This window comes from Pongo abelii, chromosome 4 (genome assembly GCF_028885655.2).
Source record: "Pongo abelii isolate AG06213 chromosome 4, NHGRI_mPonAbe1-v2.0_pri, whole genome shotgun sequence".
Lineage (NCBI taxonomy): Eukaryota > Metazoa > Chordata > Mammalia > Primates > Hominidae > Pongo > Pongo abelii.
The window spans coordinates 94,642,904-94,787,082 of record NC_071989.2 but is presented as its reverse complement, the minus strand read 5'-3'; the positions used below and the strand labels follow the sequence as shown (position 1 = coordinate 94,787,082).

General features: G+C 37.6%; 1 long non-coding RNA gene across 1 annotated transcript; it reads left to right on the top strand.

Annotated features, from left to right (window-relative positions):
- The first annotated feature begins 64,433 nt into the window (after nucleotides 1–64,433).
- Nucleotides 64,434–134,902, top strand: LOC129059456 (uncharacterized). Its single transcript, XR_008525360.2, has 6 exons — nucleotides 64,434–64,589; nucleotides 65,404–65,544; nucleotides 73,734–73,849; nucleotides 81,996–82,136; nucleotides 82,926–82,986; nucleotides 134,710–134,902. It is a non-coding gene; the product is annotated as an uncharacterized LOC129059456 (long non-coding RNA).
- The last annotated feature ends 9,277 nt before the right edge of the window (nucleotides 134,903–144,179 follow it).

The following is a 144,179-nucleotide window of genomic DNA, read 5'->3' as shown; positions in this document are numbered from 1 at the left end:
ATTTTTAGTAGAGACAGGGTTTCACCATGTTGGCCAGGCTGATCTTGAACTCCTGACCTCAAGCAATCTGCCTGCCTCAGCCTCCCAAAGTGCTGGGATTACAGGCATGAGCCACCATGCCCAGCTGACTGAGTTATTTTTTGATGACAGCTAATTATTCTGTTGACTGATAGGGGATTGATATGAATATGCTCTTTCCATTGATGGCAAAATTATGCCAGTGCTAGGGTGCAGGCAGCTGAACCCAGCAGGGACAAAACCAAATAAGGTACAGAGCTGGTCACAGTTTCTACTACATAGATTTGCACGTGATGTATATCCATGAATGTTCTTAACTTACTGGGGGGTTTGGAGTGTGTGTGTGTGTGTGAGAGAGAGAGAGAGAGAAAGAGAGAGAGAGAGGCTATTTGGTTCTATAATTGATATAAAGAAAGGTGGGCTGGGGTGGAGTATAAATCTTGGAACTCACTCTGGTATAAGAAATTCTTAACTACCTCTCTGCTCACTATTACATGGACAGTGTTGCCCTTCACGTTCTTGTGAGAAGTGAGTAATAGGTATAACATGTGAATGTTTGTTTCACGCTCTCCTCTTTTAGTAAATGAGTATTTTAGTTCAAGAGAAAAAGGGATGCATAGAGGAACAGGTGTAATAAATAAAATCCTTAAGAAAACATCCTTAGTTTTTCTCAAAGGTTTAATTTTTTTTTTCTCAAAATTAGTCAGCATGGCAGACTGGTCATGGGCATTAGTAGGCAGCTTTAAGTATTCCTGTTCATTTCACTGTCCCACAGTCATAAAGTGACAAGAGGGCCCTCAGTTACAGAGTAGAGGTGGACAGGATGGTCAATATGTGTAACAGGCTGCAAATAAAGACCTAGAAAAGCATTTGAGGTCTTGTTCCCATCCTTGACAGTCTCGGTGTTACTTCTGACAGGACGACCAGAGTGTAGAGTCTGGGGCATTCTCTAACTCAATTAAAAGTAGAAAACTTAGTATAAGATGTGTATGCGGGCAGAATTAATAGTAAGAATTGGCAGGGCTGGGCGCGGTGGCTCACGCCTGTAATCCCAGCACTTTGGGAGGCCGAGGCCAGCGGATCATGAGGTCAGGAGATCGAGACCATCCTGGCTAACATGGTGAAACCCCGTCTCTACTAAAAATACAAAAAATTAGCCGGGTGTGGTGGCGGGCGCCTGTAGTCCCAGCTACTCGGGAGGCTGAGGCAGGAGAATGGCGTGAACCCGGGAGGCGGAGCTTGCAGTGAGCTGAGATCGCGCCACTGCACTCCAGCCTGGGCGACAGAGCGAGACTCGGTCTCAAAAAAAAAAAAAAAAAAGAACTGGCAGGACCTGGTCCGCCCTTCCCTTCCTTGCGTTGTAATCTGATCTGTAGTATCTTTTTTATTGTTTTCCAGTACAAATCTAAATTCTTTGTATTTTATAGTATCTTAATATTCTGGACTTTGGGTGCCTTTATAAGAGGTTAACTTAATTTTCTCATAACTCAGTTGAGTAAATATCCCAATTAGTGTAAATATCTTTAGCTTTGTGTTGAAATTTTATTTTTAATTCCATGCCCAATATTATCTTGTAGCAGGTGCAGATTCTGTGCTTTCTGAATTCTTTGTGAACATAAATCCCAGTGGAGATATTTTTCATGCCCTGCATACCATTGTTCTGATAATGATGCTTATAAAACACAGAGAGATATTTTCTAGCTTCCATGGCTAAGTATACATTTCAAGAAAGCCCAGTGTTCATCAAGAAAATGTGGAACTGCCTACAGGTTTTTGCGGATATATGTGTATGGTTTTGGGTAAGTTTGCTGGAGGTAAAAGCTGCCTTATTTATTGTAATCCACTGGCATCAGTACAGTTCATAGAAAGGGTATCACACCGTGAAATTGTTATATGCCCCTTTCTGTGCTCCTGGGATCATTTAGTTGTTAAAACATAATTTAAAATGATAATTGCTGGAAATGGGCATGATCGGGGAAGTATTCCAGAGCAGCTTTGCAAATAAATACATAATATTTATAAGCACACTTTGAAAAACCTATTTTCTAGACCCCATTTAAGAAATATCCAGGTGAGGGAAGACGGATAAAATGAAATCAGTATTTTCTACTATTCATTTAGTCTGTGTCAAAATTTTCCAGAAGCAAGCAATTGTTTGCCAGTTAACAGAATGGTGCCTTAATGCTTCTCTTTCTCTCTCACTTCATTCCTCCCTTCCATTCGCCTGCTCTCTCTCCCTCCCTTCCTCCCTCCCTCCCTTCCTTTCTTCCTTCCTTCTGTCCTCCCCTCCTCCCTCCCTCTCTCCCTCCCTCGCTTTCTCTCTCCTTCTTTCCCTCTCTCCCTATCTCCTTTCCTTCCTCTTTTTATTAGTGCAAATTGTGATGTGATTGTGGAATCTCTGAGGACAATGAATGTTATGTTAATAAGTTCATCTTTAATATACGATGCAAACTGCTGCACAGTGAGAAATTCTGTCTATATAACTCGCTCTGGAAGGTTTAGAAAGTTGCATACCCATCCTAAAATAAATCTAGGCATAGTAAGCTCCTGCCAATTATTCATGAGAAGCACATTGGGATTGTTAGACTTATCTCTGAAGAATAGATGGGTGCTTCTCATCCCTATCTTGACTGATCTTGCTCCAGAGCCAGCATCTCACATTTCCAATTGCTGCTAGACAGTTTCTTGTGAATGACCTTTTGTTGCCTAAAATTCTGCATGGGTAAAGCTAAATGTTAAACATGGTTTCCTTGCTTACCTTAATCTACTCATGTATCTATTTTTTGTTTTCTTCACTCAGTCAGTTGCCAAAATCCATCAATGTTTTCCTTTCCCCATTTCCTTCGGTCCTGCTCATCTCCACTTCCTTCTTTCCTACCACCCTTTTATCCATTTGTGCCTTTATTTGCTCATTGTATATTAAGTGTGTTCTCTATGTAGATCTTTGGGTATACAGATATCCATAAGGCAGCCACACAGTTCTCTCTTTATCTTGCTTTTTTACTGATAGAACAGTTTAAGAGTCTTCTAACTAAATCTTTGTTTTTAGTATCCTTTATCTTTTTCTTATTCTCTTCCTACCAACCTTCCATTCTACACAATTGTTGCCAAATTAGTTGATGGAAGGTTTTTCCATCAAATTTCCTTTGAATAGGTCACTCTTCAGTTTTTTAAAAAAATGTTTACTTGGTCTTTATTTTCCACAGGAAAATAGAAGTGGTGTAGGGGCATGGGAAGTATTTCTTTCCTCCCCATCCTCAAGCCAAGCATTCAAGACTGTCCTCAAGATGAGCCCCACCTATCTTTTCAGTATGCATCATTCATCTTAAGTTTCTTCATAAGCTTTTCACCCCAGTGGCACTGATGTGTTCACTACTTCTGAGTAAGCCAGGTGTATTTCCAGTGCTATGCTGGTGCATTCCTTTCCCCCAAAATCACCCCTCACTTATGACTTTGCCAGTACAAAGTTCTTTCCTTCAAAATACAGGTCAATCATAAAGCTTCTCTCAATCCTCTAGAACAGGAATTGACTTTTTTTTTTCCTGTGAAGGGCCAGACAGCAAATATTCTAGGCTTTCTGAGCCATACAGTAATTGTGGTAATCATTCAACTCTGTTGTAGCATGAAAGCAGACATAGATAATATGTAAAGGAATGGGTGTAGCTGTGTTCCAATAAAACTTCATTTGTACCAACCTGGTCAGCATAGGAAGATCCTGTCCATACAACAAAATAAAAAATATAGCTGGGCATGTGCTTGTAGTCCCAGCTACTCGAGAGGCTGAGGTGGGAGGATTACTTGAGCCCAGGAGTTACGGGCTGCAGTAAAGTAGGCCCACACCACTGTATTCTAGCCTGTGTGACAGAAAGAGACCACGTCCCTTAAAACAGACAAACAAATAAACAACAACAACAAACCCTTTACTTGCTGACATTGAACATTCAGTTTTAAATATTTTTCATGTGTCATGATATACTATTCTCCTGTTTAGTTTTGTTCAATCAGTTTTGTTTAACCATTTAAAAATGTTAAAAACTAGTCTCAGCTCATGGGCCATCTAAAAACAGGTGACAGGTAGATTTGGCCTGTGGGCTGTAGTTTGCAGCCTCCTGATTGAGGCAGAAGTTTCCCTCATCATTCCTGATGGGAAGTCACTTGAACTATGCACTTGGTGTGTAGGACACTTTTTATATACTGACCTGCACTGCATTTTAATTGTGTGTTTATTAACTTTACTCAGATCAGATTTAAAGAAAGCTGGAGTTCATCTCATAGTTCTTCCTATTTCCTCAGCACTTACCACAGTATCTTTTGGATAACTAGGGCTCAATGAAAATAAAATGATATGAGTGATTCAAGCAAGCTCTGTTAGAATAGTCATCTATGAATCTCTCTGCCCTTATGTTTAGGTCAAAAGTAAATTAGAAATAACATTTTCTACAGATAATTCATTGTGGAATTATTATCTCTTTCTTTCCACATGCTCATGTGTGAATTTAAAATATACTTCATTGTAAATTAAAGGGATAAAATATGACACAAGTTTATTTTTCTTTATAATCAGCTTTTCATTAATATGGAAGTGTTTGCTTTCTTTGCAAATAAAATACATTTGGAAATCACAACAAAATTAGGATAGCAGCAATGGGAGCTTCTAAAATGTGTTTCTAGAAACAGAACAGTAAAGTATCTTCCTTTAAGATCTCTTTGGCTGCCTGGAAACAAGCATTACTCAGTGTTCTCATGGACCTAGATACGCTGCAGTTATGGCCAGTGCTGACACAGTCCAGTGTCTAAAATCTGCCTTGGCTTGTTTCAACTGTTGGCAATAGTTTCAACCTTAAGTTTAAGTAACAGTTGAAGAAAAAGTTGTACATTTGATTAACTAGAACAGTAGATATTTCCAGGTATAAAAACATTCCACAAAGGAAGAAAATCCAGGCATTTCCCCCTACCACTAGCTTTATAACCCTCAATCTCAAAAAAGTGCTACAGACAACCTTTTGAGCAGATGAGGGATAGGATGAGCTCTGGAATTCTTTTGATTTTTATGTTTGTCGTTAGTTTTTCAGGCCAGCTGGCTAAGCAGGGACTATTTCTAGCCTAAAGGAAGCTCTAAGGAAGACCTTGTGATTTAGTTGCTAAGTAAGTATTTCTGCAGATGCTGTTATCTTTAGGTAATGATGCCCTACTTTGCAAATAAAATGATGCATTTATTTTGGAGTATTGGTTGGGTTTCTGAAATGTTGAGCTTTCTAATATGGGATTCTGCTATTAACTACTGGTGTGCCTAAAGACACTGACCCCTATTTGTAGTGAAGTATCGGTTTGGAAGATGTGCAAACTTCTCTCTGGCTTTGACTCCATTTGTGTCTGAATGCCTACTAGGATTAAAAAATATCCTGGTTTCTCAGCCAGAATGGAGAGTAGATTTTCTGGCCTAGTTTGTGTAAAATGGAATTCCCAACTGCCGTGAGGTGCAGACACAGTAGCCTTTTCATACGTGACAGAAAGCTGCACACTGTTATGTGGGTAACTTGGTTCCTTGTCATATGTACTACCCGACTCCTGAGACGTCTCTGCTTGTGAAAGAACTTAATAAACTCCCTGGTTTGTCACCAGTGGTTGTAATACTTTAAATATCTCAGATTACTTTGGGTTAAGCAGGATTGAAAAATATTATTATATTTTTTGCCTGTGGGAGCAAATCATGAAAGATTTATTTTTAATCGCTCACTTGCCTTCTGCCAAAACTCAGTTTCGTGTCCTTGTTCTTCTCCTTCTTCTTTTCTTTTGAAATCCTATTTTCCACCTTGTATTAAAGTTAAGTAGTTTGTAGATTGAGTTATTTAATCCAGATAAGTAGGACTTCCTTGGCTCTCTTGATTGCTCTGACCTCATTTGTGCAGCAGAACAGACCACCCTGGCCTTCTGGAACATGCTGTGGGGAAATGAGCATGATTTGAAAGTCAGACTTCTTTTCTTTTCTTTTTTTCTTCTTTTTTTTTTTTTTTATTGAGATGGAGTCCAGACTTATTATCAAATACCACTTCTGCTGTTGGCTCACTCTAGTAATCTGGGAAAATCATTTAACCTTCTCAAATCTTAGTTTCCTAATCTACTTTAAGAAAAAATTTAATAATGTATGCAAATAATCTAACACACTAATTCATAGTAGGAATACAATAAATATTACTTTCTATCCTCAGTTCCTCACTTAGGTCTTTTTGTTATTATTTGTTGTTATTACGGCTTGGCAACTGGGTAACTTGATTTTCATGACTGTAATAATATATTAATAGCAAGATATACTCTTAAGAATTTCAGAATTCTTACTGGATGCTACACCCACCTGCCCACACGCATGCTAACAAAATGTGAAACAAATAGCTACTTTTATGCACTGTTTTTTACAAAGGGAGAGCTGGAACTAAGAAGTTGTCACATTTGGGGCTACAGAGAGGAAATGAAGGAGGTGGGAGGAGGACCTGAAATTCTTGCTTTTCATAGTGCTATGATAAGCATTATTAGATCCTGTTCTTTGCTCTGAATGTCTTATTGCTTTTTGTAATACATATTTTATCAAAAGTGTCCAGAGAGATGGTTTAACATTTCATTTTTTTAAGAAAAATAAAATCCAGAAAATTATAGGCTCTTAGATTTTGGAGCACAGTATGTTGTGTTCCAACATAGAAATTAAAACAACCACCACCAAAAAACCCCAGTTAAATAAACAGGTTCCCAAATTGATTAAAACATAAAACCTGACATTAGATCTTTTCGGTCTGAAATTCTACAGAGAAGTTTCATTTAATATGCTGGTTTTGCACCATACAGAACACATTCCCTGACTACTGGTAATTTTCAGTCCTTTACAAATTTTAATTTTGTTCATGAAAGTCTCAGTTTTTTAAAGTCTGGGTGTGAGCCCATCTAAACAATAACAAAAGCTTCTTTAATTGGCTTTTCATTTAAATTTCTTTTCTTTTTAGTTTTTAGAGACAGAGTCTTGCTTTGTCGTCCTGGCTGGAGTGCAGTGACTACATCATAGTTCGCTGTAACTTTCAACTTCTGCACTCAAGTGCCTCTTCCACCTCACCCTCCCAAATAGCTGAGATTGCTAGCGTGCACCTCCATGCCTGGCTAATTTTTACGCTTCTTTTTGTAGAGATAGCGAGTCTCTTGCTGTTGCCAGGCTGGTCTGGAACTCCTGGGATCAAGTGATCTTCCTGCCTTGGCTTTCCAAAGTGCTGGGATTACAGGTATGAACCACAGCACCCAGCCCAGATGCTCATTTCTGAATCAAATAATCCAATTTCACTTACAAGCAAATGTAAAATAAAGTATACAGTGAACTTGACAAGTTTTTTTGATAAACATTGTTGAATTGTAATGAAATATCTTCACGATTTGTTTTATGCCATTCCTAGGTCTTCCTTGTGAATAAATATACCACATTAGTCAGTATTGAGAAGGCATTCATTCATTAGCTGAGAATAGTAATTGAATGTGGGTGCTTTAATTTTAGAAAATCATTTTGCTAAAATTTTCTTAACTTTTATAACCTCCTTCATATTACATTTATTCTTAATTTTTTTATTATACTTTAAGTTTTAGGGTACATGTACACAACGTGCAGGTTAGTTACATATGTATACATGTGCCATGTTGGTGTGCTGCACCCATTAACTTGTCATTTAACATTAGGTATATCTCCTAATGGTATCCCTCCTCCCTCCCCTCTGCCCCCGCAAACTTTAATGGTGTAGAAATGAAAATACCTTTAGAGACCATTAACCCACCCATATCTCTTATGGACTGAATTGTGCGCCCCCTCCCCTCATCCAAATTCATATGTTGAAATACCCCAATAGCTCAGAATGTGACCATTTTAGAGACAGGGTCTCTAGAAACTAATTAAGGTAGAACCCATTAGGGTGGGTGCTAACCCAACATGACTGGTCTCTTTATAGGAGAGTAGGACACAGATAGGCACAGAGGGAACACCATGTGAGGACATAGGGAGAAGACAGACATCTACAAAACAAGGGGAGTGGCCTCAGAGGAAATGAAGCCTGCTGATACCTTGATCTCAGACTTCTAGCTTACAGAATTTTGAGAAAATAAATTTTAATTGTTTAAACCACCCAGTCTATGGTGCTTTATTATGGCAGCCCTAGCAATCTAATACAATATCTTAAATGTGGTCATAGTGTTGTCTGATAGACTAAAGGTTTCCCATGTGGGTCCTTCCTTTTGCCAAAATTTCCTTTATTCATTTTTAAATGCTACGAAAGTGTGACTGGCAAACTTTCTGTGCATAAAGACAGTCATGAACTGCATAATCATAATGAGATTTCTTTAACTTTTATTTTAGGTTCAGGAGTACATGTGCAAGTTTGTTATATAGGTAAAATCATGTTGCAGGGGTTTGTGGTACAGATTATTTCATTACCCAGGTGCTAACCCTAATACCTAATAGTTATTTTTTCCGATTCTCTCCCTCTTCCCACCCTCCACCCTCAAGTAGGCCCCAGTGTCTGTTGTTCCCCTCTACATGTCCATGTGTTCTCATCATTTATCTCCCACTTATAAGTGAGAACATGCAGTACTTGGTTTTCTGTTCCTGTATTAGTTCATTAAGGATGATGGCCTCCAGCTCCAACCATGTTCTTGCAAAGGACATGATCTTTTTCTTTTTTATGGCTGTATAGTATTCTAAGGTGAATATGTACCATATTTTCTTTATCTAGTCTACTGTTGATAGGCATTTAGGTTGACTCCATGTCTTTGCTATTGTGAATAGTGCTGCAATGAACATACATATGCATGTGTCTTTATGGTAGAATGATTTACATTCTTTTGGGTATATATCCAGTAATAGGATTGCTGGGTCTAATGTTATTTCTGTTTTTAGCTCTTTGAGGAATTGCCACACTGCTTTTCACGATGGTTGAACTAAAAGAGTTGCCTTTTCTCCAAAACCTCGCCAACATCTGTTATCTTTTGACTTTTTAATAACAGCCATTGTAACTGGTGTGAGATGGTGTCTCATTGTGGTTTTGATTTGCATTTCTCTAATGATCAGTGATATCAAGGTTTTTGTCATATGCTTGCTGGCCACATGTATTTCTTCTTTTGAGAAGTGCCTGTTCATGTCCTTTGCCCACTAATTAATGGGATTGTTTGTTTTTTTTTCTTGTAAATTTGTTTAAATTCCTTACAGATTCTGGATATTAGACCTTTTTCAGATGCATAGTTTGCAAATATTTTCTCCTATTCTGTAGGTTGTCTGTTTACTCTGTTGATAGTTTCTTTTGCTGTGCAGAAGCTCTTAAGTTTAATTAGGTCCCATTTGTCAATTTTTGCTTTTTTGCAATTACTTTTGGCATCTTTGTCATGAAATCTTTGCCAGTTCCTACGTCTACAACGGTATCACCTAGGCTATTTCCCGGGTTTTTATAAGTTTTAGGTTTTAAATGTAAGTCTTTTATTCATCTTGACTTGAGTTTTGTTTATAGTATAAGGAAGGGGTCTAATTTCAACCTTCTGCATATGGCTAGCCAGTTCTCCCAGTGCCATTTATTGAATAGGGAGTCCTTTCCCCATTGCTTGTTGTTGTCAGCTTTGTGCATAATGACATTTCTGTCGACTGCATATGTGACAGTGGTCACATAAGATGATAATGGAGCCCAACAATTCCTGTTGCCTAGTGATGTCTTGATGATTCTGACCCTATATAGGCCTCGGCTAATGTGTTTGTCACTTCATTTTTAACAAAAACGTTTAAAAAGTAATAAAAAAGAATTTTTTTAATAGATAAAAACCTGTAGAATAATGGCTCACACCTGTAATCTCAGCACTTTGAAAGGCCGAGACAGGAGGATTGTTTGAGCCCAGAACTTCACGACCAGTGTGGTCAACATGACAAGACCCTGTCTCTACAAAAACAAAACAAAACAAAACCAAAGAAAGAAAGAAAATGTTTTTGTACAGCTGTACAATGTGTTTGTGTTTTAAGCTAGCTGTTATTATAAAAGTGCCAAAAAGTTACAAAATTAAAAAGTTTATAAAGTAAAATGTTACAGTCAACTAAGATTAATTTATTATTGAGGAACAAATTTTAAAAGATAAATGTAGTGTAACCTAGGTACACAGAGTTAATAGTCTATAATAGTGTACAATAATGTCCTAGGCCATTCACTCACCACTCACTCACAGACTCACCCAGAGCAACTTCCAGTACTGCAAGTTTCATTCATGGTAAGTGCCCTATATAGGCGTATCTTTTTTTTTGTTTGTTTTATCTTTTATACTGTGTTTTTACTCCACATTTTTTTTTGTTTAGATATGTTTAGATACATAAATACCATTGTGTTACAATTGCCTACAGTATTTAGTACAGTAACATGCTGTACAGGTTTATAGCCTAGGAACAATAGGCTATACCACAGAGCCTAGGTGTGTAGTAGGCTATACTATCTAGGTTTGTGTAAATGTACTCTCTGATGTTCACACATGATGAAATTGCCTAATGACTCATTTCTCAGGACGTATTCCTATTGTTGAGTGATGCTTAACTATATATTAAAGTATCTTTTAATGACAAATATTCTATAATTTAGACTTGGGACAAATCAAATAGACTTTTCCTCCCAATTGTAATAAATAAATGAGAGCTTACTGAATAACCCACCACTGAGATAATTTTTACAAAATCAGTTCTAGGAGTACATTCTCCATATTCAATCATTTCCTAAGTCTCATTGTTTTACTACCTTTCTTAAAATATGGTATTTTACTACCTTATTTTCCCTTCTAGCTTTCACTACCCTAATTTATACACTAATGTTTCTCCTGAGCTCATGTAATAACTTCCCAAGTGTTTTTATGCATAGACTGTTTCTACCTCAAACTATTTATTACATAGATGTCAGAGTTATAATTATGACACAAAAATCTTTTCCTGGCGAATGTATTCAATAGTTTCCCATTATCTACAAAATACAATCTAAACTGCTTTCTAACACATCAGTATACAATGCATGATGTAGCCCCCTCAGACCTGTTCTACATTATGTCTCTCCCCAGTGTTCTAAGCACAACCCTGTTTTACTCACTCACATGGAATTAACTCTGTCTCCCAGAATGTATTGGACTTATGTCTTTGCATGTGTTGTTCTCACTATCTGTAATGCTTTCTCCAATATTCTCTGACAAAGCTTTCATTTTAAAAGTTGTAGCTCAAATAATATCTTATCTCTTGGTGAGTTAATTAAATGTGCCTTCTGTGCTCCCATGACATACTCTTCACAGCCCCAGGTATGTCTCCTCACCAAATCAATGCCTTTCCATATTTGACTACTCATTGCCTAGTGTCATGCCTTCATGGCAGAGGGACTCAATAGCTTTTAAGTGAATACAGAGAATGAAGTGGGTTATGTTCTCATAGAACTACTGAAAAGTGTACAAAAAGGCTCTATATCCACCACATAGTCTTTATGGAAATGACTAGAAAAGAGGATCATGCCATTAGGGTCAGTTTTCTCCACAGAAATAATGCTCTAATTTGGGGGCCTTTGTATAGAAAAAGGTAAATCATAGCTTCGACTACATGGGAAAAGCAAAGATATAACAATTATATAACAATCATAAGTTTATAACAATTATAAACTTTAATTACTAAACTACAACTTTATGTTTTAAGTTCTATAAGATAGGATATACATGTTCTAGATATATTTATCATTTAATATTGCATAAAATTGGACATTAATTAATTTTGCTTAATCTTCTAAAATGGATTTAAGGCTGCTTGGAAAACACATAGCAGCAGGACCTTTACGATAAAAATTTGACAATTCTGTACTTAAAATTGAAGTAATATTAGGCATTAACAAAACATTTAATATGTCATTTTTGTTTCCTTAGGATAATTTATTTTGGAATTGGTGTGAAGTAGACTTAGACTTTTTTGAAAAGTGTCTGAATTTGTATGCACAGTTGGGGGGATATGGATTAGAAAACATACTTGAAAACAATTTAGCTTCATGTTTTAAGATTCTTCAAATTGTTCATAATGTATGACCTAGTATTTACAATTCTGGGAGCTGCTCTTAAAAAAATAAATCAGACATATTAAAAAAGCTTCATTAACAAACATATTTATCACAACACTGAAATTCAAAAGATAAAAAATCATCAATAAAATGTTAGTTAAGAAAACACGGTTTACCTGTTCAATGTAATATTTTCCTGCCATTAAAAATTTACAATAACAAGGCAGAACATTGGTCTTATAATAGTAGAAAAAGACGGGATGCAAAACTATGCTTACAATGAAATCTCAGTTATGGTATCAAAATATGGTGAGGAAAACTAGAAGAAAATTTTTCAAAATATGAATGTTTATTTTATTTTATTATTATTATACTTTAAGTTTTAGGGTACATGTGCACAATGTGCAGGTTAGTTATATATGTATACATGTGCCATGCTGGTGTGCTGCACCCATTAACTTGTCATTTAGCATTAGGTATATCTCCTAAAGCTATCCCTCCCCCCTCCCCCCACCCCACAACATGAATGGTGACTGTTGCTGAAATGTAAATTTTTTAAACATTTGTTCACTGTTTTCTAGTTTATATATATTACTATTTTTAAAAATAATTTCAACTTTTATTTTCAATTCAGGGGGTACATGTGCAGCTTTGTTACCTGGGTGTGATGCTTAGGTTTAGGGTATGATGATCCCATCACACAACTACTGAGCATAGTACCCAATAGTTAATTTTACAATCCTTACTTCCCTTCCTCCTTCCCGAATCTAGTATCCCCAGTGTTTATTATTTTCCTCTTTATGTACATGAGTACTCAATGTTTAGCTTCCACTTATAAGTGAGAACATGCGATAGTTGTTTTTTGGTTCCTGTGTTAATTTGCTTAGGATGATGGCCTCCAGCTGCATCCATTTTGCTTCAAAGGATGTGATTTCATTCTTTTTTATGGCTATGTAGTATCCCATGATATATATGTGCCACATTTTCTTTATCCAATCCACTGTTGATGGGAATCTAGGTTGATTCCATGTCTTTGTTATTGTGAATAGTGCTGCGATGAACCTATGAGTGAACGTGTCTTTTTGGTAGACGATTTTTCTTTTGGATATACACCCAGTGGTGATATTGCTGGGTCAAATGGTAGCTATGTTTTAAGTTCTTTGAGAAATCTTGAAACTGCTTTCCATAGTGGCTGAACTAATTTACATTCCCACCAACAGTGCATAAGCATTCCCTTTTTTCTGCAGCTTTGCCAGCATCTGTTTATATTATTTTTATAATTGGAAATTTATTAACTTTGAAAATTATGCCATTGATTTTAGCATTTTCTCAGAGTTCTAGAGGCATGAGTCATTATTCTTGCTGACAGAAATTTCTCCTATTGAAAAATGATTTTTAGAAACAAGGTCTCACTATTTCCCATTTTCTCTGTTTATTCCAAGTTATAACAGCGTTTGCTTGTGTTGATAGCTATTGATTTTGTGGAGGGTCCTTCACTTCATAACAACACTAGCCATTATCCTAAATAATACTAAGCCATTAAGAAGGCTTGAGCCACCGCAGGCGTGGTGGCTCACACCTGTAATCCCAGCACTTTGGGAGGCCGAGGCGGGTAGATCACGAGGCCAAGAGATCGAGACCATCCTGGCCAGCCCACATGGTGAAACCCCGTCTCTACTAAAAATACAAAAAAAATCAGCTAGGCATAGCGGCGTACGCGTGTAGTCCCAGCTACTTGGGAGGCGGAGGCAGGAGAATTGCTTGAACCTGAGAGGCAGAGGTTGCAGTGAGCCGAGATCGCACCACTGCACTCCAGCCCTGGCGACAGAGCAAGACTCTGTCACAAACAAACAAACGAACGAACAAAAAAGGACTTTTAAAGTAAAAACATCTTAGCGACTTGCTAAAATGGTACTGGGAGAAAGGAAAGTTGGATATGGCCTACGGTGTGTATTTCCTGCACGAGGCTCTCTTCTGATTCTGTTAATAAAAATTTAAAGGTCGTATGTCTACCCTATATAGCAATAATAGAGAGTCTTCCCTTAGTAGGTTAGTGACCATATATGCCTGCTCTCAGTTCTGACTTATTTCTTACATTTACTCTACTGTTCAATCCTGGCTTCTCTTTGGATAGTTTTTATTTGTGAGGCACAAACATGTTCTTATTTTACTCCTTGCTCTTGTTTTCATATTTAGTCTCAAATGGCATAGCCTTTATTTCATTCCTGACTATTTAGACATGTCCTCTGGGAATAAATTGATATTTGCTCTTCCAGCAGTCCCACCAAAGTGTTTTGAGTAAATGACTTACTAAAAATATTCCATTCTTTTCTGAATCATTTTGAATGATCATTTCTAAAGGAAGTGCCTTCCTTTAATCTGGAACTACTGAATCACAGACAGATGTTCTCCCGTTTCCAGTCATTTTGAGCACCAAATCTAGGAAGCAAATAAATCAAATTCTTCATTATCTGGGGTCCTTTTAGATTTATGAAAAACAAAGTAACAAAGAGAAATACTTAAGTGCCTATTCTTTCCATTTTCTCCTCCATTTTTACTTTGGCAATTTGCTTTTTCAAAGCTGTTGCAGTATCTTCACACAGCTGAAATAAAGCATGTACTTAAATCTACACAATATGATGGGTTTGTTACTAGTGAATTGAACTGGAATATTTTCAAATAATCATTTTGGCAAAATGACTACTACTTACAGAGACAAGATTTGGACCTGAAACAAGATGTCCACTAGCCTTTCCTCCTTGGAATGTGCTAGATATCCCATACCTGACAGGCTTAGCACATTCCCTTAGTGTCTTTTTCTTTTGGTACCACTGGCTTGCCAGTGGGTAACATCCTTACAAGTAGAAAGGTTAAAATATGTACTGTTTTGGAGAATCTCTGAAAATAAACAACCTGCAAAAGTACAATCTAAAAGCAAAGTGTTTTTCTCAAAGAAAAAATTACTACATAAGCATTTCCTCAGGTACCAGTGTGATGCATGAACTCACAGATGGAGGAGGTGGCCTTGTCAGGATGCCAAGAATGCAGATACTTGAAGGGAAATTTTAGTGGCGGAAAGAGAGATGTTAACTGGCAGATGAGCCATTGGAATATTTCCCAGGTAAAAAGTATTTTGTTTAAAGAAAGGTATTTTTTGCATGAATTATTACCTGAATTTAGAAAAGAGACTTCTTTAATAAGTCTGACTCACAAGAAATATAGCTCATCAATAAAAATATCATTTGAAGATATTCTTAACAATTGGTCAGTGTTAATCAAATATAAGCATATGATTCTTCAAATGCCAGTATAAATATTTGGATGCTGAGCATTTTACAGACTCTCAAGAATGAGCAAGAAGAGCATGAAAAAAACACATTTAAGTTCTTTGTGTATGATCATGGGATGAGTACAGTAGAATACGTAGAAATGTCATAACTTTAGAGGCAAAAAGCCACAGTTTTCTAATCTGTGAAACAAAAGATAATAATCTCTAACTCAAGACTGTTTGTGTATTAAATTGTAATATTATGATATGCTGGAACTGGGATGAAACATTTAAAGGTGGCTAAATATTGGGAAATTGCTTTTTACTTCCTTGGGGAAAGCATGAAGATGAATAAAGGAATTTTTGGATATGAGAAAACAGGGACAGAGTCACACTGGCTACTGTGATGTGATACATTGCTTTGCATTAAGAACAGCCAAAAGAATGTTGCAGAGGTGAAAGAGAAAATAAGAATTAAAATGGTCAAATCAAATGAGTGGGTTGAAGTGTTAAAGGTGCTGAGAGAGATGAGAACCAAACATGACTTGATTTAAAAACAATTCTTGCAGCTCAAAGTAATCTTTAGTATATGACTAATTTTGACTGAAGAAAAGCATGAGCAATAATGAACAGAGCTAGTTATAGAAGGTGATGGAGGATGTGGTCTTTTGTATGAGGTAAGTCTGAGGAATGCAAAACACAGCTCCCTGGTTGACAATATTCACTTACTTGTTCTTAAGATCCATATTTGATTCTCATTGCCAGTTACATTTCTTAGTCCCTACAATAAGCTAAATAAATGTTCTTATGTAAAGAATGAATATCTTAGGTTGTGTTCCATTGAAAGCAGACCCTAAAATAAGGGTTCAAGTACAAGTAGTTTATTTGGAAGGTAAGCCCAGGAAGCCCCATTAGAAGAGTGGAGGAGTGAGACAAGAAAAAAGGAGAAAGGAATACAGAAAAGGGGACCCTAATGAGTAGTTTACCACTGTGGGCCAATGGGGCTAATTTCTACTGGGGATCTCTGAACAATGATATTGAACTCCCATATTTTATTGGGTGAAGGCTGCTGCTGAGGACAGTCAACTGTCTATTACTTCCTTCCTGAGCATCCTCATATAGGACAGGAAGCCTTTAGGCAGACAGTCTGAGGTGTTTGCAGTGAGAAGCTGTAGACTGTATAAAACCAGCAAGTGCTGAGGGGCCATGAGTAGGGCACTGACAATGTCTGCTATAGTGTGTGAGCGAGTTACAGCTTCCTGCCTTCGGATCTGGGGGCCATTTTGTATTCAAGTGTCCAAAAATAAAATGTCAATGCCTAAGTAACCACCAAGCTATATTAATAGACATTTTACTTATCATCTTAGTTGACATGTGGTAGAAATCATATTTTCCAGGGAAAAGATCCTGGTAGGGGAAAGGCCACTGATGAAGTGTGTGTAGAGAGGGTGGTAAAGAGTGTTAGAAGGTAAATTTGTGACTTAGCAATGTTGCCTAGGACAGGCCCTTTTTATGAAGATTCTGATTGTAGTTATTTTATGTGTTAGGATAAATATTCTTGTGTCTTAGAGGAACTATGAGGCTTATAAAGTAACTCCTTCCCTTCTTTCATTCCTTCCAAAAATATTTCATACAAAATTTTATTATTATTGTTATTGTTATTTTGAGACAGGGTCTTGCTCTATTGCCCATGCTGGAGTGCAGTGGTGCAATCACGGCTCACTGCAGCCTCAAACTCCTGGGCTTAAGTGGTCCTCCTGCCGCAGCCTCCTGAATAGCTGGGACAGGTGCACATCACCGTGCCCAGCTAATTTTTTAATGTTTTGTAGAGACAGGGTCTCATGTTGCCCAGGCTGGTCTTGAACTTCTGGGCTCAAGTAATCCTACTGCCTCAGCCTCCCAAAGTGTTGGGATTACAGACATGAGTCACGGCACCTGGCTAATACAACATATTAAATAATCACCCTCATCTTCCAGTAGGATTTGCTCTAAGAATTCGGGTGACAGTGACACAAAATAGCATCTTCCAATTTAGAGAAAATTTGTTTGCTCTTTTCTAATCATGGTACTTAGAAAAGTTTCTATAGTTTTGAACCACCAACCTAATTCTATACTTGTTTGACCTTTAATAGGAGCCTAAGGCAAGTACAGAAGTCAGAGTTTGCCTAATATACTCTCCCAGAGGGATTGTCAAGTATATTTCATTTATTGGATTGTGAATTTTTAGTGTCCAGATTCACTCTTTACCACAAAAATTCAAGAGTAATTATTTTAAACAGAACTGCATTCCCACAATAAGTGCTGATTTGTATTATTTTCCAGTTCATACTTTGAAGTATTAACGGACTGAAAACTGAGCATTTTATTGTTGCTTGCTTTTTTTTTTGTCTCCATTTGTCAAAGAAATGTATGGAATATATCCTGTTAACCAAGCTCAAATGCTTTAGATTTTATTCACTGGCTATTCAAAAAAAGAGAGATTTTAAAAATACTTGAATTGTTTGAATAATTTATTGGAAGGCCACTATACCACCAACACTGAATAATTTAGTTTAAATAGGTACAGCCTCAGGAAATGTTATTAAAAATATTTGTCTGAAAGTCAGTTGCCTAGATTAGTTCAATTTTTTTATTTTTCCCTTTAGCTTTGCTTTTAATGTCTGCAAATAAATACGGTATTTATTGTTTGTGAAAATATTATTAAAGTAGAATATTTCTCCGATGACGTTTCCTTTTAACCACTTCATTAACTAAACTCTGAATCAATGTGTAATCACTACATTTTTTTCTTTAGATTTTTTTTTTTCTTTAGTGTCTGAAGAAAGCAGCTGTGGCTTATTCTCACAGCCAGAACTCAGCCATAATAACATGAAAAAATATTATTCAATGTATCACAATAACGGCTAACACTTCTTTAGGTTTTAATTTTTGCTTTCTTAACATATAACTATTTGATTATTATAAATAATATTTGAGTGTTTGAAAATCATTACCCCCTTAAAAGGAAACTTACAAGATACAGAAACTGTAGAAAATATTTTGGTAGAGGATATGGTTAGAAACCATAAGAAAAAAATCAATTAATGCTAAGACATTATCAACAATGACCTTGTTTCAATATATGTTTCTTTCCAAGTAAAATAAATTCCATTATATCACCACATCTGTATGCATGTACAAAATTCAATAAAACAAAACTGGGCATGCTCAGGAAAAAGCACGGCTTAGGGAGACATTGTTACAATAATTACTTTTTTCAAAGTTTAGTAAATTTTTAAGAAGCCATCAAATAAACTTCTATTCTCAAATGAGAAGTTGTCACAGTTACTCAGTTTGGATCATACTGAAATCGGGGTTTTTTAATGAACGAGGAAGATATAGACAGTATTTTAAAATTTTCTATCCATTATATTTTACATTTTCTTTTGATAAACAAATGCATGCCCCGATCAAAAGTCTAAATTATTCAAAAAAGTGATATGATGAAAATAACTTTTTTTCTCCCTTGATTGCTTGTCTCATAGGTTCCTCCCCGGATATAACTGACATTAATTTCAGATGTGTATTCCAGAAACATCCTATGCATTCACAGTAAAATAAGCCAAATTTAATGATCCATTATGTATAAACAACATTTACCTTTACATATCCTTAGATTAATAAATTATACTTAGTTTGACAACTTACTTTTAAACTTAGTATTTCTTAGACATTTGATAACAATAAATTATAATTCTAATTCACTTTAGAAATTACTACAGAGTATTACATTATGTGGATACAATATATTTAGTGTATTGAGTACGTTATTGTCAGAAATCTAGGCTGTTTCCATGCTTTTCAGCAATGAACATTTTCAGCAGTCAGCATTTAAAACTATTTATCTTTGTACCCAGGTGGATGCATATTTATAGGATAAATTCCTAAATAAAGGTTGCTGTTTTTAATTTTTAAAAATATTAATATTGATAGACATTGAGCAAGGTACACTTCATATAGAGTTTTTATTGAATAATATTTTAGGCTGGAAAAGTAATATAAAGTTTTTGTTCACATTCTCAAAAATTTAGTATCTCTTGCACTAATTTGTCACTTAGGCTAGGTGACTTTACATTTGTTTTTTCAAAATAGACTTAAAAGTTCTTGAAGCTGCTGTATTGTCTTCTGTCTTCATGTTTCTCATGTTAAGTAATAAGACATGTCTTGGAGCAAGTGCCATTTAAGACTCCTCTAACTGGTAACTTGAAATTTTTGACATTGCTACTTCATTATCTAGTATAAATGAATAATCTCAGTGTTGTTTTAGTGCCAATTTGTTTCTCATATTAGTAAGTTATTGCAAAACTTAGCATTTGAACAGAATTGGAAAATGAATAATATAGTCAAGTTTTCCATATCACATATGATATTTCTTTTAAATTCTTATTTTATTAACTCTTATTTTTGAAGAATTGTTTTTTGAATAGCTGTGATTCTTTTTAATTTTTATTTTTTCTTGGATATCTAAATCTTTTAATTTTTCTTCTTTAGGATTTATATACTTCCTTTTTAGGTTATGTTATGATCCTTCTTTCCAACTTAAAAACTTAAAACAATCAAATAAAACAACCATATCTTGTCAGAGTTCTGCTGTGATTGGTGTACAAGTAGAAGGCCAAGTGGACAAATGATGGGTACTGTAAAGTGAATCCAAAGCTATAAATGCAGCTTTGTTTGCAATGACAAATAGCTCTCTAATGCAACTAATTTAAATATGAAGGCTAGGTTATTGCAATAAGCTAAAAAACCATTTAAAATCATTTTTAGGAAAAAAAATCTCTCCTTGGATAGATGCGGGCTGTATTCTTAGACTTTGAAGATCAGGCTTATGAGTTAATATTATTTAGTGGTGATTGGGACAGAGTGTCATTTTGTGACACTCCAGGACAAGTAGCCTCAGGGTGTCATGAGATTTCATGCTAGCTTGGTAAAAGGAAATAATTCTAAATGACACCTCTGAGCTACTCTGAAAAGTTAGCTTTCTAATGAGAACTTAGCTACTGAAGGAGCACTTGGCTGAGTAACAAATCTCTCTGCCTTTGCAAAGAATAATTTCTTTTTTTCCCCCCTGCTGGCATTTAAACTCAACCATTTACATTTAGGAAATCACTAATATATGTAAAAATGAAAAGGAAGGTAGAGAAGCAGCAGAAAAAGTGTGGTTGAAATAATGATTTAGCTATGATGACCATGCCAAATGTGGGTAATATTTGGAAAAAAAATTTGGATGCCATACACACAGAATTGAGGAAATTAGTTTTTGATATAGATATGTCAGAATTGGTTCTGTGATATAGTGGCAGTTTAAAAGTGTTTTCTCAAGAGAGGACTGTCAGATTCTGCTCTAAAACCAATAGAAAATGACTCAGTCTCAATTATACTTTGTATCCTAATTGCAGAGACCTTTAACATAATGACATAATGAACAATTAACACTCAACAAAGTATCAAAACCAACCACAAAAACTGCTCAAGGACTTTCAGAAAACATTCATTCATTCAATAAATATTCACTGTAGTCCAAGAGATGTAATGAAGAACAAGACTAATAAGATTCTTACTTTTTTCAAAATTACATCCTCATGGGGAGACACAGATGAATGAAGTAAGCACACATATTTATCAACTAATTTCAGATAGTGTTAAGTTCTAAGATGAAAATAAAACAGGGTGATGTGATAGAGTGTACCTTGTGTGTGGGTGTTGCAGGGAAGGTCAGCTTTAGTCAGGGAAGACATCCTAGATAAGGAGGTATTTGTGCTAAAACCTGAATGATGAGGACTCCACCATGTCAAGATTTGGAGAAAAGGCATTCCATACAGAGAAACAGCAAGTGCAAAATCCTTGGGATGGGAAAGATGGTATGTTCAAAAAGAAAAAAGAACACCAGCATGGTGACAACAGAAGGGACAGTGTTGCAGAAGATGAGGTCAGAGTGATAGAGAGGAGACAGATTGGACTTTTGTTCTGAGTACAACAGGAAGAGATTTCAGCATTATAAGGAGAGAAAGGAAAGAATATGCATGATTCAAAATGATCACATTTTCATCTGGATGAAGATTAAATTGCAGAGGGGCAAACTTAGAAGAGGAGATACAAGTTAGAGGTTTTTGTGGTAGTGCAGGTGTTTGACAATGGTGGTGGGATTAGCATGGTAGTACTGGAAATAGTAATTAGATTCTGGATACATTTTGGGAGCAGGGTCTACATATTGAGGGTTTGGATATAGAGAACAAGGGGAAGAGAGGAATCAAGCATCTCCCCTAGGATTTTGCCTTGAGCTGCTCGTCAAGTGGAAATGCATTTACTGAGAGAAGACTGGGGGAGAACAATTTATAAGGGAGGAAATTAGAAGTTCTATTCCAGGTATGTTAAGTTTAAAATGCCTATTACTTGTCTAAGTGGATCTTGACTACAAAACTGTCTGTAGTCTCAGCAAACGAGTTCTGTGGGCTATCAGCATTATTCTCTTTTACTTGCCTTCCTGCATATTCCTAGCTTGAGGGAAAAATAGAAAAAAATATTCACTTATTTATTCATTCAACAAATATTTATTAAACCATCTATTCCATAAACATTTATGCTAGGCACTGTTCTAGCAAATGTGGATAGGGGAATAAACAAGTTCTATTTTGTATCAAACTTTTTTTCCCTTTCAGGTTTAGTTTCAAGAGTGTGGGTGAAAAATGGATGACTCATTTCCGTTCTTTACTAGCTGGTCCAAGGCTGGTAGTTTGGTCTCTGTTGCCTCACTCTTCTCTGGTATGCAGTAGAAACATTCAGAAATAGACTTAGTAGCCTGGATATACAATGTCACCTGCCAAAGTCCTTCAATACCACAGTAATGAATAAAAACTGAATGGTACTAATTGATATATATTTCCTCCCACTTATTCATCCTATGTTTTTATTCTTCTATCGTGTATTATTTTTTAAAGTACCAGAATAAACTAATGTCTTTGACTTTGTGATGACTAATAGAAACAGTTGGATATAGAAATAATTCAGTTTAAGTCAGCCAAAGAAACACCAAAATGTTTCTGAGTAATTTGTTATTGCAGTTTTCTTAGAATTTCATTAGGGATAAATTGAGGTTTCTGAATCTAAGAAATTACCTGGTGTTTTTCAATACTGATATGATAGATTTTGATACCACTTGCTTCATATAGGAACATTTCCTGTTTTTCTTCTAGAGAATTCTGAATTAAAGAGAGAAGCAGAGATGAAAATAACTTCTCATTTGTGCTTTGAAATATTTCTTGTCTTAATTAAAATTCAGGCAAGCCAAATTTGATACCATAAAATAGAGTCAGCCTGACCGCTCAGCTTCCCTTAATATTCTGCATCCCCTCACCCTTCTTTAAAACTGGTTCCTCCAGTTTGTATCTGAATGATGCTATCATCACAGTGACTTGTGCCAAACTCAGATTACTGTATGCTATAGTCATCGTCTGGTTTCCTGTCTAGTGAAGAAGCATTTCATGGTGGTTAATAGCACTGGCTTCAATCAATTAGGCTAGGATTTAAATTCTGGCACTGCTGTTCATTGGCTGGATGACCTAGGGCAAGATACTTACTCTTTGTATCTCAATTTCCTCATCTGTGTTTATGTGTGAGACTTAAATGAGCTAATGCAGGTAAAGTCCCAAGCACAAGGCCTATCACCAGGTAGGCATTTGTTCATATGCTTAAAACCTATTTGAGTGCCAGGCACTGTTCTGAGCTCTGGGATAAAGCAAGCACAAATTAGACAAAATTCCTGCCTTCATGGTCTTTTTATTTTGGCATTCCATAACCTCAACTCCCTGTCTTATTTTCTTTCTTTCCAGGATGGCGCTGAGCAAAATAGTCATGTAGCAAAAAATGGGCACTTTATCATATTCTTACCCTTGTGTGTGACGCAGCTAGTGTATTAGTCCATTTTCATGGTGCTGATAAAGACATACCAGATACTGGGCAATTTACAAAAGAAAGAGGTTTAAGGGACTTACATTTCCACATGGCTGGGGAGGCCTCACAATCATGGTGGAAGGCAAGGAGCAAGTCACATCTTAGGTGGATGGCAGCAGGAAAAGAGAGAGAGGACTTGTGCTCTCTCTCCCATTTTTAAAACCGTCAGATCTCGTGAGACTTACGAGAACAGCAAGGGAAGACCCACCCCATGATTCAGTTATCTCCTACTGGGTCCTTCCCACAACACGTGGGAATTATGGGAGCTACAAGATGAAATTTGGGTGGGGACGCAGCACCAAACCATATAAGCTAGTGTCCGTGTTGCCCACCCTTGCCCACCAAGCTCCACCCATGCTCAACTTCCCCACCTAGGATGTCTTTCCCAGCAGTGCCTCCCCTGTGGGTCTTCTCTGCACAAGTTGCTGCCCTATCCACACTCACCTGCATACTTTGTATCTTAGTCCCTGCCTTCTCAGTCATGTAAGTCAACTGATACTGAGTTTCTAGTAACTGGTATAGACCAAATATATACCCCTATTGAGAGCTTTGCTTAGTTCCCTAGAAATGAATCTGTAGAAATAGAAGATTGTAATTTGTGGAATATTTGAGAGAGGAGAGGGCTTCAGAGAAGCTGCTGTGTCTGACTGTGATCACTGTGTCGTTTGTTTATTGAACATAGGCTGTAAAACGACTTTCTTCTCTTCCCCATGCTTTTCCATGTTCCTCGCTTTCTCTCTTTTTTTCTTTCCTATTTCTCACTTTCCCACGCTTGTGTCACTCACATTACATAAAATATAATATATAGTGAAGCCAACTTAAGTACCACATCCTCCTCGAAACCACTCCTTCCCCTTCCACTTGAAAGAAATCTCCCTCCCCTCTACCTCTCTGGCCAGTCTTTCCAGTGTTGTCCACTTACTGGTTATCTTTCCCTCATTTCTCTGCATTCACAAACTTCATTTGAGATAAAACCCAGGTGGGAAGGTGGGAACTGAAGCCAGGTCAGGGCCTTTCAGAGGTCCAGCAAAACCTGGATCTCCTTCAGCTTTCCTCTTCTCCCTTCTCTCCTTCCTTTTCTGGAACACTTTTTTTTTTTAAAGCCCAAATCAGGTGTTAATATTATAACATAAGAAAGAGTACTTTTCGAGGTGGGTGGATCATGAGGTCAGGAGATAGAGAACATCCTGGCTAACACAGTGAAACCCCATCTCTACTAAAAATACAAAAAATTAGCCGGGTGCGGTGGTGGGCGCCTGTAGTCCCAGCTACTGGGGACGCTGAGGCAGGAGAATGGCGTGAACCCGGGAGGCGGAGCTTGCAGTGAGCTGAGACTGCGTCACTGCACTCCAGCCTGGGTGACAGAGCGAGACTCCTTCTCAAAAAAAAAAAAAAAAAAAAAAAACAAGTACTTTTAATACAGTAGTAACCTCTTAATATAGTGGGAACCTGCAGGGGATATGTTCTAAGACTCCCAGTGGATGCCTGAAATCAAAGATAGTACAAAGCCCAATATATATACTGATTGTTGTTGTTGTTTTTTAGACGGAGTCTCACTCTGTTGCCCAGGCTGGAGTGCAGTGGCATGATCTCGGCTCACTGCAACCTCTGCCTCCCAGGTTCAAGCGATTCTCCTGCCTCAGCCTCCCAAGTAGCTGGGACTACAGGCGTGCGCTACCATGCCCAACTAATTTTTGTATTTTCTGTAGAGACGAGGTTTCACCATTTTGGCCAGGATGGTCTCGATCTCTTGACCTTGTGATCTGCCCACCTCAGCCTCCCAAAGTGCTGGGATTACAGGCATAAGCCACCGAACCTGGCCCGTAGTTTTGATATAATAACCCAGACAGCTACTAAGTAACTAACAGGCAGGTAGCATATACAGTGTGGATACACTGGCTAATGGATGATTCATGTCCTGGGTGGGACAGAACAGGCCGGCATGTGATTTCATCACACTATTCAGAATGGTGTGCAATTTTAAATGTATTAATTGTTTATTTCTGGAATTTTCTATTTAAGACTCTTGGACTGTGACACTGAAACCGCGGAAAGCAAAACCATGGCTAACAGAGGTCTACTGTACATAAATTACAATGCAATATAATTGTGTTATTTATAAGATTATATGGGGTTATATTTAAAAAGTAATTTGTGATATGCAATATGGTATCTGATAATGAGCTATTAAAGTTTTATTATAAATAAGATCTTAAATGTATACCAGAGACTGCATGTATAAACTAATATGGAGAGATAATGGGAAGTTTATTTTGCCGTCTATTGAGTAAGATCCAGGGTGAATGGTCCTTTGGCCCCCATGATACATCCTGTGTGGGCAGTAGTATCAGGTACAGATAAAAATCAGTCACCAAAACATTAGATGGATGAAAAATGAGGGTGATCACAGGAGGATGAGAAGCTACCCGGGTAGAATGCTGGAGAAAGACTGAGATAGTTTTTGGAGATGGTGCTCTTGTTAGCTCAAGGCCTGGGCACAGAGCTTGACTTCTTTGGGTTTCACAGAATCAGGGAAGCAGAGAACCAAGAGACCTAGAAAGATCTTCCCATAGGAAGATTGAATTTTCACCGTGGCAAAGGAAAAGTGTCAAGGAGAGTCCTGCTAAGAACAAAGCAAAGAGATTTAAGAGCTTAACATCTTTGGACGACGTGCTTTGGACCATCCTTGCCCATAATCCTTTTCTTTGAGATCCTATTCCCTGTGTAGCACTGGTAGTGGGCAACCGTATGTAACTGGTGACGCCCTTACAAGAAAACTGGTCTGCAAAGAGAAGGAAGAGGAAAGAAAAATTGTGCAGAGAGAAGTAGAAGCTAGAAAGCACATGAATCTTGAGAGATAACTGAGTTGTCTCAGTTCTTCAATGATTTCAGTTCCCATGACTCATGTTGGTACCATGCTATGGTTTCTGTGAATCTCTAGCATTGTTTGAAGCTTCCTCACCTTATATCCTATAAGTGGGGTCACTGTTTTGTTTTTGTCATGAGAAGAGTCCTGACTAGGACAATAACTGATATGTTGTTGAAAGTTGATGACCTCTAGTTGTCTTGGGAACTTAAGCTTAGATACAGGGAAAACTATATTGGTTTTCTCACCCCAGTTAATATAGCCAGAGCTGGTTCTCCATCACCAGTAGGGAGGAGTGTTTGGACACTTTCAGACAGTTGGGTTGGAGCTAAGATAAGGCAGAAGGAGATAATTTTTTTATGAGTCCTGGATAAATATTGGTGGATGTTTTGCTTAGGGTAAAAGCTAAGTTGCTGAAACAATGGAAATCTTTTAGTACAATGACTAATATTAATAAGATTAATATTTATGTTGCCCTAGGTCTGAACCCTGGTTCTTGTCTCCGGATACCTGTGTGAATTTCCTGATTCCAATTTTGGATACCTCCCAGGATGACAGCTTTTCAACTTCCTTGTTGACAGATTTTCAGGGTCTGTCTTGAGAATGATTAGCAGCTTTTAATATGTAGCCCCAAGTCTATTCTTCCATAGCCTGCACCCATGTTTTGCTCATAAAATATTTGGTATTGACTCTGTATTCCTTTGAGTTTCATTTTTGTTCAGTCTTAAGTAGGAATTACATGGGTTCAAAGGGTGGGGAGGAAGACCTTTCAGTAGAGAAGTCAAAGACAATCCAATACAGTATTCCCTCCTTATCCAAGAGGTGATATGTTCCAAGACCCCCAGTAAATGTCTAAAACTGAGGATAGTATCAAACCGTCTATATACTATGTTTTTTTCCTATACACACATACCCCATGATAAAGTTTAATTTATAATTAGTCAGAGTAAGAGATTAACAATAACTAGTAATATAATAGAACAATTATAACAATATGCCAGCATCACTACTCTTGTGGGTTGGGGCCACTATTAAGTAAAATAAGGGTTACTTGAACACAAGTGCAGTGATAGTGTGATAGTTGATTTGATAACAAAGATGGCTACTAAGTGACTAAGGGGCGAGTAGTATATACAGCATGGATACACTGGACAAAGGATGATTCACATCCCGGGTGAGACAGAGTGGGATGGCACAGGATTTAATCATGCTACTCAGAATCGCACACAATTTAAAACTTTGGAATCATTTATTTCTGGAATTTTCCATTTAATATTTTCGGACTGTGGTTGACCACAGGTAACTGAAACCATGGAAACTGAAACCACAGATAAGGGGGGACTACTGTACTAAACTGGAAGGGTCTGAATTCTTGTTGGATAAAGTAAAACAAACACTGAGAAAATAAACTTTAACTGCATAAGAGAGCAAAAGAAAAGCAAAATATGAACCATGAATTGCTTTAAAACGCAAATAGCTTTACCATGTAATACCAACCCTCCTTTTCACATTGTGATTTAATTATTAACTAAATTCTGTTCTTTAGAAAGGTACCACACATTATTTTAGAGCACAACATCCATGTTTTAACCACAGAAGAGCACTAACATGAAACTCTCTGGAAGATGAATATTCCCAAATGCTCAACACATGGCCTGTAAAAGCCAGTCCCATATTTATTTTTCATGTTACATTTGCTGATGGAAGTTATATCTGGAGTTAAAAAATATTTGGCAGATTCATAAGGATCCTTTTTAAACTAAAATTTGACAATGTCATTTTAGCATATAATGTCATGCTCACTGTGTGTGGAGATGTGGGAATGGAAAATATATCTGGGGAAAACACTGACACCTGGAAGGCTTCTGTCAACTTTCAACAAAAGCCTGCAAAAAACTGCAGATCAGATGATATGCAAATGTGTTTCAATTTCACGTACACCAAGTATCCTGTTATTTTGACACACATTGGAAAATCATTTGATTACTTATCTTAGAATATTTCTTTCTACATGAATCTTCTCATTAAAATTTTCTGATAACCTTTTACAATTATTATTTATTAAAATAGCAGTTTAGCTCCGAGATTTCCTGCTCTCAACGTTAGTGCACTTTATGCCTCACTGGTGTTACTTGTCAATTTCAGCTTTATTTACCTTTTTGCTTACTCTCTCCTATTTGATTATGTACTCCTAAAAGACAAGTTTCATGTTCATTTCACTAATTTCCTGTATAAGGTCTTACTTAACATTGGTGCTCAAAGGACCAAATTGTTTTGTGACACAATGTATTTTTATTTTGTACTGTGAGCTCCTTGAGGTCAGAAGAGAATATCTCATTCATAAACCCCAGCACCTATTACACTCCTGAGTCTGCAGAGTAACTCAATAAATGATTTTCCTATAAAACAATAGGAATTGCATCCAAATGCTACATTTTGTCTTACAAGCCTATTTGTTTTAGTGCAATGAATTGTGTTCAGACAAATCACAGGAACCACATGGAATGGTCCCATTGGTTCTCTAATCCCAACAGAGGCAGCTGTATGATGTTGCTAAGGGATCACAAAGCTCCAGAGACAGATCTGGGACAGGTACACAATTTAAATGGAGGCACAGAGGTAGATGCCAAAGAGTAACTATACATTCTACTGTTTCCACATTCATGTTTTGGAGAAAAGTGTGATAAAAACAATTTTGTTAACAATTTTTAACTGCAACTACCACAATTAATTTTAAGCCCCTTCATCACTGTTAGGTAGGGCAGAAGGAAGAGAGTTAAAGGTAATTATTTTTGTGATATTTTGGAAACTGTATCCAGTGGGTTGAGGGTGCCAACTGCCACATAGTTGAATCCACAGATGAGTGAGAAAATTACGCCAATGAGTTGTTACCGATAGGTCAAATAGCCTAATACGGTGGAAAATTGCAGAAAAGTTTGCAAAAAAAAAAAAAAAAAAGTAAAAACAAAAAAAACTTTGATAATATAGAAAAAGCTGTTTGAAATAAATAAAGCAATTTAATTCTTAGTTTTGTGTTTAATCAAAACTCCTGCAAGGATCTTGTTGACTTACTACATATATCAAATAAACCTGTCCTGATTTGTGGGCAAGTGATTGTTTGGGTCCTAGTTAGAGGTGGAATTAATAGCCATGTAACAGAACTTCTAAACATCTTTGTTAATGTTAAGAGGAAAAAGCACATGATTCTATTTTGCATATAACCAGTGGCTGATTTTTAAGAAAGAAGGAAGGGGCTTCTTGAAAATGAATCAGAGAAGTGAGATCTTTGTATAAAAGTAAACTAAATTTGGTATAAAAAGAAAATAACTTGTAGAAACAGATGCATGATAAGAAGAGAGCATAATAAGGCATCCCAAGATTTCAAAAGGAAATTATTTTACTTAATTTGTTTTAAAATTAGCTTAAATTTATTTCAGATTTTGGGGGAGTGGGAGGTTGAGTTAATTTTCAGGATATCTTTTTAAATAATTATAGGTGATTGTTTAGATTCTATGAAGAAACAGTTTTTTTTGTTTGTTTTTTGTTTTTTTGAGACGGAGTCTCACCCTGTTGCCCAGGCTGGAGTGCAATGGCACAATCTTGGCGCACTGCAACCTCCGCCTCCCAGGTTCAAACGATTCTCCTGCCTCAGCCTCCCAAGTAGCTGGGAATACGGGCGCCCGCCACCATGCCCAACTATTTTTTTGTATTTTTAGTACAGATGTGGTTTCACCATGTTGGCCAGGATGGTCTCAAACTCTTGACATTGTGATCTGCCTGCCTCGGGCTCCCAAAGTGCTGGGATTACAAGTGTGAGCCACCATGCCTGGCTGAAGAAACAGAGTTTTAAAGTTCCGTCTGAATTTTGATAGAAGTAATATCTATATTCTTGAGAAAATATCAACATTACATGGCAAAAGAGAGTCAGTAGTATATATAAAATGAGTGTGATATGATTCTATAGGTGTGTAAGTGATGGCACCCTAACATATTATCAGTGAGTGGCATACCTGTGTGTAGTGAACAGGTAAGGGTACCTGAACAGCTTCATGTAGAGAACTGCAGTAGGGTGAGGGAAAAGAGAGAGAGGAGAAGTAATTTTGCTTCTGTTCCTCATATCAGTGTTATAATTTCTTAGTGTCTATATAATGTGTAACTATTTTGTGATAAGCTTCACTCCCCTTGTTCTCTTTTTATCTTTTTTCAGTTCTGATAAAATATATGACAAAAATGTGAGTAATATTTTTGTGCCTCTATTGCTTAATAATGATGAACTACTAATTCGGTTAATTCTATATCTCATGCCAACTGTCCATTTACTTACTCAGAAGATCAGGAGGCTGGAGCCCTGTCATTGGAGAATCTGATTCAATCAGGTATGAGTATGCCTATGGAATCCATTATTTGATAAGCTCCTCAGATGGGCGTGACAGCCAGCCAGCATTTTGAGTCCAAAAGTTCTTATTTCTCTTTTATATCTCCATCACCCTTTCTCTGCAACTCATGCAGGAGGCACAGTAATCCTTCCCTTGAGATTAATTTATCATCTCAACAATGACCTAATCAATGTATTACCTCTTTCACTTTATATTTGAATTTTAAGATAGACTCCAAGGTGTTAAAATATAGCATCAGTTCTCTTTTGAGATCCCACCACTTCCAGAATTATCTAAGAATCCATGTGGAGTAATTCACTCAGTCCAAAAGGTTCAGTCCACTTCCCAAGGCAAGCTGGGAAGAATAGTGGAGAATTTAATCCATTTGCTTCTGGCAGGCACTAGTAGTTGATGGATGCTTGCAGTTGTGCTCTTAGTGGCCAGATCCCTGTCTAGGGGCCAAGGTTCACACTTAGACTTTCTGGTTAGAACTCCCTTTATTTCACAAGTTTGTCAAAACAATGATGGTCCTCAGGGCATCTAGACTAATTTTTTTGTGCATGTATATGACATAATCAGTTTTTTCTCAAAAGTCTATAGATCCTTACAATAATCCTATCACTTCAGCTCAGACTACCCTTTCATTACGGTGAGTTGGGGTCCTCACTAGCCAGCACAATTCTCAAACTTTACCTTCCTATTAAAATCACCTGAAAGACGTATTAAACACAGGTTGCTGGGCTCCAACCTCTGAGTTCTTACTCATAGTTGCTATGAACTGAACTGTGCTGCCCACATATATATGTTGAAGTTCTAACCCCCGGTGCCTTAGAATGTATTTGGAGATAGGACCTTTAAAGAGTAAGGTTAAATGAGGTTACAAGGGTGGTGCCCTAATCCTACATAACTGATGTCCTTATAAGAAGAGGAAGAGACACCACTAGATACATGCACACAGGGCAAAGGCCATGGGAGGACACAGCAGGGCGGACACTCATCATCTGCAAGCCAAGGAGAAGTTGAATTTGCTGACACTTGATCTTGGGCTTTTAGCTTCCATAATTGTGAGACAATAAATTTATATTGTTTAAGCCAGCCAGTCTGTTGTATTTTGTTATGGCAACCTTAGCAGACTTATACAGTTGGATTGAGGTGGGCTCAAGAATTTTCCTTTCTAACAAGTCCCCAGATGATGCTGATATGGCTGGTCTGGGGACAACCCTTTGTGAATTACCGGGCTGGGAAATCTTTGTCAGGCCCACTTTTGTTTTGTGCATGTATATGACAGAATCAGTTTTTTCTCAAAAGTCTGTAGAAACTTTGTTTCATCCGAAGACCCTTGAAGATCAGGAGGTAGGATTTTTATCCTTATGTTGAACTACTCAAAGTTAAAAAAGGCTCGGTTATGCTAGTGTCCATGACAGGGGGTGCATATTCACCTTACATCTGGTAACTAAAAGGCACATTGGAATAACTGCTTCTTGTTTCCACATACAGAGAAGTTCTGGAAGTAGATTTTCCTATATTTTTTTCTTTAAAGTTATATCTTACCAGCAACTACTTTATATTAAAATACAGGATAAAAGAACTGAGATACAAAAAAGAAAAATAAATCTCAATAATCTGACAGTAAGTACAATTCAGTGTAATTCAACAAATTGAATTGCTAGCAGATAAAAATAACTGAGTTAACATGTTTCCTCTTCCACTTTTTATTGGCATCTTACACTAGACTCCAATGTGTTAAAATACAACAAACTTTATGAATCATAAGAATCACATGATGTGTTTGTTAAAAATACGGAGTCCTGAGCTACATTCGTACAGATTTTGATTCATTAGTTCGAGTGAATTTGGGAATCTTTATTTGTTATAAGGGCATTTGGAGATTCTAATGCCGGTAGTCCGAATACCACTACGTGAGAAACATGGACTTCGAGGAATAAGTAATGTGGGGATATTAATTTTTTGTATAAACAAATTAGCTGGGCATGGTGGTGCATGCCTGTAGTCCCAGTTACTCAGGAGGCTGAGGTCGGAGATTCACTTGAGCCCAGGAGTTCGAGGCTGGAGTGCAGTGATGCAATCATGGCACACTGCAGCCTCAAACTCCTCGGCTCAAGCAATCCTCCCGCCTCAGCCTCCTGAGTAGATTTTTTTTCCAAAAAAAAAAAAAAAAAATAGAGGACATGTTAGAAGATGTGGCTTTAAGTCCTACCCACCAATTATGACAATGCTGAACTGGGACAGCCTCCCTAGGTAAGATTTAGGACATGGAAGTGCAGAACATATCTTTGTTCTCTGATTTCTATGCACATGCTTGCTTCTTGGAGTTGAGTATGAACAGTTATTCTTTCAAAATTTACTAATCAGAGAAATATTTCCCAAGAGGTGGAGTAGAGTGAGTAGAACATGGAGAGATGCCAGTACAGGGGATCTCTGGACCTTGAAAAAACCCTCAGTAGTGGGGAGATAAGCTTCATCCTCCACTCCCCTCACCATTTCAAGAAAGTGACCACATTTGCAAAGGTGAACCACCTACTCAGGTTCCCATAGCTGGAAAGGGGTGGAGCCGGGATGGAGCCAGGTCCTGAGTACCTCCAGAATCAGCACTCCTGACTACTCTGCTAAAGACTTAGCTATATAGATGCAACCTTGTAGTGTGTGTGTGCAAATCCTTGTACTGACAATGAGGGAAACTAAGTCCAGGTTAAATGCTTGGATGTCGACTGCGATAATCTACCATCACGGCAGCCACTTCCTTTGGGTATATTTAATTTTAAGGGAAAAAATATATTTCCTGCTTTCTTGATTCCTGACTCCATTTCATCCTGGTATGCCTGCAAATGCTTCAGAATTACTTGGTATATTCCTGCCCTCAAAGAGTTGTAGTGGTCTTCGGTTTCTCATAAATATAAGACTGCTATATTACTGTATTAAAACTCAGAGTTACTGGGCTGAATAAGCACAGAAGCACATTGTTTCTCAGCATTTACAGTTCTTTTTAGTTAAAATAAATGCTACATTCTTTAGAGTTTTGGGAGAACTCATTCCCTTTAAATCTCACCACAACTGTGAATTTGGAAATTAGATGAAAAAAAAAAGCGTATGAAAGTAAAATTCATATTCACTTCATATTCACACATACATACACACAATGCTAGTAACAACAGATGCCTCTGCTTGCAGTAACAGATTTATCCTAAATCTGGATACAATGAACTCTTTTTATTTCCTCAGATAAGCAGATATTTGACCAGATTTGGTTGAATATTTCTCTCTTGTGAGTTAAAAAAATAATTTTAGCATACGATTATGTACAATTATGAAAATTAAAATTTTCATCATGGTTTTTAGATAGTGTTTCTATATAGTGTTCTCCAGTATCTAGCACAAGACTGGCATATAAACCCGTTTATTTGGTTATTCTTTCATTAATCTTGGCTTGGTTCTTCAAAAAATATAATGTTTTAATATTTCGATCACCAAACATTTAGAGAATTTCAGGTTTCAAGACATTCATACATTACTATAGTAAGCATTATTGTTGGATAATTAGCTTACTGATCATACCATAGCTAATAAGAAGAGATTGTCACTTTATCCGCAACTATATGCCGATCAATACGTGATGCTAGACAATGTTTACATGTATGAAAGGCCATGAGAGTATGGTAAATGAGAAAAAAAGTATATAATCTCATAGAAAACACTAGATCTTTGGCATATTTAAATGTCTTAAAAGTTCTTATTAAGTGAATTTTGGGTATAATTTGCAGAGACATGTTGAAAATAACTGACAATATCCTTTCTATTCTATATGTTCTGCTAATTTGCTTCCACATTAAATCACACTGTTTAAAATGATAGCATTTTATATAAGGGTCTTAGCAAGTACTTGATTATCGGATTGTTGGTTGTACTGTTTTCCCCCAGTAATAGCCAATACTTCCCTATTACTGAAGAAGCCAGTTAGGTTTTGTTTTGTTTAGTTTTGCTTTTTCTTTTCCAAATCTGCTCAAAGGTTTAATTTTTAAATGTTTCTGTCTTTTTTTCAGTGATGTACCATTTTTCGGGAACCATTTCAACTCTTTTAACAATTATACCTTAAGGGAATAAAGTCAGTTTTCTGTTTAAACCTGCTTGCTGAATTTTTTTTTTTTTTTTTTTTTTTTTTTTAGATGGAGTTTCACTCTTGTTGCCCAGGCTGGAGTACAATGGTGCGATCTTGGCTCACCACAACCTCCGCCTCTGGGGTTCAAGCGATTCTCCTACCACAACCTCCTGAGTAGCTGGGATTACAGGCATGTACCACCACGCCCGACTAATTTTTTGTATTTTTAGTAGGGATGGGGTTTGTCTATGTTGTTTAGTCTGGTCTTGACCTCCCGACCTCAGGTGATCTGCCTGCCTCGGCCTCCCAAAGTGCTGAGATTACAGGTGTGAGCCGTCACGCCCAGTCGAATACTCTAATATACTTTTTTAGTTATTGAAAGTTACCAATAACTGGAATTTATTCATTTTGATGAAATAAATAAACGAAATCACTGTTCATTCATTTGACAGTTATTGAGCACCTACTATATACAAAGCATTGATATAGCTGTCCCAGAAATTACAATGATATTATCACCAATTACTAACTTTTAGGTGGTCAAGGTGCATGACTAGTACCGTATCCCAGTTGGATCCTCAATACTTGCTATGATGCTTGGCACATGGCAGTTTCTTTTTGTTTGTTTGTTTCTTTTTTTTTTATTATTATTTTTTATTATTATACTTTAAGTACTAGGGTACATGTGCACAACGTGCAGGTTTGTTACATATGTATACATGTGCCATGTTGGTTTGCTGCACCCATTAACTCGTCATTTACATTAGGTATATCTCCTAATGCTATCCCTCTCCCCTCCCCCCGCCCCATGACAGGCCCTGGTGTGTGATGTCCCCCTTCCTGTGTCCAAGTTTTCTCATTGTTCAGTTCCCACCTGTGAGTGAGAACATGCCGTGTTTGGTTTTCTGTCCTTGTGATAAGTTTGCTCAGAATGATGGTTTCCAGCTTCATCCATGTGCCTGCAAAGGACAAGAACTCATCCTTTTTTATGGCTGCATAGTATTCCATGGTGTATAGGCACATGGCAGATTCTTATGAACCACTTCCTGAAAAAATGAATATATGATATATGATAATTTAAATGTTCATTTAGTGCTCCCTGAAACTTTTTATAATTAAAACAGATTTTTTTCTTGTTGTTTGGTATGTGTGTATTGATTACCCCATACATTTGTAAGGAGAAAATGCTATCCATAGTTATTAATGGTGCCTCCAGCACTACCTGTGTTTTCTTCATGCCTCCAGTTCCCACCTTCACTGTGGTTCCACTTCTTCCATTGCACTTCCATCCCACCTGTACTGTGATTCCAGCTTCTTCCAGATGACTCCAAGCCTTAGAAACTGGTAACATGACCTCCTTCCTTTGTTCCTCCAACCTAAAAGTAGTAAGGATATTCTGCTTTTGTTAATCTCTGGGAAGTTTCACTGCGCTAATTGACTCTTAAGCTCTTCCACTAATTCATTATCTTTGTTTCAAATACTTAGATGATTCCCTTGATTGTACATGGTCTAATATAATTTTATTACTGTCTTATTTTCTTTAGGATCTTTATCACTATCTGTAATTATTTTTGTTACTGCCTGTACTATCTGTGTTGTGCTGTACTGCTACTGTTTTACGTGAGTAGAATGTAATATCCAAGAGGACAAGACTCGTCTTATTTATGACTATATGCCCAGCTCTAGCACAGTATGTAGCACATGGTAGTTGCTTAATAAATGGTTTTTTAGTAAATATGTCTGGATAAATTTCTGAAGCTTTCAAATACATTAGTAGTAATGGCACACGGTGTTCTTATACTAATTAGTTATTTTAACACTAAACCTAGTGAAAAGGCCATAATTTTTGTTTTTGTAATCCAGATGGAAATAGGGTATTTTAATTTCTTTTAGAAGAGGGTGAAAAAAAGCATCTAAGAAGTTTGATAATAAGATTCAGAGTTCTAAGCTGGATCAAGACTTACAAATTCAAATGGATTATTCTTATGAAGCTAAGGTGTCCCCATTCTTAACAAAATATTCTTTTATATATTGGTGTGTATATACTTTTAGATTATAATCTTAATACCACATGGATGTTCAATTATTTTGCCAATGCTGTGATTTCTTTCAGGTTACCTGCCATCAACCAAAAACGCAGGAAATTTCTTACTTTGCAGGCAAAATTGACATAGCATTTTGTGTCCTAAATGATGTCCTAATAAATATCAGAAATTTTTTTCCTTTGATGGCATTATTTTTAATGATTTTACTATTCAAGGTGTTTTCAGTCGCTAAAAACAATGCTGCTTTTAGAGTCTTGTATAGATTTTGTAGAACAATCAAGACCCAAATATCTTAAAATTAAAATGTACTTTTTGGTAAGTAGCTATAGAAAAGCAAATCTGGCATGTGATATTTATTAGCTCATTTACGAATCTAGCCTTGCACTTTCCCCTTTTCTGCTTTTGTTTTTGGTTTTCTTTTAGCCAGTGGGGATACATTCTTTTCCTTTCCTTTCAAATATTGAAATCCTAGTTATAGAAATTTCCCTTCCTTTATGAAATCTTCCTAAGGCTTCCCAAATCAATTAACTGCATTTTATTTATACTTCACTCTCACTAATTGAATCAAGTTTTTGCACTTATTTGCTTATTTTTTCTTTTGACAGTGACAGTCATTGTGTTAATCTGAGTAACAGTGACAAAAAGGAGAAAAAAAATGTGCCTTCTTGAACTTATCCTTAACTGGGGAAGACATATGAAACAAACTAATATGAAGTAAATGTATAATAACGTATGGTGGCAATTGTTATGAAGAAAAACAAAAGTATAAGAGAAATGCTAACAAAGAAGATCCATTTAGATTTAGGAAGAGATGAGCCTTTCTGAAGAAGTAATATTTAACCTGAGAGCTGAAGGTTGCATATCATTTTATTGCAGTTATTTGCATACTTGGGTATTCCCCTGCTGAATCTAGGTTCCTGTCTACACATTCAATTGTATTACCTCTACAGGATCTGACATGGGACCTTGCCTGTTAGGCTGGTTCAGTATAAATGTTGCAAGCACTGAAAAGGATTTGCACAGTTAGCAAAAACTAAACTTGATACATTCATTTTGGTTCTGAATAAATGTTTCAAACTCCCTTTTGTCTTGAACTAGACACTTTGAACTGAGCCCTTGACTGATCAGGAGGCACTGGGATGGGGGTGAGGGGAGAAGCCATGTTTGCGGCTGGCTGGGTCTTCATCAAAAGATGAAAATCATGAGATATGAACTTTAATTCTGCTTATTTTCATTTTCAGTCCCCCAGGAAAACATTGGGAGGGAATTCCATGGGTAATCTTTGTCTTTATGAAGGTCTAGAGGATTTTACCATAAAATTAGGAAAGATAAGTTAGAAATGTTGAAACATAGAAATTATTATAACTAGAACACATTTAATACTTGTATTTTTAATTTTTGAGACACAGTCTCCCTCTGTCACCCGGGCTGGAGTGCAGTAGCACTATCTCTGCTCTCTGTAACCTCCGCCCCCCGAATTCAAGCAACTCTCTTGCCTCAGCCGCCCAAGTAGCTGGTATTACAGGTGCATACCACCATGCTGGCTAATTTTTGTATTTTTAGTTGTTGGGGTTTCACCATTTTGCCCAGGCTGGTCTTGGACTCCTGATCTCAAGTGATCTGCCTGCCTTGGCCTCCCAAAGTGCTGGCATTACAGGTGTGAGTCACTGTGCCCAGCCGAATACTTGTATTTTTAAAAATGAGAATGGCTATATTTCAATTTATGTGCATGAGTTTTAGTACTATTGCCCTGTGATAAATACACAAACTGTGCTATTTAGCAATCCTCACCAAAACTGATTTTCCAGTTAGATACCTTTGATGGGAGAATAAGGCTGTTTTCAAATTAGAATTGGTAAATCCTAAAGCATTGCATTTGGAAATGATTAAATAGAGAGATGTGAAGTGATTTGGCTACAACACTAACCCTTCATTCATTTCCAGGGTATATTCAACTGGTCTGGCTGGTGAGGTAGGTGATACCATCCTTCTCGTTTCTCTTTGCTTCTCCTTAAATTTTACATGCAGGATAAAACATTTAGTGTGCCTCTTTTGGGACTGATGAAGATCCCAAACAAGCAATGTGGGGGAAAGAGTCTGAATCTAGACCCTTACAGCAGGAGTCTGTCTTATAGGACATGCAAGTTGGTGAGTCTAACTGGAGAAAATAGGATTTCTCCAGTTTCCCTCTCCTGCCCAAAGGAAATCAAACCCTCATTCTCCTTCCAAGCAGTGCAGCCCTCATGGCAGTTTTGGAAGAGTTGTAATGATTATATTTAAGTAACTCAATATAACAATATAATAATGTGTTAGAACTGAAGCCAGAGAACTGCATAACAAGAATCTTACTACAATAGAGAAAGTTTCAGAGTGGCAGCATTTGTGCTACTGCTGGACTGGGGAAAGAAAAATTAAACACATTAACAAAGTACTTAATGGTTTGTTTGGACTGAATAGAAAATTAACATTGTTTTCTTTTATTCCTGTTGTCCAAAACCCACAACTGGATACTCCATTGTTGCAACACATTGTGATCTTAAGACATTTTCCAATTAATGGTATTGCTTCCTTAGGTGTGAGCTCTACAATTTAAAAAGCAGCCTATGTTCAAAGATGTATTGCATATGGTGTCACTTTATCAGAAGAGCAATCTGCCATTTTTTGACAGCCAGTGACTTGTGGCTGAATCAGTGATACTTTAAAAAAGAACTCATTATCAGTCTAGTGAACAAAATATGCATTATAAGATTGTGCAGGATTATAATTTTCAATGTCAGTGATTTTGTCTGCATGGGTGTGATAAATTGGGGATCAGCTGAAGCGGTTTCAAATATTTGCTATTTCATGAGATTAGCAAATTTAGACAGCCAAGGATTCCCTCCATTCTTCTTGGCATGAACCAGCTTTTCTTTTCTTATAAATAGTGTCACTCTGAGGAAAAATAAAGAAAAAAAAGTAAACCAAGTGTTTATGACTGAGAAGTTGCCTTTTGAAGAAGAAGGAATCATTAATGTAGACATCTTTTATAAATATTAACAGACTTCATTTGAGGATTAAGTATGAATGAAATATGGGCTGTGCTGTACGGTCTTAATTCTACAAAGTTCTTTACGGTTCTGTGACATTGCAGTCAAATTCACATCCTGTGAGAAGTGAGCAAATGACACAAAAACAAAAACCAGAATGGGAAGAGGTTAGAAGAACAGCATCCTGCTAGCTGACCTAAGGACATTTTTAGACAAACAATCCTAATCACTGACGGACTGTGGCAGATTATTTACACATCTCTAGTGTTGGTTATTATATGAATGCCTGAAATTATTGCAGCTATGGAAAGGTGAAATAGTGATGGTGTCAGGTTGAAACCTCATTTGAGAGAAGTCCACATTCCATAGTAACTAATGACTGGAAATTCAGACCTGATGAGTCAAGGGAAGAAGTGAGAACACAATGAAATATCATTGGCACCAGCATATTTGTTATTTTTCAGAAGAGCCTTTTGAAACTGATCACTTACATTTAACCCCATCCAGGCATATCTAAGTCTCTGTTATGGGATTTTACACAATTGAGCTGGACATATACTATTTATAAGCCTCTAATGTCTCCATCAGAAAGTGTTTGCACCCATAGTGAGTTGAGATTTTGGAAATACAGTGAGAAATTTTATGTTAAGATTTTGTCTTCATAAAGAACATGGAAAAGTGAAAAAAGTGAATAAGGTGAAACTGTCCTCTCTGTTGTTATCACCAAAATGCTTTTTCGTAATTTTGATATATGGCAACGTCAGTGGCCTGGCATTGAGAGGCAATGCTGACTTATCTGTCAGGCTTTGGAGTTATAGAGGCTTGTGTTCAAATGTCACCTTTTCTACTTGTTCGGCACCTGTTAAAATTTTAGGCCAGCCACAGTGGCTCATGCCTGTAATTCCAGCACTTTGGGAGCCTGATCAGGAGGATTGTTTGAGCCCAGGGGTTGGAGATCACAGTGAGCTATGATTGTGCCACTGCATTCCAGCCTGGGCAGCAGAGTGAGACCCTGTTTCAAATAAAAAATCAAGCTTTAGTATGGGTAGTTATAAATATTATTATTGCTCAAGTGAGAAGCTTAGGTAGCATTCCCAACTCCTCTGCTGTTATACTTTTCAGTCTGGTTGTTTACCAAGTCCTGTCCATCTGATCTCATAAGTATTTCCTAATAATTGCCCCCTTACCAACTATACTGTCATGGTTTCTGCTACTTCTATAGGTTTTGATCACTGTTTACTTGGATTTCTGAGATAAACCACTTTGTACTCATTGTCTCCTGACTTAACCCTCTGTATTTCTTTCTGCACATTACTGAAAAGTAGACTCTTTCAAAAATGCAAATCTAATCATGTTGTAACATATATTAGAATACTTCATGGTTTTCTTTAAGTTCCGGCATAAAGTTTAAAGTCATAAAATTTTATATAAGACTCCTCCTTTTTCTCTCCTACAACACACTTGTGGGTACACCCTATGGGTCAGTCAGGCTGAAATGTGTTGTTTTCCACACTTAGCATGCCCAGAATTCCCCCCTGCTGATCTCTTCCCTCTTATGCTTTCCCTGCACACTGCCACTCCCACTGAACAAATAGCTCTGCAGCTTTTATTTGTCCTGATCATTCAAGTAAAATGAAAGTTCCTCTGGGAAATCTTCCTTTGCCCACCATAATGAATTTGATATGCCTTTCTTGTGCCTCAATAATACAAGCTCATGCTTCTTTCCAAGCACATAGACTCCATTTTAATGTTAGTTTTTGAGAACAACTTTTTATTTTTATTGTATTAATATTTTTTTGAAGCAGGGTCTTGTTCTGTCACCCAGGCTGGAGTGCAGTGGCCAGAATACAGCTCACTGCAGCCTTAACCTCATGACCTTAACCAATCCACCTGCCTTGGCCCCCCAAAGTGCTGGAATTACAGGTATAAGCCACTGTGTCCGGCCTGGGAATAACTTTGTCATTGGAGTATAGTCTCCTCAGGGCAGTGACTGTATCTTCTTTACTTTCAGTTACATAGCAGAGTGCCAGGCAACACAATAAACAAGCTATAAAAGTTTGTGGAAGGATGAATGTCTGAAGTTAAGTGCTACTAATTCAAAGGTCATTCATATTTTGAAGCAGATCGAAGACTAAAATTAAGAAAATGAATCTCGACTTGTGGAATTTCAGGCCTTGGCCAACTGATGAATGGAATATGTGTATATGGGTGGGTATGTGTGCTGTGCTGTGTCAGTGTGTGTGTTAAGGGGATCCAGTAAGAATGTGGGGAGGTAGGAGTGCAGGTGATAGGAATGTCTCAAAACATTTAAAATAATATTATGTAGTTGGCTATTCTATTAGCTAAGAATATGACTATTGTTAGTCATAGTGACTTAAGCACATCAGTACTTATTTTTCTCCTGTAATGAGAAGTGTAGAGGTAGGTAGTTGCTTTTTCATGGCTTAAAAATGTTAGTGCAGAAGTTCCTGTGATTCTGTTCACCTTTTTCTTAAAGCTCCGCAACGGCCACCAGAATTCTAGTCATCGGGACCACATTTCAGGCAAAAAGCCTTAGAAAACATGGAAATGCAGAAAGGAGAGTGCTAAGGAAAATGCAGGTGAAGACCTACTCTGTCACATTCAGGAGCTGTGCAGAACAGTGGCCAAATCTGAGGTGGCTATGATACTGGCTGGATTAAAGAACTCTCCTTCATTATTCTTATCCTTATTAAGCTTATAGATGATGAGTTTATTGATCCCTTTGGAAGATCAGCAAATATAAGCAAATAAGATATATATCTTATTATATAATATATTATATATATTATATATATAAAATATATTTTTTTATATATATATTTATTTATTTATTTTTTTGAGATGGAGTTTTGCTCTTGTTGTCCAGGCTGGAGTGCAGTGGGACAATATCAGCTCACTGCAACCTCTGCTTCCTGGGTTCAAGGATTCTCCTGCCTTAACCTCCCAAGTAGCTGTGATTACAGGAGCCCGCCACCACGCCTGGCTAATTTTTGTATTTTTAGTAGAGATGCAGTTTCACCATGTTGGTCAGGCTGGTCTCGAACTCCTGACCTCAGTGATCACCATCTGCCTCGGCCTTCCAAAGTGCTGGGATTACAGGTGTGAGCCACACGCCCGGTGGCAAATAAGTTATATTCTAAATTAAAACATATGATTTAACCTAATGATCCATTCAACTGTGTATAATTTTATTCTTTCTACTCAATCCCATTATCAAAACCCTCATCTTGCCAGCATTATTTACCCAAATTTATTAATTAAGGACTTACTCTGTGCCAGCCACTATCCTTGTCTCTGGGCATATGGAATATAAGAACAGAATAACCTTCTGGTCCTCTAGAAGCTCATTAAGTAGTACAGGAAACAAAGAAACCAACAGGTAGTTCCTACAGTAGGTGATACATTCTATGAGCCAGGCAGGCCTTCAGAGCTTTGAACAGGTAGTATGCGGATTCACTCCAGACACGGGAGAGGAAGACAAAACCCAAGGCCTCCAGAAGGAACTGGCAGCTCATCTATTTTTTGTAAAGGAACAGAAGGAGTTGAGAAAATATGACAGTTCTTCTAAACAGATTAAAAATCAAATCAGAAGGCTGAAATTAGTTTCAAGAGGTTCAAATAGAGGAAGATGTGAGTGTATGGCCAAACTACAAGATTAATAAGCCCTAGATATATTTTCAAGAGTTATGTTTGTATCCTTGTATGAATCAATAAATTCTGAAATATTATTCTTGCATTATACTTTCCATTTCAAGCTGTTAATTCTTATAGCAGAGAACCACAAACTACATCACGGTAAGAATGCTGGGTGATCACTGTGTCTTACTCACCCACTTTGTGACTGTTATCTGAACACCATAAGGAACATATAGAAGTGTGATGAGGTTGGGCTGAAATATGTACTTGAGACATGTGAGGAACATATGAATGGAAACAGAAAGTAGGCAATGTGATAACTATCCTGGAGCTTAAAAGTAACATCTGGGATAAAAATATAGATGTAAAATTCCTTCACTCATTCCACAAATATATACTGATCACATAATATGTGCTAGATGCTAAAAATACAATGAGGGATAAGAAAAATTCCCTACCCTCAACATGTTTACATTCTAATGATAGAGACAGAGAAGTAAAGGTTTTAACCTGCCTATAGTGGGCATTTGCAACTAGGAGGTTAGATAAGAACTGCAGAGAAAGTATTTAAAGTGAGAAGACATGGCTTATAATAAAATCTGGAGCATATTAAGTTTTAAAAAAAGAGTGGTGGTAGAAAAAGAGGGACTCACAACAGATTTTGAAAAGGAGCATCTGGAGAAATAGAAGGAAAATTAGAAAAGAACCACAGCACAGAAAGCAAGCAGGGTGAGAGTTTGAAAAGTGAGTCAAAAGTCTTGAAGGCCAAAGTTGGGTTCGGGAGGCTAAAGACTGGAAGGCGTCCAATGGGTTGAGAAATTAGGAGGTTATTAGTGATTTTGACAGGAGCAGATTCAGTGAACTGAAGGGAGGCAAAACATTTCCATTTCAGGAGTAAATAGGAGGTGAAGAGGATAATGAATGTCACCTGCTCCTTTCACAAAGCTTGGCTATGGTGGGATGAAGAGAAATAGGGAAATGTAGAATTAAGAAAGATTTTAACATAATTATCAGACTAAGAAACAGCTTATAGACAGGCTGGGTTTAAATTCAGTAAATGAAGTGATAATTTATGGGAAGGCTTCCTCAAGGAATTCAGAGAAAAGTAGGATCTAGAGAGCATGTAGGAGGAATTAGCCTGCATTTGGGTAAGCCTTCACTGAATCCTGAGAGAAGATGGAGTTCCTGGATTCAGGTACAAGCCTTTCTGGGAGAGAGCAAGAGCTGAAAGAACACTTACCTAATACCCTCTATTTTTTTGTGAAGGGGGGGCCTAAGAGTCTTTGAGGGTTTAGGATTAAGATCTTCAAGAGAATGGTGAAGGTTAAAAGGCTGTTACATGGCATTGGAGATGGAGTTGCTTAGGAGCTCACCAAAAGATTGCCAGCTGATCTTCAGAACCTATCCAAAGTTAGAGACCAAGACCTTGTGTTGATACCAGTCCCCCTTACCATGTGACTTTTCCCCATAATGCTCAAGAATTTATGTTGAAGAGCAGAAGAAATCCATAGTTGAATATGTTGCTCTAGCACTGAGGGCAGGTTGTTTGGGAGAATAAGGAGGCAAGGGAGTTGGGGGTCCTAGTAAAAAGTAGTTTAAGTCAGAGCTTCCCAAAATTTTCCTCCACAAAAACTCACAATGTCTTTTGTAGCTGTAGCACACTGAGATACTGAGATAAAGCTCCTCTTAGCCCTCTAAGGGCTGAGCATGGCAAGAGGAGCCAGAACTCTCAGGCTAGTTACCTCCACTGGCATAAGTAGCCTTGAGCATTTAAAATATTAAAATAAAATGTTAAAATTAATTAAAATATTATTTTCTCTATCATGCTATGCAAATGATTCAAAAGCACTGGTTTAAGTGATTTATGAGGTCTATTTAGGTTATGGATAGCAGTGATGCATCAGGGAAGTTTAGACATTGAAGAAATAATTGTATCCATAAGGCAGAAACACTAGTGTGGGGAATGGCAGAGTTATCTGGAAAGGGTGCTGTGGCCAGAGAAAATGATAAGAAAAATAAAGACTTCTGAGATTTTGCCATTCCAGAAAATAAAAAAATCTTGGTTGCAGCCTCAGGTGTGATTAGCTAGAATGGAGTGGAGAAGTGGAACAAGGAATTGAAAGTGGGGTTTGGGTTAGATTGTCCCCAGAGACATTTAAGATTGTCAGCAACAATGACAGTCAAGATTGCCATGACCTCTCTCTTTTTCCTCACGTCATTTTTTTCTCCCACTATTCTGACGAGAATTTTAATTAGGGATTTTAAGGATGCACATGGTCTGAAACTGGAAGATTATCCAACAGTAAGGCAGCTCTAGAGATCAGAGCTAATTTTTTTCATTTGAATAAGTGGCTCCATGGCTAAAAACAAGTTTGAAGGTCATGTATCCCAGAAATAGATAAACAAAATACCCTTCGGGGAACTCTACATAAATTCTAGTTCTTTCAATTGACTTTCAAGCTGTCATAAACATTTTTTTTTTAAAAATTAAATCCTTTCTTACCATTTCATAAACTGCAAGAGCTAAGTCTTAAAAATCTGACTTTTCAGAGCATCTTTCTTGTAGATAATACTGTTGACTCTTAATGCTACAGCTTTTCAATATGTTTTTCCTGTCTGAAATAACTCATATCAGCTAACTGGAATTTGCTTATCGTAAACCATCCTGAAGTGATACTGTCTTTCACAGATGTCTCTTAAGACCATTCCATGTCATCTATAGTGTATTTAATAAATGCTTTTTAATGTAGTAGAGGCAGTTGGTGATTCTGCGATTGGTTATAGTTTACCTTCATGTGGCTTCTAGTTTTTACTTCATAGCATCAATATAAAAGATGTTTCTATGTAACAGAGTTTTGTTTCTTTGTTCTATGTTAACTTTGGAGACGCTTCAGTTGGAAATTCAGAACTGTTCTTACATCGTTAAACCAGGAATTATTTATTTATTTATTTATTTCACTGTTATTTGCTTTTCTTCTTTCCTTTCTTCTTGTTTCCTTTTCTCCTTTTTCACCACAATTTCAGCTGATGTCATTAAAGCCACTTTAGGAGAAATTGTGGTCTTTAACTAACATAGCAGAGGGCAAGGTGCTAGACTATGGCTAGTGTTATTCAAAATGTTAAAGCTATTATCTAAAGTTATTATTTCAGAAAACTTCAGCATTTTATGAAATGCTACATTTCATAGTTCCTGCAGAAGCAATGTGGTATAATGTGTTATTAAACTGCCAGTAAAATAGAACTTTCAGATTATGTAATTTTTCAGTGTATATGCAAACATGTTTAGTTTTCCTGCTTCCTGTTCCAACAAATTGCAGCCATTCAAAATGGAATGTAATAAACTTCTTTAAAGGATTTGTGGACATAATTTTCAAATCTGTATTTGTGATGGATGAACTGTTTGAATCTAAATATGAGAGAGGTAACTTAGAAATCTGTTTATAGATATTTGGACTGAACTTCCCCAACAGGAGAGAAATAAAATTAACTTATTCAGATTGCGCTCTTGCTTAAGATAAGCTTAAAAAAGTGGTTTCTGCTATTAGATCTAGTGTTAAAGTACAACCACAAGAGGAGAAATAGTTTCAGAATGCTCTGTGAAAGTAGCAAATATGAAAATCTAAATGTGTGATGAAAAGCGAACTATCTCTCAAGGGCAGAATTTTCAAAGGGAACTTTCCCTAAAATCTCTTTAGATGTTCAATCTGTAGTATGAACGTTTAATTTTTTTGCTCAGCTTTGAAGTTGTACCCATTTAAATCTGCCTTGTGCCATGTTAGAAAGGAATATATGTTTGAGAAGATGTCTGCATCATCTCCCAAATTAATGCCAAGGGCAAGAGACTAGGCCTTTGAATTTACCTTTCTGGGACAAAATCAGAAGGTTTGGGAAGTTATAATTTTAGAGAGACAGGAAAATGCATAAGCACCAATCAGTTTCTGTATCTTACAGATTGTTTGAGAAAGATAATTTAGCCTTTGTTTTTATTGTTAAGAACCTGAAATGATTGCTATGTATATAAGTATTTTTAAACGACTTAATTCAGATTCAGAATTAATAAGATTCTGAATTAATATTGAGACTTTGAAAGATTCTCTCCCCCTCTCATCTAGAGGCATGAATTTTCAAAACCCTTCCTAATAATCTTGTGATAGGCTCGGATTCTACCCAAAGCATGAAGAAGGATGGAGCAAAAATTCCAAGGAGGAGGAAAAGTGAGAGGTAAAATATCATATTGCGATCAACTGAATGAAATTAATGTTTATGTAGAAACTATCCCTTTGGTCTCCCTTTGAAATAGTTGAGAATTGTCTTTTTCAGCTTAGTGCCTCCTGGTTCTTCTTTGTCTTGGATATATTATATTAGTGTAGAAAATTAACTGTACATGAAAGCCTTTAAATTAACATTGGGGAAATAGTTAAAAATTGTTTTCAAAGGTAGATTTTTTTTTCTTACTAAAGTGAATAAAGTTCATAAGCCTATAAGCTATTAAGCTAAGTGTTTGTGTGATCCTTTTCTGAACTAATGACACCTCAACTAAGATAGTGGTTTGAGGCTTATTTTAACAAGCCACCTCTTACTTCATTTTTTTCTAGATTTTACTCACTATATCTGAAACCTCTTAATAGTTCTCTCTACTCTCGAAGTAAAATCCATTTTCTTATTAATTTAATTCATCTAATTTAATTATCTGTTGATTGTGTAAATATTCAAGAATTTACCCATCACTTTATTAAAATAAATCAAAAGAATATTGAACAACTAATCAAAGTAATGTGTAGTTTTGGGTGCTTGGGGTATTCATTAATGGCTGGCACATAACTCTTTCATTTGGATGGCTTGCAGTCTACCAGAAGGTGTGTGTTTAGAAATACCAATAAGACTAGAAGGAAAATAGTGTTTCAGGAGAAAAGGGGACCCTTATTTAAGGAACTTCAAAAGATGAAATTAGCTACATAGTGGTTTAGTATTTCATTTCCACTAACATCTCCAACTTGCAACCAGGAATCCTTTCAAAGTGATTATTTCAGGAGTACAACTGGAGCTTGCTTAAAAGAGATTTTGTTTATGAAGTATCTTCTGAATAATTCTTGACTCCAGGCACCTTTGTATATTTCTAGGTTTTGAAACCCGAATATCGTCCTGCTTCTTTTAGAAGTCAGCCTCCTCTATTGTTTGGTGGAGGAGGAGTGAAGAGAGTTGTCTAGCTAGCTGTCTCTCCTGAGTCTTCTTCAGGGACATGCATTATTTTCCAGCTTCTCTTAGCAGTCCTTTCATGGTTATCACACCATGTTTATAATAATTTCAAAAGGGAATTATAAGGTAGAAGAGGAAATGTTTAAAACCATGTTAAATAGGACTTTTCCCAGAGAACCAGAGAAAATGTACCTAAGTAATTCACAAGGTAAATTTAATAAGAATTTCCCAAGTCCTAGTTGATTCTACTTGCCCTCTTTCCAGCATCTCCTTCAATTCTCTTTGTGATCATCTCCAACCACCTCTCTCATGAATTGCCATCCCACTTGCAGGAAGGCTCCTGTTCTGTGTCCAACTCCTTCTTCCTACATTTGTGCAGTCTGAGAAGAGCACATCTGGAGAAGAGCTTCTAGGGTCCTTAGGATGGTCAGAGATAGTTGAAACCTAAGCCTGTATTGTGGCCACCAGTTTTCTTATTCTTTGGTCCAAGGTAGATGCATTTTCCATGCTGAATTTTCTTTTTATTATTATTATTATTATACTTTAAGTTCTAGGGTACATGTGCACAACGTGCTGGTTTGTTACACATGTATACATGTGCCATGTTGGTGTGCTGCACCCATTAACTCGTCATTTAGCATTAGGTATATCTCCTAATGCTATCCCTCCCTCTACCCCCACCCCACAACAGGCCCCGGTGTGTGATGCTCCCATTCCTATGTCCAAGTGTTCTCATTGCTCAATTCCCACCTATGAGTGAGAACATGCGGTGTTTTGTTTTTTGTCCTTGCGATAGTTTGCTGAGAATGACGGTTCCCAGCTTCATCTGTGTCCCTGCAAAGGACAAGAACTCATCCTTTTTTATGGCTGCATAGTATTCCATGGTGTATATGTGCCACATTTTCTTAATTCAGTCTATCATTGATGGACATTTGGGTTGGTTCCAAGTATTCGTTATTGTGAATAGTGCTGCAATGAACATACGTGTGCATGTGTCTTTATAGCAGCATGATTTATAATCCTTTGGGTATATACCCAGTAATGGGATGGCTGGATCAAATGGTATTTCTAGTTCTAGATCCTTGAGGGATCGCCATACTGTCTTCCACAATGGTTGAACTAGTTTACAGTCCCACCAACAGTGTAAAAGTGTTCTTATTTCTCCACATCCTCTCCAGCACCTGTTGTTTCCTGACTTTTTAATGATTGCCATTCTAACTGGTGTGAGATGGTATCTCATTGTGGTTTTGATTTGCTTTTCTCTGATGGCCAGCGATGATGAGCATTTTTTCATGTGTCTGTTGGCTGCATAAATGTCTTCTTTTAAGAAGTGTTTGTTCATATCCTTTGCCCACTTTCTGATGGGGTTGTTTATTTTTTTCTTGTAAGTTTGAGTTCTTTGTAGATTCTGGATATTAGCCCTTTGTCAGATGAGTAGATTGCAAAAATTTTCTCCCATTCTGTAGGCTGCCTGTTCACTCTGATGGTAGTTTTTTTTGCTGTGCAGAAGCTCTTTAGTTTAATTAGATCCCATTTGTCAATTTTGGCTTTTGTTCCCATTGCTTTTGGCATTTTAGACATGAAGTTCTTGCCCATGCCTATGTCCTGAATGGTATTGCCTAGGTTTTCTTCTAGGGTTTTTATGGTTTTAGGTCTAACATGTAAGTCTTTAATCCATCTTGAATTAATTTTTGTATAAGGTGTAAGGAAGGGATCCAGTTTCAGCTTTCTACATATGGCTAGCCAGTTTTCCCAGCACCATTTATTAAATAGGGAATCCTTTCCCCATTTCTTGTTGTTGTCACGTTTGTCAAAGATCAGATGGTAGTAGGTGTGTGGTATTATTTCTGAGGGCTCTGTTCTGTTCCATTGGTCTATATCTCTGTTTTGGTACCAGTACCATGATGTTTTTGTTATGGTAGCCTTGTAGTATAGTTTGAAGTCAGGTAGTGTGATGCCTCCAGCTTTGTTCTTTTGGCTTAGGATTGTCTTGGCAATGTGGGCTCTTTTTTGGTTCCATATGAACTTTAAAGTAGTTTTTTCCAATTCTGTGAAGAAAGTCATTGGTAGCTTGATGGGCATGGCATTGAATCTGTAAATTACCTTGGGCAGTATGGCCATTTTTCACAATATTAATTCTTCCTACCCATGAGCATGGAATGTTCTTCCATCTGCTTGTGTCCTCTTTTATTTCATTGAGCAGTTGTTTGTAATTCTCCTTGAAGAGGTCCTTCACATCCCTTGTAAGTTGGATTCCTAGGTATTTTATTCACTTTGAAGCAATTGTGAATGGGAGTTCACTCAGGATTTGGCTCTCTGTTAGTCTGTTATTGGTGTATAAGAATGCGTGTGATTTTTGCACATTGATTTTGTATCCTGAGACTTTGCTGAAGTTGCTTATCAGCTTAAGGAGATTTCGGGCTGAGACGATGGGGTTTCCTAAATATACAATCATGTCATCTGTGAACAGGGACAATTTGACTTCCTCTTTTCCTAATTGAATACTCTTTATTTCTTTCTCCTGCCTGATTGCCCTGGCCAGAACTTCCAACACTATGTTAAATAGGAGTGGTGAGAGAGGGCATCCCTGTCTTGTGCCAGTTTTCAAAGGGAATGCTTCCAGTTTTTGTCCATTCAGTATGATATTGGCTGTGGGTTTGTCATAAATAGCTCTTATTATTTTGAGATACATCCCATCAATACCTAATTTATTGGGAGTTTTTAGCATGAAGGACTGTTGAATTTTGTCAAAGGCCTTTTCTGTATCTATTGAGATAATCATATCGTTTTTGTCTTTGGTTCTGTTTATATGCTGGATTACGTTTATTGATTTGCATATGTTGAACCAGCCTTGCATCCCAGGGATGAAGCCCACCTGATTGTGGTGGATAAGCTTTTTGATGTGCTGCTGGATTCAGTTTGCCAGTATTTCATTGAGGATTTTTCCATCGATGTTCATCAGGGATACCAGTCTAAAATTCTCTTTTTTTGTTGTGTCTCTGCTAGGCTTTCATATCAGGATGATGCTGGCCTCATAAAATGAGTTAGGGAGGATTCCTTCTTTTTCTATTTATTGGAATAGTTTCAGAAGGAATGGTACCAGCTCCTCCTTGTACCTCTAGTAGAATTCGGCTGTAAATCTATCTGGTCCTGGACTTTTTTTGGTTGGTAGGCTATTAATTATTGCCTCACTTTCAGAGCCTGTTATTGGTCTATTCAGGGATTCCACTTCTTCCTGGTTTAGTCTTCGGAGGGTGTATGTGTCCAGGAATTTATCCATTTCTTCTAGATTTTCTAGTTTATTTGCATAGACGTGTTTATAGTATTCTCTGATGGTAGTTTGTATTTCTGTGGGATCGGTGGTGATATACCTTTTATCATTTTTTATTGCATCTATTTGATTCTTCTCTCTTTTCTTCTTTATTAGTCTTGCTAGCGGTCTATCAATTTTGTTCATCTTTTCAAAAAACCAGCTCCTGGATTCATTGATTTTTTGAAGGATTTTTGTGTCTCTATCTCCTTCAGTTCTGCTCTGATCTTAGTTATTTCTTGTCTTCTGCTAGCTTTGAATGTGTTTGCTCTTGCTTCTCTAGTTCTTTTCATTGTGATGTTAGGGTGTCAATTTTAGATCTTTCCTGCTTTCTCTTATGAGCATTTAGTGCTAAAATTTCCCTCTACACACTGCTTTAAATGTGTCCCAGAGATTCTGGTATGTTGTGTCTTTGTTCTCATTGATTTCAAAGAACATCTTTATTTCTGCCTTCATTTTGTTATGTACCCAGTAGTCATTCGGGAGCAGGTTGTTCAGTTTCCATGTAGTTGAGCAGTTTTGAGTGAGTTTCTTAATCCTGAGTTCTAGTTTGATTGCACTGTGGTCTGAGAGACAGTTTGTTATAATTTCTGTTCTTTTACATAAACTGAGGAGTGCTTTACTTCCAATTGTGTGGTCAATTTTGGAATAAGTGTGATGTGGTGCTAAGAAGAATCTATATTTTGTTGATTTGGGGTGGAGAGTTCTGTAGATGTCTATTAGGTCCACTTGGTGCAGAGCTGAGTTCAATTCCTGGATATCCTTGTTAACTTTCTGTTTCATCGATCTGTCTAATGTTGACAGTGGGGTGTTAAAGTCTCCCATTATTATTATGTGGGAGTCTAAGTCTCTTTGTAGGTCTCTAAGGACTTGCTTTATGAATCTGGGTACTCCTGTATTGGGTGCATATATATTTAGGATAGTTAGCTCTTCTTGTTGAATTGATCCCTTTACCATTATGTAATGGCCTTCTTTGTCTATTTTGATCTTTGTTGGTTTAAAGTCTATTTTATCAGAGACTAGGATCGTAACCCCTGCCTTTTTTTGTTTTCCATTTGCTTGGTAGATCTTCCTCCATCCCTTTATTTTGAGCCTAAGTGTGTCTCTGCACCTGAGATGGGTCTCCTGAATACAGAACACTGATGGCTCTTGACTCTTTATCCAGTTTGCCAGTCTGTGTCTTTTAATTGGAGCATTTAGCCCATTTACATTTGCGGTTAATATTGTTATGTATGAACTTGATCCTGTCATGATGTTAGCTGGTTATTTTGCTCGTTAGTTGATGCAGTTTCTTCCTAGCATTGAAGATCTTTACAGTTTGGCATGTTTTTGCAGTGGTTGGTACCAGTTGTTCCTTTCCATGTTTAATGCTTCCTTCAGGAGCTCTTGCAGAGCAGGCCTGGTAGTGACAAAATCTTTCAGCATTTGCTTGTCTGTAAAGGATTTTATTTCTCCTTCACTTATGAAGCTTAGTTTGGCTGGAGATGAAATTCTGGGTTGAAAATTCTTTTCTTTAAGAATGTTGAATATTGGCCCCCACTCTCTTCTGGCTTGTAGAGTTCCTGCCGAGAGATCCACTGTTAGTCTGATGGGCTTCCCTTTGTGGGTAAACTGACCTTTCTCTCTGACTGCCCTTAACATTTTTTCTTTCATTTCAACTTTGGTGAACCTGACAATTATGTGTCTTGGAGTTGCTCTTCTTGAGAGTATCTTTGTGGTGTTCTCTGTATTTCTTGAATTTGAATGTTGGCCTGCCTTGCTAGTTTGGGGAAGTACTCGTGGATAATATCCTGCAGTGTTTTCCAACTTGGTTCCCTTCTCCCCGTCACTTTCAGGTACACCAATCAGATGTAGATTTGGTCTTTTCACATAGTCCCATATTTCTTGGAGGCTTTGTTCATTTCTTTTTACTCATTTTTCTCTAAACTTCTCTTCTTGGTTCATTTTATTCATTTGATCTTCAATCACTGATAACCCTTTCTTCCAGTTGATCGTATCGGCTACTGAAGCTTGTGCATTCATCATGTAGTTCTCATGCCATGGTTTTCAGCTCTATCAGGTCATTTAAGGACTTCTCTACACTGGTTATTCTAGTTAGCCATTCATCTAATCTTTTTGCAAGGTTTTTAGCTTCTTTGTGACAGGTTCGAACTTCCTCCTTTAGCTCGGAGAAGTTTGATCGACTGAAGTCTTCTTCTCTCAACTCGTCAAAGTCATTCTCCATCCAGCTTTGTTCTGCTGCTGGCGAGGAGCTGCATTCCTTTGGAGGGGGAGAGGCACTCTGATTTTTAGAATTTTCAGCTTTTCTGCTCTGTTTTCTCCCCATCTTTGTGGTTTTATCTACTTTTGGTCTTTGATGATGGTGATGTACAGATGGGGTTTTGGTGTGGATGTCCTTTTCTTTTGTTAGTTTTCTTTCTAACAGTCAGGACCCTCAGCTGCAGATCTGTTGGAGTTTGCTGGAGGTCCACTCCAGACCCTGTTTGCCTGGGTACCAGCAGCGGAGGCTGCAGAGCAGCGAATATTGCTGAACATCAAATGTTGCTGCCTGATCGTTCCTCTGGAAGCTTCATCTCAGAGGGGTACCTGGCCATGTGAGGTGTCAGTCTGCCCCTACTGGAGGGTGCCTCCCAGTTAGGCTCCTCGGGGGTCAGGGACCCACTTGAGGAGGCAGTCTGACTGTTCTCAGATCTCAAACTCTGTGCTGGGAGAACCACTGCTCTCCTCAAAGCTGTCAGACAGGGACATTTAAGTCTGCAGAGGTTTTTGCTGCCATTTGTTTGGCTATGCCCTGCCCCCAGAGGTGGAGTCTACAGAGGCAGGCAGTCCTCCTTGAGCTGCGGTGGGCTCCACCCAGTTCAAGCTTCCTGGACGCTTTGTTTACCTACTCAAGCCTCAGCAATGGCAGGCGCCCCTCACCCAGCCTTGCTGCCGCCTTGCAGTTTGATTTCAGACTGCTGTGCTAGCAATGAGTGAGGCTCCGTGGGCATGGGACCCTCTGAGTCAGGCGCAGGATATAATGTCCTGGTGTGCTGTTTGCTAAGACTGTTGGAAAAGCGCAGTATGAGGGTGGGAGTGACCTGATTTTCCAGGTGCCATCTGTCACAGCTTCCCATGGCTAGGAAAGGAAATTCCCTGACCACTTGCACATCCCAGGTGAGGCGATGCCTTGTCCTGCTTTGGCTTACACTCACTGTGCTGCACCCACTGTCCTACACCCTCTGTCTGACAAGCCCCAGTGAGATGAACCTGGTACCTCAACTGGAAATGCAGAAATCACACGTCTTCTGTGTTGCTCACGCTGGGAGCTCTAGAGTGGAGCTGTTCCTATTTGGCCATCTTGGAACCGCCCTCTTCCATGCTGAATTTTCTTTTGGACAATTAAAGAAATGTGAACTACAGACATTTATTAAACTATAACATCCTAAGAGCAAACATATGTACCTCTCCCAAAGACAAATATTAATGATCAGGAGTAGCAAAGTTCAAACCCATATTGAAAAATAAATTTTCTTTAATAAACAAATCCTAGTTTCCTTCATGTGGAGTCAGTGTACCAGTAGGCTTTTACTGAATTACAAACTAGAACAAAACTTAGTGGCTTAAAACAGCTGTTTATTTAGCTTATGATTCTGTGTTGGTGATTTGGGCTGGGATTATCTGGTCACTTTGCTCCTGATTGCAGCTTATGGGTTCTCACTTCTGTGTCTGATGTCAGTTGTCAGCTTGATTGGGGCACAGTTTCACATGTCAGGTAGTTAGCTCCTTGTTATGTGGGGTGATAGGACAGCCTAGGTGACATGTCTCTCATCAGCTAGCACAACTGTTCACATCCCATCCTCCAGCAAGCCTATTCTCAGCCTCCAGCATGCTTATTCAGAAGGACTTATATACATGGCAGCTGATGGGTTCCCAGAACAACCAGAAGGTAAGTCCCAAAGTGCAAAGCAATTTTCAACCCTCTCCTTGTGTCACTTGCTGAAGTAAGTATCCTTGAGTAACGCAAGTCACATGGCCAACCTAGATTTAAGAAGTGGAGAAAAAGGCTACCTCTATTAATGGGAGGATCTACAAAGTTACGGGAAAAAAACATGGATGTGGGGAGAGGGAGAATTTGTGGCCATTTAAAAAAACAGCAAGACCTGTTTTTGTGCAGAGTAGAAATTGTTTTCTCTTGCTTAGAATTTACCAGAATGAGAGAGGGAGAACATTATTCTTTAATGGGTGGTCCCTTTTATAGCCCTGGAAGGTGCCCAAGTTGACAGTTCTTTACTTCTCTAGAAGTCTCCCTCCAACAACAGGGAAGGAATGAGACTGGGGAAAGAAAAGAATTGCCCAATTTTTCTCATTGTCATTGATATTGATGTAGCCAAGACAATAAAAATGTTAAGACCAAATAAAATAGTCTGATTTTGTCATGTTTTAAATTGTGGAGGGTCACAATTTATGACCCCCTTTATCAGAACGGGAGAGTTAAAGTGGCTGTTTAGCTGCATAAAACAACCAATTGATTGCGTTTTTTTCCTTCACTTTTTTACCTGTTCAAAAATACTTAGGCAAGCCATAGACTCATATCTAAAGCCAAATAGATATATCAATAACAGAAAGCTGACACAGTTTGAAAGATTCCAAAATTTCCTGGGTTAAGAAATTATGCCCTAAAACACCAATTAAAAGACAAATGTATTTCTATAGAGTGAGTACTGAGGAAATTAAATATATAGATTAAAAACCCAATGATTTGATACAATGGAATCCCATACAGAAAAAATTTTATGAAGAAGATAGAAGGAAAACATGATGATATATTACATTGATATGTCAATAAGAAGTCATGGGTTCTGAATATATATGGAATTTTAAGAAAGGGGAAAATTCGGACAATATATGTAATTGACTTCCTATTTCTGCCTAGGCATGTATGTTCTCACATGATCAAATTTTGCATGTACATTTTCTCCTAATTTGGTACTTAAATTTCACCTTTCAAAAATAATTTGCGTGACAGTAATAGAGGAGTAAATAATGTCACCAAATAGTATTCAAACACGTAAGCATCACAAATGAAGACACATTTTGACCACATTTTTTTCTTGTATTTAAAGGATAATAGTACTTATTGCTTTTGACTCTCATATATTTGCAAAAAAAAATTTTAAAGTCTATGGAAAAACTGATGGGACACACTCTGTTGGGTGATAATCTCATAAAACCTCTCAGTAAGAGCGAAGGATGGATGGCCAGAGTCTACCCTTTATGTATTTGTATATCCCTCTATTCTTGTCATTATATTAAAAACTACAGAACATTTATAACATGAAGATACTGTTAGCAAATATACATGTTGAGCTAATGAGGCTTGTGCCCTATACTCTTGCAGTTTATAATATACCAGAGTCAATTGAATATATCCCACAGACGTATAATCAAGTAGATACCCAGTAAGTTGAATAAGTACAAAAATGAAGTTGGGAAGTTATACATGAGTAACAAACTGAATGTACTTTATGGGATTTCTGGTGAGAAGGCCATATCCTACATGCATGTTTAGACCTCCTAGGATGGTAATAAATGACTACCATTCTGAAAGAGTGAAGGGTTTATGGAAGAGATAGTATTTCATGAGTTCTTCCTATGAAACGAGGGGAGGGTATGGTCCTCTGACAGAAACTCTAGGCTCTTTACTTTTCTGATACTGTGGTGGTTTGAGAGTAGCCCTTCATCTTAGTCTTGAATTCTTAAGTATCTTTATATTGACATTAAATTGAAAATAGGCATAAAATTACATAATTGGAAAACACATAAACAGTTACAATTGAAAGTAATTTTGGGTGCCTCTGTCCCTTCTTCTGTCTGCTTCAATTCAAATACATACATGTTTCTGACTCCTTGCCTTCCATTTGTGACATTCTAAGTCAGAGAAAGCTCTTTTTACTGAAAACTGCCCAGACCACCCTGCCCCCGAGGCATTTTATGTTCTAGGATCTAGTTTCCTTGTACATATGTAGGCAGCTCTTGCTTTTATCTTCTCAGCTAAATTAGTTCCTGCATGTTAAAAAAGGGGAAGTGGTGAACCGCCCCCACGGAAGACTTTATTTGGTTTTTAAAAGCAGGTTTGTTACGATCCTGTTGTGGTTATTATAGAAGACAGTTTTAGCACTTTGAGCTGTGTGTTTTCCAGAGGAAGTGTTTAAAGAATTTTGCAAAATGTTGGTTAACATTTCAGCCTTGAAAGTTGCTAAAGGTCAGGATATGTTTTGTGATTAAGTTTGAGAGAATAGTTGGGGAATTTAAGTGACAGGAATAAATAAGGAAATATATCACAGTTCATGCATTTCCACACTTTCTCATTCCTACATCTTACTATCCAATATATACTGAACATTCTTTGCATGTCATTTCTTTTCCAACGGAATACTTTGTTGGATACAACTGAAAGGGTTTTTCAAACTGTTGGTGGGTGATAATTTTACATGCAAACAATAGCACAATGTTATACTGGTGAAAGGAGGCACTGATAAATGTCTTGGTATTTCTTAAATTATGGATCTATGTGGCTTATATTTCCACATATGCGAAATTCCTTGATGCAATACAGTCTTACTGCTTAAGACACATATGACTGTAATAATCTACCTGTTGGTGCTATGATGTTATAACCTGAAATTCCATACATATTATTAAAAGAAATCTAAATAGGTAAATTGGTGTCTTGACAATGAAAGAGAGAATAGTTAATCTCTTACAAAGTTTTATAGTTTTTAGTTGCATTCTTTAAACCATTCATTTTAATTTTAAATTAACTTTTTGGTTATTACCAAGGAATTTATTGTTTTGGTACATGTAGAAAAATTATATGTAAAACAATATTACTGCTTTAGTTCCTGGAATATGGCAGGTGCTCAGTTAAACTTGTGGAATATATTATAGCCAAACAACTCATGGTTTGAAGGAAATGTTAAATCTCTATAAGGCCTAAAAAGTCTTTCTAAGGGATTGAAAGAGGAAATTAGAAAGAACCTCAAAATATCAGTGACTGGCAATCCAATAATCAAAGGACTTATTACTATACATATCATTTACATTTCAGAAATAATATTAATTGGGTATTTGCCAGTAGTCCTTATTTAGGCAGGGAAGAAAAAATTCTCCTAATAGCAATTATATTGTACTTAATAAGCTCTTGCTACGGGCCAGTCAATGTGCTAAGTGATTCACAAATAGTATCTTAATCCTAAAAATAACTGGATGAGGCAGATAATAATATTTCCTCCATTTCACAGATGAAAACAGAGCAATTACATAAATTTCTTGTCTTTAAAGTAATGAGTAGAGAAGCCAGGATTTGAACTCAGGCACTTTCCAAACATAAACATTGTGATACACTCTACAATACTAAAAAAGTTAACTGTGTATTCCAGTGGAGACCACATTGTTACTAGCTATTGTCAAACCTGAAATATTAGTACTGAAGCTCTACTCTATGCTTTGCAAAACTCATCACCTTTATTGATTAACTATGTGCTCATTCCCTTCACTTTGTAGAATTCTATTTCTGTGCTTGTTTGCATAGTAGCTTAAATGTTTTCTTTTCCTTTTCTTTTTTTTTTTTGAGATGGAGTCTCACTCTGTCGCCCAAGCTGGAGTGAGTGCAGTGGCACGATCTTGGCTCACTGCAACTTCTGCCTCCCAAGCTCAAGTGATTCTCCTGCCTCAGCCTCCTGAGTAGCTGGGATTACAGGTGTGTGCCACTACCACCTGGATACTTTTTGTATTTTTAGTAGAAATAGGGTTTTACCATGTTGGCCAGGCTAGTCTTGAACTCCTGACCTCAAATGATCCGCCTGCCTTGGCCTCCCAAAATGCTGAGATTACAGGCAGTAGGTCAAATTTTTGAAAGTACTTTGTTCTCCACTACCTTTATTCCTCTCACCCCACTTAGAGAACTGTGTAGGTTTCAAAGTAGAATTCTACTCACTTATAGTTTACTAAATTTTTTTCTTAAGTGTACAACTTTCTATAGCAACTCAAACAAGTGGCATTTTTCAAGGGAAAGTGTTGAATACAGTAATTATTTTAAAAAATAGTACAGAAAGTGTTGACAAGACCTCCATCTCTATGGAGAATAGTACTAGAGTAAGCACATAGTAAGTATAAGATAATACTGTGTTAGCAAACAAGGAAAGTAGTACTGTAAGGTTGCCTCTAGATTATTCGCTAGTTTGTGATTCTAGGATTGTGTGTTGCAAATCTCACTTTAAGGCAGGCTTTTTTCCACTGCTTGTTCCTTCCACTTAAGATCACATTTACTTGTGTAGCTTCCCTAGCCACATGGCCCACTGTGATAGCTCAGCAGATTCTGCTATGGCTGGCTCCACCTCAGTTCTTCCTTCTCTATCTCTAATCTCTCAATGCATAACTCAACATTCAGCATCCTGCTTTCCATTTGTGACATTTTAATCCACTGCCCCCATTTCCTGTGTTAGTCCTTTATTTTAGGTTATATCAGTGATTAAAAAAAACAGCATTTAATTCATTATCACAGTTTTCACATTTAGTTTTGTTTCTTTTCATTTCATTTAACAGTCTGTATTGCATTTTTGTCAAACTACATTAAAAGCTCCTCAGAACTAGAATAATGTTTTTTTTTTTTTTTTTTCATTGATGGCAATTTAGGGAAGGGTTGAGTGCTCATAGTCATTGCTTTGAATTATAGTAAATAAAAAAATAAAGTCCCACCCCATTCTTATCCAAGGCCACATTTCTCAACCTCTCCATTTCTCTCAGTAGGTTCTAGTAGTATTCTGTAGGCATCCTTATTTTGAAAGGATTGTTGGAGTCACTTTTGATATGTTCTTTTACTCTTCTATATCCAGTCTATTAGGGACTTGGGTTTCCTCCTTTTTCAGTGTTTCTCAAATTTACCCTTTCATTTCCTTTTCGAGAGTCCTATTGGTCATATCTTTATGACAACATGTCTGAATACTTGATTTAGCCTTATGGCTAATATGCATGGCTTAAGTCATCCTTTTCTAAACCTAACCTGCATAGTGTCCTAAAACATGTCTTCCATTGTGTCAGCTCCTCTTATAGAACCTATAACGTCATATTGACATCAGTTTCAAGTTTTTGGCCATGTACTCAAGACTGAGACTACCTGACCTATATAGATTTATTTTTCATTGCTCCCTAATCTATGCAGTCTAATTTGCCCAGATTAATTTCACTCATTGTCTCTTCACACATACTATGCTCATTCCTATTTCTCTTATTCTGAATGAGTTGTTTCAGGGGATTCAGGATGTCTTGGCTACTATCCTTTGCTTACACACCAATTAGATCTTCCTGTGTCCTTCCTGAAACGTTACCTAGACACTCAATCCTATATACAGATGCTCCTCCACTTATGATGGGGCTGCATCCCAATAAATTTATCCTACGTTGAAAATATTGTAAGTGGAAAATGCATTTAACACACTTAACGGCCAGGTGCAGTGGCTCACGCCTGTAATCCCAGCACTTTGGGAGGCTGAGGTGGGCGGATCATGAGGTCAGGAGTTTGAGACCAGCCTGACCAACATCCTGAAACCCCATCTCTACTAAAAATACAACAATTAGCTGGGTGTGGTTATGCACACCTGTAATCCCAGGTACTCAGGAGGCTGAGGCAGGAGAATCACTTGAACCCGGGAGGTGAGGTTGCAGTGAGCCGAGATCATACCACTGCACTCCAGCATGGGCAACAGAGCAAGACTCCATCTTAAAAAAAAAATACGCTTAACATATCAAACATCCTAGCTCATCCTAGCCTACCATAAATGTGCTTAGAACACTTAAATTAGTCTACAGTTGGGCAAAATAATCTAACACAAAGCCTATTCTAATATCTCATATAATTTATTGAATATTGTTCTGAAAGTGAAAATCAGAATGATTGTATGGGTACTTGAAGTAGAGTTTCTACTGAATAAACATTGCTTTTGCATCATCAAAAAGTCAAAAAATTATAAGTTAAATCATTATCACTGGGGGCCATCTGTGTATACATATGATGATATATATCCCATCATTAAGTGATACATGACTGTGTACTATATACTTAAGCACTATATATAGAGAGTACATAGAGTGTTATACTATATATAGAGTAATGGATCACTTAATGGTGGAGAATATGTTCTGAGAAATTAGTCATTAGGCAATTTCATTTTTGTATGAGTATCATAGAGTGTATTTACATAAACCTAGATGGTATAGTCTATACACATCTAGGCTATATGGTATAGCCTATTGCTCCTAAGCTACAAACCTGTACAACATGTTAATAAAAAGGTACAGCATTTTACTGTACCTTTTCTGTGTTTAAATACACAAATACTATTGTATTACAATTACCTATAGTACTGAATACTATATTACAATTATGTACTGTATTACAATAGTAAGAGTACTATACCATAGGTAACTGTAATACAGTATATAATTGTAATATAGAATTCAATACTATAGGTAATTATAATACAATAGTATTTGTGTATCTAAACATAGAAAAGGCATAGTAAAAATGTGATACAAAAGGTTTTAAAAGTGGTCCACCTGTTTAGGGCACTTACCATGAACAGAGCTTTCAGGACTGCAAGTTGCTTTGGGTGAGTCACTCCCTGAGTGAGTGGTGAGTGAATGTGAAGGCCTAGGACATTATTGTACTCTACTGTAAACTTTATAAACAATGTACGTTTAGGTTACTCTAAATTTATTTAAAAAGTTTTCTTTCTTTAATAACCTTAGCTTACTGTAACTTTTTTAGTTTATAAACTTTTAAATGGTTTTAAACCTTTTGACTATTTCATAATAACACTTAAACACAAATACATTGTGCAGCTGTACAAAAATATTTTCTTTATATCCTTTATATCTTGACATCTCTATTCCATGTGCCTTTTCTATTTTTAATTTTTTTTTATTTTAAAACTATTTTGCTAAAAATGAAGACACAAACACACATCTTGGCCTGGGCCTACGCTAGTGGAAAATACCACTGTTTTCCACTTCTACCTGTTGTCCTGGGACGTATTGCCCCTGAAGGCCTTCCAGGACCTTCATGTTGTCCTGGAACATATTGCCCCTGAAGGCCTTCCAGGGGCAATAACCCCTTCATGTAGAAGGTCCTGGAAGGCCTTCAGGGGCAATAGCCCGCATGAAACTGTCATCTCCCATGTTATGACCCATAGATTTTTCTCCTATGACAACAATGCCTTTTCCTGGAAGGCATTCCTAAATAAATGCCTTTTTCTGGAAGGCATTCCTTCTGAAGGATCAGCCTGAGGCTGTTATCCACTTAAACTTATTTTTTAATAAGCAGAAGAAATACACTCTAATGATAAAAAGTTTAGCATAGTAAATATATCAACCAGTAACACAGTCATTTATTATCAGGTGTTATGTACTGTCCATATTTTATGTGCTATGCTATTACATGACTGGCAGCACAGTAGGTTTGTTTATACCAGCATCATGATGATCACATGAGTAATGTGTTGTGCTACAACATTTTGTCAGCTACAGGGTCACTAGGGGATAGGAATTTTTCAGATCTATAATCTTATGGGGCCACTGTTGTGTACGTAGTCTATTATTGACTAAAATGTCATTATGCAGTACATGACTGTATGCATGTACACACACACACATGCACGCACACACACACATAAACACTCAATAGTTTTCCCAAATGTCTATGACAAAGATATTTATTCCATAATTTAACTTTTAATTGTTTGTAAATATTCTATTTCTTTGCTTTACTCAACATTGATAGTATTGTCTTTAGTGTTTAGATTAGTATTGTCTTTAGTGTTTAGATTAGATGTAATTTTCTTATTGTCTAGGTATTATTAGGTGTTCAATAAGTATTCTGGTTTAAAATGCCATCATGGTCCTCATTATCAACAGTGGCCTCTCTGCATTTTGAGAATAGGAAAAATGTTTAACATCTGAAAGCTTGGGTTTATCCTTGCTAAGTGACAAGGAGAATCTGGGCAGAATGCTAAATCTTTAAGTTGTCTTTCCTTTTTTTTTTTTTTTTTCAGTTTCTAAAATAAATAGCACTGTTAGCAATTACTCATAGATTTCTTTGTTAATATAAGAAAACATTTTGTAAGATTAGACTCATTTTATTTTTAAAAAGAGCTTCAGTATATGAATATGCGATGTTTAATATAAGCTTAAAAGTAAGAAGGCCTTTCCCTTATTTTCTTAGAGTACAACTGTAGGCAATTAGAATACATTGAAGTGGGTTCAAAGGCAGAACCTAACTTGAACTTCCTTTTGACCACCTGTACAGTATATTCTCATCACTGGGGCCATTGGTTTTGTGGCTTTGTTTCCTGCTCACTGGACTGCCTGGAGGATGGGCTTAGGGTGTGACTTTGCTCATTTCCTTTTTGTCATCTCACAAAGCCCTGCTTTGTTTGCTTTATCTAAGACCTCTGTGCTACCTAGCTAAGCTTGGCTTCCTGTCCAATGCTGTTCACTCTGTCTCCATGGACCCAGCTCAATTGGAAGAAAAAGCAGATGAAGGCCTGAATGTCTTATGAGTTTTCAGTGACTTCCTCAAACTTCTCACTTAGCCTTCAGTGCCGGCATTGTCCAGGTCATAGGAGAAGGTAGTAGGGGTGACTCAAATATTTAGTATTTGCACAGTAAAAATGTCCAGCTATGCCAGGTGGAGTGGCTCACACCTATAATCCCAGTGCTTTGGGAGGCTGAGCAGGAGGATTGCACGAGGCCAAGAGTATGAGACCAGCCTGGGCAACATAGTGAGACTCTGTCTCTACAAAAAGTATTTTTTTAAAAAAATTAGCTGGGCATGGTGGCATGTGTCTGTAGTTCTAGCTACTTGGGAGGCTGAGGTGGGAGTATCATTTGAGCCCAGGAGTTTGTGGCTGCAGTGAACTATGGTTGCACCATTGCACTCCAGCCTGGGCGATAGAGGGAGACCCTGCTTGTAAAAAGCAAGCCAAGCTCTTTACTGGCTGAAATTGCATGGAGTAAGGGAAGGAGTAGAAATTCTGGGGCAGAGAACTACCTTTTGTTGTTCATACGTGTTTGTCTTTAATAATGTTCCCCAGTATCTTATGTTAATGAGGAACATTAATGCTTTGACATCTTTTCATGGTGCCACTTCAGGGAATCACTCTTGCTTATTCTAAGGCGGATTTGAAGCTGTACCGAGCTGAAAGTCTGAATTAGGAGATGATAGTGGTGACCTTATAGGCAATATCAGGTACAGATGGAGCTTTAATAGTGAAAAAGTAGACTCCTCAGAGTAAGTATGGAGGATCATACTTCTGCATACACTGAATGTAGTTGTTTCTTTCCCACACAAGGACTCTCTACAAGAGAGGTTTCTTTAGAAAGAATTGGACCTGATGGAGGGTCATTCGATCAGAATGAATTTTTTAGGTTTCTTCCTTACAGTTAACATCTCCGAAAAGTACGGATACAAGTTATCTACAGGGTAACACCTGTAGATATGATGCAACAGGCTTATGCCATTGGAGAGTGAACAGTCAACCTTCTGAAAACAGTGTACACCACGGAAGGGCAAGAAAAAAAAATGTGAGTAACCAGTGAGTCTGGGTGCTTTGATTGGGGTCACTTTCAAATAGTGATGCTTTTTAATTTTTGCTTTGTCACCACATGGTTTGCATGTGTTGAAGGACAGTGTTATCCAGTAGGATTTGTCTTAGTTTTTTTTTTTTTGAGACAGAGTCTCGTGCTGTCACCCAGGCTGGAGTGCAGTGGCACGACCTCGGCTCACTGCAACCTCCACCTCCCAGGTTCAAGCAATTCTCCTGCCTCAGCCTTCTGAGTAGCTGGGACTACAGGCGCCCGCCACCACACCTGGCTAATTTTTTGTATTTTGAGTAGAGACAGGGTTTCACCATGTTAGCCAGGATGGTCTCGATCTCTTGACCTCGTGATCCGCCCGCCTCGGCCTCCCAAAGTGCTGGGATTACAGGCGTGAGCCACTGCGCCTGACCTTGTCTTAGGTTTTCTAGTGGAGGCTTGAGCCAAAGAAATTTTCATGCTGTACAGAAAGTCAACCTATTTCTTAACCATTTTAAAAAATGACACAAGGGTTAGATTTTTGAGGGGAGGGATCAGTTATGCACATTGCGTTTGCCTTTTCATCAGTTTTAATGTTTTTCACTAGCGTAAAATACACAACTGCAGTTGCTCATATTCATCCTGGAACTGCAGAGGACACAGAGATTTTGTGACCAAGGCAGTCATGGACAGGTTCTATCTTACACTATGCAAATGCTGTCTTACTTCCATTGCCAGTTATGAACTGCATATAAAGTTTGCACATAATTACTAAGGCTGAATAAAGGATCACTACTATTATGACTGTTGCAGATGTTGGTGGCACCTTCTAGAATACCGGAAGTTTTATGTGAAGTTAGGTTTAATCTTTTGGTAGAGTACTGCTTTCATATCATTATTGGACTGAAAATGACTATCCTCTAGATTCATTAATGTGCTTAGTCTAATTTCCTAATTTGCCACCATCAGAAATGTAAATCAAAGCTCCAGAAGTATGGCTTTTCAAAATATGAATTTATTTTGTAGAGGAAAACTTATATTGTATGTTTGTTGGCAAAGTAGAGAGCATGTTCTTGTCTTCCATGAAGGCTAATGGCATTTTTAACTGTTAGATCAAGCTTTTCTGGTAAGAAATTTTACTGCTGCTAGTGTAATAATTCACCTATTTTATACAGTTTTAAAATATTTTAAGGTTATTATAGATGTTTATCCTTCCAAAGCATAACCAAATTGCAACATGGATATTGTATTTTAGTTTTTGGTTGTTTTAAAGCATCCGGGCGAGAAAGCAAAAGATGGGAAAAATGTTCACTATAAACTTACTTTGAAAAATATACCAATATAACATGTGGACATTTTTGTATGATGTGTGTGTGTGTGTGTGTGTGTGTGTGTATAGAAAGAGACAGAGAGAGAATATTAAATATGTTACATATATTGCATTACCTCACACAAATGCACACAATTAAATTCCTACTGTAAAATGTAGAGACTAGGCCAGGTGCCCTGGCTCACGACTGTAATCTCAACACCTTGGGAGGCAGAGGAGGGTGGATAACTAGGTCAGGAGTTCAAGACCAGCCTGGCCAAGATGGTGAAACCCTGTCTCTACTAAAAATACAAAAATTAGCTGGGCATGGTCATTGTTGCCTGTAATCCCAGCTACTCTGGAGGCTGAGGCACAGAATTGCTTGAACCCGCGAGGCGGAGGTTGCAGTGAGCCGAGATCACACCACTGCACTCCAGTCTGGGTGACAGAGCGAGAAATATGTCTCGAAAAAATAATAAAAATAAAAAATTGTAGAGACTAGCCTGGCTTGTATAGTATTAAGAAAAGATCAACAGAATTTACTCAGAGCCCTCTATCAGAATGATGATCATTTTCATTATATGAGCCATTGTCACTATATACTAAAAGTAATATACTCAATATACGCAAATGTTTTAGTCCCCAATTAAATATGTCTCTGAGGCAACACACTATTATTATACAGTATTTCATATTATCTGAACTTCATGATAAACATGTTTGAGATAATGATCTTGATCTCTGTTTTAACAATTTAGGAATGGAAGGAAAATGCCCAGAAATGGTGACGTTAGTAGTTATTCTTAGAATTGTTGACGTCTGACTTGATGACTTTGAGTGCCACGTTGAATGCAGGTTTTGAGACAACTACATTATGCTCTCCTCAAAGGATGATGTGGTAATTCCATTTCTCAAAGTAGCTACTAAACTTCCCAGGTGAAACAAATAAATTGAAAGGACTTCCACACATAGTGAGGTGCTAGTAGATCCACATGGTGCATACCAGAAAGTTCCACATTTTTCACCCAAGGAGTAAGAAGTCTCTAGCCCCTTTGTTTTTCATATTTAAATCGACTAATTTTAAATTGATTAGAATACAAAATTAGATAATAAAGTGCAAAATTTTGAAGAGTTAAAGTGTAATATAAGATGAGCTCCTAGTTTTTGAAAAAGGTATTTATGGTCCAGGTGTGATGGCTCACATTTGTAATCCCAGCACTTTGGGAGGCTGAGGTTGGTAGATAACTTGAGCCCAGAAGTTCGACCAGCCTGGGCAACATGGAGAAACCCTGTCTCTACAAAAAAAAACACAAAAATTAGCTGGATGGTTGTGCATGCCTGTAGTACCAGCTACTCAGGAGGCTGAGGCAGGAGGACCATCTGACCCTGGGAGGCAGAGGCTACAGTGAGCCGTGATGTGCCACTGCACCCCAGCCTGGGCGTTGGAGTGAGAGACCCTGTCTCAAAAAAAAAAAAAAAAAAAAAAAAGAAAAAAAAATGTTTAAACAGTGTGAATTCAATCTTCAAATAAAACTTAGAAGTCATTATTTCAGTTGGCTTCTGGCTTCAGTTCAGTATTTTCAATAAGAAAGTTATTCAAAAGCAAAATGAGACATGGTAGCTAAAACATAAAAATATATATTTTTTCAAAATGATGTTTTACAGCTAGAAAATAATACCTAGTAAGCTTGAGTTTTTCAAAATAACTTCTCTTTCAAATTGGGCCCTTCAGAAACACTGATGGCTCATTAATTTCTCAAAAATTTAAAAAATAATTTCAGAAAAATATTTACCTGAAATATATCAGTAGGCATAGGGCCAGGGTTAGCTGATTTAGTTCCATAATTAATCAAATATTTATAACTAGCTCTTTGAAAGGGAAATTTTCTTATAGAAACATCTTTGTGTTTTAGAGTATGAATTCTGGAGCGGACTCTGTAGGTTCAAATCCTACCTCTGCCATTTGCCAGCTGTGCCACCTGGGGCAAGCTATAGACTTGTTTGTGCCTCAGTTTACTCATCTTAAATATGGGGATAAAAAGGTCTTACCTCAAGTGGTTATTAGGAGTTTGAAATGAGGTTATATATATAAAATACTTAGAACAACCCCCGGTGCATAGGGAGTTTTGCATAAGGGTTACCTGTTACTACTATTAAAGCACACAGGTTGCAAACGAGCTACCCTCAGGCTGTGAACAACTTCTGAAAAACATTTAAATATCAAGAATATATGAGATATAGATTTTTAACTTCTCTTCATGAATAAAAGATATCTGACCATATGGTAGCAGGGTTAGTGGTCATAACCCTTTCCCATTCCTTGGCCTGTTTCTCTTGTTCTGCCCAAAGTTGACATCCATCTTTGCAGCCCTGGGTGGAGCCACAGACCTTTCAAGGCCAAAAACCTTTATGGAGCAGGCCCTGTGCTAAGGGAGACACCAGGAGTTTGGCATTCCTGCTCTTCCCTCACCTGCTGAAATTAAATAGATAAAAAAAAAGTGTAAAAATGCCAAAGTTTAAGGAAAAGTCAATAAAGACTAAATGGCATTACCTCCACAGGATCTGTAGTAAAATGTCTTGAGAATGTCCCTTTCCTTTTTTCCCTTTATAGTAAGTTTTTCAGCTCATTGAGTTTCAACTGTCTTCGCCTTTGGCCCCATCCTGTGGTCATTCCTTCTTGTACACCAAGTATGTGCTTCTATGAGAACAATATTTAGTTCTTTAAGAGTTAGTTTCAGGTGAACTAACGAACACAAGAATGTTCCCGAGTGACATCCCTCCCCACCCCTCTATCCATTTTGAATGCTCCCTTTGTTTCTCTACCTTTGCTGTGCTTAATTACAGTGACAGTTATTTTTTTCAGGTTCTTTTTCCACAGACAAGAATCATAAACCAGCTAGTCCAACAGAAAAAGAATAACTGTAAAAATAAATCCTTTCTGGGAAATGAATCTTTTTGATGTTGAAGCATTTCATTTTCACACCATTACAAATGTTGTTTTAGCCCATGATACACTGAACATCTAGATTCTATAATGATAAGCACATCATTCATTGATCTGACATCATTTAATTTACCTGAACAAATAAGACAATTTTCAGGCATCTTTCTTGTCATCTGATATAATGGAAGAAATAGTTCTAATATTTGTGGTTACATATGCATTAACACCCTGATGTTAAGGTGATAACAAAATTCTCAAATTTGTCTAACCTTATTCTGTGCATTTCTTTATTATATATATATTATAAGATCTTAACAGAGACAGGATTTTCCTTTAAATCTGTGACAAAATGTCACTCAGCCTTATAAGGCTGACTCATTTTAAAACTTACTTTAAAAATGTGTTACAGTGTTATGCATTAAATTACAGATTTGGAAGATATCCTTCATGGTTTTTCTGAATTGCAAGAAATAGATGTGATAATAAAATGTTATGCATTTCACTATATTCTGCTTCATGTTGTCAGTTGTCAGTTGATCATTTAGTGGTAAAGTTGTTTTCTTCCCTTTATATGTGATCTTCAGGTTAATTTGAAGTTGACATTTTTGTATTGCATGGAATATCTTCACTGCTTCAGCTTACCATAAATTGTTTCATCCCATTATAGTATCCTTCAGAAAAAACATTTTGAATTTATAATTCCGGTCCTGAAACATCATAGGAAACTTAATTTGTTTTGACACATAAAAATAGCATCATACTAGAACTTTAATCAGAAGACCACCTCTCCACTGAATCTCTACAATTTTTTTTTTTTTTTGGTCTTTAAAATATTCTTTATTGTATCCTAGAAAGTTACAGCAGCATCTCAACACAGCCCAGCTCACTCGTCAGTTTCAGTATGTCCCCATGCCTAAGATTTAATCCATCATTAGATCTTACTCATTTCACCTATTGATATTGATATCTCCCAAATCTGTCTCTTTTTTCCATTTTCTTTTTTTATTTTTATTTTTTAATTTTATTATTATTATACTTTAAGTTTTAGGGTACATGTGCACAACGTGCAGGTTAGTTACATATGTATACATGTGCCATGTTGGTGTGCTGCACCCATTAACTCATCGTTTAGCATTAGGTGTATCTCCTAATGCTATCCCTCCCCCCTCCCCCCACCCCACAACAGTCCCTGGTGTGTGATGTTCCCCTTCCTGTGTCCATGTGTTCTCATTGTTCAATTCCCACCTATGAGTGAGAACATGCAGTGTTTGGTTTTTTGTCCTTGTGATAGTTTGCTGAGAATGATGGTTTCCAGTTTCATCCATGTCCCTACAAAGGACATGAACTCATCATTTTTTATGGCTGCATAGTATTCCATGGTGTATATGTGCCACATTTTCAGGGATCTAGAACTAGAAATACCATTTGACCCAGCCACCCCATTACTGGGTATATACCCAAAGGATTATAAATCATGCTGCTATAAAGACACATGCACATGTATGTTTATAGCGGCACTATTCACAATAGCAAAGACTTGGAACCAACCTAAATGTCCAACAACGATAGACTGGATTAAGAATCTCTACAATTTTTCAAACTCTGAGACAGGGAGAAAGATAGCCAAAGGTATCACCTTTATTGTTTGGCTTCTATTTTTTGAACTAAATTAATATTATTGAGTTTAGTTGTTTGAAAATAAATTAATTTTTAAATTAAATCAATTGAATAGGCAATACAATGTTTCAGATTTTTTTTTTTTTTGAGACAGAGTCTCGCTGTGTTGCCCAGGTTGGAGTGCAGTGGCATGATCTCAGCTCACTGCAAGCTCTGCCTCCCGGGTTCAGGCCATTCTCCTGCCTTAGTCTCTCGAGTAGCTGGGACTACAGGCGCCCACCACCACGCCTGGCTAATGTTTTGTATTTTTAGTAGAGATGGAGTTTCACCATGTTAGCCAGGATGGTCTTGATCTTGTGAGCTCATGATCTGCCCACCTTGGCCTCCCAAAGTGCTGCGATTACAGGTGTGAGCCACCACGCCCAGCCTAAAAAATTTTTAAACATGTAAATATGTGTAGTCTGCAAAGCCTCCCTTTCCTTGTTCTCTTTTTCCTCATTTACCTCCTGTCCCTTTTTCACACATTGGTAACCACTGTAATTAGCTCATTTTGAATTCTCCAAGAGTTTCTTCAGGCAAATAGAAACCAATAAATGATATATTCTTTCCCTGCCTAGCACAAAACTCTGTCTCCTACCCATTTCTTCCACAAGTTGCTTTGTTAAATTAACAATACAGGTCCCATATACAATACTATTATTAACTAGAGTCATCATGCTGTATAGCAGGCCTTCAGAATTCAGCCTATACAACTGAAACTTTGTGCCCCTTGACCAGGGCCTCCCCATTTCCCCCACTTCTGCATCCCTGGTAACCACCATTCAACTCTCTGTTTCTATAAATTCAACTTTTTACGATTCCACCTATAAGTGAGATCATGCAGCATGTTTTTGTGTGGGCTTATTTCACTTAGCGTAATATTCCACAGGTTCATCCATGTTGTTGCAAATGGCAGACTATCTTTCTTTTTTAAGGCTGAATAATATTCCACGTGTGTGTGTGTGTGTGTGTGTGTGTGTGTGTGTGTATAATAATTTATTCACATCTTGGTAATCGTGAATAATGCTGCAGTGTGCAGCATAATAGTTAATACTGTATTGTACACCTGAAATTTGCTAACAGAGTAAATCTTAAGTGTTCTTACCACTCTCCCACACACACAGAAAAGACAACTATACTAAAAGATGGATATATTAATTAGCTTGACTGTAGTAATCAGCTCACTATATATATCAAAACACCACATTGTACATCTTGAATATATACAATTTTCATTAAAAAAACCCCAAACAAAAAACATACAATGCATTTCACAGATCTTTAGGTATCAGTATATGGAAAGTTTCCTCATTCTTTTTTTTACAGCAGCATAGGATGCTGTTGTACAGATGTAATTTTTCTAATAGGATCCCTGTTGATAATTTAAAATAGTCCAATTTTTTGCTCTCACAGTGATGCAATGTGTATTGTTTATTTTCATATATGTAAGTTTAATATACATTGTCAGAAATAGAACTGCTGAGTAAACAGTTGTATATATTTGTAATTTAGAAAAAGTTTTCAAATTGCCTTCCATAGGCCAATTTATATTCTCACCAGCAATAATTGAAAGTATCTGTTTTTCCATTGCCTTGTCAATGGGCTGTTGTCAAAATTTAAGGGTTTTTGTTAATCTATCAGGTGAAACATAGACTTATGGCTTATTCTAAATTAGTATTTTTTCTATTGTCCAATTAAAGTTTTTTGTATTTCATTTTCTATCAACAGTTCTATCATTATCAACTGATAATGTATTTTGACAATTATCTTTTGTGTTGCTATATATTCTTGTGGCTTTCCAGTATTGTTTTTATATTATAAAGATTGGGGCTGGGAAAGGTGGCTCACGCCTGTAATCCCAGCCCTTTGGGAGACTGAGGCAGGTGGATCACCTAAGGTCAGGAGTTCGAGATCAGCCTGGTCAACATGGTGAAACCCTGTCTCTACTAAAAATACAGAAATCAGCCAGGTGTGGTAGCACCTGTAATCCCAGCTACTCAGGAGGTTGAGGTAGGAGAATGGCTTGAATGGCTACAGTGAGCCAACATCGCACCAGCCTGGGCAATAAGAGGGAAACTCTGTCTCAAAAAAAAAAAAAAAAAAAAAAAAAAAAAAAAAAAAAAGATTGGCCTGTGATATACATTACAGATATTATCCTTAGTTTGTCATTTGCCTCTAATTTTTCTTATATGCTTTGCTGTACTATAGGAATCAAATATATACTATAAAAATTAAATATTTTCTTTTCCTTTCTCTTTCTCCTCTCTGTTTTCTTCTCCTTCTTTGTAGATAATATAGAACATCTTTCTGACCTTGAGGTCAGGAAGTCCTCTTCGACAAGACACAAAAAAGAAAAATCACAAAGGAAAAGAATGACAACTTGACTCCATCAAAATTAAAAACAGGTGCACATCAGAATATACCATATATACAATTAAAAGATAAGCAATGATATAGAAGAAACTAATTGCCTCACACAAAGCAAACTTGGACTGCTTTCTAGAAAGTAAAAAAGAATCCTAAAATAATCAATATGAAAAAGACAAACAACCAAATAAAACCAAATGAAAAAGCAGACAAAGATTCAAACAGGAAAATTCACAAAAGAGGGAATTCAAATGGTCAATAAACACATTAAAATATATTTAAACTGCAGTAACCAGAGAAATGCAAATGTAAAACAAGGTGTCATATTTCTACTCATTTGATTTGCAATTATTAAAAGTGTTGAAAATATCAATTGCTGGGGCATCAAATATCCTCACAGATGGCCAATGATGGAAGTATGTACACATTATAAAGTTTTGTTTCTAGCAGTGTTTGGTAAGATTGAAACTTTTGCTCTATTTGAAATTTATCTTGGTATATGGTGTGAAGTATGGATTTGATGTAAACATTTTTTGGATGTTTTCCTAGCTGCTTTAACACCATTTATTAAACAGCACCTCTTTTTCATGCTGACTTGAGATGACATCTTTGCCATACACTAAATTCACATATGTCTTTGGGTCAGCTTCTGAATTTACTAATCTCTTCATCTATCTGTCTACTCGTGTCACTACCTCCTGTTTTAATTATTACAGCTTCACAATATGATATAATGAATATATTATTGTTTGATTTTTTTTCTCCCTAGTCATGTTTTTCTGCTGTGTTCTTTTTGTTTTTGATATTTTTTCTTTATATTGCCTTGTATTGATTTTCTACAGGCATGCCTTATTTTATTGTGCTTTCCTTTACTGTGCTTTGCAGATATTGCATATTGCATTTTTTTCCAGATTGAAGGTTTGTGGCAACCCTGCATCAAGCAAGTCTATAGGCATCATTTTTCCAATAGTATGTGCTCACTTATTGTCTGGGTCACATTTTAGTAATTTGCACAATATTGCAAGCTTTTTCTTTATTTTTATATCTGTTGTGGTGATCTGTGGTCAGTAATCTTTGCTATTACTATTGTATTTCAAATGTTTTGGGACACCATGAACTGGACCCATCTTAACAGAACTTAATCTATAAATGTTCTCTATAGAACTTAATCTATAAAAGTTCTTTATCAAACTAATCTATAAACATGCATGTTCTGATGGTTCCACTAATCAGCTGTTTCCCATCTCTCTCTCTGTCCTCAGGCCTCCCTATTCCCTGAGACACAACAATGTTAAATTAGGCCAATTAATAATGCCACAATGGCCTCTAAGAGTTTGAGTGAAATGAAGAGTTGTCTATCTATCTATCTATCTATCTATCTATCTATCTATCTATCTATCTATCTACCTATCTATCTATCTATAATCCATCTATTTATTTTTGAGACAGATTCTTGCTCTGTCACCCACGCTGGAGTGCAGTGGCACTATTTTGGCTCACTGCAACCTCCACCTCCTGGGTTCAAGCAATTTTCCTGCCTCAGCCTCCCTAGTAGCTAGGATTACAGGTGCCCACCACTATGCCCAGCTTTTTTTTTGTATTTTTAGTAGAGACGGGGTTTCACCATGTTGGTCCAGCTGATCTCGAACTCCTGACCTCAAGTGATCCACTGGTCCTTGGCTTCCCAAAGTTCTGAGATTACAGGAGTGAGACACTGAGCCCGACCATATCTCTCATTTTAAATGAAAAGCTATAAATGACTAACATTAGTGAGGAAGGCATGTGGAAAGGTGAGACAGGTTTGAAAACTAGGCCTCTTGCACCAGTTGGTTAGCCAAGTTGTGAATGCAAAGGAAGAGTTCTTGGAGGAAGTTAAAGTGCTACTCCAGTGAACATATGAATAATAAGAAAGTGATACATCCTTATTACTGATATGAAGAAAAGTTTTTGTGTCTGAATAGAGGATCAAATTGGACACAACATTTCCTTAAACCAAAGCCTAATCCAGAGAAAGTCTCCAACTCTCTTCAATTCCATGAAGGCTGATAGAGGTGAGGAAGCCAGCAAAGATTAAAACCTAGTATAGGCTAAGGAAGAAGCTGTCTCCATAACCTAGAAGTGCAAGGTGAAGCAGCAGCTGCTGCTGTGGAAGCTGTAGCAAGCTGTCCAGAAGATTTAGCTAAGATCATTGATGAAGGTGGCTACACTAAACAGCAGATTTTCAATGTAAACAAAGCAGCCTTCTATTGCAAGAAGATGCCATCTAGGACTTTCAAAGCTAGAGAGAAGTCAATGACTGGCTTCAAAGGATGGGCTGACTCTGTTGTTAGGAGCTAATGCAACTGGTGACTTTAAGTTGAAGCCAATGCTCATTGACCATTCTGAAAATCCTAGGGCCTTAAGAATTATGCTGTCTCTACTCTTCCTGTGCTCTATAAATGAAAAAACAAACTCTAGAGGACAGCCCATCTGTTTACAGGATGGTTTACTGAGTATTTTAAGCCTACCGTCGAGACCTATTTCTCAGAATAAGAGTCTTTTCAAAATATTACTGCTCATCGACAATGCACTTGATTACCCAAGAGGTCTGATGGAGATGTACAGAAGATTAATATTGCTTTCATGGATGCTAATTCAGCATCCATTCTACAGCTCATGGATCAAGGAGTAATTTTGACTTTCAGATTTGCTATTTAAGAAATACATTACATAGTGCTCAGCTGCCCTAGTCATTCCTTTGATGAATCTGGGCAAAGTCAACTGAATGTCTTTTCAAAAGAGTTCACCATTCTAGATGCCATTAACAACATTCACAATTCATGGCAGGAGGTCAAAATATCAACATTAACAGAAGTTTGGAAGAAGACGGTTCCAACCCTAACAGATGATTTTGAGGGGTTCAAGACATCAGTGCAGTGAAGTAACTGCAGATGTGGTGGAGATGTAAAGAGGACTAGAATTAGAAGCAGAGCCTGAAGTTGGGACTAAATTGGTGCAATCTCAGGATAAAACTTGAACAAATGAGGAGTGGTTTTTATGGATGTGTAAAGAAAGAGGTTTCTTGGGATGGAATCTACTTCTGGTGAAGATGCTGTGAGCATTGTTTTAACGACAACAAAGGACATAGAATAGTACATAAACTTAGTTGATAGAGCAGTGAGATAGGGCTTGAGAGGATTGGCTCCAATTTTGAAGGAAGTTCTACTGTGGGTAAAATGCTATCAAACAGCGTTGCATACTAGAGAAATATTGCATGAAATGAACAATCAATTGATGCAGCAAACTTCATTGTTTTCTTATCTTAAGAAATTGCCATGGATGCTTCAACTTTAGGCAACAACCACTGTAGTCAGTCAGCAGCCATCAAAGTAGAGAAGACCCTCCACCAGCACAAAGCTTACAACTTACTCAAGGCCAAGATGATTATTAGTATTTTTTAGCAATAAGTTATTTTTAAATTATGGCATGTACATTGTTTTTTATACATAATGCTACTGGACACTTAATTGTCTACAGTATAGTATAAACATAACTTTTATATGCACTGGGATGCCAAAAAAATTCATGTGACTTGCTTTATTGTGATGATCTGGAACCAAACCTGTAATATCTCCGAGTTATGCCTGTACTTGTTTCTTTTTTACTAATTTAGTTATTATTAAATGTGTGTATTTCACTAGACCAGCTATTTTCTGTAGAGCTCATTACAGTTAGGTAGAGAGAGTCATCACCACACAGAATAATTCTCTATGTAGAATATTTCTCCACAAGTTTCTGCCACAGAAGCAGACAGCTTCCTGCAAATATGGCTTGTTTGTGTGATTTTTTTTTTTAGAGCCCCTCATATTTTGCTACTCTAAATCAAGCCATTTCCTGCCTTGCTCAACACAGCTCCTACAGCCTTGTAAACAAGAATTACAGTTTTTAGATTTCAGAATAGGTCTTCAATTTTTAGAAAGCTGTGTTTTTGCTGGTGCTTTTTGGGACTCAAGACAACAGTGGACAGGCTCCACTTTCTGTGATTTGACTCCTTTTTAACTCCCTTATTAACTTCTTCCCGATCTTAATTGTTTTTAGCAACTCATAGTTATATTTAGGGATCTACAGATGATATGTTTTTTAGCTTCATTGAAAATGTTTTTATTTAATTCCAATTTTTCATTCTTCTTGGTTTTGTATACTTTTTAGAAGAGTAGGTTTGGGAGTAGGGAGAATTCCTGACTGATAGCAGTCACATTCTCATTAGAAGTTAAGGGCTTCTAATGAATTTTTTCATGATTTTTTTTAATATGATGTTTTCGTGTGATTCCTCCAGCTAATGTAGATGTGACTGCCATTCTGACCATGACATGCTACTGTGCACAGTAAGCCCCTTTGGGCTTTGCCCATACCTGAAAAGTCTTTCTGAAAACCTCACCACTGACTTCTTTTCACTTAACTTACTCAGACGTGTCCTTGGAGATCTGTATTGAGTATCTCTTCTCTCTAGAAGCTTTCCCTTACATCCCTTGTACTTGCATCCCACCTTTGTACTTTACTTGCATCTCACCCTGGGGTACTTCCTTTGCTCTTATTTCCCTAGACCACAATGATCTGCTTACTCCTCTATAGATTCTAGAAGGTACTGTAGAAAGTATTCTCAGGAGATGCTTCTTCAAGATGAATTGTGAAAACAGTGTGGTATGATCAAATATTTGGGAAATGCTGCATATTATATTCTTAGTCTTGGAGAGTCACAATTTATATATTAGAATTTGCAAAAGGTCTTAAAAAAAGAAGTCTGTTAATATTGATATAACCAATAGCATACCAAAAGTAATTGTTTATGAAACCCCCATTTATGTGTGACACATGTGTTAATACATGCTGGGAAGCTACACAAGAAACTCCTCCTTGATGTGACTATGGTAGGATCCTCAGCTCCTAGTACAGTGCCTGGTACATTGGTTCTACTTAATATATGCCTGTTGAATGACTTAATCTATCTTATACACTATCCCAGATGCTTAGTTGTTTACAGAAACGTGTTATAAGTTGGTTTTACAAACAAGGGATCACAATGGCATAAACTCTGGAGAGCTATGTAGGTCTGCTTCAGATAAATATATTTGGCTCCAATGTGGAATGTTATTTTTGAGTCATGGGGACATTTACTAAGCAAAAAGCATTCGGGAGGGTGGCCAGGTTATTTAAGGGATCTGGAAAACCTTTACACAGGGAATGATGAGAAGTAGTGGATACATTTAGTTTGGAGAAGATAATACTAATAAGAAAATTTTATCTTTAAATATTGAACAGTGACTAAGATATCGTTTTACCAGTCAAAAATTTCACAGTACAGTTAAAAAAAAAAAACTGATTACAACATAATGAAATAAGTGTCCTGGAAAACATCTTCAGCATCAGAGAAAAGAGTGAATATTTTGCTTGGAGGATTGGGTGTGTGATGGGTAGTCAGGGAAACTTCTCCGGGGGGGGCAGCATCTGAGCATATTTTAAGGGTGAGCATGTGTGGAGTGCTCCATATCACAACACAGTCTACCTCTGAAGAAAGATCTAGGTGAAAGTTTAGAGTTCATTTATCTTTAATGGAAAACTGTTATGTTTGGACGAGAGAGCTGTTTCTGTCAATTGTTCTACATTGAACACTTCCAAGTTGTGGCATAATGCAGCATGCAGTGGCTGAAAATATATGACGCACTTTTTGAATTGCTGACTTAAAAGTGAATCATTGAATAATATTTTTCTTATTTAGGTTTAAGCTTATTTTGTTGTTGTTGTTGTTTTGTTTGTTTGTTTGTTTTTTGAGACAGAATCTCGCTCTGTTGCTCAGGCTGGAGTGCAGTGGCGTGATCTTGGCTCACTGTAGCCTCTGCCTCTTGGGTTCAAGCGATTCTCATGCCTCAGCCTCCCAAGTAGCTGGGACTGCATGTGTGCGCCACCATGCCCAGCTAATTTTTGTATTTTTAGTAGAGATGGGGTTTCACTACATTGGCCAGGCTGGTCTCAAACTCCTGGCCTCAAGTGATCCACCTGACTCAGCCTCCCTAAGTGCTAGGATTACAGGCGTGAGCCATCTTTCCCAGCCTAAGATAATTCTATTTATGATGACCTATTCTTGGTAATGGACTTCTTTTTTTTTTAAAGGAGGTGAGAAATTCTGTGGGCTTCAAAGAAGTGTTGATTTTAGGTGGCTCAGCATATGGCTGACACACTTGTAGTTTACATTGTAAAATATTGACTTTATAAGTAGATCATTCTGTAAGATACATGAATTCAATACTTATCTTTCTATTCATTGTAGATTTCCAGAGTTCTATATCATCAGAAGGGCTGAAACATATTCAGAAAATAGACAGTTTGGGCCAGGCACAGTGGCTCACGCCTGTAATCCCAGCACTTTGGGAGGCCGAGGTGAGCAGATCACGAGGTCAAGAGATTGAGATCATCCTGGCCAACATGGTGAAACCCTGTCTCTACTAAAAATACAAAAATTAGATGGGCATGGTGGCATGTGCTTGTAGTTCCAGCTACTTGGGAGGCTGAGGCAGGAGAATTGCTTGAACCCGGGAGGCAGGGATTGCAGTGAGCCAAGATTGCATCAGTGCACTCCAGCCTGGTGTCAGGGCGAGACTCTGTTTCAAAAGAAAAAAAACAAAACAAAAACAGAAACAAAATAGACAGTTTATTTCACAACCTTGGAGGAAGAGATAATTTCATTAATCCAAATGAAAATACAATGATTTAATAGATTTTTTTTATTTTTATTTTTTTGAGATGGAGTTTCACCCTTGTTGCCCAGGCTGGAGTGCAGTGGCATGATCCCAGTTCACTGCAACCTCCATCTCCCAGGTTCAAGTGATTCTCCTGCCTCAGCCTCCCAAGTAGCTTGGATTACAGGCATGCACCACCACACATGACTAATTTTGTATTTTTAGTAGAGACAGGGTTTTACCATGTTGGCCAGGCTGGTCTTGAACTCCTAACCTCAGGTGATCTACCCACCTCAGCCTCCCAAAGTGTTGGGATTACAGGCATGAGCCACCACGCTTGGCCTAAGTTAGATTTTTATTAGAAAAAGGAATCAACATTAAATTTTATATTTCTAAGAAATGTTTTCATTTATCCAACTCCGTGTTTTACTTGTTTGCTTATAAGAATAAAAGAAATGATTTCACTGTTTTATTTCATACTGAACTGACAGGCTTCACTTGTTTCATAATTTTACTGTATAAAGCTCTTAATGTTAGTTTTGTAGACACTGAAAATTATTTTTTAAAATGAAAATAGTTGATTGCCAAATGAAATTGTGAATTATGCTTCCCTAAAGATGTTTTAAAAATATGTATTTCTATTTATTTAAAATAGAATATATGTATTTTATATAAAATATAAAAATCATATTTTTTAAGTTGAGAATGAGCTGCCTGATTCTGGAGATGAGTTAGTTGACCATTCATTCATTCATTCATTCATTCATTCAGGAAATGTTTTTTGAGTGACTATTAGTAACAAGACACTGGGGGTTCTCATTATCTATAAGATGCTATAAATATGTATACAGAAAAGGGACTAGTTCTTTCAGCATTTGTTAAACAAATTACCTTAGAGGGCAACCCAATTTAGGAGACAGGGTGTAGGTTTTAGAGGCAGACTGATCTGAGTTTGAATCTAGGTTCTGCTACACACTAGCTGTGTTATTTTTGACAAGTTAATCGGTGTCCCAATTTTCAATATTAAATGAGATATTTATAGTATTAAAACAATGTACCTAAAACAATGTCTGATACAAGTAGGCATTTAACAAATAGTCAACATCATGGCCATGCAAATAGGCACAATCAACTTAAGTATCAGCTCAGTTTGCTCCTGTTCTAATAATGATAGGTCTCAGCCCACCCGGTCATTTCCAAGACTATTTTGGAAACATTACAGAATCTTGATTGATAAACGATACAATAGAATGATGATGGTTCATAAGTATTCATATTTAAACAGTTTGAATAAATGTTCATAATTGTTTTACAGTTTAAAAAGGCAGTTTTTCTGGGTACAAGGAAAGAGGACTGCTTTTTGACATTAGGGAAGGAAGCTGTGAATAGTATTAAATCCCATTTACATTTGTATGCTTTAAAAATTTCTTGTACATAAGCCAGTTCTAATAATTTTTTTTTTTTTTTTGAGATGGAGCCTTGTTCTTGTCGCCCAGGCTGGACTGCAGTAGTGTTATCTTGGCTCACTGCAACCTCCGCCTCCGCCTCCACCTCCGCCTCCCTGGTTCAAGCGATTCTCCTGCCTCAGCCTCCTGAGTACCTGGGATTACAGGTGCCTGCCACCTCACCTGGCTAATTTTTGTACTTTTAGTAGAGACAGGGTTTCACTATGTTGGCCAGGTTGTGAACTCCTGACCTCAGGTGATCCGCCTGCCTTGACCTCCCAAATTGCTGGGATTACAGGCGTGAACCACCGCGCCCAGCCCAGTTCTAATAGTTCTTTATTTTCCACTCGTTTAGTGTAAGAAGTAAAGAAATACAAGTAAGTATAATAGATTTGTAAACTTTCTTTCCTGTTTCCCGAACTTTAAAACCCATCACTCAATTAGAAGACAATGCATTTTTATATGTGTTAGGAATTCACTTCTTCATACTTTTCAGATGCTCAGACATTGTGGACATTATGCCTTTCATCATTTACCTTTGGAACCAACTTGTATGGGAGAACAACTTATCAAGGATAATTGTACTATGGTCACACATGTCCTTTACTCTCCATGTTGAAAATAGAGCTATGACAAGGAAGCAATTACTAGACCAATGTTTTTTTGGCCCAAAGGAGGCTAGTGCGGAATCAGACGGGGTTTTGAAGTGGTCTAAAGATCTTGGATCACCTGGGTCCTGGTCATTTCAAGGCTACAGAATCTTAATGTAAATTGGAGAGATATAATTATTGAAAATAAATCTGGGTCTACTCTGATACTGACTTAGACTCATTTCAAAGTCCTAACATGATCTTCAGCCTTCCTTTCAGAGAAACTAATTCTCTAAATATGTATTCCTGGACCCACTATCATTGTCTTTGTACTGAATGATTATTGACAATTTTTTGGATTTCTAGAGACCTCTCCTGACGGAGCAATATCCTGGTCCCTAGGAAGCATTCTCTGTGATTTTGGTTGGTAAGTATGGGGTGTTTCAGTTTCACATTTTCCATTGGTAACATCTGCTTTTCTCATATGCATTAGTTATATAGAAAAGATCTCTAGAGGATGTCAAATGCCCTTATTCCTTTCCTGTATATTCTTTAAAGTATATTTTCAAACTTCCCTACTAATTAAATTCTTCCTTTTCCCTTTCCTGTTTAAAAGTCTCATTGTGTTATGCAAAATGGAGGCCTTGATTTTAGGGAAATGGGTCACATTATCATTTACTTCTTGAATTGTCAAAATAGGAAGTGATTCCACCAAATAAGAAAAGAAACATGCATAAAAGTTGTGATCTTTTTGAAAATGTCAGCAAAATTTAGTATTCAGCAGGGGTTGGAGGTGGTAGCGAGGTGGGAAGGAGACCAGAACACAGAAGGCTGTTACTTACATGGAGATGCTTGATCTTTGCCTACTAATTGAAAAAATCATGATCCATGTAACCCAAAATGAAGATGACAACCTAGATATTTTATCAGTTTCATGGTCCACTCAATTCATTTACAGTTGAAATGTTTTGAAAACCTCCTAAAAGTTGAGCTGGATCATTTTTCCCTCCCACATTTGCTGCCTAATGTGCTATCTACAGTTCTGCTGGGTTTTCACGACCGTCCAACTTTAGGGTGTTCAGCCATGTTTCTCCAAATAGTCTAAGCGTTCATGTTCACTGGTCAGGACTGTGTTTTCTTATTATCTTTATCAGGCATTTAAAAGGAAGATCCTCCATTAAAAGGCCATGCCAAAATTTTAAGTTTCAGGATCTGAATGAAATTGTTGTTGCATTTGAATGAATGTTCTTTAGAAATAATTCAACCACATGTCAATCAGAATATGCCTAAAGGGCAACTTCTTTAAATTTAGTTTTGAGAAACAGAACTGACATGATGTCATTTTAATAACAGATTGCATTTTAGCCTTAACAATCATGTAAGGAATTAGCAAAATCCTAGTTAATTTCATTTTGATATATATAATACATCAATGATATCTGGTTAGAAAGCTGGCTGAGTATACAAACATGCCATCATTCCAAGTATTTATAATAATAATGATATGCTTCTAAATTATTTTTAAAATGTTTATTTTAAACTATAAATTTTTACCAGGCACAGTGGCTCATGACTGTAATCCCAGCACTTTGGGAGGCCAAGGCAGGTGGATCACCTGAGGTTAGGAGTTTGAGACCAGCCTGGCCAATATGGTGAAACCCCGTTTCTACAAAAAATACAAAAATTAGCCGGGTGTGGTGGTGCGCACCTGTAATCCCAGCTACTCAGGAGGCTGAGGTGGGAGAATTGCTTGATCCTGGGAAGTAGAGGTTGCAGTGAGCCAAGGCTGCATCACTGCGCTCCAGGCTGGGCAACAGAGTGAGACTCCATCTCAAAAATAATAAAATAAATAAGCTACAAATTTTTACTAAATGATAAATGACATTTATCATTTCTAGCAACAATAACAGTGTTTTTGAGAACTTACTATTGGCCAAACTATGCTAATTTAGAGGTTACATAGGCCATCTCATTTAAACATCACTAAAATTCTATAAAGCACGTTAATATCCTACTACCATTTTACATTTGAGAAGAACCAAAATATAGAGAAATAATTTACTTAAAGTTATACGGACAGTGGTAAGTCTAGGATTCAAACATAAAACAGTCTGAATTTAAAGTCAGCATTCTTATCCATGATCCTAAAAGTTGCCAAATAAGTACAGCAGTCTATGCTTATGTGTCAGAGGTATCTTCCAAGACACTCAGTGGATGTCTGAACCCCCAGATAATACTGAACCCTATATGGACTATGTTCAATATGATAACTGAGAGGCTACTCAGTGACTAAAGGGCAGTTCATGTATATAGTATGAATACACTGAATAAAGAGATAATTCATGTCCTGGGTGGGTTGGAGTGGGACAGTGTGAGATTTCATCATGTTTCTCAGAACAGTGTGCAATTTAAAACTTATCAATTATTTCTGAAAATTTTCATTCGATATATTTAGACTATGGTTGACCATGGGTAACTGAAAGCACAGAAAGTGAAACTGCAAATAAGGATAGACTTCTATACTGGGGTTCATATTTCTTTTTTTTTTTTGGGAACCTAAGTTAATCATAATTTTTATTTTATAGAATACATGAACTAAACTGCAGTAAACACATTAGAGAGATCTGAGGCTCTGAATGAACAAAAGAGCCCAATAGGCTCCCAGTAGTTCTAGAGAATTGCACCTTTTTTGGTCACTGGAAAATGTTTTTTTTAAATCTAAAAAATTGGCAAATAATAATTGTACATATTTATGGGGTACAAAGTGATACTTCATCATATATAATGTTCAGTGATCAGAACAGAGTAATTAGCATATCCATAATCTCAAACATATATCATTTCTTTGTGTAGGGAATGTTCAATATCCTTTTTCTATCTATTTGAAACTATATATTATTATTAACTACAGTTATGCTACAGTGGTCTAGAATACTAAAACTAATTCCTCCTATCTAACTGTAATTTTGTATTCCTTAACAAATCTCTCCCTATCCCTCCCTTCCCCCTACCCTTTTTAGCCTCTATTAATCTTTGTTCTGCTTTGTGCTTCTATGAGATCAACTTTTTTTAGCTTCCACATATGAGTGAGAACACGCAGTATTTAACTTTCTGGTTCTTGGCTTATTTCATTTAGTATAATGCCCTCTAGTTCCATCTATGTTGTCATAATGACAGGATTTCATTCTTTTTTTTTATGGCTGAATAGTATTCTATTGTGTATGTATATGTTAGATTGTTTAAAAATCCTTTCATCAGCCGGGCACGGTGGCTCATGCCTGTAATCCCAGCACTTTTGGGAGGCCGAGGCGGGCGGATCACGAAGTCAGGAGATGGAGACCATCCTGGCTAACACTAAAAATACAAAAAATTAACCGGGCGTGGTGGCGGGCGCCTCTAGTCCCAGCTGCTCTGGAGGCTGAGGCAGGAGAATGGCGTGAACCCAGGAGGCGGAGCTTGCAGTGAGCCGAGATTGCGCCACTGCACTCCAGCCTGGGTGACAGAGCGAGACTCCGTCTGAAAAAAACTCCTTTCATCTGCTAGGTGCTGTGGCTCACGCCTGTAATCCTAGCACTTTGAGAGGCCGAGGCGGGTGGATCACGAGGTCAGGATATCAAGACCATCTTGGCTAACATGGTGAAACCCCATCTCTACTAAAAAATACAAAAAATTAGCCGGGTGTGATGGCAGGCGCCTGTAGTCCCAGCTACTCGGGAGGCTGAGGCAGGAGAATGGTGTGAACCCAGGAGGCGGAGCTTGCAGTGAGCCGAGATCACACCACTGCACTCCAGCCTGGGCGACAGAGCAAGACTCTGTCTCAAAAAAAATAAAAAATCCTTTCATCTGTTGCTTGACACTTATGATGGTATCTTATCTTGGCTATTGTAAATAGCGCTGTAATAAACACAGGGGTGCAGATGTCTCTTGTGATACAGTAATTTCCTTTTCTTTAGATAAATGCACAGTAGTGGGATTGCTATATCATATGGAAACTCTATTTGTAGTTTTTTGAGGAACCTCCTTACTATTCTCCATAGTAGCTGTACTAGTTTACTTCACACCAGCAGTGTGTTAAGAGTTCCCTTTTCTCCACATTCTCCCAGCATTTGTTATTTTTTGTTTTTGATAATAGCCATTCTAACTGGGGTGAGATGATACACCACAACATTATTGTGGTTTTGATTTGCATTTTCCTGATTAGTGATGTTAAGCATTTTTTCAAACATTTGTTCCTCATTTGCATGTCTTCTTTTGAGAAATGTCTGTTCATATTAATTGGTCATTTTTTTTCTGCCATTGAGATGTCTGAGTTCCTCGTATATTTTGTATATTAATCCCCTGTTGGATGAATAGTTTGCAAATATTTTCTCCCATTCTATAGGTTGTCTTTTCACTCTACTGATTTTTTTCTTCTGTGCAGAAGCCTCTTAGCTTAATATAATCCCATTTGTTTATTTCTTGCTTTTGTTGCCTGTGCTCTAATAAAATCTTTTTTCAGACCCATGTCTTGAAGCATTTCATTTATGTTTTCTTCTAGTAGTTTTACTGTTTTAAGTCTTACATTTAGGTCTTTGATCAATTTAGAGTTCATTTTTGCATATGGGGAGAGCTAGGGGACTAGTTTCATTCGTCTGTATATAGATAGTTTTCCCAGCATCATTTATTTAAGAGAACGTCCTTTCCCCAATGAGTATTCTTGGCACCTCTGTCAAAAATCAGTCGGCTGTAGATACACGGTTTAACTAATTTTGGGGTTCTTTATTCTGTTCTATTGGTCTCTGTGTTTTTATGCCAGTGCCATGCTGGTTTTGTTACTTCAGCATTGTAGTATATTTTGAGGTCTGGTAGTGTGATATCTCCTTCTTTGTTCTGTTTGCTCAGGGTTGCTTTGGCTATTCAGAGTCTTTTGTGCTTCAGTACAAGTTTTAGGGATTTTTTTCTATTTCTATGAAGAATGTCATTGATATTTTGATAGGAATTGAATTAAATCTACAGATTGTTTTGGTTAGTATTGTCATTTAACAATATTAGTCCTTCTGATCCATGAGCATGGGATGCCTTTCTATTTGTTTGTATCCTCTTCAATTTCTCTCATCAGTGTTTTTCAGTTTTCCTTGTAGAGGTCTTTCACCTCCTTGGTTAAATTTATTCCTAGGTATTTTATTTTATTTTTTGGTAGCTATTGTAAATGGCACTGCCTTCTTGATTTCTTTTTCAGCTAGTTCTTTACTTACATATAGAAAGATTTCTTTGAATATTAATTTTGAATTTTGTTTTTTGAATATTAATTTTGTATCCTGCAAATTTATTGAACTTGCTTATCAGTTCTAAGAGGGTTTTTTTGTAGAGTCTTTAGGTTTTGCTATATATATGATTATGTTGCCTGCAAACAGGAACAATTTGACTTCCTCCTTTCAAATTCGATGCTCTTTATTTCTCTCTCTTGCCTAATTTCTCTGGCTAGGACTTCCAGTATATGCTAAGAGTGATAAGAGTAGGCATCATTGTCTACTCCCATTTCTTAGGGGAAAAGCTTTTAGCTTTTTGTCATTGAATAATATGTTGCTGTACCAGATGTGGTTTCATTGCTTGAGCAAATTAACACATCTCCTGGTACCTGGTATGCAGCCATTGACTTGCAAATGCCTTTTTCTCCATTTCTGTCCATAAGGCCCACCAGAAGCAATTTGCCTTCAGCTGGCAAGGCCAGCAATATACCTTTACTATCCTACCTCAGGGGTATATCAACTCTCTGGCTTTGTGTCATAATCTTATTTGGAGAGATGTTGATGGCTTTTTGCTTCCTCAAGATATCACACTGGCCCATTAGATTGATGGCATTATGCTGATTGGATTCAGTGAGCAAGAAGTAGCAAACACACTAGACTTATTGGTGAGACATTTGGCTGCCAGAGGATGGGAAATAAATCCAACTAAAATTCAGGGATTTACCTCAGTAAAATGTCTAGGGGTCCAGTGGTATGGGGCCTGTCAAAATATTCCTTCTAAGGTGAAGGATAAGTTTCTGCATTTGGCCCCTCCTACAACTAAGAAAGAGGCACAACGTCTAGTGTGTCTATTTGGATTTTGGAGGCAACACATTCCTCATTTGGGTGTGTTACTCTGGCCCATTTATCAAGTAACCCAAAAGGCTGCCAGTTTTGAGTGGGGTCCAGAACAGGAGAAGGCTCTGCAACAGGTCCATGCTGCTGTGCAAACTGCTCTGCTACTTGGGCCATATGACCCAGCAGACCCAATGGTGCTTGAGGTGTCAGTGGCAGATAGGGATGCTGTTTGGAGCCTTTGGCAGGCCTCCATAGGTGAATTACAGGGGAGGCCTCTAAAGTTTTGGAGCAAGGCCCCGCCATCTTCTGCAGATAACTACTCTCATTTTGACTGACAGCTATTGGTCTGTTACTGGGCTTTGGTGGAAACTGAATGTTTGACTATGGATCATCAAGTCACCATGCAACCTGAACTACCTATCATGAAGTGGGTGCTTTCTGACCTATCTAGCCATAAAGTGGGTCATGCACAGCAGCATTCCATCATCAAATGAAAGTATACTTGATCAGGCTTGAGAAGGTCCTGAAGGCACAAATAAGTTACATGAAGAAGTGGCTCAAATGCCCATGGTCTTCACTCCTGCCATCCTGCCTCCTCTCCCCTAGCCTGCACCAGTGGCCTCATGGGGAGTTCCCTATGATTAATTGACAGAGGAAGAGAAGACTAAGGCTTGGTTCACAGATGATTCTGCACGATATGCAGGCACTACCCAAAAGTAGACCACTGCATTACAACCCTTTTCTAGGACATCCCTGAAGGACAGCATTGAAGGGAAATCTTCCCGGTGGGCAGAATTTCGAGCAGTGCACCTGGTTGTGTACTTTGCCTGGAAGGAGAATGTCCAGATGTGCGATTATATACTGATTCATTGGCTGTGGCCAATGGTTTGGCTGCATGGTCAGGGACTTGGAAGAAGCATGATTGGAAAATTGGTGACAAAGAAATCTGGGGAAGAGATAAGTGGATGGACCTTTCTGAGTGATTGAAAACTGTGAAGATATTTGTATCTCATGTGAGTGCTCACCAACGGGTGACCTTGGCGGAGGAGGATTTCAATAATCAAGTGGATAGGATAACCTGTTCTGTGGACATCATTCAGCCTGTTTCCCCAGCCACCTCTCTTATTGCCCAGTGGACCCATGAACTAAGTGGCCATGGTGGCAAGGATGGAGGTTACACATGGGCTCAGCAACATGGACTTCCACTCACCAAGGCTGACCTGGCTACCACCAGTGCTGAGTGCCCAATTTGCCAGCAGCAGATACCAACACTGAACCCTCGATATGATACCATTCCTCAGAGTGATCAGCCAGCTACCTGGTGGCAGGTTGATTATATTGGATCTCTTCCATCATGGCAAGGGCAGAGGCTTGTCCTCACTGGAACAGACACTTACTCCAGATATGGGTTTGCCTATCCTGCATGCAATGTTTCTGCCAAGACTCCATCCACGGACTCATGGAATGCCTTATCTGTTGCGGGAAGTCAGGGACCCTGAACGGAGGGACCGGCTGAAGCCACAGCAGAAGAACATAAATTGATAAGATTTCATGGACATTTATTAGTTCCCTAAATTAATACTTTTATAATTTCTTATGCCTGTCTTTACTGCAGTCTCTGAACATAAATTGTGAAGATTTCATGGACATTTCTGACTTCCCCAATCAATACTCTTATAATTTCCTATGCCTGTGTTTACTTGAATCTCTTAATCCCATAATCTTTGTAAACTAAGGATGTATGTCCCCTCAGGACCCTGTGATGATTGTGTTATCTGCACAAATTGTTTGTAAAACATGTGTGTTTGAACAATATGAAATCTGGGCATCCTAAAAGAACAGGATAACAGTGATTTTCAGGGAACAAGGGAAATAACCATAAAGTCTGACTGCCTGCAGGGCGGGGCAGGGCAGAACAGAGTCATATTTCTCTTCTTGCAAAAGCGAATAAGAGAAATATCACTGAATTCTTTTTCTCAGCAAGGAACAGCCCTGGGAAAAGAATGCACTCCCACGGGGAGGGCCCTAAAATGGCTGCTCTGGGAGTGTCTGTCTTATGCAGTTGTAGATAAGGGATGAAATACACCCTGGTCTCCTGCAGCACCCCCAGGCTTGTTAGGATTGGGAAATTCCAGCCTGGTGAAATTCTAGTCAGACTGGTTCTCTGCTCTTGAACCCTGTTTCCTGTTAAGATGTTTATCAATGACAATGCATCCACAGTGGGACAGGGAATCTCATCAGTAATTCTAATTTTGCCCTGGACTTGTGACCTTGCCCTGCCCATTTGCCTTGTGATATTTTGTTGCCCTTGAAGCATGTGATTTCTGTGACCCACACCCTATTCGTACACCCCTCCCCTTTTGAAATCCATAATAAAAACTTGCTGGTTTTGTGGCTCAGGGGGCATCACAGAACCTGCCGACATGTGACGTCTCCCCCGGACACTCAGCTTTAAAATTTCTCTCTTTTGTACTCTTTCCCTTTATTTCTCAGACCGGCTGACACTTAGGGAAAATAGAAAAGAACCTATGTTGAAATACTAGGGGCTGGTTCCCCCGATACTTATCCACTATCATGGTATTCCACATAGCATTGCCTCTGACCAAGGTACTCACTTTACAGCTAAAGAAGTGCAGCAGTGGGCTCATGCTCATGGAATTCACTGGTTTTACCATGTTCCTCATCATCCTGAAACAGCTGGATTGACAACAGTGGAATGTCCTTTTGAAGTCACAATTACAGTGCCAACAGTGTACAGTGACATTACTTTGCAGGGCTGGGGCAAAGTTCTCCAGAAGGCTGTGTATGCTCTGAATTAGTGTCCAATATATGGTACTATTTCTCCCATAGACAGGATTCACGGGTCCAGGAATCAAGGGGTGCAAGTGGAAGTGGCACCACTCACCATCACCCCTAGTGTTCCAATAGCAAAATTTTTGTTTCCTGTTCCTGTGACATTACATTCTGCTGGCCTATAGGTCTTAGTTCCAGATGGAGGAATATTGCCACCAGGAGACACAACAATGATTCCATTAAACAGGAAGTTAAAGATTGCCACCTGGACACTTTGGGATCCTCTTACCTTTAAGTCAACAGGCTAAAAAGGGAGTTACACTGTTGGCTGGGGTGACTGACCCAGACCATCAAGATGAAATCAGTCTACTGCTCCAAAACAGAGGTAAGGAAGAGTATGCATGGAATACAGGAGATCCATTAGGGCGTCTCTTAGTATTACCATGCCCTGTGATTAAAGTCAATGGGAAACTACAATAGCTCAATCCAGAAAGGACTACAAATGGTCCAGACCCCTCGGGAATGAAGGTTTGGGTCACTACACCAGGAAAAAAACATGACCTGCTGAGGTGCTTTCTGAAGGCAAAGGAAATGCAGAATGGGTAGTAGAAGAAGATAGTTATCAATACCAGCTGGAACCACATGACCAGCTGCAGAAATGAGGACTGTAACTGTCATGAGTATTTCCTCCTTTTGTTAAAATCATGTTTGTGGATGTATACAGTTGTACTAAGAAAATATCTTCATTTTATTTCCTTTGACTTCATCATTCGACATAAGATTTATTGACTTCATTTCAGAATTGAAGTATTGTTAACTTTACGTAATAGTATTTGAGTTGGGGGTTGGTGTGTTTCTGGTTGTATTATGTTAGACCTAATTATGACCTTATTATTTACTTTATTTGAAGATTAAGTATGATCTCAGGAGATGTGTATGTGTTTAAGTTGACAAAGGTAGACTTGTGATGGTTAATACTGAGTGTCAACTTGATTGGATTGAAGGATGCAAAGTATTGATCCTGGGTGTGTCTGTGGGGGTGTTGTCAAAGGAGATTAACATTTGAGTCAGTGGGCTGGGGAAGGCAGACCCACCGTTAATCTTGTGGGCACAATGTAATCAGCTGCCAGCGAATATAAAGCAGGCAGAAAAATGTGAAAAAGTGAGACTGGACTAGCTTCCCAGCCTTCATCTTTCTCCGGTGCTGGATGCTTCCTGCCCTTGAATACAGGAATCCAGGCACCTGGCCAACTTATTCTATTAATATCTGCATGATACACGATTTTGTGGAAGCACAAGCCTTCTGCTGATGATATTCATAGTTGCTCTAAAGTATTGCCACCACAACTAATGTGCAGTAGGGCATTTTCAGAGTAACTATGTTAATTTTTAAGATATATGGTACTAAAATGGCTGTCATAAAAGGATAAAATTTATTTAAAAAATGATTTTCCTGTGGGACTGTTCTTCAGACACTTATTTCTCTCTGTTGATGAGCATGTTTGTTTAAATATTATTATAAGTCCTTCTGAAAACATAAATGCAAGATGCTTATTCTTTATTAACTATCATTTATGAAAGAATAATATTAGAAAACATTTCTAAGATTGAGTTCCTAAAAAAAGTTTTGTTGAGCATGGCTTAGTGTTTTGTAAATGCAACTATTTGGAATTCATATTTTTATTTTTCATGATTTATCCCAATTTTTTTTCACTTTAGAAATTATGTTAAGGCTACTATTAGAGAAGAAAGAAAAACCTGAAGAGAAGTTAGATTTTCAGGAATGAAAATGTGGAATGCTAAACAGTTTAGTAGCATTTAGTCTACATCTTTCAAATTTTAAATAGCTCTTCATATTTTATTTAACCACATGACATGTATTCAAGTTGGATGAATGTGCCAGATGCTACATTTATACTTAACTGAAAAATTACCCAGTAGCAATTTAGAATTCAGCAGACTTCATCATATTAGTAACTTTTTATTATTTGTATGAATTAGCTCATGCTTCTCTTCCTAAGTGTCATGGCTTCTCTACGATTGAGGCTCAGTCTGTAACTATTCTTTGTTTTTAATTGGTCATTTAATCAAAATTTAAGCTTTTATTCCTAATCTTTCATGGATTATTTTAGTGACTATAAATAATGCTATTTTATCTTTTCCTTTTTAAAATCATATCAATTTAAGGCACTTAGTCTTAAATTAAATTAAGGGAGACATATTTGGATTGATATAAATGGACTAGACATTTATACATGCAAATTGGCTGACTATACTTCTAACATTCATTTATTTCTGTATCTGGCCTAGAATGTGGAAAAAGATGTAGGAGTAATTATCCCAAATGTTTTAAAAAGTTGGATTATATTGGAACAGTGTCTGACAAACCTGGAGAAGACAATGCAATTGACATTGATGGACACAATCTCCACTTTGAAAATAACCAGCCAATCTACTTAACAGAAATTACAAAGGAATACTGTTTAAATCTCATATTTTTTCAAAGACATCCGATTTTACTACTGTAAACTTTAAAAATAAGTGTTCTTTTAGAAAATGGAAAACAAGCATAATAAAATATGGCAATTTCACCAGAGGAAAACTATAGTCACCAAATTTGGACATGTACTGGAACATTTTTCTGAACAAAATGAACTCTCTTAAACTTGACAAAGGGTAGGGTGAGAGCATATAGACTTATTGAGGAAAGATACTAGCAAAATCGTCTGCAATATTTAAAAAACTCAATATACCAATAATAAGTTTTAAAAATCTACTCATTAAAAGGCTTATATATGGATTTCCATAAGCTTCAGACTTAATCCTCTACATGCTTGAAAGTAATAATACTAAACTTCTTAGCAATAGTTTTATCTTCTGCTCCTTGCTTCTAATACTTCTTTAAAAAATTGATTTTTCAACATACTTCTGCTGTTTTTAATCATCCAACAATTATAAATATTTATTATGTGCTAATTCCTAAATGTTGTATACTTGCAGCACTAAAGCTAGATTTACTTTTTACTGGGGGGCAGTAAATGAAAAATTTCAATTCAATATTAACTGAAGTGCAACAAAATACTTGTTGATTTTTTTTAAATTTAAAAGGTGTGACTGTTCTGTCCTTCTACTAACCTCTTACTAATCAGTTTCTACCCTGATAAAAATCACATACTCTTTTTGACTTGCAGTTGCATCATGTAAAATTTTTGGAACACTAATAATCAAATGGTAGGCAGAACTGATGTTGAAAAGCATTCTTTCTTTACAAACACATGGAATTACAGAAAACGAATTACCATTTTATAGCTGTATAAAATCACATAGCTGAGTTTCAAAACAAGAAAGTCAAATCTCTAGGAGCTGGAAATAAAGTGGAAACAAGCAATGGCAAGTGGGAATTGAAACCGTGTGGCCCATTATGGTAAATGCTTTAGAGGCTAGGACTTTGATGGCAACACAAAAACAGGATTTAAAGTTACAGACCATGTACTAGAGGGGCTATTCCTCAGCTCGTTGCACAAAACCAGGAGCTGCAAACATACATCCCATTGGAAACACTCGTCCTTTTTATCCCACAGAAGGGCATAAATTATGGTCACTCATCCTGCACCATGCATGGAAATACTACTATCAAGAAGCCTTTGACTTTTATGATACTTTTGGAATCCCTCAGTGAAAAAACTAGGTAAAATATGCTCTGTAGCTATGAATACTGTATCTCTTAACAGAGCCAACAATAAAATTGTTCCAAAGAAAATGCAGTATCTCTACAAAAGACCAATTACCAAGGGGACGTGCTCTTTCACTCATGAATGAGAAACTACTATGGGTCTTCCTCTCTTGACAAAACAACTAGAAAACAGGAAAAATAGCTGAAAATCCTATTTTCAGAAATTGTTTAACAGGAATCATAGGACTAGGATTCCTAATAGAAGGGAAGCATATAAAATGAAATCTATAGCTGCCCTTAGCTTTCTGCCTAGAAGAATTTCTAGACTGCAATGAAGGGAGGAGAAATACAAACAAAGCCTTATAGTCTTAATGGGTTGAAAAAAACAAGACCAGACATCAAGAAGGTGAGGTGGCTAGAATTTGCTGGGAAGATTTCCAGAGAAGAAGTTGCTATGCACAAAAAGTGCTCCAGAAATCTATATAATAAGGTCCTTGAATCTTTGGCTGAATACAAATCGGTGAACATAAAGGTAGAACTTTATTAAGTCAAGTAAAGAAAAACTACCTGGAAGAGAAAAATTAGTGGAGAACCAGAAGCTGAGTAATTCACAGAACTTACACAGGGCTAGGAATTATTTGAGTTCCTACTAGCCAAAGTGGAGCGATATTACTGAACACATAATGCAGTCAATAGAAATCCCAGAAAGGTCATGCCTTAGTAGTGGGGGCTAAGTTACCTCAGTGTAAAGGTAATTCTAGACCCACTCTAAAAAAGCTTTAGAATATGCCTGAAAAATATGCTGATCTGCAAGTAATTTAAATGCCTGCCAGAACAAAGTCCAGCATTACTTAAATGAAATTCAGCACTTACCAACATAAAATTCATGTCTGATATTCAAAGAAGAATTACTAGACATTTGAAGAAAGCCGGAAAAAGTGATCCTTAACCAGAAGAAAAATCTGTCACTAAAAACAGACACAGAAATGAAAATGATCATGGAATTAGTAGGCAAGGCTTTAAAACTATTTTATACATGAACACACATAGAATATGAATATACAGGTATTAAATATTCTTGATGATGTAAAGAAAAATATAAACATAATGACAGAAAGAACCAAATAGAACTTCTAGAGATGAAAGTTTTATAGGATGGAACAATCTGCAGGTTAGACATTGAAGAAGCAAAGATTAAAGATTTTGAAGACAAAATAATATAAATATTAAAAATGAAACAAAAATGACAAAAGAAAAATGAACAGAGGCTCAGTGAACTATGGGAGAGCAGTCACATGCACAACCTGCACATGTGCATACACACACACACACACACACACACACACACAGACACACTTGAAGTCCCAGAAAAAGAGGGGAAAAGAAAATATGTAAACACATAGTGGACAAAAAATAATCAAAAATGGTGAAAACTAAATGTCCACAGATGTAAGAAGCTCAAAGAAACTCAAACAGGATGAATTCACAGATGCTTACACCAAAACACATTATAAATTGTCCAAAACTAGTAATAAAGAGAAAATATTAAAGACCAGAAGAAAAAATAAAAACACATTTATTCACAGAGGAACAAAGAAAAGAATGACTGTGTGATTCTCGCTAGAAACCGATCAAGCCAAGTTACACAGAAATGATATATAAGTGTGAAGGGTGGGTAAGCAGGATATAGAACTCTATATCTAGTAAAAAGATTTTTCAGAGGGAGTTGCCAAGATGGCCAAATAGGAAGAGCTCGGGTCTGCAGCTCCCAGCATGATCGATGCAGAAGACTGGTGATTTCTGCATTTCCAACTGAGGTAACTGGTTCATCTCATTTGGACTGGTTGGACAGTGGGTGCAGCCCATGGAGGGTGAGCTGAAGCAGGGCGGGGTGTTGCCTCACCCAGAAAGTGCAAGGGGTCAGGGGATTTCTCTTTCCTAGTCAAGGGAAGCTGCGACAGACTACCTGGAAAAACAGGACACTCCCTGCCCAAATACTGGACTTTTCCCAAGGTATTAGAAGCTGGCAGACAAGGTGATTCTCTCCTGTGCCTGGCTCGGCAGGTCCCATGCCCATGGAGCCTTGCTCATTGCTAGTGCAACAGTCTGAGATTGATCTGTGAGGTGGCAGCCTGGCTGGGGGAGGGGCGTCCACCATTGCTGAGGCTCGAGTAAGTAAACAAAGTGGCTGGGAAGCTCAAACTGGGCAGAGCCCACCGCAGCTTAATGAGATCTACTGCCTCTAGACTCCACCTCTGTGCACAGGGCACAGCTGAACAAAAGGCAGCAGACAACTTCCGCAGACTTAAACATCCCTGACTGACAGCTCTGAAGAGAGCAGTGGTTCTCCCAGCACAGCGTTTGAGCTCTGAGAATGGACAGACTGTCTCAAGTGGGTCCCTGACCCCATGTAGCCTAACTGGGAGACACCTCCCAGTATGGGCCAACAGACACCTCATATAGGTGGCTGCCTCTCTTGGATGAAGCTTCCAGAGGAAGGATCAGGCAGCAGTATTTGCTGTTCTGCAGCCTCTGCTGGTGATACCCAGGCAAACAGGGTCTGGAGTGCAATTCCAGTAAACTCCAACAGACCTGCAGCTGAGGGACCTGACTGTTAGAAGGAAAACTAACAAACAGAAAAGAATAGCATCAACATCAACAAAAAGTTCATCTATACCAAAACCCCACCTGTAGGTCACCAACATCAAAGACCAAAGTTAGATAAAACGACAAAGATGGGGAGAAATCAGAGCAGAAAAGCTGAAAATTCTAAAAATCAGAGTGTGTCTTCTCCTCCAATGGATCACAGCTCCTTGCCAGCAACAGAACAAAGCTGGATGGAGAATGACTTTGACGAGTTCACAGAAGTAGGCTTCAGAAGGTCTGTAATAACAAACTTCTCTGAGCTAAAGGAGGATGTTCGAATCCATCACAAAGAAGCTAAAAACCTTGAAAAAAGATTAGATGAATGGCTAACTAGAATAAACAGTGTAGAGAAGTCCTTAAATGACCTGATGGAGCTGAAAACCATGGCATGAGAACTTCGTGATGCATGCACAAGCTTCAATAGCCGATTTGATCAAGTGGAAGAAAGGGTATCAATGATTGAAGATCAAATTAATGAAATAAAGTAAGAAGACAAAGTTAGAGAAAAAAGAGTAGAAAGAAATGAACAAGGCTTCCAAGAAATATGGGACTGTGTGAAAAGACCAAATCTATGTTTGATTGGTGTACCTGAAAGCAACGGGGAGAATGGAACCAAGTTGGAAAACACTCTTCAGAATATTTTCCAGGAGAACTTCTCAATCTAGCAAGGCAGGCTAATATTCAAATTCAGGAAATACAGAGAACACCACAAAGATATTCCTTGAGAAGAGCAACTCCAAGACACATAATTGTCAAATTCACCAAAGTTGAAATGAAGGAAAAAGTGTTAAGGGCAGCCAGAGAGAAAGGTCGATTTACCCCCAAAGGGAAGCCCATCAGGCTAACAGCAGATCTCTCGGCAGAAACCCTACAATCCAGAAGAGAGTGGGGGCCAATATTCAACATTCTTAAAGAAAAGAGTTTTCAACCCAGAATTTCATATCCAGCCAAACTAAGCTTCATAAGTGAGGGAGAAATAAAATCCTTTACAGACAAGCAAATGCTGAGAGATTTTGTCACCACCAGTCCTGCCTTATAAGAGCTCCTGAGGGAAGCACTAAACATGGAAAGGAACAACTGGTACCGGCCACTGCAAAAACATGCCAAATTGTAAAGACCATCGATGCTATAAAGAAGCTGCATCAATTAACGGGCAAAATAACCAGTGAAAATCATAATGACAGGATCAAATTAACACATAAGAATATTAACCTTAAATGTAAATGGGCTAAGTGACCCAATTAAAAGACATACTGGCAAATTGGATGAAGAGTCAAGACCCATCAGTGTACTGTATTCAGGAGACCAATCTCAGGTGCAAAGACACGCATAGGCTAATAAAAGGGGATGGAGGAAGATCTACCAAGCAAATGGAAAGCAAAAAAAAAAAAAAAAAAAAAAAAGCTGGGGTTGCAATCCTAGTCTCTGATAAAACAGACTTTAAATCAACAAAGATCAAAAGAGACAAAGAAGGCCATTACATAATGGTAAAGGGATCAATTCAACAAGAAAAGCTAACTATCCTAAATATATATGCACCCAGATTCATAAAGAAAGTCCTTAGAGACCTACAAAGAGACTTAGACTCCCATACAATAATAATGGGAGATTTTAACACCCCACTGTCAATATTAGACAGATCAATGAGACAGAAGGTTAACAAGGATATCCAGGACCTGAACTCAGCTCTGCAACAAGCAGATATAATAGACATCTACAGAACTCTCCACCCCAAATCAACAGAATATACATTCTTCTCAGCACCACATCACACTTATTCTAAAATTGACCACATGATTGGAAGTAAAGCACTCCTCAGCAAATGTGAAAGAATGGAAATCATAACAGTCTCTCAGACCACAGTGCAATCAAATTAGAACTCAGGATTAAGAAACTCATTCAAAACCGCACAACTACATAGAAACTGAACAACTTGCTCCTGGATGACTACTGGGTAAATAACGAAATTAAGGCAGAAATAAAGATGTTTTTTGAAACCAATGAGAACAAAGACACAACATACCAGAATCTCTGGGACACATTTAAAGTAGTGTGTAGAGGGAAATTTATATCACTAAATCCCACAAGAGAAAGCAGGAAAGATCTAAAATCTACATTCTAACATCACAATTAAAAGAACTACAGAAGCAAGAGCAAACAAATTCAAAAGCTATCAGAAGGCAAGAAATAACTAAGATCAGAGCAGAACAGAAAGAGATAGAGACACAAAAAAACCTTCAAAAAAATCAATGAATCCAGAAGCTGTTTTTTTTGAAAAGATCAACAAAAATAATAGACCGCTAGCAAGACTAACAAAGAAGAAAAGAGAGAAGTATCAAATAGACGCATTAAAAAATTATAAGATAAAGGGGATATCACTACCGATCCTGCAGAAATACAAACTACCATCAGAGAATACTATAAACACTTTTACACAAATAAACTAGAAAATCTAGAAGAAATGGATAAATTCCTGCACACAGCCACTTTTCCAAGACTAAGCCAGGAAGAAGTTGAATCTCTGAACATACCAATAACAGGCTCTGAAATTGAGGCAATAATTAATAGCCTACCAACCAAAAAAGTGCAGGACCAGATGGATTCACAGTATGATTCTACCAGAGGTACAAAGAAGAGCTGATACCATTCCTTCTGAAACTATTCCAATCAACAGAAAAAGAGAGAATCCTCCCTAACTCATTTTATGAGGCTAACATCATCCGGATACCAAAGCCTGGCAGAGACACAACAAAAAAAGAGAATTTTAGACCAATATCCCTGATGAACATCAATGCAAAAATCCTCCATAAAACACTGGCAAACCAAATCCAGCAGTGCATCAAAAAGTTTATCCACCACGATCAAGCGGGCTTCATCCCTGGGATGCAAGGCTGGTTCAACATAAGCAAATCAATAAATGTAATCACATAAACAGAACCAATGACAAAAACACATGATTATCTCAATAGATGCAGAAAAGGCCTTCAACAAAATTCAACAGCCCTTTACGCTAAAAAACTCAATAAACTAGGTATTGATGGAACATATCTCAAAATAGTAGAGTTATTTATGACAAATCCACAGCAAATATCATACTACATGGGCAAAAACTGGAAGAATTCCCTTTGAAAACCGACACAAGACAAGGATGCCCTCTCTCACCACTCCTATTCAACATAGTGTTGGAAATTCTGGCCAGGGCAATCAGGCAAGAGAAAGAAACAAAGGGTATTCAATTAGGAAATGAGGAAGTCAAACTGTCTCTGCTTGCAGATGACATGATTGTCTATTTATAAAACCCCATCACCTCAGCCCAAAATCTCCTTAAGCTGATTAGCAACTTCAGCAAAAGTCTCAGGATACAAAATCAATGTGCAAAAATCACAAGCATTCCTATACACCAAGAATAGACAAACAGAGAGCTAAATTATGAGTGAACTCCCATTCACAATTGCTATGAAGAGAATACAATACGTAGGAATTCAATTTACAAGGGATGTGAAGGATCTCTTCCAGGAGAACTACAAATCACTGCTCAATGAAATAAAAGAGGACATAAACAAATAGAAGAATATTCCATGCTCATGGATAGGAAGAATCAATATTGTGAAAATGGACATACTGCCCAAAGTAATTTATAGATTCAATGCTATCCCCATCAAGCTACCAATGACTTTCTTCACAGAATTGGAAAAAACTAGTTCAAAGTTCATATGGAACCAAAAAAGAGCCCTCATTGCCAAGTCAATCCTAAGCAAAAAGAACAGCTGGAGGCATCACAGTACCTGACTTCAAACCATACTACAAGGCTACAGTAACCAAAACAGCATGGTACTGGTACCAAAACAGATATATAGATGAATGGAACAGAACAGAGGCCTCAGAAAGAATGCCACACATCTACAACCATCTGATCTTTGACAAATCTGACAAAAACAAGAAATAGGGAAAATATTCCCTATTTAATAAATGGTGCTGGGAAAACTGGCCAGCCATATATAGAAAGCTGAAACTGGATCTCTTCCTTCCACGTTATACAAAAATTAACTCAAGATGGATTAAAGACTTAAATGTTATACCTGAAACCATAAAAACCCTAGAAGAAAACCTTGGCAATACCATTCAGGGCATAGGCATGGGCAAGGACTTCATGACTAAAACACCAAAAGCAATGGCAACAAAAGCCAAAATAGACAAATGGGATCTAATTAAACTAAAGATCTTCTGCATGGCAAAAGAAACTATCATCAGAGTGAACAGGCAACCTACAGAATGGGAGAAAATTTTTGCAATCTACCCATCTGACAAAGGGCTAATATCCAGAATCTACAAAGAACTGAAACAAATTTACAAGAAAAAAACAAACAACTCCATCAAAAAGTGGGCAAAGGACAGGAACAGATACTTCTCAAAAGAAGACATCTATGCAGCCGTCAGACACATGAAAAAATGCTCATCATCACTGGTCATCAAAGAAATGCAAATCAAACACACAAAGAGATATCATCTCATGCCAGTTAGAATGGCAATCATTAAAAAGTCAAGAAACAACAGATGCTGGAGAGGATGTGGAGAAATAGGAACACTTTTACACTGTTGGTGGGAGTGTAAATTAGTTCAACCATTGTGGAAGACAGTGTGGCGATTCCTCAAGGATCTAGAACTAGAATTACCATTTGACACAGCAATCTCATTACTGGGTATATACCCAGAGAATTATAAATCATGTTACTATAAAGACACATGCACACGTATGTTTATTGTGGTACTATTCACAATAGCAAAGACTTGGAACCAACCCAAATGTCCATTAATGATAGACTGGATTAAGAAAAATTGGCACATATACACCATGGAATAGTATGCAGCCATAAAAAAGGATGAGTTCATGTCCTTTGCAGGGACATGGATGAAGCTGGAAACCATCATTCTCAGCAAACTATCACAAGGACAGTAAACTAAACACCTCATGTTCTCACTCATAGGTGGAAATTGAACAATGAGATCACTTGGACACAGGGCAGGGGACATCACACACTGGGGCCTGTCAGAGGGCTAGGGGAAGGATAGCATTGGGAGAAATGCATAATGTAAATGATAAGTTGATGGGTGCAGCAAACCAACATGGCATGTGTATACCTATGTATCAAATCTGCACGTTGTGCACATGTACCCTAGAACTTAAAGTATAATAAAAAAAAGATTTTTCATAAAGGAAGGTGAAATAAATAAATTTTAGACAAAAATAAATATTGGAAAATTCATTGTCAGAAGAACTACATTATAGGATATGTTCTAGTAAGTTCTTCAGTCAGAAAGAGATGGACATGATATGGAATCTTGGATCTACACAAAACTCAAGAGTACTCAGAATGGAAAACAGGTCTAAAGTAGGTCTGAAACACAATAGTGAAATGTTGTGTAGGTTTTGTAACATTTCCAGAAGTAAAATGGATGTAGAGCTAAAAAGCAAAATGACAACAGCACAAAGTACAGAAGGGAGAAATGAAAATAAATTGTAAGTTTCTTATATGGGAAGCAGTATATTATTTGAAGATACACTGTAATTAATTAAAGATGGATATTGATAACAGAAAAACACTAAGAAATCATAGAGGTAGACATAATAATAAGCTAACTGTAAAAATAAAATGGAGTAATAATAAAGTACTCAATCCCCTCCAAAAAGGAAAAAAGGAATAAGAAAAAATGAGACAAATGAAAAAAGAAAAGGAAGATGGTAGATTTAAACCATATTGAGAATTGCATTAAATATAAATGCCTAAATACTTCATGAGACAAAGAACATCTTACAAGGGGAAATAGAAAAAGTTTGGGAAGTGAAAATGACATTTCAGAATATAAAAATTAATGGAGCATTTCTAAAATGTTAATTTGAGGAAAATGCATGGATTTAAATGAGTGTATTAATAAAAAGGAATGTCAAAAAATGACTGATTTAAATTTGTATTAAGAAATCACAAAAAGGAGAGGGTATCAGACAAGGTGACAGATAGGAGACAGGGCTAATGTGCTGCTCCCACTTGGACAGACAGAACAGCATATGGAGAATTATACTATGATTTTTTGCTCCAAGAACCATTGCAGGAATGTACCAGGAAAACCAAAATAATTCACAGTTTCTTTGAAAGAAGTGGCACAACAGTGCCAATTCTGCAAAACAGGTAAAAAACTGAGTTCCCAAAGTGTGAGGTGGAGAAACCTGCCTCCGAACACACAGCTCCCCTGGGGAATCTGAACATTCAGATCACAGGAGAAGGATTTAACCTTACCTAGAGCTGAAACAGATTTAGGGTGTCGTGTGAAATATAAAAGTAGAAATAGTAATGGGAGGTGCCTGACAGGCACTCCCAGTCTCCAGCTTAAGCCCAGGGAAGCCATCTCTGACTATAATTAACAGAGGCTCTCAAGGAAGGCAGCCAGTGGAATTGGGGATGGGTCACAGGGCAAAGGAAGCTTCCAAGTGAAATTGGTAGTGTTTTCAACTGGGCACAATTTTCTTGAGTGGAATTGAGGAGATGAGCAGGAGCTGCTGCAGATACAAGTGCAGGAGTGCAGGAGCTGCCACTGATGGATTGGGCAGACAGGGAGGGGTAAGGCCTGAAAACCATGCTTGCTTTTTCAGTAGGGAAGCTCAGGGCCTGGGGCAAAGTCTGAGCAGGGCACTGCAGGAGCAAGACTGGCCTGCTGACTGTGTAGGAGCTGTGTGAGGACTCTTGCTATTGGCTATCCCCCACTTCCCTGGCAAACTATATGATACAGCACAGGTGACCAAGATCCCTTCTGGAACATCATCTCGTTGGCCTGAGAACCACCTTTCATCCCCCACAGTGGCCATGACAAGCCCTACCGAAGGAGAGTCTGAGCCCAGACTTGCCTAACCCTGTCTCTATCTGATAGTATTTCCCTACCTGTGTTGGTAGCCAAACACAAAAGACAGAAACTCTTGGGAGTTTTATGACCCCATCCATCACCTGAGAAACCAACGTACCTCCCTTGGACAACTTAGGGCAAGCTTAGATCCCCCTACTACTACTGCAGCTGGTGCTGTCTTGAAAGCACCACCTCCTGGCTGGAGGTCAACCAACTCAAGCCATTATAGCAACTCATGACAGAGTAACCTTGATCCTAGGAAGGAGAACACAACACCTAATTCCAATGCCTGCAACATACTAGCTAGCCAGAGGTCTCGAGTGTGTCTATGTGAAAACTTCACTGTTGGTATAACCAGCATTTAAGAAAGCCAGCATACTAAATGTATCTATAATCAAGGACTCTCACAGTTGACTTCATTTCCCTGCCACCTCTACCAGAGCAGGAGCTGGTATCCATGGCTGGGAGACATGAAGATGGATCACATCACAGGACTGTTTGCAGACATTCCCTAGCAACAGGCTGGAGCCTATTTGCACCTCTGGGTGGCTAGACCCAGAAGAGTGATAACAATCTCTGCAGTCCAGCTCTCAGGATGCCCCATTGCTAGAGGAAGGGGGAGAACACCACATCAAAGAATCACCTCATGGGACAAGATAATCTGAACATCAGGCATTGAGTTTCAGACCTCTCCACAGAAATAGTGTACCCAATTGAGAAGCAAACAGAAAAGCAATTCTGCTAATATGACAAAACAGGGTTCTATTAGTATAACACCCCCCAAAAGATTACACTAGCTCCCCAGCAATGGATGTGAACCAAGAAGAAATCTCAGACTTGCCAGATAAAGAATTCAGAAAGTTGATTATCAAGCTACTCAAGGAAATACTAGAGAAAGGTGAAATCAACTTAAGGAAAATTTTTTAAAATACATATTATAGGAGAAAAATTCTCCAGAGAAATAGATATCATAAACAGAAAACAATCACAACTTCTGGACACTAAAGATAAACTTAGAGAAAGGCAAAACACACTGAAAGTTTCAACAGTAGAATACAACAAGTAGAAGAAAGAATATCAGAGCTTGAAGAAAAGGCTTTTGAATTAACCCAATCTGACAAAGACAAAGATAAAAGAATTTTAAAAAAATGAATGATGCCTCTAAGAAATTTGAGATTATGTTAAACATCCAAACCTGAGAAAAATTCATGTTCCTGAGGAGAAAGAGAAATTCAAAAGTTTGGAAAAATTATTTGAGGGAATAATTGAGGAAAACTTCCCTGGCGTTGCTAGAGATCTAGACAACCAAATAAAAGAAGCTCAAAAAACACCCAGGAAATTCATCACAAAAAGATAATCACCTAGGCACATAGTCATCAGGTTATCTAAAGTCTAGATGAACAAAATAATCTTAAGAGCTGTAAGACAAAAGAATCTGATAACCTCTAAAAGGAAAACCTATCAGATTAACAGCAGATTTCTCAGCAGAAACCCTATAAGCCAGAAGGAATTGGGGTTCCATCTTTACTCTCCTGAAACAAAACAATTACCAGCCAAGAACTTTGTATTTGGCAAAACTAAGCTTCATAAATGAAGGAGAGATAAAGTATTTTTCAAACAAACAAATGCTGAGAGAATTTGCCACTATCAAGCCAGCACTACAAGAAATGTTAAAAGGAGTCCTAAATCTCACTCTGTTGCCCATGCTGGAGTGCAGTGGCATGATCTCAGCTCACTGCAACCTCCACCTCCTGGGTTCAAGTGATTCTCCTGCCTCAGCCTCCTGAGTAGCTGGGATTACAGGTGCATACCACCATGCCCAGCTAGTTTTTGTATTTTTAGTAGAGACAGGATTTCACCATGTTGGTCAGGCTGGTCTTGAACTCCTGACCTCAAGTGATCCACCCGCCTTGGCCTCCCAAAGTGCTTGGATTACAGATGTGAGCCACTGTACCCGGCCGAGTTCTAAATCTTGAAACAAACCCTGGAAATATACCAAAATAGAATCTCCTTAAAGGATAAAGATCACAGGGCCTATAAAACAATAACACAATGAAAAAAATAACAGAAGGTATTAAGGCAACAGCTTTCGTATTGAATAGAACAATACCTCACATCTCAATACTAATGTTGAATGTAAATGGCCTAAATGCTTCACTTAAAAGACACAGAATGGATAAATATCAACCAACCAAGTATCTGCTGTCTTCAAAAGACCCACCTAAAACATAAGCACTCACATAAACTTAAGGTATAGGAGTAGAAAAAGATATTCCACGCAAATGGAAACCAGAAGCAAGCAGGAATAGCTATTCTTTTATTCTTATATCAAACAAAACAGACTTTAAAGCAACAACAGAAAAAAAATAAAAAATAAAAAATAAAAAAAAAGACAAAGAGCGACATTATATAATAATAAAAGGATTAGTCCAACAGGAAAATATCACAATCCTAAATGTATATGTACCTAACACTGGCACTCCCAAATTTATAAAACAATTGCTACTAGGCCTAAGAAATGAGATAGATGACAACACAGGAATAGTGAGGGACTTCAGTACTCTACTGTCAGCACTAGACAGGGGATCAAGACAGAAAGTCAGCAAAGAAACAATGGACTTAAACTATGCCCTACAACATATGGACTTAACAGATATTTACAGAACATTCTATCCAACAACTGCAGAATATACATTCTTTTCTTCAGCACATGGAACATTCTCCAAGATAGACCATATGATAGATCGCAAAACAAGTCTCAATAAATTTAAGAAAATCAAAATTATATCAAGGATCCTGTCAGACCATAGTGGAAAAAACCTGGAATTTAACTCCAAAAGGAACCCTTAAAACTATACAAATACATGGAAATTAAATAATTTGCTCTTGAATGATCTTTGGGTCAACAAAGAAATAAAGGTGGAAATTAAAAAATTCTTTGAGTTGAACAAATAGTGCTACAATGTATCAAAACCTCTGGGATACAGCAAAAGCTGTGCTAAGAGGAAAGTTTATAGCATTAAATGCCCACATCATGGAGTCTGGAACAGTGCAAACAGACAATCTCAACCTCAAGCTCACACCTCAAGGAACTATAGAAACAAGAACAAACCAAACCCAAACCCAGCAGAATAGAAGAAATAACAAAGACCAGAGCAGAACTAAATGAAATGGAAACAAATACAAATACAAAAGACAAATGAAACAAAAAGCTGTTTCTTTGGAAAGACAAGCAAAATTGATACACCAATAGTGAGATTAACCAAGAAAAGAAGAGAGAAGATCCAAGAAAACTCAATTAGAAATGAAAAGGGACATACTACAACTGATACCACAGAAATGCAAAAGACTATTCAAGGTTGCTATAAATACTTTTACACACAGAAACTAGAGAATCTAGAGGAGACGGATAAATTTCTGGAAATATACAACCCTCCTAGATTAAATCAGGAAGAAATAGAAGCTCTGAACAGACCAATAATAAGTAGCATGACTGAAACAATAATTTAAAAATGGCCAACAAAAAATGTCCAGGACCAGATGGATTCATGGCTGAGTTCTATCCAACATTCAAAGAAGGAACGGTACAAATCTTACTGAAACTACTCCAAAAGATAGAGAACAAGGCAATCCTCCCTAAATAATTCTATGAAGCCAGTATCATGTTAATACCAAAACCAGGAAAGGATATAACAAAAAAGAAAACTACGGACCAATACCGTGATGAATTTAGATCCAAAAATCCTCAAGAAAATACTAGATAACTTAACCCAACAGCATATTAAAAAGATAATATACCATGATCAAGTGGGTTCTATACCAGGGATCAGGGAAGGTTTAACAATAAATGTGATACATCACCTAAACAGAATTAAAAACAAAAATCATATGATCATCTCAATAGATGCACAAAAAGCATTTGAGAAAATCTAGCACCCTTTATGATTGAAACCCTCAGCAAAATTGGCATAGAAGGGACATATCTCAAGATCATAAAAGCCATCTATGAAAAACCCATGGCCAATATTATATGGAATGGTGAAATGTTGAAAGCATTTGCCCTGAGACCTGGGACAAGACAAGGATACCCACTTTTACCACTTGTATTCAACACAGTACTGGAAGTCCTAGACAGAGCACCAGACAAGAAGAAGAAATAAAGTTCATCCAAATCAGTAAAGAGGAAGTCAAGCTGTTGCTTTTTACTGATGATATGATCATATAACTAGAAATCTCTGCTCAATGAAAAAGCTCCCACATCTGATAAATGAATTCAGCAAAGTATCAGGATACAAAATCATTGTAAAAAAATCAGTAGCACGGCTATGCACCAACAACAACCAAGCTGAGAAAAAAATCAAGAACTCAACCCCCTTTTACAAAAGCTGCAAAACAAACAAACAAGCAAACAAAAACAAATTAGAAGAAGCCAGCTGTGAAGGGGAGGGGCCGATATGGCCAAGTAGAAACAGCTCCTGTCTGCAGCTCCCAAGGAGAGGACGGTAAACAGCGAGTGAATTCTGCGTTTCTGAGATACTGAGATTCTCTCATTGGGACTGACTAGGTGGTTGGTGCAACCCACAGAGTGCAAGGAAAAGCAGGGTAGGGTGATGGTTTACTCAGGAGCTTCATGGGGCAAAGGGACCTCCCTCCCGCAGTGAGGGATTGTGCTACCCACCTGGAGAACTATGCTTTTCCCACAGAGTTTTTCAATCCATGGATCAGGAGATTCCCTCATTTTCCTACACTACCAGGGCCCTGGGCCCCAAGCACAAAGCTGTGCAGATCCATGGCAGCTGCTAGGGTAGGCAGCCACTTGGGGCAGGCATTGAGCTGCAGTTTTTGCATACTTTGGCAGCTCCTGGAACTCTAGTGAGGCAGGAGATCCATCCACTCCTGTGGAAAGGAGGCTGAAGCCAGGGAGCCAAGCAGACTCACTTAGTGGGTCCCACTCCCACAGAACCCTGAAAGCTAAGACCCACTGGCTTGGAATCTCCACTGGCCAGCACAGCAGCCTGGAGTTGGCCTAAGATGACAGAGTTCCAGGGGGGAGGAGTGACTGCCATTACTGTGGATCTAGTCAGTGGCTTTCTCCTGCCAGTGCTAGGGAAACTGTGAGGTTTGGACTGGGTAGAATTTCCCACAGCACAGTGCAGTGGCTATGGCAAATCATGGCCAGCCTGCTTCTTTAAGTGGGAACCAGATCCATCTCTCCTCACTGGGTAGGGCCCCTCTGCAGGAATTCCAGCAACTCCATTCAGGGTTTTATTAGACAGAACTCCCATCTCCCTGGGTCAGAGGACCTAGGGGGAGGGGCGGCCGTGGTCTCAGGTTCAGCGACTTAATCTTTCCTGCCTGCTGGCTCTGAAGAGTCCAGACAATCTGGACGAGGGGAATTCCCCCCGCGGCAGTGAACCCACACCGTTAAGGGGCAGCCAGACTGCCTCCTTAAGTGGGTCCCTGATACTGTGCCTCCTGACTGCATGAGATCTCCCAAGAGACGTCACCAGACACTTCATATAGGAGAGTTCTGGCTGCCATCAGGTCAGTGCCCCTTTGGAATGAAGCTTCCAGATGAAGGAACAGGCAGCAATCTTTGCTGTTCTGCAGCCTCCACCAGTGACACCCAGGCAAACAGGGTTTGGGGTGGACCTTCAGCAAACTGCAGCAGACCTGCAGAAGAGGGGCCTGTTAAAAGAAAAACAAACAGAAAGCAATGACAACAACAACACCAAGAAAAAAAGATGCCACAAAAACCCCATTCAAAGGTCAACGCCTCAAAGATCAAAGGTAGATAAATCCACAAAGATGAGGAAAACCAGTGCAAAAACGCTGAAAATTCCAAAAGCCAGAATGCCTCTTTTCCTCCAAATGATCACAACACCTCTCCAGCAAAGGCACAGAACGGGGCTGAAGCTGAGATGGATGAACTGACAGAAGCAGGCTTCAGAAAGCGAGTAATAATGAACTTCACTGAGCTAAAGGATTATGTTCTAACTCAATGCAAAGAAGCTAAGAACCATGATAAAAGATTACAGGAGCTGTTAACTAGAATAACCAGTTTAGAGAGGAACATAAATGACCTGATGGAGCTGAAAAACACAGCATGAGAACTTCATGATACAAATGCAAGTACCAATAGCTGAATCAAACAAGTGGAGGAGAGAATATCAGAGCTTGAAGACTATCTTGCTGAAATAAGGCAAACAGACAAGATTAGAGAGAAAAGAATGAAAAGGAATGAACAAAAGCTATGAGAACTATGGGACTACGTAAAAAGACCAAACCTATGACTGATTGGAGTACCTGAAAGAGATCGGGAGAATGGAACCAAGTTGGAAAACGCACTTCAGATATCATCTGGGAGAACTTCCCCAACCTGGCAAGACAGGCCAACATTCAAATCCAGGAAATCCAGAGAAACCCAATAAGGTACTCCACAAGAACAACCCCAAGACACATAATAGTCAGATTCTCCAAGGTTGAAATGAAGGAAAAAAATGTTACAGGTAGCCAGAGAGAAAGGCAAGTTCACCTACAAAGGGAAGCCCATTAGACTAACAGTGGACCTTTCAGCAGAAACCCTACAAGCCAGAAGAGATTGGGGGCCAATAATCAACGTTCTTAAAGGAAAGAATTTCCAACCCGGAATTTCATATCCAGCCAAACTAAGCTTCATAAGCGAAGGAGAAATAAAATCCTTTTCAGACAAGCAAATGCTGAGGGATTTCATCACCACCAGGCCTGCCTTGCAAGAGCTCCTGAAGGAATCACTAAACATGGAAAGGAAAAACTGTTACCAGCCACTACAAAAACACACCAAAGTATGCAGACCAATGGCACTATGAAGCAACTACCATTAACAAGTCTGCAAAATTAACCAGCCAGCATCATGATGACAGGAACAAATTAACACCTAACAATATTAACCTTAAATTTAAATGTGCTAAATTCCACAATTAAAAAACACAGAATGGAAAGCTGGACAAAAAGACAATACCCATCAGTGTGCTGTATTCAAGAGACACATCTGATGTGCAGACACACATAGGATCAAAATAAAGGGATAGAGGAAAATTTACCAAGCCAATGGAAAGCAGAAAAAAGCAGGGGTTGAAATTCTAGTTTCTGACAAAATAGACTTTAAGCCAACAAAGGTCAAGAAAGACAAAGAAGGGCATTACATAATGGTAAAGGGCTGAATTCAACAAGAAGAGCTAACTATCCTAAATATATATGTACCCAATACAGGAGCACCCAGATTCATAAAACAAATTCTTAAAGACCTTCAAAAAGACTTAGACTCTCACACAATAATAGTGGGAGACTTTAATGCCCCACTGCCAATATTAGATAGATCATCAAGACAGAAAATTAACAAAGATATTCAGGACTTGAACTCAGCCCTGGATCAAGTGGACCTGAAAGATATCTACAGAACTCTCTACCCCAGAACAATGGAATATACATTTTTTTCTCAGTGCTACATGACACTTACTCTAAAATCATATAATTGTAAGTAAAACACTTCTCAGCAAATGCAAAAGAAGTGAAATCATAACAGTCTCTCAGATCACAGCACAATCAAATTAGAACTGAAGATTATGAAACTGACTGAAAACCACAAAAGTACATGGAAACTGAACAACCTACTTCTGAATGACTCCTGGGTAAATTAATGAAATTAAGGCTGAAATCAAGAAGTTCTTTGAAACTAATGAGAACAAAGAGAAAATGAACCAGAACCTCTGGGATGCAGCTAAAACAGTGTTAAAAGGGAAATTTGTAGGACTAAATGTTCACATCAAAAAGCTAGAAAGATCTCATATCGACATCCTAACATTACAACAAAAAGAACTAGAGAAACAAGAGAAACAAACCCCAGAGCTAGCAGAAGACAAGAAATAACCAAGCTCAAAGTGGAACTGAAGGAGACAGAGACATGAAAAACCCTTCAAAAAAAACAAAAATCGATGAATCCAGGAGCTGGTTAAAAAAAGTCAATAAAATAGATCAACCACTAGCTAGACTAATAAAGAAGAAAAAAAGAGAAGATATAAAGAAACATAATCAGAAATGATAAGGGGGAATATCACCACTGACCCCACAGAAATACAAACAACCATCAGAGAATACTATACACACCCCTATGCATATAAACTAGAAAATCTAGAAGAAATGGATAAATTCCTGGACACATATGCCCGTTTAAGACTGAACCAGGAAGAAGTTGAATCCCCGAATAGACCAATAACAAGTTCTGAAATTGAGTCAGTAATAAATAGCCTACCAACCAAAAAAAGTCCAGGACCAGATGAATTGACAGCTGAATTCTACCAATGGTACATTTATCTGAAACTATTCCAAACAACTGAAAAGGATAGACTCCTCCATAACTCATCTTATGAGGCCAGCATCATACTGATACCAAAACTTCGCAGAGATACAACAAAAAAAGAAAAGTTCAGGCCAATATCCCTGATGAACATTGATGCAAAAATCATCAATAAAATACTCACAATCCTCGAAATGATAAAAGCCATCTATGTCAAACCTACAGCCAATATCATAATGAATGGGCAAAAGCTTGAAGCATTCCCCTTGAAAACTGGCACAAGACAAGGATGCCCTGTCTCACCACTTCTATTCAAAATAGTATTGGAAGTTCTGGCCAGGGAAATCAGGCAAGAGAAAGAAATAAAGAGTGTTTAAATAGGAAGAGAGGAAGTCAAATTGTCTTTGCTTGCAGATGACATGTTCCTATATCTGGAAAACTGCGTCATCTCAGCTGCAAAGCTTCTTAAGCTGATAAGCAACTTCAGCAAAGTCTCAGGATACAAAATCAATGTGCAGAAATCACAAGCATTCCTATACACCAAAAACAGACAAGCAGAGAGCCAAATCATGAATTAACTCTCATTCACAATTGCCACAAAGAGAATAAAATACCTAGGAATACAGCTAACAGGGGAAAAGAAGGACATCTTCAAGAAGAACTACAAACCATTGATCAAGGAAATTAGAGAAGACACAAACAGGTGAAAAAACATTCCATGCTTATAAATATGAAAATCAATATAATGAAAGTGGCCATACTTCCCAAAGCAATTTATAGATTCATGCTATTCTCATTAAACTACCATTGATATTCCTCACAGAATCAGAATAAACTATTTTAAAATTCATGTGGAACCAAAAAAGGAGCTCGTATAGCCAGGACAATCCTAAGCAAAAGGAACAAAGCTGGAGGCATCACGGTACCCAACTTCAAACTATACCAAAAGGCTACAGTAACCAAAATAGCATAGTACTGGTACAAAAACAGGCACATAGACCAATGGAACAGAACAGAGAACTCAGAAATAAAACTGCACGTCTACAACCATCTGATGTTTGATAAACCTGACAAAAACAAGCAATGGGAAAAGAATTCCCTATTTAATAAATTGTGCTGGGAGAACTGGCTAGCCATATGCAGAAAATTGAAACTGGACCCTTTCCTTACACTTTATACAAAAATTAACCCAAGATATATTAAGTACTTAACGTAAAACCTAAAACTATAAAAACCCTAGAAGAAAATCTAGGCAATACCACTCAGGACACAGGCATGAGCAAAGATTTTATGATGAAATCACCAAAAGCATTTGCAACAGGCCGGGCATGGTGGGTCATGCCTATAATCCAAGCACTTTGGGAGGCTAAGGCTGACAGATCACTTGAGCTCAGGAGTCTGAGACCAGTCTGGCCAACATGGCAAAACCCTGTTTCTACTAAAAACACAAAATTAGCCAGGCATATTGATGCATGCTTGCAATTCCAGTTACTTGGGAGGCTGAGGCACGAGAATAGCTTGAGCTCAGGAGGTGGAGGTTGCAGTGAGCTGAGATCATGCCACTGCACTCCAGCCTCGGTGATGGAGTTACTCTGTCTAAAAGAAAAACCAATAATAACAACAATAACAAAAAGCAAGCAATGGGGAAAGGATTCCCTATTTAATAAATGGTGCTGAGAGAACTGGCTAGCCATATGCCAAAAATTGAAACTGACCTCTTTCTTACACCTTATACAAAAATTAACTCAAGATAGATTAAAGACTTAAATGTAAAGGCCAAAACTATAAAAACCCTAGAAGAAAATCTAGGCAATACCATTCAGGACATAGGCATGGGCAAAGATTTTATGATGAACTCACCAAAAGCAATTGCAACAAAAGCAAAAATTGACAAATGGGATCTAATTAAACTAAAGAGCTTCTGCACAGCAAAAGAAACTATCATTAGAGGGAACAGACAATCTACAGAATGGGAGAATTTTTTTCAATGTATCCATCTGACAAAGGTCTAATATCCAGAAGCTACAAGGAACTTAAACAAATGTATAAGAAAACAAGAAACAACCCCATTAAAAAGTGTGCAAAGGACATGAAGACACTTCTCAAAAAAAAGACATACATGGGGCCAATGAACATGAAAAAATGCCTAACATCACTAATCATCAGGGAAATGCAAATCAAAACCTCGTTCCAGACAGAATAGTGATTACTAAAAAGTCAAGAAACAACAGATGCTGTCAAGGCCGTGGAGAAATAGGAATTCTTCTACATTGTTTGTGGGAGTGTAAATTAGTTCAACCATTGTGGAAGACAGTGTGGTGATTCCTCAAAAACCCAGAGTCAAAGATAACATTTGACCCAGCAATCCCATTACTGGGTATGTACCCAAAGGAATAAAATAATTCTGTTATAAATATGCATGCATGCATTATGTTTATTGCAGCACCATTCACAATAGCAAAGACATGGACTCAACCTAAATGCCCATCAGTGATAGACTGGATAAAGAAAATTTGGTACATATACACCATGAAATACTATGCAGCCATAAAAGGAAATGAGATCATGTTCTTTGCAGGGACATGGATGAAGTTGGAAGCCATTATCCTCAGCAAACTAACGCAGGAACAGAATACCACATGGCATGGTCTCACTTATAAGTAAGAGCTGAACAATGAGAACACATGGACACAGGGAGGGGAACAACACACACTGGGACCTGTTGGAAGAGGACAGAGGGTAGGGAGAGCATCAATAAAAATAGCTAATGCATGCCAGACTTAATACCTAGGTGATGGGGTGATAGGTGCAGCAAACCACCATGGCACACGTTTACCTATGTAACAAACCTGAACATCCTGCACATGTGCCCTGGAACTTAAAAATTAAAAAAAACCCCAAAACCAAAAAAATCTTAGGAATATACCTAGCCAAGAAGGTGAAAGATCTTTATAAGGAAAACTACAAAGCACTGCTGAAAGAAATCGTTGACAACACAAACAAATGCTCATGGATGGGTAGAATCAATATTGTGAAAATAACTATACTGCCAAAAGCAAGAGTCAATGCAATTCCCATCAAAGTACCATTATTATTCTTCACATCACTAGAAAAAACAATCCTAAAATTCATATGGAACCAAAACTGAGCCTGTGTAGTGAAAGCAAGACTAAGCAAAAAGAACAAATCTGGAGGCATCACATTACCTGACTTCAAACTATACTACAAGGGTATCGTCACCCAAACAGCATGGTACTGGTATAAAAATAGCCATGTAGACCAATGGAACAGAATAGAGAACCAAGAAATAAAGCCAAGTGTTTATAGTCAACTGATCCTCAACAAAGCAAACAAAACATAAGTATGGAAAGGACACCCTACTCAACAAAAGGTGCTAGGATAATAGGCAAGCCACATGTAGAAGAATGAAACTGGATCCTCATCTTTCACCTTATACAAAAATCAACTCAAGATGGATCAAATACTTAAATATAAGACCCGAATCCATAAAAATTCTGTGAGATAACATCAGAAAAACTCTTCTAGACATTGGCTTAGGCAAAAAGTTCATGACCTAGAATGCAAAAGTGAATTCAACAAAAACAAAAATAAACATATGGGACCTAATTAAACTATAAAGCTCCTGTACAGTGAAAGAAACAATCTGCAGAGTACATGGACAACCCACAGAATGGGAGAAAATATTAACAAACTATGCATTTGATGAAGGACTAATATCCCGAATCTACAAGGAACTCAAACAAATCAGCAAGAAGAAAACAAATAATCCCATCAAAAAGTGGGTTAAAACATGAATAGACAATTCTCAAAAGAATATATACAAGTGGCCAACAAATACGAAAAAATGCTCATTATCACTAATTATCAGGGAAATACAAACTAAAACCACCATGAGATATCACTTTACTCCTGCAAGAATGGTCATGATTAAAAAATAAAAAAAAAATAGATGTTGGCGTGGAGGGAACACATCCCATGCTCATGTATGGGTAGAATCCATATTGTGAAAATAACTTTTACACTGCTGGTGGGAATGTAAACTAGTATAACCACTATGGAAAACAGTATGTTGATTCCTTAAAGAACTAAAAGTAGAACTACCATTTGACTCATCAATTCCAGTGTTAACAGTGTCAAATCTGTATGGGTGTGCAGCAACCTCAGTTCTTGCCTCCTCAGAAGAAAGAATTTGACGGAGCAGCATAAGGCAGAAGGAGAGACTGATGCAAGTTTTAGAGCACGAGCAAAGGTTTATTAAAAAGCTTTAGAGCAGGAACAAAAGGAAAGAAAGTATACTTGGAAGAGGGCCAAAAAAGTGACTAGAAAGACAAGTGCACAGTTTGACTTTTTGACTCAGGGTTTTATATGTTGGCATACTTCCAGGGTCTTCTGTTTCTTTTTCCCTGATTCTTCCCTTGGGGTGGGCTGCCCGCATGTGCACTGGCCTGCTAGCACTTGAGAGGTGAGCACGTGCAGCGTGTTTACTGGAGTCGAATGCATGCTCACTTGAGGTGTTCTTCCCTTACTGGTGGAACGGCTCTGAGTCATATACAGTAAACTCCACCATTTTGCCTCTTACTGCACATGCTCAAGCCCACTCACCCAACTCCTGAGATCTTATTGGAGAGCTGCTGATCACCAGTTTGAGGTTTTTTCTATCTATAGGGAGACTGCCTTTCCCTGGTGCTGGCTGTGACCAATTATTTTCGAGAGATGGTTAACAACTGCCTGACCATCACCTGATTGTCACTTGACATTCCTGGTGGGGTTGGGGGAGCCCTCTCCTGCCCTGCTCATGCCTGTTCCTAGCTACCTACTATAACACCACTACTAGGTATCTACCTAGAGGAAAAGAAGTTATTATATGAAAATGACACTTGCAGATGCATGTTTATAGCAGCATAATTTGCAATTGCACAAATATGGAACCAGCCTAAATGCCCATCAACCAATGAGTAGATAAAGAAAATGTGGTATATATACAATATAGAATACTACTCAGCCATGAAAAGGAACAAAATAATGTCATTTGCAGCAACCTGGATGGAGTTGGAGACCATTATTCTAAGTGAGGTAACTCAGGAATGGAAACCCAAATATCATGTGTTCTCACTTATAAGTGGGAGCTAAGCTATATGAATGCAAAGGCATAATAATGGTATAATGGACTTCAGGGACTCAAAGGGAAGGTTGGGAGGAGGGTGAGGGATAAAAGACCGCACATTGTGTATAGTTTACACTGCTCAGGTGACAGGTGCACCAAAATATCAGAAATTACCACTAAAGAACTTATCTATGTAAACAAAAACCACCTGTTTTCTAAAAAAAAAAAAAAAACTACTGAAATTAAAAAAAAAAAAAAAACATGTCGACATCTGCCACTGACTCTACTGCCAGATTTCTGTGAATAGATAATGTTTCTGTTACATCTGAGTCAAATCCCTCCCTATTTAATAGTGTGGTTGGTTGAATTGTGTCCATGAAAGACATGTTGAAGTCCTAACTCCTGGTACTTCTGAATGTAGGTCTGCAAATAGGGTCTTTGCAGATGTTATCAACTCAAAATGAGGTTATCTGGATTAGGATGTCACCCAAAGACTGGGATCTTTATCAGAAAAAGGAGAAGGATATTTGAAAACAGAGACAGGGAGACATATAGAAGGAAGAGGGCTATGTGACCACCAAGGCAGAGATTGGAGTGACTGCAGGAGTCATCAGAAATTAGATGTCAAAGAAAAATGCTTCTTCAGAACTTTCAGAGGGAGTACAACACTGCTGACACCTTTATTTTGGACTTACAGCCTCCAAAACTGTGAGATCATAAATTTCTGTTGTCCTAAAAAATATTTAAAAGAAATCACAAAACAAAATCAAATTAACTCAAAAGTAAGAAGAAACAATAAAAATAAAGGAATGAATCAATGAAATTAACAGCAGCAAAATATAGAGAAAATTAATGAAGCCAAAACTTGGTTTCTGGAAAAATAAGTGAAATTGGTAAGTCTTTACCTATATTGATCAAGAAAAAAACCTTAAAGGAACTAAATTACCAATATCAGGAATTTTACCCCAAGATGGTGGATTAAAGGCTTTTAGCATACCTTGTCTACTTGGAAATAGCAAAATCGTGCATCTAAATTAACACTGTGAGGGTTTATTCAAGAAGAAATATTGAGAATTCATCAAAAAAGTGAAGGATACTTCAAACATTTGGGAAAGAGAAGGTAGGCAAGCAGCCTGTGTGGCACTGTTTGGCTGAGGAAAGTGAGTGAAGCCCCGATATGTGAGAAGGGGAGTTTTCTTCTGTCACTCAGCTTTCCACTGGCTGTTTATGTAACCCAGGCTATGGGAGAGCACCTTGTTTCTCCCAAACCCTGAAGCTAACTTGGGGAGAGTCTGGGAGACTGTGAGAGAAAAAGGACACTGGAAAAAGCTGCAGGCATTTTCCCAGACCTAGGGCTGAGAGGAAGATTCTGTTTTCAATCTGGGCTCATACTAAGTCAGTCATTTTTTGATAAGCTGACAGTGGTGGCTGCTGCAGGTATTTTAGTCTCTGGCCAGAGATTGGAGTACTTGGTTTACAGAAGGAGACCAGAATGAGTATGGGGTGTGCTCCAGCCATTGCAGCTGGAACTGGGCTCTCTCACATCACAGGACTGAAGTGGGAGGAGACTTGCTGAAGCTGCAGTTTCTCCCAGGCAGTCAGATTTGCAGCCAGAAACAGCTTTGTGACCTGGGACTAGCCCGCGTGTGACATTGCTGGGTGCCCCAGCCTGCTGCCTTAGTCACCTTAGTCAGTTGAGGGAGTGAGCCCTACCGCTTCTGAGGCGAGGGAGGGAGGTGGTTCCCACTCCACAGACTGGATTGGGAACATGGGCCACCCCTCCCTTCCTGTGCAGAGGTGGCTTCTCTACTCCTTGCCTGGTTATATCTCCAGGCATTCTTGCCTCCAGGCATTTGGTGTACCTGCTCCCACCCCTGCAGGGTTACTTGCCCTCTCTCTAGACTTGAGCTGAGACTAGTCCCACTCACTGTGGGACTCTGTCCTGCCCGGGAAGTCTTAGCCTTTCTATTTTTGCATCACTCAATCCCGAACAGACATTCACCAGAATGTGCTCAGACTGTGCTCAATTCTGACAACCACAAAATGCTGACAGGATTCAAGGGAGCTGCAGAATTCCTGGAGGTCTAACAATTAGAGCAGATTGTCCCTAGGAGGAGGAAGAGTACAGCACAACAAAGCACCCCTTGGGACAAAGGAGATCAGGGTGGCACTCTCCTGTGCTCTAAAGCTACTTGCTTGGGAGCTGAAAGTGATTTCATACCTCCCAGCAGAGATGCAGGTGCAGCACTGGGCTCTGTATGGGAGGATCATGGTTGTATCTCAGTGGCCAGGTGGCACCAGTGCTCAGAAACAGATATGAAGAGGGGGACTTCTCCTCCCAGCCTCCCCCACCCACTGCTGCACACATAGCCTTGGCTATTCTTTTTTTTTTTTTTTTGAGATGGAGTCTTGCTCTGTCGCCCAGGCTGGAGTGCAGTGGCGCGATCTCGGCTCACTACAAGCTCCGCCTCCCGAGTTAACGCCATTCTCCCGCCTCAGCCTCTCCGAGTAGCTGGGTCTACAGGTGCCCGCCACCATGCCCAGCTAATTTTTTGTATTTTTAGTAGAGACGGGGTTTTACCGTGGTCTCGATCTCCTGACCTCGTGATCCACCCGCCCCGGCCTCCCAAAGTGCTGAGAATACAAGCATGAGCCACCGCGCCCTGCCGCCTTGGCTATTCTTATGGTAGGTTGGTACAGTTGCACCTGTGGATGGCCATTCCAAGGCTATAATGGGCACTGCAACCCCATGGGTAGTGTGTCCACTGGGCTGGGCTTACAGAGTGGGCAGGGCTCTTCTCCCTCTCTACATGGAGCGGCTACAGGAATGCTGATCAGACGATCTGCAAAGCTATCTATGTTGCGCTGAGGGAAAAGGTCTTTCCTGAGGCCAATCTGGTGGAGAGCAACGGTACAGGTATTTTCCATGACCCTCAGCTGCATGGCAGCCTCGAGATAAATGACAGTGTCTATCTGAACTGAAAGCGACAAGCCCCAGGATAGAGGTGGAGCTGGTACAGCAAGGTGACCCTCATCCCACACCCCCCACCACACACACTGTGGACCTAGATCTTCTCATCTTTGTCCCCCATTCCAGGGTCTGCATGGAACTCAGGGAACTGGGCATTTCACAGACCAAACCACTGCCTGAGACAACAGAGAGTCTCTTCCAGTAAAGAAAGATCAAGCACATACCCATCAGTTTCTGCTGCAACTGGGATAACTGGCTAGCCATAGGCAGAAGATTGAAACTGGACCCCTTTCTTATACCATCCACAAAAATTAACTCAAGAAGGATTAAAGATTTAAATGTAAAACCCAAAATCTATAAAAAGCCTGGATGACCACATATGCAATACCATTCAGGACATAGGCATGGGCAATGATTTCATGACAAAGACGCCAAAAGCAATTGCAACAAAAGCAAACACTGACAAATGGGACCTAATTAAACTAAAGAGCTTCTGCATTGCAAAAGAAACTATCAACAGAGTAAGCAGACAACCTACAGAATGGGAGAAAATGTTTGCAAACTATGCATCTGACAAAGGCCTAATATCCAGCGTCTATAACGAACTTAAACACATTTACAAGAGAAAAACCAAACAATCCCATTAAAAAGTGGTCAAATGACATGAACAGACCCTTCTCAAAAGAAGACATACATGCTGCCAAAAATCACATGAAAAAAAGCTCAACATCACTGATCATTAGGGAAATGGAAATCAACACCACAATGAGATAGCCACTGACTGGTGTGAGATGGTATTACTAAAAAGTCAAAAAGTAACAGATGCTGGTGAGGTTGCAGAGAAAAAGGAAGCTTACACACTGTTGGTGGGAGTGTAAATTAGTTCAACCATTGTGGAAGATCGTGTGGCGATTCCTCAAAGACCTAAAGACAGAAATACCATTTGACCTAGCAATCCCATTATCAATGGTTTTGTAGGGTGGGATAACTGACAGCAAGAGATTAAGAAAAAAACTTTTTTTTGGGTACCGAAAATGTTCTACATAGTAGTTGTCTGGTACTTTTTCCTTTATATAAATTACATCTCAATAGTATTGATTATGGAAAATTTAAAAATATAATTACTGCAGAAGATATGTTCACAGAAAAAAGGTTGCAAAGACTCAAATAAGTCAAATGCCATGAAAGACAGCCAGTAGATGTAAGTTGTAGAGTAAATCACACACAATCTCAAACAAACTAGGGATTTGGATGGGGTATATGTCATAATTCTGTGGAGTAGAGACTTAAAATTCATTTCTTAAATCTATCAAGTTGTCAGCTTTATTTGAGCAAATATGTGTATTTTAGTGGCTTTTGGAACATATGCTGTCTTGAAAAATGAATCTGCTTATGAAACAGAATATAACATGGGGCTACTTCAAGCATAACTAATAATATGTTTATGTGCCCTCCATGCATGTTGGAAAGCTAGGTGTACAACCACTTCATGAACAAATACTGAGGGACATTTTAATGTGTAACATGCCCTCATAAGTAGTTTGGAATAGTAAAAAATTATGTTGACTTTGCTCTTAAGCAGTGTTTAAGGTTAGTTAAAAACACCAGATTAAAAAAAATACCAAAGATACATTTTGTGTGCAGAATGCATGGGATGTACATGTGACAAAAGTTGTAGAAGTTCAGGAAAAGGGAGATCACTAGATGACTGTTTCCCAGAGTGTGAGACATGCACACTGGTAGTTCTCTGGATGAATTTATTTATATAATTTTTTTAAAGAAACATAGTCTTGCTCTGTCACCCAGGCTAGAGTGTAGTGGCACGATCATAGCTCACTGCAGACTCGGACTCCTGGGCTAAAGCGATCCTCTTGCCTTAGCCTCCAGAGTAGCTGGGAGGACAGGCATGAACCACCATGCCCTGCTAATTTTTAATTTTTTTTTAGGTGGGGAGGGGCATCTCAATATGTTGCCCAATGCTGGTTTCAAACTCCTGGCCTCAAGTGATTATCCCACCTTGGCCTCCAAAACTGCTGGGATTACAGGCATGAGCCACCATGCCCAGCTCCCCTGGATGATTTTAGTTGTTTCAACAAATAAGTTTCAAACCAAGGAAGTCATTCCCTTGGTCAATTCTCTTCTAATTCCCTGAAAATATGCCAAGGAAAAAGTCCAAATTTGATGCAATCACACCTTTAACACATCCTTAATATTTTTAACTTTTTCCTTCTTCTTTCTATTTTTACAGTGAAAAAGCGGAATTAGGATCATGGCCTTTAGTAGGATGTAGTATGTAGCAAGAATTTAAGAAAAAATAGTTTGCATCTTATTCTCTTTAGAGTTATTTTTTCGTTTTTTATCAAATAATTGTTTTTGAGTCACTGTGTTTGTGTCTCATGTACAAACCTTTGACAATGTTCTGCTTCTTCCTCCTTTATATTATTTCAAAAATCTGTGAGGCCACAAACCAAAGCAGAATTATATAAGAACAACAAAACCAAAACCAAAACTGCTTCAGCAACTTTTTATAAAAGAAAAACATTATTTGCAAGATTTAAAATCTATAACTTTATCATTCTCCAAGTTTTATACTGCTTTTATAAAAATGAAGCAAAATGGAACACACACACACACACACACACACACACAAACACAATGCTTCAACAAAACAAAAACTCTTCCAACTTCTGCTTTAAAAATACTGACTATACTGGTTTGAGTCTGACTCATTGCAGATATTTTAAATTTAGGAAGTTGAACTTCTTTTGAAATAGTAGGAAAAGGTCAGTTTTTATCTTTGGCAGATTCTGATGTCACTAGGGTTAAATGTCTAAAATTCAAGTATCCATATTAAAGTTATTCAAATTGTAAGAAAAAGAACTAAATGGAAAAAATAGAGTTAATAAATAATATTAAAAGCCACACATTACTAAAACCTTGGCTACCTATCGAGAAAAAATTACTTTTCAAAATGACCTGTAATTTTTAATATGAATGGCTCATTCTAATGGTGATATTTATTTCACTTTTCTTTTTATTCCAAGAAACTAGTTTTCAAAACCTAATATATTGTTATATACTTAATGATGCCTCATAAATATCTTTGGTAAAGAAGTGAGATAGTTTCAGAAATTGATAAAGAGTTTTAGGAAATGTAGCTTGGAGCACAAGATAAAGCTTTACACTTGTCTCTGAATTTATCTTAGTAGCATTTTTCAAACAAGTCATCCGTACAATATTCATTAATATTGTGTTCTGTGATATGTATGCCTAACGAGAAACTTCGAGAAATTTCCTCCATTATGTAGTTTAGCTTTCACTTAATATATAAATTTGAGAAAGAAGGCTCTGATTTGGTAACTTACATTATTAAAAATTTATTTTAATTCCTTGGAAAGATCTTGCCCCTTCTGTTCTATTCTACGAAAAGTTGTGGGTGGGGTGTGGATTTCTTCCTCTGCTTTACTCAGCACGATCTTACTTTTCTAATATTTTCTGATGTTTATCTCAATCATTGTCCAGGAGAGAGTCTCCCCTTTCTACCACCTGCACCTAACAGGGGAATTTTTTTGAAGAACTTTTTTTGTGGATTTGTCTGCATCCATGGGGTACAGATTTTGTCATAATAAGTTTCAAGAAGAGAAATAACTCTTATAACTCTAATAACTTTTAGTCTAAAATGAAAATCTAATAAAGTATTTTAATACACAAAATTATTTTAGCTCATTTTAGAACAGTCATTGTTATGTTGCCATATATAATAGTGTGCTCACAAATCAGGCATGGTGGCTTATGTGTGTGATTCCAGCACTTTGGGAGGCCAAGGCAAGAGTATTATTTGAGCTCAGAAGTTCAAGGCTTTGGTGAGCTGTGATCATGCTACTGCATTCCAGCCTAGGTGACAGAGTGAGACCCTGCCTTTAAAATAAATAAATATATATATATATATATAAAATATATATACACATATATACACACACATAGATGTATATATGTATATATGTATATATGTATACACACACAGAGACAGAGAGTGTGTATGCTTATACTTAGTCAAGAAATAAGATTGAATATTAAAGAATATTGAATAGGCAGGAAAAATAATGCTAAACTCAGTCACAATATCCATTTCTAACTCTTGGGACTTGCAGTAGTCATTAGGACATCTTTCTCCCTGCCCACAGGATTTCAGTAACAACTGAGTTGATTTATTATGTAAGAGCTAAACTGTTTGAGACAGAAACACTAGCTGATATTACATGAGAGGTCTGAAAATAAGGAAAACAGCAAAACTTGCTGAGGGAAAATACTACATAGTAATTGACAGGATTTCAATGTTTATTCACTTGTGGGGGTTAATTTTGTCACAGAGAAAAACATGCTCTTTATGTTAAAAAACCACTTGAAATCAGTTTTAGTTTATCTTTATGATATTGAGTTTCTTTAAAGACTTCTTTCATTAGTTTAAGCCTTCTGTACCTTTTTTCTTGACATGGGTCTCAGTGTAAAGACTACATATTTAATTAAGCATGGTAATCTCCAGGAATCCTTTCATTGAAGAGTTGAGAAAATTGACAGTCATATTTTATCAAGATAAAATTGATATTTTAAATTTAAATAAAATTTACTATTTCATGTTTTTACATACTATATAAAATATTTAAACTAAAATATTACTTTTGTTATTTAAAACTTATTACCATATTTTTTCACATTGTTCAGAAAGTTGTGTCATGCTTATCCATAGATATTGCTCTTTTTTTTGTATTTAGGTGAGATATAGTTAATTTCACTGAGTAGGGAAGAATAAACTGAAGAACTTATAGAAGTTAGAGAATCACTTTTCGATTACCAATGAGGACAAATTCAGACAAAATTTCTTTAAATAGTTGAATGACAGAGTTGGATAGAGTATAAGAAAGAATGCTTATCAGTAAGAATTTTCAAAATAAAAATGGTAAATTTTGCTTTGTCTTTCCAGGAGGTATTTAAAGTTGTTTTTCTCCTTGAAGGTGAGAATAAACATTATATACCCCTCTAGCTTTCTATCTAATTTGCCTGTTAATTTGCTTGTAATTTAAGATCCTAGTGAAACTGGAAATACAAAGAAGGAAAGACATAAATCTAATTAACATTAATCATACTTTAAAGCACAATTGTTGAATAAAGATACAATTATATTTTAAAGCTCAGATAAAAGTGTTTTTATATAGTCTTTATACACCAAATTGAAACCTACATTTAAAAAAACTAGCTTATGCTTTTGACAATTGTGTTTTAAATTTTTGTTTTTTAGTGACGTATTTTTAGCTTTAAAGGAAAATTCTTTTACATGAAGATAAGTAAAACTATTATAAAATGTTTATTTATTAAAAACTAGAGAGTAAAAGAAAGTATTTATATAAAAGTCATTTAGTTAATATTTATGCATTGTAATAAACAGTGCCCATAACTTTTTTGGTAATGTTACATTGTAAGAAAAATAATTTTTATTATTCTGTATTATTATGCAATGTTCAATTGTATAATGAATCCTGAAATTCATTTTAGAATGAAACACCACACGGTGGCAGTGTTTACTAAGAAATTACTGAAGTATGGGGTCATCACAGGGTTGAAAGTCCTTTATGCTGCTGTACACTTTTGTGTCTGTAAAATCGGCCATCTATTTCAACTGTTAAAAATGAATACTAGGCCAGGCGCGGTGGCTCACGCCTGTAATCCCAGCACTTTGGGAGGCCGAGGCGGGCGGATCACAAGGTCAGGAGATCGAGACCATCCTGGCTAACACAGTGAAACCCTGTCTCTACTAAAAACACAAAAAATTAGCCGGGAGTGGTGGCGGGCGCCTGTAGTCCCAGCTACTCGAGAGGCTGAGGCAGGAGAGTGGTGTGAACCCGGGAGGCGGAGCTTGCAGTGAGCCGAGGTTGCGCCACTGCACTCCAGTCTGGGCAACAAAGCGAAACTCTGTCTCAAAAAAAAAAAAAAAAAAAAAAAAAAATCTAGATTCTTAAGGGTGGAAATGGTGGATACTTTTTATTTATAAACTGTTTTATGTATTCAAAGCCTAGTGTGGTATCTTTCATAACAGCGAAAAAAAAGACAATATTGGATTTAGTTTGCTGATTTGTATTTTGTACATGTGCTTACGGATAAAAAAAACACCAGAAGAAAGTGCAGAATAAGTATTAGCTAGAGGTTAGAATTTGCCACCAAGGTGTATTTTAAATATCCAGAACAGTGGTTAGGTGAACAGCAGTGGGAAGAACAGCCCAATGAGTATTTTAAAATGGGAAGCCATTTAAGCATAAATATAGTGGACTAATATCCACAAGCCACTGAAACGGAAGGACAAGACTGAGGAAATGCTGACACAGAACCTCTCTCCTCCTTTCTTGACTATTACACTCCCATCTTTGCCAAAGATCCATCATTGAATATTTCCTTGCCTGTTGAAATAATGAGTTCAACTGTTGAGACCTTAAAATGCACCTATATTTAGAAACATTTTCTTCATTTTTCACTTGGCTCTGTAGTAGGATAGCTTGTACACCTATCCTGCACAAAGCTGTGACTAAGTTGCTACTAGGTTTTATGATCTTAAGAGTCTTAAAATAATGCAAATAATGCCCTTCTGCATTTATGCCATTTGTGCATTTAATTAATCCGTAAAACCAGTTATGAAGTGCTAGATTTGTTAAAAAAAAAAAAGGTAATTTTTACAAGCAATATAAAATGATTTCTGTGTGAAGGAATTAAAGGTGAATGCCCTGGTGGCTACTACACAAACTCCAACAGGTCAGGGATCTTAATTTGTTGGGTTCACTGATGTATCCAAGCACGTACAAGGTGTTTGATGTGAAGCAGGTGCTCAATAAATGTTATGAGTAAATGAAACAAATAAATCTGTGAACTTCTAGCAAAGTAACCAAATCACAAACCTTTTTTTTGGATGAGGAATATAATGAAAGATAGCATGACATTGAAATAGGACCTAGAAGAATGAATAAATAATTCTTTTCATTTCTAAAATATAATTCCAATTTCTGGGTCTTCAGTAAGTAGAAAATAAAAAATTTGTTATAAAATTTTAAAGTCACATAGAGTAGGAGTTAACTGGAAATTGTAATTTAATAGTCATCATATGTAAAATAAAGATATTGATCATAATCTCTATGAAGTTACATTGTAAGAAGGATACAATTATTTGGAACATTTTTTTTTGCACAAAGAAATAAAGAACAGTACAAGGTTATGGGTAGGAATGAAGAGTCAGTGAATTTTGAACATTAATATTAATATGACCTGAATTGTGCCTTCTGGCTGTTAGAGCTTAAGGACTTTAATGCCCTTACTTCAATGTTGTTGGAATGATGCCAGTGATAAATGCTGGCATAATACTTAGGGGCTAACTAATGAAAATGTATTGACTGACTTAACTTCAATTATTTACCTTTTATTATTTATTCTATTTTGGTTGCTGTTCAGTTAGGCAGCTGTTTATTTTTATTATCTTTCTCTTTGATGATAAAATCCTCTCAATAATGAATCCATCTCACTTGGATGGATATACGGAAGCTTTTTCCAAGTGGGTGGGGACAAAAAATTGTAGTTTTCAGTCTCTGGCATGATAGTTATAGGTGGGCAGCAGGCACACGCTTCTTCCTGTTTGCTTTCCCATCCGTTTCTTTCTTTGTCCATTGGTCTCTGTTGACCTCTTGTTCTCATCCAACTACATAAGCTGGCTCTCATCTTCTTCTCCCTTCTTCTTTAGAGATGATCAATTCCAAGGCAGCCTCATTTGAACAATAGCCTTTGCATCTTAATGGTAGGAATTCCAAAAACAAAAGGAACAAAATTCTTGTGAGACATATTGCTTAAGAGCATAGATTCGAGCTGACTTTCTGGACTGGAAATCCAACTCTACCACTGCCAGATGTGTAATTTTAGGCAAATTACTCAACCTGTTTGTGCCTTGGTTTTCTCATGTGTAAAATAGTAGCTAACTGATGGCAGAATTGAATGAATTGTACAGGTAAAGCTTCTAGAATAGTGCCTGGTGCATAGCTAGCATTATTTGACTGTTGGCTTTGTTTGGGGCAGGATTTTTAGCACCATTGTGTAGGAGAGGTTGTAAGGACCTTAGAGTTTCCTAACATATGTGATTTTAAATCACTAATAAGGTACTTGCTTTATCTGAGAATATGGCCTCAGGACTATACAAGTATTTGAAAGATTTTTTTTTTTTTTCCACAAAGAAATGAGAAACAGTATAAAGTCATCGTAGGAATGAAGAATCAGTGACTTTTGAACGCTAATATTAATATAACCTGAGTTGTGCCTTTGGGCTGTTGGAGCTAGAGGATTTTGATGCTCTGACTCAGGTATCATTTGAATGATGCCAGTAATAAATTCTGGGATAATACTTAGGGGTTAACTATGCAACTGTAACCTGGGTTGGGTTATTATTACCTGCTTCTTCTGGTAAGAGTTTAAGAGGCAACAGGTTTTTGGCCAGAACACTTCCTTTAATTCACAGAAGTGAATGCTCTAAAAGTGTTTAAAGCTTTATTATACTGAAGCAATTTCTAATATTAAGAAATTAATCATATATTACTCCTCAAAATATTTTTTTAATAAACAGTCACAAAATTTGCTATAGATAGATATATATTCACGTATGTTTCTGATACTTAAACATAATGCTACAACTTCTCTAGAACATACTGGTGATCAAATGTGAATTTTTCTTTTAGGAGAAAAATTGATGCTTAATCTTATTATTCTTATATGCATTTTTTCTATGTTAAAAAAATTTAACTATTTTTAGTTGACTTTAACTTGGCCTTTCTGCAAAATACGTTCTGTATTATTAAGATAATTTTATGTCCATTTGTTTATATTTATAGTTGCTAAATCTGTAACTTTCTGGTGCTTTTTTTTTTTTTTTCAAAAGAAAGAGGGTCATGATGCAGGATCTGGGTGAAATTAGAGCAATAATATTCATGGAGAATGTGAAATAGTAGAAAAACAGAACAAAGACTTATGCTTAGCTATATCCTGGTGGCAAACTAAAGCACGGAGATTGTGTCCTAAGTCATAGCCAATCTTCTTCTCAGGACTAGTTACATGATTTCTGGGGCCCAGTTCAAAATAAAAGTGTAGGGCCCCTTGTTATAGAATTACTAAGCATTTCAAGATGGCAATGTCAGAGCGTTAAGCTCAGCACAGAACAAACATCCATGAAGATGGCCCTTGTCCTTATATTGTGCCTGGAAAGTGTGATAGGCTTTGAATTGCTCTTCCTTGCTCCTTCCTCTCAGAGAACAAATATCTTCAAAAATAAATGGGGTTTCTTTAAACTAAATATCTATTGTATAATGTCCAACTGCTGAGTTCTTGGTAGACACTGAGAACCTAATCTGTGATTACTTCCTTTGTGGTTTTAAAGTATGTTCTTAATACCAAATAGATGGTGTTTATTTATATTTGAGGAGATTCGGACAATACTCCAAATATTAAGTGTCTGCCATTCAAAAGGGCTTGGGAAAACTAGGAGTTTATTATTTCCTTAACTAAATCATTCACTTCCGTGAATCAGTAAAATGTTGTAGACTACTTACACTTTCATGATAACATAAACAGTATGGCTAATACTCTAAATCATGAAGTGACCAGTTTTGATTGCTCACAGTTTTATCTGTGCTCCTCATGCCATAGACCAGGCTGTTAGCCATACATGGAGAAGCATATATAAAACTCAAAGTGCTATCTATTTTGGAATTCTTTTAGTGCTATTTTTCCCCATAGGAAACACACTTTCTTTCTTCTTTGCCAAATAGGGAGTATGCTATATCCAGTTGCTTTTTTTGTAGCAACATATTGAGCTCATGAACTTTGGAATCATTTCATTAATGTAGGCTGAATGTTATTGGAACTGAAATATGGTAAAGACAGGAAATGTTGTGTTGTATTTTCAGCATTATTGGTATAAATGAAAACCTTAGCTCTATAGCTTCTCATTTCCATTTTTTCTCATCTTGCTTAGGTACTTTCACATGCAAAATGAGAAAATGTAATCTTTTTTGTATTATGTAAAAGTTAAAGTACCATTTAATTGTATGCTCATTTCTGAATTAGAGGTTGTGAATTTAAATCCATACATTACAATGCTGGCTTATAAATAATGATCTCAGATAGAAGTTATATGCCCCACTTAGGTAGCATATGTTCTGGACACATTGGATGGACTAGTTGTATGCCAATACCAAGTCACCTCCAGGCGGACTCCTGTGGATATGCATGAAGACATCCAGGTGGCCAGTGCAATAACTTAGTCCAGAATTGATGGACTAAATCATATAAGAATGACATAAAAGTTGGAAGATTAGAGTTCAGTAAATATAAATCCCTAGGGGGATCTATCTATCTATCTATCTATCTATCTATCTATCTATCTATCTATCTAGAGAATGATTAACAAATAAATCATAAATGTTTATGATCTTGTCCAAATCTACCTTCTCTTCTCTGAATGTGTTACAATACTTGTGCTTAATAATTTAACGTAGAAGCAACAGAAACTTTCTAACTAGCAATCTACACAACAGCTTCTATTAATCAAATTATCCATTAACATTTGTGTCATTATTAGAAATTGGAAAATTAAATTAAAGCCAGCAATTTTTAATTGGTACCACAGGTAAAGTGTGTTCGGACTTGTGTTTAATAGGGCAGGGAGAATGAGGTATGTATAACACAAATTAAACAATTGTGCAGTTATTAGGCTAATATGTAGCAAAAGAGTTAATAATAAATACTAGTTTGGGACACTGGTTAATGTTTAGTTCCATGTAAGACAAGAAAAACACAGAGTTGAAATTTGAAAGTAATGCCACATTGTATCTGGTTCACTTAATACATTGATACACTGATACACTGATACATTGTATCAGTGACCACTTAATACATATTTGTTAAATCTGATGACAGACAAGAATTTCTGAGGTTTTGGTTCACATTTTAAGAGTTAACCAGCAAAATCTCCCTCTTTCCTGCTGTATATTCCCATACTTACACTAATGTCCCCTTTTTTACTTTAAATCTATCAGATTCTGAATTTAATAATTCTGCATATTAATTTTCACTATATCCATCACAAGGCTTAAAACACAGTTGAGGCTGGGCATGGTGGCTCACGCCTGTAATCCCAGCACTTTGGGAGGCTAAGGTGGGTGGATCATTTGAGGTAATGAGTTTGAGACTGGCTTGGCCAACATGGTGAAACCCTGTCTCTACTAAAAATACAAAAAAATTACCTGGGCATGGTGGCAGGCACCTGTAACCCCAGCTATTCATTAGGCTAAGGCAGGAGAATCACTTGAACCCAGGAGGCAGACATTAGAGTGAGCCAAGATTGCGCCACTGCACTCCAGCCTGGGTGACAGAGACACTGCCTCAAAAACAAACAAACAAACAAACAAAAACAAAACCAAAAAAAACCCCCCAAAACCACCACACACAATTGAGTTCCATTCTTAACATTAAATGACAAAATGATCTGAGAAGTCAACCTTTTAGGAGCTTAGGCTGGTAGAAAGGAAGTTTTGGGACTCTAATCAGAATATATTACTCATTGTTCATACCACCTTCTTAAGTTATCATAATAGAGTGAATCTCTAAATTTGTAAAAAGGTAAACACAAAGCATGAAAAGCATTGAATATTAGGGAAATCTTTGAATCTAACATTTGTTCCTAGATGTTTATCATTTTTCACCTGTAAATACCTCAGCTGACTTATTTCATTATGTCTACTTTTTTCCCTAGAAATTAACAGTTTATATTTTTGGGTATTTAGCACTTTTCATAGAGTAATTAAAATTTATTTATCGGAGAAGAAGATTCACTTTTCTTAACCCCACATTTGTCAAAATGAAGACTTAAAAGCTAGCACAGAAGTAAATAATGCAACTACATGAAAGCCTGTCTTCCAACTGCCAATTTATAGATTATGGGTTAACTAACATTCCTCAGCTCCCCTATAAAACAAACTTGACTATTACTCAGGACAAGCAAAATGAGAGTAGCTAGTAGCTACTCCTTTGTAAGTTTATATTTTCTGCTAGCCCCAGTTGTGCTATGAGTCAAATTTGAAGTCACTTGTTAATTTGTGAACCAAGAAACATGCACACAAAAAAGGAAAGCTATTATTTTTATTAAAATAATTTGAATGCTTTTGGCAAACAAGCAATACAAACTGGATGAAAAAAATGCTATTGATTTAAGTATGGAAAAACAACTGTAAGGGGTGGGGAAAAATCTGGAAATCTAGAATTTGGAAATCTAATTTTGTGGATTTTTTTCCCCCAAAGTTCTCCTTTTCATTTTAAAGAAGCTAAAATTGGAAAACACAGATATAGCGTTATGGCTGTGGAACAATACAAGAAAAACACTACAGAATTATAATCAGTGGACACATCCTCTAAGGTTCTTCCTTCTCTCTAGCTTTTGGGATCTTAATCTGTTAGAGTGGAAACTGTTGTGGAGGGCAGAATAAAACAGTTTTGTCCAATAAATATCCTTTCCAATCTTTTTGTATTATACCTCTGTTAAAGTCTTTCATCTTTAGGGGTTGCACCTGATTGTTTTATAAATATTCAATGTATATGTGAAAAATGCATATTCTCTGTTCAAAGGGTGAAAAATTCTCTATATTAAATCAAACTTACTGATTGACTTATTATGTTACTAATGACTTTACCCTTTTCTGTTTTCTGATAGATTTGTTCCATTCTGAAAAGAGTACATTAAAGATAATCACTATACATTTTCTTTTTAAAAGCAACATATTTAGATTATCTGTTTTATGTTCCATACAAATTTAAGACAAATTGTACTTGCTATTACTACCCAATGTCTCTTTTTTTTCCCTGATTACTGATTTTATTATTTATAAAAGGAAAATTGTGCCCAGCCTGGTCCATGTAAGGTAATTCAAAATCTCTTTCTAGAAAGAAATTTGCATTTTTGAAAATGCTTAAGCAATTTTCTGACAAATTTTAATAAGATTAAGATCCCTTATTGAAAACTAATTATCCATGGACTCAGCTGACTGTCCATCAGGAGCCTCATCATCATCAACCAGGTGTTCTTTTCCTTTCTCCCTGTTCCTTTTTTTTTCTTTAATCATATGTAACTCAGTATTTAACCACTTCTTTTCTTTTTCTTAAAAAAGTAAATATCTGTGCCAAATAAGAAGTGTTTTAACTGGCTTGTTTTAGGTCTCCTTTTTTATAGAAAGTTTGAGATAAAACTTTGACAAATATTCATATCAAATTTTCTGAAAATATTTTTAACAGTTTAAAAGATACCATATCTGATTTTCATATAACCATACCTGTTGTCTTTTTGTCCCATTTGCTTCATAATTATTTGCTCAATGTTTTGTTTTCAATCATTTAAAAAATAAATTCAAGTGCCTTATTTTGGTACATAGCTTTTATAGCTGGCATTAGGTTTTGTAGTTTCTGATGGTCTTTGCTTTTAATATCAGAGAAATATGTTAATGTTTACTATTATAACTGATATACTAGGTTTTATTCCTTCCATTCTAATTTATATTTTTTTCCTTTTTCTTTTCTTTTTTAGAAAAACTGTCCTTAGAAAAAGATCTGAAAATAGGACAAAGGGATTGCTGTGTCCTGTCCATTCTGTGGAGTCTTGAGCCATGTTCTAGCTGGCCAACCTGCAATTGTCAACCTCTCTAGGGATGCCATACTTGAATCTCCTTGAGTGCCCTAATGATTTTTCTATTATAGTTGCCACCTGTCTCCTTTGGCTGGTCTATGGGCTGTCCACGTGTTTTTTTTACTCTGACTCTCTAGCACACTCTGGCTGCTAGCTCACTGGTTGGGTTGCTACTTTTTCTTTGCTGGCTTTTTAGTTGACAAACTTTAAGCACTGGGTGTCCTACACATGGTGAGAGGTGAGAGGTGAAGTGATCTTCTTCCAGAAGATGGTGGCAGGGAGTCCACTGACGCATCCTTCTATTCCCTGATGTCTTCATACCTGCTCAGCCTTAGGGAAGCAAAGACTCAGCCTACCCATTGCCCTCAGTCAATCCATTCATAGATCTCCATAGGTTAAACTATTTCAAGGGTCTATTGCTTTGTGATCCTCACTCTCAGGTTTCAAGACTCTTCTTTAGGTGTTCAGTGAGTCACTGAGGCATGGGGGCGGTAAGGAATACTGCCAATTTTCTTCCACAGGAAGCTCCTCAGAGCCCACAAGTTCATTTCATTTCAGCTCTTATGAAACCCAACCAGTTTTTTTTTTTTTTTTTGTAATTGATCAAAGACATAATTCAGAGCTAGTGCTAGAAACTTGCACTAGAGGCTAGAGGTTTCTAGAGGCTCGTCCAGGTCATTGTCTTTCCAGAATTTCCTTCTGTACTCAGGTTTTGATTTTAAAAGCCAAGATTTTAGATTTTTTTTTGTTCCCTAGTTTAGCTACTGACAATACTCAAACGATAGGTGCCCTCTTGTCCCAAGTTGGTAGAGGGCTACCAGAGAAACAGAAAGGAAAAAAAAGAGAAGCATATTATGAATACTTTATAATTAATGAACACTTACTGCCCTGGCAGGGTAACCAATTTTGAATACCAACTACATCAGGGTCCAAGATAGGGGTTGTATGGAAATGAAAGGGGAGTTGGCAGGGACAGTTCCTGCAAGAGAGGATTAGAAACCTGGTGAAGGTGTGTCAGCAGATAGTTGTTTAACAGGGCTCAACTGGGAAAGGCATAGAATAGGGGCACTATTATTTGACGAACTTTAATGAATAAATAGGCTGGGGATATTGAGGGATAGGTTAAAGCAAGGAAAAATACAACATATAGTCGTAAAGCCAAATGGCAATAAAGAAAAGCAGGAAGATTGTTTTCATCATACTAATTGGGGAACTGCATTAATTGGTAGAGTGACATCTGCAGAAACTCTGATGGTTACCTGATACCTAAAATCCTAAACTCTGTTCCAGCTCAGCGACAAGTGAACTGGGTGACTTGGGAATAGATATTTGAAGTTTTTTGGATTTAATATTCCATCTCCAAAATAAGATATTTAATCATATTAGCCTTTGAAATTCCAGCTAAGTCCAAATTCAATGACAATTCTAGATAGATCGTATATTCAGACACATAGATGGGGAGATGCATGCGCACATCTTTCTTTCCTCTGCAACTCAGCCTCCTTGTTGGGGGTGGCTTGGTTTCTGGACTGGAAGTGATAAAAAGGAGGCACCCTTCTAGCTCAATATATTCCAGCTATATATAACTGTACAACAATACATCTAGCAGCATTCCCAAGTGTGAAACATGCTGCCTCCAGATAAACACCTGACCTGTAAAAAAGAGGTCATCATGTGTTTATCTGGTGGCAGCATCTTTCACACCTGGGAATGCTGCTAGATGCTTTTACTGAGTGACATAAACACTGCTGGCTTGGAGTGGGACTCACAGCAAAGAAGTGCTCTGTAGCAGGTCCAATGTAAGGTGCAGCAGCCTTGATGTGTGGACCATATGGCCTGACAGATCCGGTGCTATTAGAGGAAACTGTGGTAGGAAAAGTTGCTGTGTAAGATTGCTGGCTATATCTGGTAGGATAACTGCAATAGACCCCCAGGGTTCAGGAGCAAGGCCATGTTCTCTGCAGTAGAGAGTTATACAGCCTTCAGAAATATAGTTCCTGTTGCGTTGCTGGACCCTAGTTGAAACAGCATTCCTGACAAGGGGACAACAAGTGACCCTATGACCAGAACTTCCCATTATAAGCTGGTTTCTGTTAGACCCTCTACATGATGAACTGTCAGCAGTTTATCCTAAGAAGGAAGTGGTATGTCTGGAATCAGTCATAAGCAGGGCCAGAGGTCACAATATGTATGAATGAGTGGCCCAGCCGTCCATGAAATCCATTGCTGTTCCACTGATGCCTCTCCCTCAATTAACTATTGCAGCTGCTGTACCAGTTAAAGCAGTCTATAACCGCTTACAGAGAAGGGAAAAGGTGAAGCTTGGTTCATAGACGGATTTACTCTTTATGTGGTGCAAGCTAGAAATGTATTACTATTGCATTACAAACATATCTGGGAGTGGCCCTGAAATACAGTAGGGGCATGGGAAATTCTCCCAATGGACAAAGCTATAGGATTGAGTAAAATATACATATGAACTCATAGACAGTGGTGAATAGTTTGGCTGTCTGTTCAGAGGCATAGAAAATGAAATATTGGGCTGGAAGCATGTGGCTAGACCTAAGAAGCCTTAGAGAGCTTGAGTGTAAATTGTGAAGATCTTTGTATCAGATGGTTGTAATAATCCATCACGGAATAAGCACTAAACAGTCAAGCAGAAGAAGCAGCCATCTTCTTCATCCACCAACCATGCGCTGGCACAATGAACAGCATGAACAATGAACAGCATGACCATGGCAGCAGGGATGAAAGCTATGCATGGTCTCAACAATGTGGCTTCCCTCTTACCAAGACTGATCTAGCTCCTGCTATTGCTGAAGATTCAACCTGCTGGTAACAGAGACCAAAGGTGAGTCCCTACTATGACACCATCTTTCTTTCTTTCTTTCTTTTTTTTTTTTTTTTGAGACAGAGTCTCGCTCTGTCGCCCAGGCTGGAGTACAGTGGCACAAGCTCTGCTCACTGCAAGCTCCACTTCCCGGGTTCACACCATTCTCCTGCCTCAGCCTCCCGAGTAGCTGGGACTACAGGTGCCCACCACCACGCCCGGCTAATTTTTTGTATTTTTAGTAGAGAAGGGGTTTCACTGTGTTAGCCAGGATGGTCTCGATCTCCTGACCTCGTGATCCACCCATCTCGGCCTCCCAAAGTGCTAGGATTACAGGCATGAGCCGCTACACCCGGCCTATGATACCATCTTTCTAGGGGAGCTACCAGTCACTGGTGTCAACTTTATATATTAGACCCCTTGCATTCTGGAGGGAGAATGAATCACCTTGACGGAAATAGACACATATTATGTTTTTTCTTTCCAGTCTGCAGGACTTCAACCAGAGTCACTCTCTGAGAGCGGGCAGAGTGTTTATTCCATAGCTCAGAATGTAGCATCGCATCCAAGGATGCAGCTTACAGAAGGAAGTGTGACCTTGGGAATATGAACATGGAGTCTACTAGCCCTATCACATACTATTCCATAGAGAAGCTGATGGCCAGATAGAGTGATAGAATTGCCTTTTAAAAAGTTTTATCAAGAAATAATTCATGTATTATTAAATTCACTCATTTTAAATGTACAATTCAATGAATTTTATCATATGTATAGGTTATATAACTATGACTACAATCCAATTTAGAATATTTCTATCATTCCAACAAGAAACCTCTTGCTCACTTATAGTCACCACCCATTCTCACCCTGGCAATGCTTTCTGGAGGAATTGTTGATACGTCAGTTTAGAGATGATACCTTGCCCTTGCAAAGATAAGATGCCATTCTCTTAGATGCAGAATACACTCTAAATCAATGGCCACGTGTTCTCAGTGAGTACAATACATAGATCTTGGAATCAATGGGTGGAAGTAGGAGTGGATCGTATGACCAGCATCTCAGTAATATACCTGGGAAATTTGTGCTTTCTATCACTGTAACACTAGATTGTGTGGTTCTATAAATTTTGGTTCCAAGAAGTGGAATGCTTTCACCAGGAAATATAGCAAGATTCTCAGTAAACTTTGAGCTATGGCTGTTATTCAGTTACTTTAGGTGCCGTTTTTTTTTTTTTCCCCACCAAACTGGTAGGGCAAATTGACTTGAAAATCAGGAAGTAGGACTATTGTTATACAATGGGATCAGTAGAGAATAAGATTTAGATCCAAGTGATCCTCTGGGGTGTCTATTGCTAGTAATGCCAAATTTTGACAGTAAGTGGACATGTCCAGCAGCCATGACATAAGAAAGGCATAATCCCTAGGATTTCAGTTCTCTCAGAGATGATAGTTTTGGTCATTCCACTAGGTAAGCCACCTAGAACAGCAGAGGCACGTGCTGAGGATGTGATCAACATGGAATGAATACTGCAGGAAGAATGGTGATTACTAGTTAACCTTGAAACTAGCTGAAGCCATGGAGACTATTGTTTGTCCTATTACCATTTTTATTATAATTTTTTTTCAGGAAATAGGACCAATCAGAATCCTGGAAAACCTGTCTGGAGTAAACTTATATGAAGCAAGTGAATCGAAAAGGGACAATGGTGAACTGCAGTGGATGCCATAGCTCATTACCCAGAGTCCACCTTCTGGGACAGCAGTACCTAGCTGCTGAGATTGTTGCCTGCTGATGGCTCACAGTTGAATCACTCCCCTGCAATTGCCTTCAAAAGGGAACTGCTGTGACCATGGTTATGCTCTGTTTCTAGCGGGGAATTTCATATCCAATCAGTGGTCTATGTGTAGGTGCAAAGGTCCAGTCACCTCTACTAATTCAGGATATCTCTGAAGCACTATCTCAGCTTCAGAATTCTCCATGGGAGTAACTGAGACCTCATAACACAGGATAAGTGCTCCCTTTGCCTAATGCTGCTTCCCTCACTTCATTGGAGGTGCTGTTCCTAAGAGCATTTCCATAAAACATTTGCACTCAGTCTCTGATTCAGAGTCTGTTTTCTACAGATCCTGACCATGTGAAATACATTAATTTGACTTTTAAAATAACAGGGTATGTTAAAACTAGTTCCACCTAAAAAATTGAAGTGAGCAATTGATTAGTAAATGTAATTATAGTAAGCAGTCGAAAGAGTTTATTTAGTTCCTCTAGTCTCCCGGCCTTTTTTTTTTTTTAACTTAAGCAAGATTTCTTTCTTTAAAATATTTTTTAAAAATTGACACATAATAGTTATACACATTTATGGGGTACATGGTGATGTTGTGATACATATAATGTATAGTGATCAGATCAGGATAATCAGCTATCCATCATATCAAAAGTTTATAATTTTTTTTGTGTTGGGAATATTCAATATCCTCCTTTTAGTTATTTGAAACTATACAATATATTCTTGTTAACTATACTTATACTACGATAGAACACTAGAACTTATTTCTCCTATCTAGCTGTAATTGTATACTTTTTTTTTTTTTTTTTTTTTTTTTGGAGATGGAGCGCTGCTCTGTTGCCCAGGCTAGAGTGCAGTGGCGTGATCTTGGCTTGCTGCCACATCCGCCTCCCAGGTTCAAGTGATTCTCCTGCCTCAGCCTCCCAAATAGCTGGGTCTACAGGCATGTGCCACTGTGCCTGGCTAATTTTTGTATTTTTAGTGGAGACGAAGTTTCACTATTTTGGCCAGGCTGGTCTCAACTCCTGACCTCACGTGATCCACCCACCTCGGCCTCCCAAAGTGCTGGGATTACAAGTGTGAGCCACTGTGCCCAGCCCCCTTTCTTGATTTATTAAAAAATTGACTCAGTTTTCTAAATCCTAACGTATAAAAGACTGCTTTTCAGATTGGATGTCTTTTACCTAAGCATCTCAATTATCTTATTTTATTATTAGAATTGACATACCACTAGGTAGAACATGGAATCATTAGTGGATTGCAATATTTTATACACTGTTGTAAGTTAAAATCTTTTCCATCAAGGTCAGCAGTATAATCAATTATGTGGGCAGTTGCTTTTATTCAGTAGAGATATGGCTAGATTTGTTATAAGGAACAAATGTCACCAGTTAACTGGATAAGAAGTCTGCCTTACAAAGAATGTTGTTAGCATTGTGTTCAGAAAAGCTTACAATAGCTGGCCTTACAACTAGGAATCTATTACATTATACATTTACATGTGGAAGTCCAGCACTCAAAAGTTACTTTCTTCTTCTTAAATATGTATCTTTAAATTTATGTTAAAATAATGTGATCTGGAACCTTGATTAGTTCATAATGAAGTTAGTAGTCCATAATTTGAAAAATAAAGCTCCTGTAGCTCTGTGAAACAGTCACACACATGCACACACACACACACACACACATGCACACACACACACACACACATGCACACACACATCTAAACCCCACATGCTCACATTCACCACAGAATTCCTCATTTAAATATGCTAACATCATAACTACAAACAAAATGCTTATCGGTATACCTATAAAACATAACAAAGACAATGTGAGTTTGGTACAGGAATAAAGTACAAATGGAACAGGATAAAGTTCAGAAACAGACCATGGTATGTATGTTCAACTGATTGGGAAAGAATGCTTTATCTTTTCATTAAATGATGCTGGGTTTAATAGATAGCTATAAAAATAAGGACCTTGACTCCTATCTCACCCCATATACAAGAACCAATTCTAGATTGATTTACTGGGCTAAATGTGCCAAGCAAAACAAAGATAATTTTAGAGCAAAATATAGGTGTACATTTTTTGTGACCTTGGAATAGGCAAAGAAATATTGGATAGAACATAAAAAGCATTAACCATAAAAGAAAGAATTGAAAACCTGGATTATATTAAGAATTTCTGTTTGCTAAAGACACCATAAGTAGATTAAGGGGAAAGATGTGGACTGGAAGAAAATATTCACACTCCATATATATGACAAAAGACTTCTGTCAAGAATATATAAAGAGAAGGGCTTCAAGAGGGCAGACCAGAGGCATCTGGTGGATGCCTCCTCCAGAAAGAGGAACCAAAATAGCAAGTAAATAATCACACATCGAATAGAGAATCTAAGAGAGAAAACTGGCATTTAACAGAAGTGATAGGAAACACATGAGACACAGAAGGAGAGGGAAGTGAGGCGCCAGCTCAGCCAGGATTGTCTGGGAATCCAAAGAGAGTTCCCAGTGTGGGGAAAGGGTAAGTGACAGATCTCAAGTAGTTCACATTCCTAGGGCAAACTCCTGCAAACCTAGCCATGGGAGAAACCCACATGGCCCCTGAGAATAGCATAAGAATCTGTCTGGAGACCACATGACAGCATTGCTCCAGAGAAGGCACTCATGCCAGATCCCACACACCCTGAATCCTAGGCAGCTGCAGCATGGTGCCATTCCAAGAGCCCAGCCCTCACCAGATTGCATCCTTTTCTGGGGTCCAATATTCCCCACATCTCCACACTCCTAGAGCCCTACTGACATCCCCACATCTATGGGGGGCTCAACAGCCAAAATCATTCTGAGCAAAAAGAACAAAGCTAGAACTTCACATTAACTGACTTCAAAATATATTACAAGGCTAAAATAACCAAAACAGCATGGTTTATGTTAAAAATAGACACATAGATCAATGGAACAATATAGAGGACCCAGAAATAAATGTATGTATTTACAGCCAATTACTTTTCAACAAAGGTGGCAAGAACATACCTTGGGGGAATGGATGCACTTTTCAATAAATGGTGCTGGGAAAAATGGATTTCTAGATGCAGAAGAATGAACCCAGAACCCTATCTCTCACCATAAAGAAAAATCAACTCAAGACAGATTAAAGACTTAAACACAGGACCCAAAACTATAAAACTGCCAGAAGAAACATAGAGGAAATAATCCAGAACATTCGTGTAGGCAAATATTTTATGGCTAAGACTTCAAAAGCACAGGCAACATAAACGAAAATAGAAAAATGAGACTATATTAAACTAAGAAGTCTCTGCACAGCACAGGAAATAATCAACAGAGTGGAGACACAACCTATTGGATTGGAGAAAATATTTGCAAATTATTCATCTGACAAGGGGCGAATATCCAGATTATGCAAGGAACTCAAACAACTAAACAAACAAGCAAACAAACAAACAAAAACTAATAATTCCAATAGAAAGTGGTCAAAGGATATAAATAGAAGATTCTCAAAATAGGGCATACATGTGGCTAACAGTTATATTAAAAAAGTACTCAATGTCACTAATCAGAAAAATGCGAATCAAACTATGATAGGATACTAACTTACTCCTTTTAGAATGGCTATTAATAAAAACACAAAAATAACAGGTGCTCGTGAGGATGCAGAGAAAAGAGAAACTTCTATACACTGTTGGTTGAAATGTAAATTAGTGCAGCTACTATAGAGAACAGTATGGGGATTTCTCAAAAAACTAAAAATAGAATTACAATATGATCTAGCATTCCCACTACTGGGCATTTATTCAAAGGGAAGGAAATAAATTATATTAAAGCAACACTTGTACCCCTATGTTTATTGCAGCACTAGTCACAATAACAAAGATATGGAATCAACCTGTGTCCATCAATGGATGAATGAATAAAGAAAATGGACATATATAGAACGGAATACTATTCAATCATAAAAAAGAATGAAATTATTTTTGTAGCAACCTGGATGGAATTGGAGATCATTATGTGAAGTGATATAAGCCAGGTACAAAAAGACAAATTTTACATGTTCTTACTCATATGTGGAAGCTAAAGGAGTTGACCTCATGGAGTTAGAGAGTAGATTGATAGACTAGAGGCTAGGCAGGTTGTGTGTGTGTTTGTGGGTAGGATGGATGAAGAGAGGTTGGTTAATGGGTATGAATGTAGAGTTAAACAGAAGGAATAAACTCCAATCTTAGGAGACTAGAGTTACTGTAGTTAACAACAATGTACTGTATATTTCAAAAGAGCTAGAGGAGAAAACTTTAAATATTCCCAACACATATAAATTGTAAATACTTGGGGTGATGGATACTGTAAATATTCTAACTTGATCATTACATGTTCTATGCACTCAATAAAATACCACATGTAGCACATAAAAATGAACAAATATTATATATCAATAAAAATAATAGATATAAGAACCTCTATAAATCAAGAAAAACACAGATGACATAATTGAAAAATGGACAAGATATGAAGAGACTTCATGAATAAGGATATCCCTATGCTGGGGAAACCTATAAATAGATGCTTAAATTCATAATTTATAAAAGAAAGGTGAATTAAATCCAGCATATGGTATAATAATACTTCACACCCATTAGAATGATTAAAAAAGGAAATGTTGGTGAAGGCACAGAGAAACTGGAAGTCTCTCATACACTGCTGATGGAACTGTAAATTAGTCCAATAACTCTGTAAT